Source organism: Acartia tonsa, chromosome 4 (assembly GCF_053477335.1).
Source record: "Acartia tonsa isolate MP-2025a chromosome 4, ASM5347733v1, whole genome shotgun sequence".
NCBI classification, from domain to species: domain Eukaryota; kingdom Metazoa; phylum Arthropoda; class Copepoda; order Calanoida; family Acartiidae; genus Acartia; species Acartia tonsa.
Genome location: NC_137263.1, coordinates 58,087,077 through 58,211,642, shown reverse-complemented (window position 1 = coordinate 58,211,642; position 124,566 = coordinate 58,087,077). Strand labels below are relative to the sequence as shown.

Genomic DNA, 124,566 nt, shown 5'->3' with positions numbered 1-124,566 from the left:
GCTTACTTAAACGGATTGGGATTACTAGGGAATATTTACATATCAATTAATAAAAAAATAGCTATTGATGTTGAAAACTGAATAAAATATTACAACACATGAAGATAAAATGATGATTTTTAAGGTGAAAAAGAAAATTTTGATTTTATATGACTTAATCATTAATCCTGTCTCTTTAAAAATACGCATTTTATATCTTAACAAATATGATTTTTACAATTCTATTTTATGATGAACAATATCAATAGTAACAATTATATCTTCATCATAATTCTGTTCACAAGAAAGAGGATCTTCTCTTTAATGTTTAATATTTTCTTCAATATTGTCAGCTATCATCTGGATAGAGAGAGGTTCCTCTTCAAATATTTCTTCTTCTTTAACATCAACTTCTTCACATTTAATTAAACTAATAGATACAGAAGTTGGAACTGTATTAATACAGCTTTTCATCATTTCTAAATGTCCCCGGGATTTTTTTATGTCTTGATAAATCTGAACTAGAGACATAATGTTTGTCACAAAGTTTACATGAGAATGGCTTCTCACCAGTATGACTGCTTTTATGTCTTGTCAAATAACTACTTCTGTTAAAGATCTTTTCACATTGATCACATGAATATGGTTTATCTCTTTTATGTCTCGTCAATTCACCACTTTGTCTGAATGTCTTTTCACATTGATCACATGAGTATGGCTTCTCATCAGTATGGATTCTTTTATGTTGAAACAAAGTACTTCTATCAGAGAAAGACTTTTCACATTGGTCACAGGAGTATGGTTTTTCACCAGTATGGACTCTTTTGTCACTCCACTCAAATCACAATTGAGTCAAATTATTACTAAGATTAAAAGTCTTTCCACAATGATCACATGAGAAAGGCTTCTCACCTGTATGGACTCTTTTATGTTTAGTCAAATCACTATTCTGAGAAAAAGTTTTTTCACATTGATCACATGAGAATGGCTTCTCACCTGTATGAACCCTCATATGAACAACCAAATTCCCTCTCAATGTAAAATTCTTATTACAAATATCACAGGTATACATGCTGGTATATCCTATCTCAATTTCCTGAAATTATTTTTATGAATTAGTTTTACAATAAAAAATATTACCAGATAAAATTTTTTTTACAAACGGTAAAAACTTCCATAGAATCTAGAAAAAAAACAGTAAATTCTAAACAAAATTGTAAGTAAATTTGTTGCCATATTGCTTAATTACAAGATACTATTTAAGGACATACTTACATTTTTAGAACTTGATTATAGAGATTGTTCCTTGTTGTAATAGGAATCAGTATTCCAAAAATACGATGAATAGAATAATTATAACACATAAGAATTTTTTATCAAAAAGGATAAACATCAACATGTTTTTAATGGACGTACGGACAATTTGGTGACGATTATAGAGTTGTTAACGCTTTCTAAATAGTACTATGCCACCATGCCAAGTTTGAATTCAATAGGACAATTCTTATATGACAAAATTAATGAAAAGAGCAAACCGTTCCAGACGGACTGATCCTAATTATAGAAAAGCTTTGCTTTTAAAAATCAGTATTGAATAGCATCAGAGAGTGGGTTTGAGAGAGATTATCAATTGCAACAAAAAATCCGCCATAAATTTATATTAAATATCTTCTAGAAATTTAATATAATTCAGAGCATTATAAACAGACCATGTAATTTAGATATTTGATGCTTATTGGAATAGGGAATCTTTATCAACAAAAATTTTAAATGAACGTACGTACATTCTGGTAACGATTAAAGAGTACCTAACTGTAATAGGAATCATCATGCAAAGTTTGAAATTGATAGGACAGTTTTATCATGTAGGAATTAACAAAATGAGATGACTGTTAAGGACGGACGGGCCGACCGTAAATATAGAAAATCTTCACAATTAGATATATAAATACCTTATAATATAAAGTAGATTTGTATAATGAATTTCTCTCTGTTCACTTTGAAAGTTAGTTACTGACTGACGTTAATTGAATTATCTATCTAAATCATAAACAATAGTTATATCTACAAAAACTAAATCTCCACTTACTTAAATATGATACTTAAATAGGACTCCTCCCACTTTTAATCAGAAACTGGACAAGCAATTGTATTTGTTAAAAGGTTGTAATGTTAAATTATAAGGAATAAAGATTCTGGCGGCAAATTATTATTTATCATATTCATGCATTATTTGATGATATAGATTTTTAAAATATAAATATGTTATTTTGTAATTATATAATATCAATGTAATTTAGCGGCTCAAACAGAATAAATGTGAACTTAATACAGACAGACGGTCAAAATTAGAGAAAGGCTTTGCACATAAAATATGATAAGAAATTAAAGTACCTTTCATGAGTTTATTCCACAATCAAAATTCCTCTGTGAATTTCTCTCTGTTTTCTCACAAAATCTCCGCCCATTTACTTAATCAAGATGTTCAACGCGGACTCCTCCCACTAATACCTAATAAGAAACTGGACAAGCAAATTTATTTTTTGTTAAAAGGTGTGGGGTTTATTTTTTAAATAAAGATTCTGGCGGCAAATTATTGTTTAGATAAATGAGAAACTTTATCTCATTTAGTATAACTACTCTACATGTAGGGTGTGTCCGTCTCTATGTAAGTAAAATTTTACAGATGTACTTTGTTTTTTATTTAATGTTTATTTTTCGATTTTTAAAATATAAATATTATGCAAGCAGGGATGTCAACATCCATTAGTAGCACAGCACAAAAAATTATTGGAGGACAAACAGGGAAAGTGAATTATCAAGCAAATATTCAGTAATCAAAGAATAGGAGAGGAAGAAAACTAATAACTTATGACATTCATGAAACTTTCATAAAATACACTTTTGAGTTTTTGTTGCATGACTGACAGACTAACAGACAAAGTAAGTTGTATATTGAATGAAAGAGTATCTTCACAAAAAAATGGTGAACAATGGGATAAATTTTTTTCTGCTTATTTTCAGTCTAAATTCCATCCATATTTTATTTAGAATAACTACTCTACATGTTGGGTGTGTCCGTCACTATGAAGGAAAAGTAATACGGATGTACTCTATGAAAACTATCTGCTTACATCCATATATTTTTTAGTATATCTACTCTAAATGTAGTCAGTGTCCGTCACTATGCAGGAAAAGTGTTCCGGATTTACTATCAATATGAAAACTCTCTCCTTACATCCATATCTTATTTAGTATAGCTACTCTATATGTAGGGTGTGTCCATCAATATGTAAGTAAAAGTATTTAGAAAATTCAGTGCTGTTTTATTTAATGTTATGGACAAAATTATCCTTGTACTTTAATTTTCTGAACTGAGACTATGCGTGGTTTGTTTCTCTTTATGTTGACTTCTGTTTCAAAAATTTCATTTTACTTTTTGTCTGAAAATAGAAAAAATTATTATTTCATAAGTAGATCTAATTTAATTAAAAGAAGGTATATAGGTATATTTTTGCATTTAAGAGAAGGACAGAAAAAATGTATGTACAGAAACAGTATCTACATGATTTAGTTGAAATTAAATTAATTTTTAATATTTTTTTATCAATTAGTATTCATGAAACTTAGGTTAGAGTAAATTCGGTATGTACAAGGTAGCCCTGTAAGGTTAGGTAGACACAATTTTATGTTTACATCAAATCTTAAATATATTACAGCACTTGCTAAAAGATGTTTGGAACAAATTCACAATCTAGTTTCATTCATTTATCATTTTTATCTACTTAAAAGAATTCTTCACTCTCAATTCCTTCTTCCTCCTTTATTTCCTCTTTTATAATTACTTCCACACTCTCAGCCTCCATCTTTATAGAAAGAGGATCCTCATCAAGAGTTTCTTCTTCTTTTATTTCTAGTTTTGTATTAGCTTCACAACAATCAACAAAACTGGTAGAAGTAGAAGGTGGAACTGAGTTTTTAACAGATTCTAACTGCTTGAGATGTCTAACTGATTTTTCATGTCTTGATAGGTCTGAACTTTTGGTAAAAGATTTCTTGCATATTTCACAAGAATATGGTTTCTCTCCTGTAGGGATTCTCTTATGATGAATTAAGTGACTTTGTTGTGAGAAAGTCTTTTCACATAAATCACATTTAAATTGCTTTTCCCCTGTATGAATCCTCTTATGAAGATTTAAACTACTTTGTTGTGAGAAAGTCTTTTCACATTTATCACAACAATATGGCTTCTCTCCTGTATGGATTCTTTTATGGAGAACTAAATTACTTTGTTGTGAGAAAGTCTTTTCACATGTATCACAAGAGTATGGCTTCTCTCCTGAGTGATTTCTCTTATGGACAGTTAACTCATAACTTGTCCGGACAGCCTTATCACATGTATCACATTTGAATGGTTTTTCACCTGTATGAATTGTCATATGTACTGTTAAATTGCTCTTTTTAGAGAATTCCTTGCTACAGATATGACACTTGTTCATGATGGTTTTTTATTGTTCTTACACCTAAAATAAACAATATTTAATTTGAAAGTTAAATAGAAACGTGGAAGCTCCCAGCTATATACAATTTACATGCCACACACAAATACCTTATACATAAAATAGTATCATAGGAATACATATAAACTTTTGATGGTTTGTTATGTACATGTTAAAAACTAACTTACTATGTTTGTTAACTCTTTATTAGAGTTTTGTTTCTCCATATGTTGTTAATCACTACAGTTTAAAGTTTTGAGTCTTATTTCATTTTATATTTCATCTGAAAATAGATATAATTATTATTTTACAAGCAACATAAGTTTGATAATAAACAAATAATGAAATATTGATGAACCAAGATTTATAAATATCTGATAATACTTTTATAAATTATTGAAAGAGATGTAGTGAAACAACTCACATTAGACTTAAGAAGAGTAAAATAATTAAATAAAATAAAGAATAGTGAAATAAATTAATTCACTAAATAATTTACCATAGTATGAAATCTTCAGTATAAAAGAAAGAAAACATTTGCTAATCATTTCATTCCAGCAAACAACTCACATATGCTCACATCAGTACTTATTGCCGCGGGTTTTTGTATTTAATACTTTAGTTAGAATGAGCCTTCACAAAATAATGACCTTTGGTATAAGGATTCTAATATTAAATTACATATAGGTAGCCCCGCAGGGTTAGGGAATGCAGAATTATGTTTAAACACTAAAGCAAACATAGTGTATAAGATACTACCTATTTACACATTTTTACAAATAACATTTTTTCAAATAATTGTGATTTTTTCTTTAAAATTATTTTTGAAGAAGCAATATTATATACACTTACTATAAAATCTTAAATACAAACATAAATAAACATAATTTTTTAAAACTTTATGAGACATTTACAACAAATTTGTAATTTAGGTTCATGCATTTATCAAAAATTTTCATTATTATCTACTTAAACAAATTCTTTACTCTCAATTCCTTCTTCCTCCTTTATTTCCTGATTAATCGTTTCTTCAACACTTTCAGCCTCCATGTTGATAGAGAGAGGATCCTCATCAAGAGTTTCTTCTTCTTTTATCTCTAGTTTAATATTAGCTTCACCACAATCAACAAAATTAGTAGAAGAAGAGGGTGAATCTGTATTCTTAGTAGATTCTAACTTTTTGAGATGTCGAGCTGATTTTTTATGTTGGGACAAATCTGAACTTAATTTAAAAGCTTTATGGCATAATTCACATGAGTATGGCCTTTCTCCTGTATGAATCCTCTTATGATCATTTAATAAACTTTGTCTTGAGAAAGATTTTTCACATATATCACAAGATGGCTTCTCTCCTGTATGAGTCCTCTTATGAACAGTTAATGCATTTTGCTGTGAGAAAGCTTTTTTACATGTATCACATTTGAATGGCTTCTCTCCTATATGGATCCTTTCATGTCTTGTCAAATCACCATTGGTACAAAAAGATTTTTCACATGTATCACAAGAGTATGGCTTCTTTCCTGTGTGGATCCTCTTATGGGCAGTTAATGTACCTTGTTGTGAAAAAGCTTTTTCACAAAAATCACATTTAAATGGCTTCTCTCCTGTATGTATTCTCACATGTCTTTTCAATTCACTCTTTTTAGAGAATTTCTTGCAGCAGATATGACAATTGTTCATGATGGTTTCTTAATTGTTCTTACACCTGAAATAAATAATATTGAGTGTAATACTTGTGTAGAATTGAATATTATAATTTCAATAATCATTGCAAATACTGATTTTATTAAGGTTACTCTATAAATAATATATGTCCGTACGTCTGTCAATATGTAGGTAAAGTATCAATATGTACTCTCTGAAAACTATCTCCTTACATCCATAATATCTTATTACTCTATATGTATCCGTCACTAAGTAGGTAAAATTATTTCATATGTACTATAAGGTATGAATACTATCTCATTATATCTATATCTTATTTAGTATATCTACTCTATATGTAGGGTGTGTCCGTCACTACATGGGTAAAAGTATTCCAGATGTATTGTGTGTTTAATTCAATGTTTATCTTTTTGCTTTTTAAAATTACAAATAGTTTGAAAGCAGGGATGATAAAATCCATTAGAAGCGCCGGACAAAAATTAAGGGAGGACAAACAAAGTGAATTATCAAGCAAATAAATATTTAGCGATTTCGTTTGCCTTTTCTCGCTAAATTAAAGAAGGCAAATGAAATTTTGAAAGTAAAACACAGTTAGTGAAATATGTAAATATAAAGTGGAGGAATATTTAAACCTGTGACTACACACATAGCTTATAGGGGCTATATTTATTGATTAGCAAGATCATAACACCAAACTGATTATTACTTTTCTGAGAAAATATTTTTTTTTTTTGTGAAATAACTTATGCAAGAAATCATATTTACCTGATTTTTTCTTATTTTTTTGTTTAATTGAAGAGTGCAAGTCTTTATGTTGACTTCTGTTTCAAATATTATTTCATTTTATTTTTTGTCTGAAAATTGAAAAATTACTATTTCATAAGTAGATCTAATTGAATTAAAGAAGGTATTCAAGGGAAGGACAGAAAAAAAATATAAACAGAAACAGTATCTAAATAATTTTGTTGAAATAAAATTAATTTTTACAATTAGTATTCATCAAACTTAGGTTGGGGTAAATTGGGTATGTACACATGTACAAGGTAGCCTCGTTGGAGAAGCAATATTATATATACTTACAATCAAATCTTAAATACAAACATTTACATCAAATTCGCAATTTAGGTTCATTCATTTATCAAACATTTTTATGTTTATCTACTTAAACACATTCTTCACTCTCAATTCCTTCTTCCTCCTTTATTTCCTCTTTTATAATTACTTCCACACTCTCAGCCTCTATCTTTATAGATATAGGATCCTCATCAAGAGTTTCTTCTTCTATCTTCTCTAGTTTGATATTAGCTACACCACAATCAACATAACTGGTAGAAGCAGAAGTTGGAACTGTATTCTTAGTAGATTCTAAGTTCTTGAGATGTGCAGCAGATTTATTATGTGTTGTCAGGTTTGAACTGGAGTAAAAAGATTTCTGACATAATTCACAAGAGTATGGCTTCTCACTATTGTGGATTCTTTTATGTAAAGTTAATAAACTTGATCGAGAGAAAGCTTTTTCACACAAATTACATTTGAATGGCTTATCACCTGTATGGATCCTCATATGACTTACCAAATGTTGTTGTAGTGTAAATGCATTTTCACAAAAATCACATTTGAATGGCTTCTCTCCTGTATGAATTCTCAGGTGTCTTGTTAAACTGCTCTTTGTAGAGAATTCCTTGCCGCAGATATGACACTTGTGTAGAGTTAACGGCTCACCATGCTCAGTAAAATGATAATTCAAATCATACTTTGTACGGAAAGCTTTTTCACAAATATCACACGAGTATGGCTTCTCTCCTGTATGAATTTTTTCATGCTTAGTTAAGTTACCACTTTCTGAAAATGTCTTTTCACAAAGATCACATTTAAATGGCTTCTCTCCTGTATGAATTTTCATGTGTCTTATTAAACTACCGTTTGTAGAGAATTTCTTGCAGCAGATTTGACACTTTTTCATGATGGATTATTAATTGTTCTTGCACCTGGAATAAAAAAATATTTATTGTAATACTAGTGTAGATTTAAAGATAATAATTCCAATTATTTATCATTATTTTTGAAGCATTACATTTTTATGAATTTAAGATTTATTTAAGATAATGTCTGAAGGCCTTTCAACACGTAAAAAATAGTATTCTATAAAAACTTTCTCCTTGTATCAATATCTTAACTAGCATGGCAACTCTATAACTGTTACCAGTATTCCATACATCAATAATTCAAAATATGTTGATTTTTAACTATTCATCTGATTTTTTAAATAATAGTTCCTAGAACAACCAGGTAGATTGTTGTAAGCAAAGCATTCCTATTATCCCAAGTACTAAAAATGTAAGTTTATTCTTAAAACTGTTTTATTTATTCAAGAAATTTTGCTTCAAATTCACACACAATTTTGTTTAGACGTGTAAATTTACATTCTGCTTCTTAAGTTTTCACTCTCAACTGGTTTTAATGTTTGTATATCCATCAATCTGATATTAAATTGCATTGCTTTTATGGATATTTTCAAACTTGTTTTTATATATAAAAAACTAACTTACTTTGATTTGCTTAACTCAATTTACTCGTCATTTCTATAGCTTTATGTTTCTACTGACTCAAGTTTTATAAACTTGAGTCTTATTTCATTTTACATTCAGTCTGAAAATAAATTAAATGAGTTATTTACTAACACAATCTTTACCATGAATGAAGGATCTTAAGCATTGGACAGACAGATGGACAGACATAATTCTACTTTGTATTAAAGATTAGCTTCCTATTTTTAGGAGATGTCAAACATAAATAACATTTGAATAGCTACACACCTGTATGGATCTGCTTTTTTTATAATAATTTAATGGCAACAATCATCAAAAGCTGCTCCCGCCAAAAACCACCGTTTTCAGCCGATTTTTTTGCCTTTATTCGCCAAATTAGACAATTTTCAATTATCTGGGCTAAACTTTTGTTTTCATAAGAATTTCCCTAATAGTAATTAACACTTGTATTGTTTCAAACAAGTCAATATTTGAATATATTTACTATTGCAATTAAAGAAACGACTTTTAAAAAATAACCTGAAACCACCCTAGTGGAATTATACAGTTTCATTCTGAACATTGATTTTCAAGATATTTAGATTCAGACAAAAAAGCCTTACTACTGTTTATTATAGGATTAAGAAGACATAAAATTGGATTAGCTGTACTCCATGTATTTTGAAAAAAAATTATTACCTAGGTAAATAATCTCAAAATATTAAAATTCAGTAAAATATTTGAGACTAAATGAAAATGACCTAGATATTTTCAATTGGTTAGAGAATGAAACCAGAGAATGTTGTCATAATACCCAGGCAACCACAATACCCTAAACTCTGATTTACAACTTGATGCACCCCCCCCCCCCCCTTAAATATTGACAGGTTAAAGAGGCACACCCACCTAACAATATTTTACCCTAAAGGAAATGTTAAAATGCACTAATTGAGACTACCCAGCTACAGATATAATATTTGCTGTATCCATATATATACAAAACAGAGGTAGGTACCTAACTAATAAAACTTCTGAAAATGTATTGAAGGTGGTTAAACTTTTTTATTATTATTTTTATTTTATTAGCATTCATGATATCGTGTTTTACGCCTCCCCCCTCCCCTGATCTGTATGTCTGTCTTACAAACCCCCCCCCCCTTAAATGATTATAACACACCCATGATTGAGATATTAGACTGACAAAAACCTGTGCACCCAATATGTAGGCCCTGATTATAGAAAAGTCTGGATGTTTAAAACAATTGCAAAAAAAATCAAATGTATCATATAATTGTACATTTAAACCTTTAATTTTAAATAGCATCTGTATTATCTTAACTTAGTATACTGTCCTCATATGTTTACAATTTAACAATGATTTTATGAAATTAGAAACATATGTTGATTGATGATTCTTTAGCTGTCTTAAATATAGTGCAATCATTGACAAGAAAAGTAATTTTTTCTATTTTAAGAACTATATGTAAATTTACTACATCTAAAACGATTTTTTAATTTATTGTTGTTGGTCATTTGTGATTTGTTTACATATATAGCTAGTATTTATAATCTTGATTTCTTTGTGAACAATAAAAGTTAATTGTATAACAATAACAAACATTTAATTCAAAAGTAGTTGTTTATAAACAATGCTCAAATGCCGCACTTTATCCCAATTTTTGAATGTCGTCTTTGAATATATTTAAACAATGTTAAAAATTCCCTTTACATCTTTTTTAATAAAAGAAATAATAAATCCCTATATCAGTTATAGTTGGATTTTGAAATTGTATTTACACTATATACAGCTAATGAAATAGATTTGTCTAGAGAAAATATGAAAATATTTATCAAAAAATAAATCATATTTTTGGGGAAAACTTATTGTAATATATTTGGACCAAACGAATTTTCAAAGACAACATTATGTAATAAATAAAGAGTGAGGCATTCGTACAAAGTAAATAAACAGAGCATTTTTCAAAACATTTCAAGTAACAAAACAAATATTTAATTGTAAAATATGCCTATTTTTTATAGCTAATCAATTACGAACTATGGTTTAAAGCATATATTAAGAAATAATTCTTGATAGTAAATTGTTTTTCACATCAGAAATTTGTTTTTTCATGAATTTATTAATATATTATCATCGTATTTTACAAATATTTAATTTCTTATTTATATTGATTTTTAATATGAAGCAACACTAACAGATTAAAGAAACTTTAATATTCACATTATGATTAGTTTACTGATATAATTAAGACAGGGAAAATTGTATGTAGAACTGATATGAAACATTAGAGAAAGAAATATATATTTTTTAAGGAATTGTAAAAATTAAAAAAAAATGCTGCTACAATATGATCTTGTTTAGACTGACATACAGTCAGGGACAAGGGAGAGTGATTCTGACAAACTGTAAAGTAAAAATTTCCTCTCAACCTCTTCTTCTCCCTCCCCCCCTCCCTTCTTACCCGCTTCTCTTTAGATACTAAACAAAACACATTATATAGCACAAAAATATCAAAATATTCATTACAATAATGTTATATTACCAAAAATTAATTTTGTGGAATACATTAAGATATTGAAATTCATAATACCTAGGTATGTAAAGTGATTAAAATATTTTCTTGTTCTGCAATCAGATGCATTAATTACATTTGGATTTAGATTAGATAACCCAATATTTCTTTCTATTTCTTATGTGTTTTAAAAACATATAAATAAGTTAATTAAAATTTTTCCATGTTGTTTTTAAAACACCAAGCGATATATGCATCTTTTAAATATGTAACATTTTCCTCAAAACAGCTTGATAAAACTTTTATTGGCCCAATATTATTTTCTCTCATTATTTTCTTCCCTGTTAAATAATGTGTAGTCTGTGATTTATGCTTGCAATTCTTTTTCTGAAATGGCCACCTTATCAACCACAAATTAGTCTTTTTTAAGAGTATCTCCAATACTGTGTGGTAAAATTATATTTTTCTATACACTACTTCAAGTTCCACAACTCATTATAAGCACTTCGTGCAATTATCCCTATTGGAATCAGTTGTATGTCAAATTTTTATTGGAAGATCTGAGCCATAGGGGTGTAAAACAGACTTATAGGTGATGGTGTGGTTTTATGGGATTTTCTTTAGGTTTATATAGCCCCGATTCTCCTATGTTAGGATTAAGATACACAGTAATCCTGATTTTATATTTTTAATTTGTAGATATCTAACTTCCTTCAAACCTCCATTTAAAACCTAGATGCATTATAAAGAAGGCGTTGCTACAAAAGACCAACTCTACAAAAGACCAACGCCTACAAAAAAATGGTAGAGCTGGAAGGTCTATAGCTGCAAATGGTGTACCTGACCTGCCTAGCCCCGGGCGCTCGGCCCCCTAGCCTATAACCTAACCTATGTTAGCCCCAGGACATTTATTTAAGAAAAATATCCTCAACTGTTTAGGTGGTTTAGAATTTCGTGGATTTTACAATATGAGAACTTTTTTGAAAGCAATTTTACCCCACTTATAGTTATCAGAATTTAATGATTAATGGCTTATTTTCTTCGGTTTTTAAGGCAATTAATAGAACAAAAAAAATATTTCAGTTTATTTAAAAAGAACAGTAAAATCTAAAATTCAAAACTTAGGTGTCAACATCTAAAAATGGTTTTAGCGCATTTTTCTTATGCTCAAATAATCAACCTTTTGCAAGAATGGCTGCTAAACACTTCAAAGTTGAGATATAGAGCTAAAAATGTATACAGATACTATTAGGGACATGTACTAGAACATATCAAAGTTTGAAGGTCATATCTCAACCAGGGAGGGAGTACTGGCCCCCCAAAGTCGACTACAGAAAATCCATTTTTTAAAGAAAAATGCGCTAAAACCATTTTTATATGGTGACACCTAAGTTTTGAAATTTAGATTTTACTGTACTTTTTAAATAAAAACTGAAATATTTTTTTGTTGTTCTATTAATTGCCTTAAAAAACAAAGAAAATAAGCCATTACTCATTAAATTCTGATAACTAAAAGTGGAGTAAAATTGCTTTCAAAAAAGTTCTCATAAAAAAAAACACACTGTATATTTGTTGGTCTTTTGTAGGCGTTGGTCTTTTGTAGATGTTGGTCTTTAGTAGTGTTGGTCTTTTGTAGAGTCGGTCTTTTGTAGGCGTTGGTCTTTTGTAGAGTTGGTCTTTTGTAGCAACGCCATAAAGAAGCTTGTATAAAACTATTATTAACAAAGGGGGGCCGGGGGGGGGGGGGTTAATGCACCCATCTCGTAATCAGTGATTAAATGGCACTTAGAATTCGAATTTCGATCTGAAATTGTGCATGAGTAATCCTTGGTAGGTCTGTTTTCTCTAAATCGAACAAAAAGACGGAAAAGTGATGGCTAACGGCTGGCGGTTCAGCCGTTTCGCCATTTATTGGCTATATTAAGAGTAAATTAGTCATGAAACCTATCTCCACATAATACTTTTTGTCGCTCAAAAACCTTTTCAAACGGTTCTAGCCAGTAGCTGTTGGTACTAGAAATTTTAAAAATGGTTATTGCTATCATTTAACATGAATTAAACCAAAAAAATGTTTTAAAAAGTTAATTCCAACGTAAGTAATGATGAATTTGCCCTGAAAATAGGCAAAAAACGGATATACGGCTGAGCCGCCAGCTGTTACTTATCCAACTTTTTGTTCAATTTAGGGAAAATAGACCTACCAAGGATTATTCATGCACAATTTCAGATCGAAATTCGAATTCTAAGTGCCATTTAATCATTGATTACGAGATGGTTGCATTAACTCCCCCCCCCCCCCCGTATAAATAAAAATGTCATTCATGTTTATTGTCTGTGACGAGAATTGAACACAAAATGAATAAAGCAGTGGGTTATCCTCCTAAACATTGTCATCAACATAATCAAAAGAAATATTAGTTAGATACTTATATATGTATAGACACCTCTCAATAATATTATTATTAGCTACCTAGGTAACCCTAAGACTTTAGTTTACTTTAGTTTTCATTAAGATTTATCCTTTTGGCTAGCTCAAGCTCCATGTTTATACGCAATATTTCTTGAGATGTTGTCTTACAGGAGCTCCTCATTAATACCTCACCTGTCTGAGTATGGCAGGTGTCCTAAATTCAATAACTAATAAATAACGAGCTTTGCAGAGAAGCTAAGGCCAAGAGTTGTAATAATATTTTTTATATGCATATTGAGTATTAAAACTAGTTAATCAATTATTTACCAATGGTGTGAATCAGCCGGGAGGATATCTTCCAGTCAGTCCCTCGAGTCACAAGCCTCAAATACACTTTTTTTTCAGATAGAATATAAAATGAAATAAGATTCAAGAATGAAGTCAATTGAAACATAAGGAGAAATAAAACTTTGATTGTAAGTTAAAAAAAAAGTAAGTAAGTTTATAAAAAATAAAATGATAATTTTATTTATAAATAGCTCAGATAAAATTAAACTAACAACATTTTTAAAATAAATTCAAAATTGTTGAAATTAATAATGTATTATCAAAATACTATACTTTATTGTACATAGTGACGAACACAAACTATAGAGAAGCTATATAAATAAGATATAGATGTAAGGAGGAGAGCTTTGACACAGTGACAGACCTATGAACACAACCTTTAATATGAAGACAAACTTTAAAAAAAAATTTGTAAAATAATAAAGGCTCAAAATTATAGTTTTCAATTTTTCATAGGTATTCATTAAATATCTATTTATTCCAGGTGCAAGAACAATTAAGAATTCATCATGAACAAGTGTCATATCTGCTTCAAGGAATTCTCTCAAAAGAGTGATTTGAGAAGACACATGAGAATTCATACAGGAGAGAGGCCATATGCTTGTGATATATGTGTAAAGGCTTTCTCAAGACAAGATACATTAGCTGAACACAAAAGGATTCATACAGGAGAAAGGCCATACTTTTGTGATACATGTGAAAAATCTTTCTCACAACCAATTCAACGAACTGTCAATAAGAGGATCCATACAGGAGAAAAACAATATTCATGTGATACATGTGAAGAAGCTTTTGTAGAATAAAGAGCAGTAACTCGTCATAAGAAGATCCATACAGAAGAGATACTCTTTTGAATTATGCAAGAAATCTTTTAATGATAGATCAAACTTGACAAGACACAATAAATCTGCTGGACATCTCAACAAGTTAGAATCTACTAAAAATACAGTTTCACTTTCTACATCTACCAGTTTTGTTAATTGTGGTGAAGCTAATATCAAACAAGAGAAGAAAGTAGAAGAAAATCTTGATGAAGATCCTGTATTTATAAATATAGAGGTTGAGAGTGTGGAAGTAATTATAAAAGAGGAAATAAAAGAGGAAGAAGGGATTGAGAGTGAATAATTTGTTTAAGTAGATGAAATAAAAATGTTTGATAAATAAATGAAACGTCTTTTAGCAAGTCTTTTGTTATATATTTACGTTTGTATTTCAGATTTGAAATACGTGTAAATAATATTACTTCTTTAAAACAATTGAAAAGAAAAAATCATAATTCTTTTGAAAAAATGTTAATAAATGACCAAACATACAATTACATACCCAATTTACTCTAACCTATGTTTGATGAATACTAATTGATATAAAATTGTAAAAATTTATAATATTTCAACTAAATCGTGTAGATATTGTTTCTGTTTTTATATTTTTTTCTGCCCTTTTGTGCAAAAGTTTTTATAACTGTTATATCATTTTCTCAAATTTAATTGGTTCTCATAATTAAAATTGTGTTACATGTAAAGATATTATTATATTTATTTTCAGACTGAATTAAAATGAAATAAGACTCATGATCATAAAACTGAATTCAATAGAAACATAAAAGGAAACAGAAATCTAGCTTAAGTTTTATCTTAGCAAATTAAAGTAAGTAAATGTCTGTCTGTCCATTTAAAAAAAATTCACTTACCACTGAAATGATTTAGTTCTCTTTTTAAGGAATCTTTATAAAAGTCTATGTATGTGTTTTTTTGTTGGAGTGTAATACAAACTTATAATGGAAAAAATGTCCATTTATTTTTTTCTTTCATTTATTATATGATGTTTTCTCTCACTATGCCTAATCAAGTTCAGAACCACCCCCCCCCCTCTATATTGTGGGGTAGTCTTTTGTGTTTTACTTTAGGTTAGGTTAGGTTATAATTGGTACAGGGTAGATAAGAATTAATAATTTAGTAAGAATTAATATGATTGGTTAATCTTCCCCCACTCACTCAATCATAGATATAATAATAAAGATTAATTGATTTTCTTCTACTCAAGAATTGCATTAAATAAATGTTTATCTCAGGTGCAAGAACAAAAATTACTCCATCATGATCAAGTGTGATATCTGCTCCAAGGAATTCTCTAGAAAGAGCCATTTAACAATACATATAAGAATTCATACATGAGAAAGGCCATATAAGTGCCATATTTGCTACAGGGAATTCTCTACAAAGGGTAATTTAACATTGCACATGAGGATCCATACAGGAGAGAAACCATATTCTTGTGATATATGTGAAAAAGCTTTCCGTACAAATGATCATTTATTTGGTCATAAGAGGATCCATACAGGAGAAAAGCCATACTCTTGTGATACATGTAATAAGGCTTTCTCAAAACAAAGTGGATCAGCTGAACATAAGAGGATTCATACAGGAGAGAAGCCATACTTCTGTGAATTATGCAAGAAATCTTTTAAGGATAGATCAAACTTGACAAAACACATTAAAACTGCTGGACATCTCAATAAGTTAGAATCTACTAAGAATTTAGTTCCACCTTCTACATCTACCAGTTTTGTTGATTGTGATGAAGCTAACATCAAACTAGAGATGGAAGTAGAAGAAACCCTTGATGAGGATTCTATCTTTATAAATATAGAGGCTGAGAGTGTGGAAGTAATTATAAAAGAGGAAGAATTTGTATAAGTAAATAAACATTTGTTGTAAATGTCTTTTAGCAAGTGCTTTGTTAAAAAATTATTTTTGTATTTAAGATTTGATAAATGTGTAAAGGGGTAGATGCACTAAATGCATTTGAACTTGAATTTTATGAACCACATAATTGAAAAATTTAAATTTTCTACCACTAGTTTTGAAAAAATCAAGACTGAAATCGTGATTTTTACCTAGACAAATTAGAGATTTAGTAAAGTAACTCAATTCTGCCTGGTACTTTATTTTATTTCAAATATTTTTATTGATTGATTAGCCATGGTTTCTTAAGGTTTGGACCTAAGTAGTCATGGAGTAGGCTGAGACACTTTTGCATAGCCACTAGGGCTTTCAAGCTCCACGTTCAAGCACATTATGACTTGACCCGCTATCTCATGAGAGCTACTCATTATTACCTCACCCTAGCCGAGTATGGCAGGTGTCCCAAATTAAGTCACCGTAATGAATGACGCTCTCCGCAGAGGAGCTTGGGATAAGGGTAGTACTGATATTATGTACGTGACTATTGAGTATCCAAACTTACTCAATACTCCCCATTTTTTAGGTCAGTAAAAAACATTTGAATAAAAAAGGCGGCGGTACTGCCGCTCCCGCCGCAGGATGGCTTGTAAGGGGAACGGCGGGAGCGGCGGTACCGCCGCCATTTTTTTTCTCAAATATTTTCTACTGACCTACCTAAAAAGATTTTGTTTCAATATCTTTAAAAGCATAGGAGAGAAACTGAATTTAAGATATATCTTGATAAACGAGAAATTGAAAAAAGTCTTCCTCAGGGTTGGTTATAAGGGGGAAAATTTTTGAAAAAAATAATATGGTCTCAAAAATTTTTGGCGGCGGCGGAAAATGGCGGTGAACGGCGGGAGTACCACTCCCGCCGCCGTTTTTTTTTAAAGATACCAAAACTTGGGGTAAATAGTGATCCAGCCCAAAAGATTTTACCCAATTATCTCTAAAACTAAGGTAGTAGCATCCAAATAAAATTTTAAATTTTTAGAACATGAAAATGAAATTTGATTACATGGAATAATAAATACATTCAAATAAAAACAGGTATTCGGACACTCTCTAGTTATTGGTTTAGGAATTGTAGTGAGGCCATAGGTTATAAGAAGAGATAAAGTATTTATTTTGGGATGTATTTTGGATGTAAAGATGTAGAATAGATTCACGACATGAATTTTAACTTTAATTTAGTAAACAACATATTTTTTTTCTTATGTTACATGCATTTTATATAGGTGTCTTATTTTCACAAAACCAACTTAATTTAAAGGTTCCTAATTTTGCTGTATGAAATAAACTGGATGTTAATCAATACTCTTGTAACCTAACCTTCAATCATTTCTCTGAAATTTTATCTTTAACTATCACAAATGATACGTTTTGGGTGTACCTTTAAAACTGCCTGATAAAAGTTAATTTTTCTTTCAAATATCTTTATTGTCAAACCATTATTATCTAATTCTATAAAAGATATTTCAAGGGTTCATATTCCAAGTATCTTACTTCATTAGAATAATAATTATATGTTATTTTCAGACAGATTATAAAATGAAACATGACTCAAGATTATTTAACTGAATTCAATAGAAGCATAAAAAGATAACAAAAGGTAGGTAAGTTTTAATTGGACAAAGTAAAGAAAGTAAATGTCTGTCTGTTCATATAAAAGAGATTACTTACCAAGCAGAGTAATTCAGTTCTCTTTTGATGGAATCTTTAGGAGTCTAGGTATGTTTTTTTTACTTTTCGTTAAAGTGTAGTACTTACCCTCAATTACCTAGTCAAGCTCAGACACCCCCCGCCCCCTTCTATATATAATCTATCGTGTGTTTGTGTTTTATCTTAGGTAAGGTTAGGTTGAGTTATATAGGGTCAGGGTTGCACCGCAGAGCTAATACACACCAGGTATAGGTCTTGCATGGGATGGCTCCAGAAGGGGTAAGGCATGAAAACAAATTTTAAAAATTGATTGAAACAAAAGGTACCTAAGCTTAAAAAAGGTGAAAAAAAGGGAGAGGTTTTAATGCTCATAATCAATGATTAAATGGCACTTAGGATTCGAATTTCGATCTGAAATTTTGCATGAATAATCCTTGGTAGGTTTATTTTTCCTAAATCGAACAAAAAGTTGGAAAAGTGAATTTCAATCTGAAATTTTGCATGAATAATCCTTGGTAGGTTTTATTTTCCCTAAATCGAATAAAGAGTTGGAAAAGTAACCGCTGACGGCTGGCAGCTCAGCCGTTTTGCCTTCTTTTAGCTATCTTCAGGGCAAATTAGTTACGAAACCTATCTCCACATAATACTACGTATCATTTAACATTAATTAAACCAAAAATATGTTTTAAAAAGTTGATTCCTACGTAATTAATGATGAATTTGCCCTGAAAATAGGCAAAAACGGCTGAGCTGCCAGCTGTTACTTTTCCAACTTTTGTTCAATTTAGGGAAAATGGACCTACCAAGGATTACTCATGCAAAATTTTAGATCGAAATTCGAATTGTAAGTGCCATTTACTCATTCGCTGAAATAATTGAGTGTTTATTGCCAAAGGAATATGGAATATTTGTCTGTCTATTAATCTCAAATTTTGCGCATTTCCAATATAAATTGTTAAAAGCTAAAGAAAATAAACTTTATTTGTTCTTTACAGAATAATTGGATGTCTCTTTGTAAAAATAGTAAAATGTGTGCAATTTAGACTTTCTATGGGGTTAATTGTGTCTATACACAAATGAACACAGTAAACTTTTTTTCCATGGGAAAAAATATGCGACAAGTCATATAGTTAAAGCATTTTTATTTAGGTATAATAGATTTGAAAAGGTTTAAGTGGCTTATTTTAGATTGAAATCAAAATTTAAATATAATGTAGATATTTTTACCTCCTTCAAATTTTGTAATATTTTAAGGTTGAATCAACTGTCCTGACCATGAATACTTACCAGACAGATGGAAAACAATTCAAATGTGAAATATGTAACATGACATTCTCACACATTGATAGCTTCACCAGCCATGTTGATATTCATTCTTTATCAAGTAATTTAGCTATCCATAATGATGAGCGAAAAAAAATTGATTTTTTTGAAAAGACAATTTCAAACAACAGTGCTTTAGCAAGCCACAGAAGAATCTATTCTGGTGATAAACAATACTCTTGTGATACTTGTAAAAAGACTTTCTCACGATTAAGTACTTTAACTGTTCATAAGAGGATCCATACAGGAGAGAAACCATACTCTTGTGATACATGTGAAAAGTCTTTTTGTTCCAATAGTGATTTAACTCGTCATAGGAGGACCCACACAAAAGAGAAGCCATTTAAATGTGATATATGTGAAAAGGCTTTTTCACAACAAATTAACTTAATTCTACATAAAAGGATTCACACTGGTGAGAAGCCATACTCTTGTAATACATGTAATAAGGCATTCAAACAGCAAACTGAATTTACTATGCACAAGAGAGTCCATACAGGAGAGAAGCCATACTCTTGTGTTACATGTAAAAAGTCTTTCTCACAACAAAGTGCATGAACTGTACATAAGAGGATCCACACAGGAGAGAAGCCATACTCTTGTGAATTATGCCAGAAATTTTATTCCTCCAGTTCAAACATGAGAATACATAATAAATCACCTGGACATCTCAAGAAGTTAAAATCTATTAAGAATACAGTTCCACTTTCTACTTCTACCAGTTTTGTTGATTGTGGTGAAGCTAATATTAAACTTGAAATAAAAGAAGAAGAAACTCCTGAAAATGATTCTCTCACTATTAAGATGAAGGCTGAAACTTCTGCTTTTGTTGCTTGTAGTGAAGTTCCAAATGAAAAATCTTTCTCATGTGATGTTTGTTTTAAAATATTCAAATCCAAAGAAATCTTAAGTATCCACAAATATTTACATACAGAACCAAAAATTAAAACAGAGATAAAAGAAGAAGAAACTCTAGTTGAAGATCCTCTCTCTATCAACATGGAGGCTGAGAATAATGAAGAAAGCATAAAACAGGAAATAGAAGGAGAAAGTCAGGTTAAAGATTGTATTGATATCGTAGAGCATAAAATTGAAACACAATGAACAATTGGTTGTGTGAAATAACAAAGAGGGAGGTCATTTTCTAGTAAATCCCGTAAAGGTGTGTGTTATAAGGCCTAAAAATAGTAGTAGAACGATAAGGTGCTCTATATATTTGTATTTCCTATTGAATAGAACAATAGGGAAGAATTTTTTTTTTTTTTTTTTTTGATAATCGTACCTGGAATATCTTTAAAAAATAAGAAATTTCTATCAAACGCTTTGTTTGGCTCAAACTGACACAAATAAAAAAAATATAATTATAATAAATCAACCTGTAAAGAATGACTTCTTCCTTTGTTTAATGGTATAGATTGTTCTTAACCTTTACCTTGTACCTATAGAAAACATTATTATTATAATTATATTTTTTTTTAATTTTTGTCAGTTTGAGCCAAACAAAGCGTTTAATAGAAATTTCGTATTTTTTCAAGATATTCCAGGTACGGTTATCAAAAAAAAAAAAAAAATTTCCCTATTGTTCTATTCAATAGGGAATACAAATATATAGAGCACCTTATCGTTCTACTACTATTTTTAGGCCTTATAACACACACCTTTACGGGATTTACTAGAAAATGACCTCCCTCTTTTGTAAATATTGTATTATTTTTAATGTAAATAATATGGGAGGGGGGGAGGGGAGTTTTGCCACTTTCACTTAATCCATCATTATTAGGCTTTATATTAATGTTAGACTATAGGTTATTTGGGATAAAACTTTATCTTTAGGTTGTATTACTTTATTACCTAGGCAAATAATCCTGGAGTAAGTAAAAAATGGCAAAACTCCCCCTCCCTCCCCCCTCCCAACACTTACTTTATTTTTATAAGATCTGTATATATTATTTTTCTTCTATTGCTTGTTATTTAAGATTATTTGGTTAAAAATATTTTTTTTCTCTTTTGCAAATCAAAATCATTTTTTGTACCTTTTGATTTTTTTCAGATAACGGATGACAATGAAATGAAAGTAGAATTCTTGCAGACTTCATTTGAATAAATAGCTAAGATAAATCAGGTAAATGTGATTACTTTCATTAACCCTTAACAGTCGGGCCCCTTGCCGCTCCTTTATCGGTCGAGGGGGGGGGGGGTTGTAACCTCCTTCAAATTAAGTATTAAACCTCCCAGAAACTATGACAAGCTACCCTGTAAAGGAGAATCACATTGGTTCAGCGGTTAGCGAGATCCTTTGGAACAGACAAACAAACAGAATCCTGTTACTTTATTATAAGGATGTAAGGGCATCTTGTTTAAATTTCATATCATATTTTAAATGGAAAGCAAATCTACAATATTGTTATCTGTCAGTTTATACGCATCAAATTACCTTTGAATTATTTTCTTTTTAAAACAGCTGATTTCATATAAATAAAGAATATTTTCTCTACCTATTTTAAAGTTAGTATATTTTTCTTTCTAATTTCCCACAGGGATATAAAGGGATAAGACAATGGCCGATAATTTGATGTACACCTCGAATGTTAATTCATAAATTTACCCCTTCTGTAAATATCAATTTTTGGTTGAAACGTTTGAATACTCTACTTAATATACCCATAACCAATCGGAATGCATTTATAGTCCCCAAAGTTGTTGGTCAAACGAAAAAGAAAACGTAATTATAAAACTTTGGGGACTAGTGTAATAATGAGCTCAATGTCTCCTCCCTCCCTGAATTTGCCACCATTATCTTTATCTAAAATAACATCATATCATATTTGCTTGTCCAGTTTCTGATAAAAAAGTTAATGTTTCTTTGTCCTACCGTTTCAGAGCTTCGCTTTTTTGGATGTTGTCATTCTTATTTTGTAAATAATTTACCGACCATTTCCGAATATCACAACTACTCTATATATCACTTGATGTGTTGGTCTGTCTGTACTGCTCTGATTAAAATTTGTATAAGAAATATGCAGGGATAAGACAATGGCCAATAAATTGATGTACATCCCCAATAATGAATCATGAAATTACACCTCTTTTAGATTAAAATTAGTGGTTGAAACTTTTAAAACTCAACTTAATAAACCAAACAAAATTTAGTAAAACTCTCCAAAAGTTGTTAAGCCAACGAAATATAAAACGTTACTTTGAAACTTTGGGAACTAGTTTAATAAACAGTCCATCGTTCCCTCACTTGCTGAGAAATATGCATTTTCTCATCTTTTATCAAAGACTAGCGGTTTCGCCCCTAGCCTCTAGGGGCTTTGCCCCAAGAGGTGATAAAAAAATTAAGGCGAAATTCGTTAAAGGACCAAGGAAATCTTCTACAAAACATAAAGGACCAAGGAAATCTTCTACAAAACATAAAGGACCAAGGAAATCTTCTGCAAAAAAAAATAAAAATAAAAAAAATAAAAATAAATAAAAAAAAAATAAAATAAAAATAAATGGGGGGGGGGTTGTTTTTTGGGGGGTTGGGGGTGTCCCACCCCCCAAGAAAATAGCTTAAAACCACCACAGGACCAATAGGTATATACCCTGAAGAGTAGAATCCGATCGGTTGAGTGATTACCGAGATCTTAAGCTTCAGACGGACGGACAGACAGACGGACGGACAGACATCAAGCTACTTTGTATTATAGATAGATTGCTGAAGTTTTGTGTGAATTTTCTGACATTTTGTTTTGTTCAGGTTGTTTTATAGATGATGTCATCAATAAATTTTTTTCTATAATGACATTTTTTTGTATTCATCGCCAAAATTATTGAAATATTACTCCGTCCATTTCTCATTAAATTAAAATGTATAGAGTAGGTTAAACATAAAAGGAAAGGAGCTAAATAACCAAATCAATATCTGTGCACAATAATAATGAAAACTGACAAAATATATAAAACCATTAACTTTACTCTTAAGTTTAAATGCATTTATACCATTATTTATATCCATTTCACTTCCGCCGTAAGATCCCTGAAATGCTACGATTTCTTAATTATTTATAGTTTTATACACTTTTTAGTGTTTATTGGATATTATTCTTTCCTAGAAATTTCTGTACAACTATATTTTGTTTCTTTAATTATAAAAATAATTTCAGGAGACTGAGAGTATACCATCATGTATACCTGTCATATTTGCAACAAGAATATTTCATTGAAATCTAACTTGGTTGTTCACATGAGAGTTCATTTTTTTTTATAATAATTAATATAATATCTATATCAGTTACTTAAGTTCTCAAATTTAAAATATAGCTTGAATTTTCTAAAGAATAATTCTTACAACATTTCTGTACGAACACCTTGGCTGACCGTAATATCATGTTACCAGTTACTTACCACCACCCCCCCCCCCCCCATATTCCGAGGGTTAATCCCCATAAATCATACATTTAAATAAATACAGGAGACTTTATAATAATAATACTCGAGTCCCCTCCCTCCTCTTTACTACTTACTAGTAATATAAATAAAGACATCTTCTTAGCTTTAACTTTACCAATTCCGAGCCTAACCAAGGAGAGCGCAAAATCTGTCGGACGACACGAAACAAACAGACCAATGAGAGTTCGAGTTGGGTGGGTTAGCGTTGCAACTACAGGGTGCGCCACATAAAACCGGACTTTTTCTAATTTGTGAACAAATGAACATAAAATCACCAATTTTAAAGATTTTATTAAATTTTAAAAACTGGGAAGCTAACTAGGTATATGACTATTAGATCATTCAATAAAATCGCCTTCAGGATCAATCACCGCCTCTACCCGCCTCCTCAACCGCCGGCACGCCCAGGTCAAAATGTACCTGTCCAAGTTGGCGAAGTTTTCCTTGAAAGTGGCAATAAGGGAGGTCTTTGTAGTATGGGCACGTCTATTGGTGTATGCTTCAAAGTAGCTCCAGGCCCAAAAGTCCATTGAATTAAGATCAGGCTGCTGGAAGGCCCCATTCCCTTAGAAAAATGAGTAACCGCAGGATCCAAATTCACCCAACTTTCAAGCTGCCCTTCAACATGGCCGCTCTTATTTGGGCCACAGTTGAGCTAGAACGACGTTCTATACCTTTTAGGAAATGGCATGAAGATTCAGCCAGGGTTGTCAGTTCAATCTATAGTCTAAAATGAGTTTTTAAGTTCCATATGGGTATCTTACGTCGAGAATCAAGAAATTTTCACGATTTTTGACGTTTTTGACATCTTTAAATCTGCCACGTTTCACTCTGCCTGAGTACTACAGCCAAGCCATTTGAGATAGAGAGCTCTAGTCTTTTTTATTGTCTTACTTGTGTATCTAACAGTATCCCCAGCAAGTTACATAACTCTACCTCATCTACTGATGGGCTGAGGTCCGATTTAGTGGGCCATAGTCGAGAATCTAGATAATACCACCAGCGCATTTCGAATCTGCCTTGTTGAACATAAGAGCGGCCAGCTCGGAGTACGAGCCCATCTTCGTCCAAAGATTTTTTTGTTCTTTTAAGTCATTACCTAAGGTTTTTATAGTGGGGTCAAACGTCCTGATTGGTCAAGTAGTTTTGACACTATGGCCGTTTAAAAAAAGTCCGGTTTTATGTGGCGCACCCTGTATATAATATTTACTTATAATTTTGATTATACTTATACATTTATGCTTATGTTAATGTTTGATTGTACTACCATTTCGCTTTTATGGATGTTGTGATCCTTGTTGATATAATTAAACCTTAAAAATATTCCTCACCCCCCCCCCCCCTTCATATTCATATTTGACTTGCAACTTTGGATGGAAGGAAATAATACCCTTTAGGATTTAACTTTCATTTGACCTATACTGAACTCCCCCCCCCCCATCTCTTTTAGCAAAAGTTGACCGATGATCATTCATCATATATTATACATCATAATAGGGGGAGGGGAGGGATCTTTTACTTACAACGAGACTTAAATAAATATAAGAAGAGTATTTGTAGTAATTGTAGTAAAAAAAGGGGTAAATTTGTGTATTAATATTAGCGATGTACATCAATTTATCGGCCATTGTCTTATCAATTTAGATCTCTGATCAATATCCTTGTCAACATGCAATTTTATTGGTTTATATCGACTACAAGAAGAGAAAAATGTAGGTTGCAATATTCCCTCACTTTTGTTGGTCGGGATGGAAGGGAAGGGGTAAAGAAGAGGAATGGGGGAGATATAAATTTTAGCCCGCCGAATAGTTCACTTTTTAATAGAACATAAAAATCTGATGTAATGTCCAAGTAATTATAAATCCATTTTAAAGTCGATACTATCCCAAAAAAGGACCACTGCACTGTTAAGGACATTTGATAATTAATGACACAAGTTCTCAAAGTTTTATTAATAAGTTTTTTTACTCGTAGGTTAACAAAATTGAATTGTGATTGGTAGGGTCCGAACTTGTAGTGCCCAATCTTTTCAACCAATGTTTTATATTGTATAGATTTTTATTTATAATTTTTGGTGATGTACATCAATGCAAAGTCCATTTTCTAATCCCCTCAGATTCCTGGGTATGAACCATAGATTATTTGTGTGTGTGTCCATTCCATTTTAGAGGCGCTACTACAACGGAAATATTATTACTTGGATGCTGCATCATATTTTCATGTATTCTGATAAAGTGAAACTCATAGCTGGCTAAAATAACCATACCCCCCACCCCCCAATCTACCCACTCCCCTTCTACTAGATGAACTAATGAACAATAAACGAGTTCTATGTTAGCAAGCTAAATTAACTACAAAGGGGGGGGGGCGAAAGTGACACTTTTTGAAACCAAAACTAAGAGTCAACAAAGGAACTCAACTAAAAAAAGGGTTACAGGTCTGAGATTTTGCATGGCAGTTGCTTTATAGGGGTACAATATGGAACTGTGAAGAAACGGCGGCGCAACCGCCGAAAACCGCCGTTTCCCGCCGTAATTTTTGTTGCCTTTTCTCTGCGGTTTTCGGCGGTTGCGCCGCCGTTTCTTCACAGTTCCATATTGTACCCCTATAAAGCAACTGCCATGCAAAATGTCAGACCTGTAACTCTTTTTTTAGTTGAGTTCCTTTGACTTTTAGTTTTGGTTTCAAAAAGTGTCACTTTCGCCCCCCCCCCTTTTCTTTCTCAATATATCCATGTATATTTCATATTATTTCATTGTTTGTCCATTTTTAAAAACCCGGAAGGCAAGTAGGGATTGAATGGACTGTAAAGTGTAAATTATACTGGTACCCAACCTTTTATAATCACGTTTTCTCATTCGTTTGATTGGACTTATAACTGTATTATTTTTGACAAAATCATACGTCATTTTTTTGTAAAATTGTTAAATACAGAATACTGTTTAAAGGACATACCTAACCGTAATTGACGGACATACCGACTCTAATCATAGAAAAGCTCTGCTTTATTAAAAGTAAGGTTTCCAGTTCGACCCCTTGCTCAAATCAAAACCTCAACTTCTTTTCTATTATAAGAGTCGGTCTGTACGTCTGTAACAGTTAGCTCTTTTCGTTATTAGAATGTCCGTATGTCCATTTCAAACATGTTGATTTTCAAGTTTTTCAACATCAAATTTTTATGCATTATAATTATCTGAATGATATGATTTTTGGAATACAGATTCCTAGAACAACAATGTATAATGTTATTCAGTTCTGACACTCTACAGGTGTTAATGTTTGTTTGTCCTACTATTTCAGAGCTTCCCTTTCATGGATGTTGTCATTCTGTTTTTATAACTTTTATAAATGCTCATATTAAAATTAAAATTTAGAAAGCGTAACAACTCTGTAATGGTTACCAGAATGTCCGTACAACTATTTTAAACATGTTGATTTTTTTATTTTATTACATACAAAATGATATTTTATTTTTCTAACAAAAATAGCTGTTTTAATGCACACAAAAATTATTGCATGAGAATACTGAAGGGGTTGGAAAGACAAAAGTATAAGTAGAGATTCTATATATAACATATCTCCGCCCATTTCCCTATCCAATTTAAATTTTAGCTAACAAAAAATAGCTATTTGTTCTGAACGGACGGAACGATCCTAATCATAGAAAGCTTCGCTTAAAAAAAAGCTTATTATATAAGTTTTACAAGCAGAGAATCAATACAAAACAAACAGATTCTATTTAAAAAAAAAGATTAATTTTGCAGATTTGTAATTGATTGCTTTCTACCTATTCCCTAGAAAGGTCCAGGTCATGCTCTAACTAAGGATCTCACTAACCACTGAACCAATGAACAATAAAGCTTCTTAATTAAGTGAAAAGTTAAATTTTGTTTCTTTTAACTTTTAAAACTGCTCATATTTAAACATATCAAGTTCCTATTGTAAAGATTTATGGGAAGGGGTGTTAATTATATCTACTGCTGTTAAAAACAAAGCTTTTCTATAATTGGGGTTGGTTTCACGTCTGTCCGTCTGTACATCTAGAACCGATAGATTAAGAAAGTGGAACAACTTTATAATATTGTTGATAAACCCTCCGATTTCCTTTATTTGGCTAAAGTTAAACAGAGTTGCCCCCCCCCCCCCCATATCCAATTGAATATGATTTACTACTATTTTCTGCCAAAATAAAAGTAAAAGGTAAAACATGGACAATAATAGTTATTTCTTTCATTGTATTATAAACGGCTTTCTGCGGATATAGAATGTACAATTATAAGATTAAAACCAGTTTTTTTAGCCCCGAGGTGCCGAAGAAAAAAACTAATTCTATATTCTAATCTCCCTCCCCCTCCCTATAAAAAAAGTTGCTCTTAAGAATTCATTTGTAGTTCAGGAAGGGAGCAGAGAAAATAAGAACGGCTTGTTTTTTTCCTATGCCTTGTAAAGTAAATCATATTCAATTGAATATGGGGGGGGGGGGTAAAAAACCCTGTGAACACACCCCACCCCCCATAATCCTATACAATAGGAAGTTTAAATATGAGCATTTATAGAAACAACAAGGATGACAACATCCATAAAAGCGAAGCGCTGAACTGGTAGGACAAACGGACATTAACACTTGTATAGTGTCAAAATTGAATAATCAGATTATAAATGTATAAGAGTCGATGCAAAATTGATTATAGAGTTGCTACGCTTTCTAAATCTTACCTAATTACTGCAGGAATCATCATGCAAAGTTTGTAATCGATAGGACAATTCTAACATGCCTAAATTAACAAAAAAAGCTATCCGTTACGGACGGACGTACGGAGTGACGGACGGACGTATGGACGGACCGACCCTAAATATAGAAAAGCTTCGCTTTTAAAAATTAACTTTTATGTGAGACAATGTTAGATATACCTTTGTAAGAATGTGTTTCTAAGGACTAATTTTTAAAAGCGAAGCTTTTCTATAATCAAGGCCGCTCCGTTCTTTACTGATATCTCTTATCATAATTTTCTTTTCTATAATTGGGGTTGGTTGCACGTACGTCCGTCTGTACATCTGGAACAGATAGATTTTTTAGAATTTAGGCATGTTAGTATTGTTCTATTGTACAATTTAGAAAGCATAGCAACTCTATAATATTCACTTATAATTTAGTTTTCACTTAAACATTTATATTCTGATTATTCAGTTATAACAACAGACAAAATACAAGTGTTAATGTTTGTTTGTACTACTATTTTGCTTTTAAGGAAGTTGTCATACTTGTTTTTTATCTCTCATTTGATTCTTAATCCTCTCCCTCTCCCATATGTTGACCCGTTTATTAAGATGAACTGTTAAAGAGGGGGGGGGGGGGGGGGTGGAGTATTATCATAAGAACCTCATAAAAAGGAGGGAAATTTTAACTGAAGATAAATTTTTTTCTGCAGTGCCGTTACTTTACAAATACGAACTGTAAAATTACAAGTCAAACCAGGGGCGTCCAAGCTTTTTATTTTGGGGGGGGTAAAAAATTTTTAGGGGGGGGGTAATTCGTGTTTGGGGGGGGTAAAATGGCGCGCGAAGCGCGCCGCAAATTTTTTTTACCCCCCCCAAAATTTTTACCCCGGGGGTAAAATTTGCTTGGGGGGGGTAATTACCCCCCCTGAAATCTGTTGGCAGGGGTAAATTTAGTTTACCCCCCCCAAAATTTACCCCCGGGGTAAAATTTTTGGGGGGGGTAATTTAAATTGTATTAAATATATAGTATTAGAAATGCGCGCGAAGCGCGCAAAAATTTTTTTTATTAGAGATTTTTTATTTTGGGGGGGGTAAATACCCCCTCCTTAATGGTTGGGGGTGCCTACGGCACCCCCAGGGTAGGGGTAAATTTTGAATGGGGGGGGTAAAATGAAAAAAATTTTGGGGGTGCCTACGGCACCCCCAAAATCGTTTGGGGGTGCCAATTGGCCCATTACCCCCCCCCTTGGACGCCTATGAGTCAAACAAGATAAAGTGGTTCTTTGACAATCACTATTTAATCTGGACAACATTTTGCTTCAGTAAACAATGTTTATACTTTATAATGACGTGCATATTAAGTAAATATTAAGTAAAAAAACCTTTCAGTGTTAAAAATCTTATCTATTATACAAATTTTATATCTATTTAAATTTTTTTCATGTATTTAATTCCATTATTTTTTTCATGTATATTTCAACAAAAAAAAAAATTTGCTAGAAATTTTTTTTTGTAATATGCGAAGGTTCCGTGATCATATGAACAGGCTATTTTATTTGAGAAATCCACTATTTTTAAAAAAACTCAAATTGCCCAATAAAATTAAACGGTCTAGCTAAGTTTTTGAAAGGGATAATTAGTGATTTACAACGATATCCTGGCCGTATGAGAATGTATAGCTATTTCAATATTTATCAAATACCTATTTAACCCCTTTCTTTCACACGTTTAACCCCCAGTATGAAAATTAGGGAATTTAGCAATATTTGGCACCAATTTTAATATTTTGAAGCCGTAAATTAGTTTTTGAAACTAACGATATGACTGCTGGGAAGGGGTCGTTATCACTTGTTGATGTAATACATTTTGGTTTAATGAAGACTAAAAATATATTGTCTTTTGTTCATGATTTCATCTGGTCTCTTAAACATAAAATGCACATTAGAAAGAAGATTGATATTTTAAATAGCTGTCCTAAATGTAAAGCTATTGAAGTTTCAGCAGGAGTACTAACAGAGTATAAGAAAACTCTCCAAGCTGAATCTTTCAATTATCTTCTCCGCCTTGAAACTGAACGGCTACAAAAAAGCTCACCCAAAAGCAAGCTTGATTCTTTTGTATTGAAAGAAGGAATTTTGTACGTTCATGGAAGACTACCAGAAGAAACTGAAATCTCTACTAAAGATCTTGACTTTAAAGTGTTCTTTGATAACATGGATATTAAGGGTGTCTTACCTGTTGTATCTGCAAACTCAGACATTTTCTATGCCATATTAATGCACATTCATCATAAAGTTAGAAAACATGCTGGAAATGAAATCACACTTAGAGAAATTGCTAAGATCGTGTTTCCAATTCACAATGCATGCCGTATCATCCAGATTGTGAGAAAGAATTGTCCTAGATGTAGGTTATTGATCAGAAAAACACTTGAATTATCAATGGGAAATCACCCAGATGCCAGACTTACTGTTACCCCGTGCTTCTATAACTGTATGATGGACATCTGTTATGGCTTTCCTGGTAAGCCTCACAATAATTCTAGAATATCTATAAAGATATATGCCCTTGTAATTTGTTGTTTATTTACCTCAGCTACATCCATACTAGCTCTTGAGTCACTAGAAACTCAACATATTGTCATGGCACTTGAAAGACATAGCTCAAGGCATGGTGTACCAGCAACTATATTTGTTGATTGTGGCACTCAGCTAATAGGGCTTCAATCAGCTCAAATGAACTTGAGAGATGCTAATCACCAACTGAGAGAGTCGATTGGTTTAGAAATCATTCCATCAACTGCTAAGTCTCATGTAGAGAGAGGTCGTGTAGAAAGGAAAATAAGAACCCTTAGAGAAATGCTAGTCAAGACTGCTACAAATACTGATGTATCTATGACAGCATTGCAATGGGAAACTGTGTTTGCTAAAATGAGCTCTGAAATTGATGAACTTCCCATAGCTAGACCTGATGGTTCCTCAAATGATGATGCAGGATGGGGATTACTCACTCCTAACAGATTCAAACTTGGAAAAGCAAATAATAGAGCTATTGAAGGTTCACTATTGATATCTCCTAGTACAGGGCCATCCCAATTGCTAAACAAAATCAAGGATATACAAACCTACTGGTATCAGCTTCTACTGGATCGCTTGCATGTTCTTATACCTTCCCCGCCTAAATGGAATAAAACAGACTTGCTGAACAAGGGAGACATAGTTGTCTTAAGACTGAAAGATAATCCAAACTCTAAAATGGAGAAATGGGTTGTTGGTAAGGTCACAGATATTCAGAAAGAAGGTCGTAAAATCCTATGTTCCTACCCTACCTATGTTTCTGGAAAGGATAATGTAAAATGGTCAACTGTCTTCAGATCACCAAGAGATTTGTGTATTATCTCCAGAGAATCTGAAATTCCACTGAACTCTCAAGAATTCTTCAATAGAGTAAAAATAATTTCCTAATTTACTATATCCTTTGTGTATATATTGTATATTAAAACTATATTTTATACTTATTGCACTCACTTTAATTTTATTGTGATTTTAACCTATCTAATGATGTTTTATCATATGTTTTACATGAATTAATAATTTTATCTATTTGATTCTATCTTTATTGTGAAATGTGATGTTTTAACCATATACTTCAATAAATATTGAATATACCAACATTTTCTTATTCTGCCACTTAACAGTCTATAGAATCAGCACTTTAAATTCTACTGAAAAAAAAAAAAAAATATATTATAAATAGGTTTTTATAAAACTGTTTACTTATTTAAGATTAATAAAATGAGTATTCTTGAATGTGACCAGCTGTCATACTATGACAGAAGGCAGCTGTACAGAGATCCTAAGGATTCTACTGCTCCAGAGTTGTTTTTGACAACTGTTAATCAAAGAGATGATTACTCCAATATGAGATGTTTATATCAAGATCATCTTACGAGCCTTCTTGTTGAACCAGTTTATCAAGATATTGAAACATACCTTGTACATGATGAGCTTCAAAATTGTGATGATCCCTGGGATGTTTCCAATCTTATGCCTAGAAGGATGACCTTGAAAAATGCTCTAAAAATTGACCAAATGAATACCAAGTCATGGACTCAACCTTGTCTGGATAATAATAGAAAACGAAAAGCATTTACAATCAATGAAGTTTCTGTCACTGATTATAGGAGATTTGATTTTGAGAGGATTATGAAGGCCAATGATCATATTCAGCAAGATGCTAGAAACCTAATTTTAAACTCAACAGCTCTACCCTTCTCAGTTGAAACTATCAGAGTTCCTACTAAGGTCTACAGAGAGCTATCAAAGGATCATCCAGCAGAAACTGTGATTGAATTTGAGTATGATCCATCTGATCTAGATTATGTCAATGTTGCCTCCAGACTAATAGTTGGGTATGGAAGAAATGCTGCTGTTGCAATTGGTTTTGGATTTACTGAGGTTGACTTTGATGCAAATAACTCTGATATAAGGAAGTATGTCTTTAAGTACTCTGCCCTGCCAGAAGATATTTCAAAGTTTCTCAGAAAGCTCCCTCCTTTGTATTCTGTCAATGCTAAAAGTCAAATTAGGTCTCTAAATGCAGTACTAACTGATCTCTATAACATTTACATGAAATTCAGTATTTTTGAACTTGGTTCTTTAGCCATAGCTACTGGCTGTATCATGAATGATTATAGTTTATTTGCCTTCAGTGCCATTATGCATAATAAGCCCTTTCCTGTAGGCATTGACTCCATGGATCAAAAATGGGCAAGAAATTGGGATGAGCTACCTAGCAGTATGAAACAGTATGTCAGGGATAAATTTCAGTTAATGTATGATTCCTATGTTACATTATCTGGACTACTCCTACGAAATATATTTCCTGATCCTGATATCACACTAACTGTTACTGAGCTATCTCAACCAGCATTTGTTAGTTGGTTTTTTCACTTTGTGGCACTTGCATTATCAGAAGCCAATCTGACCAATCCTACCAGCCAAACTTCTACCAGATTTGATATGATTTTAGAGCTTGGACCAGATACAGGTCTTCTTGGTGTCCTTGCAGATCTTATTATCAAGACTCCAGCAGCTAACTTTGGTGGTGCCAGATACCTTCATCATGCAAGATATCAATTCCTTGTGAGGCAATATTACACATTGTGTAATATCAAATTATACAAATATCCTGGAGAATCCCCAAATACTTCCAAGAATCTGGACAATGACCGCTATCTATTGATGTACAATCGTGAATATGTCAATGACTCTGGTGAGCCTGCCTTTTCAGTTGGTCTACTTCCAAGTCCTCAATTTGTAAAGTCTTTATTCTCATTTGATCCTGAAATAGATGATGTCATTAGTTTTGAATATTACAATGGAAGAAACTTGGCTGCAGATCTGAAGGAATGGGGAAGGCTGAATGTTGAAAAGATTCCTGATTTGTTTAATATGCTTCGTGAACTAAGTGTTGAAGATTTGGGAAAATTCTGGATTAGCAAAATTGGAACATATACTCACCTTTCAAATACTTATTTCAATGTTATGAATGTTCGCATTGTTGTTCCTGATCTTGAGAGATCCCTGAGGATGAGAAAGGAAAGAATTGAGGAAGAATATAAAAGTTCTGCTTCAAAATTATTACTCAAGGCACAAGAACACAGACTCAACATTGTACATCATGCTTCTGTTTCACAGAGTAATAAGGTTAGAGTTGCACTCCATCAGTATGCCCATAACATTATTCCAGGAAACTCTACTGATAAGAACAGGAGAAAGGCTAGACAGAAGAAGGTACGAATTGATAAATTGAAGCTCAGGTTTGGTGATAAGTTTGTGGATCCCAGTGTAAGAAGGAGGAGAAGACTACTGAATGAGTTGAAATCACAAGGCACTGAAGAAAGATGGCTTGACAGTAATGATCTCAGATATAAAATTGAGCATTAATCAAGGTAAAATTGACTTTAATGATTGCCTATTGAGGGAAACTTGTTTCCTGGCAATTATATACCTATAGAGCAAAACACAAGTTTAAATTTTAAAGTGGAGTTATATTTATGTTGCCTAATTTAGGAAGACTTGTCTTCTGGCAATCATAATAATCAAAATCTGTAAGAGATAATAATTCTACAAATAAAACTCATAGACTATTTTAAGTGGGCCAGTGTTGCAATACTTGCTAAGTAGACTTTTCCAAGAAAATCTAATACAAAATTATTCGTCTATGATTTTTATGTGAGCTCTATAAATAATTTGTCTATGGTTTAAATGCCGCGTAATGCGCTTTACAGTACAAAAGTACGGCGGGAAATATTATTACAAGTCATTATTCTAGTTTAAAACTTTGAAGTGAACACAACAAATATGTTAACATTTTTTTATTTATAAGTGAATTTGATTTATTTTACTATCGTTTATTTAATTTATTCGTTTATTATTTATTTATATTGCTTTAATCATCATTTATTTAGATACAAGATGCAATATTAAAGCACAATGTTATCATATATTCTATAAACCCTAGTGCTATTCTATTTATTCAATAAATATTCGAAAAGAAGCCTAGCTAGTGATATTTTATTTTCGATACAATCGTCGCTTTAGATTCACAAAAAGTATCCTAAAGAAGTGTTTAAATTTAAAGTACAGTTTAAGTACTTTACATTTATGGTCGGCCCGTCAGTCCGTAAATTGTTCTTTCAATTTCAAACTTGGTATGGTTATTCCTGTAGTAGGTTATCATTGATTTAAAACAATTAAAGTTGCCTAATATTATAAAAAAAAATAATTAAACCGTATTAACCTCTGTTTGTCGGCTTTGCTTTTTATAAATGTTATCAACCTTGTTCAATACTTTCTTTCTACAAATATAAAAATGAAGCATTCTTACATTTGTCTGTACGTCTATAACAGTAGCTCTTATCGTAAATTTATGCATGTCAGAATTGTTCTGATGAATCCTTTAACAATAAGTAAAGAATGTATAAAATTGTTGCAAAAAAAATCGTTTGTTCTTTAAAAATTATTTATTGACAAAAACTCAGATACACCTCTTACAATTTTTCTTGCTTGTTTGGCCGTCTGTTTTTTCTTAATAAAAATAATATTTCAGGAGATTGAGAGAGGGTATACCAGAATGAATGCCTGTGATATTTGTAATAAGAATTTTACTAAGAAATCTAAATTGGTTGTTCATATGAGGGTTCATACAGGTGAGAAGCCATTTTCATGTGATCAATGTAAAAAGACATTTTCTAGTAATAGTAATTTGACCAAACATTCAAGCGTTCATACAGGAGAGAAACCATTCTCATGTGATGAATGTGAAAAGACATTTTCACAAAATAGTGAATTGACTGTCCATAAAAGGATCCATACAGGTGAAAAACCATTCTCATGTAGTCAATGTAAAAAGACATTTACAACTAGTAGTGATTTGACTAAACACAAAAGGATCCATACAGGTGAGAAGCGATATTCTTGTGATCAATGTGGAAAGACATTTTCTGAAACTAGTAATTTGACTCAGCATAAAAGGATTCATACAGGTGAGAAGCCATTCTCATGTGATCAATGTGAAAAGACATTTACAACTAGTGGTCAATTGACTCAGCACAAAAGAATCCATACAGGTGAGAAGCCATACTCATGTAAACTTTGTGACAAACAGTATACCTTTAGTTCCTTGTTATCAAAGCATAAGAAATCCCCTGAACATTTGGAAATGATGAAAAGCTGTAATGATACAGTTCCAACTTCTTCATCTATTAGTTTCATTAAATGTGAAGAAGTTGATGTTAAAGAAGAAATTAAAGAAGAAGAAATATTTGATGAAGATCCTCTCTCTATCCAGATGAGAGCTGACAGTATTGAAGAAAATATTAAACAAGAAATAGAAGATCCTCCTTCTTGTAAACAAAATAAAGAGGAAGATAGAATTGATGATATTGATATTGTTCATCATAAAATAGAAATATAAACATTTAATTGTCATAGGATAAAAATGTTTATTTAGAGAGACAAGAATAATGCCCAATTCAAAGAAAAATCTAAATCTTTTTTTTTCACATTAAAAATCTGCATTTTATCTTTATTTGTTGCAATTTTTAATTCATTTATAAATAGGTAGATATTGTGTTTATTTCAATTAATATGCGAATATAAATTTTTTTATGGTGTTCTAAATATACTTACTTTTCAATTGGTTTTTCCACATTAAATCTAACTCCATTTTATTTCACTTACAAGTTGCTGTTTAAATGATTTTTTTACATGATTGATATTATTGTTTTCTAGTATAAAGAAAATCATGAATTTGTTTATTTATTTTGTAGTGTAAATAAAATAATTGTCTAATGTAAATATATTATTTTCAGATTAATTTATAACAAACAAAAATGCACAGAGTATAGATATCAATAAGAAAGAAGTTTTCTACTAATTTTGTTTACAAGCACACAGGTTATTAACTTTTTTATTACATATGTTTTACCCCGAGAGGAAATAAAGAGGGTCATATAAACAGAAACATATTTATTTGGACATATCACTTACCTAGGTAGAGTGACAACTCTCTTCATGGTGTTATTTTCTTATTTGTGGCCAATGCCAAACTTTCCTGATTATTGGAGCTGTTTCCAAGATCTTTCAGTATATTTATATTTATAAGGAAAGATCTGTAAATATTCGCCAATAATAAAAAGTGATATGCTTGTCAAGGAGCTCCTAGCCTTTTTTATTGAGGGGGGGGGGGGTATTTTATCATTATTTGGTTAAATGACGCATCAAAAAGTTTACCCCTCGGGTAAGCTGTACTTTATTTGTAAAGACCAAGGGCTTTTAACCATAGTAAGAAGTTATTTTTAGGGGTTATAAAGGGTTTAGTTTGGGGAGGGAGGATAAAATCTAATTCCAAATTTTATAGAGTGCTTCTTGCGGTGGGGTGGGCGGAGTTTTACTCCTTAACAAACTTACCTATAATATTCTACATGGGATCCCATGCTCAGGAGGGGGGGGGGGGGGATAAAAAATATGTGGTTGGAGGGGGAAAAATGTAAAAATTACGAAAACTGAAAACATTTTTTCTATTTCCCCCCCTTCTTTGGTGAAAAAAAAACTAGAAAAATGTGTGGTAGGAGGGATAAAATATAGAGTTCTTTAAAAATTTTTCCATTTTCCCCCCTACTTGGTAAGAAAAAACTAGGAGGGGAAAAAAATTTTTGTAGCCGGGGAAAAAAAATATTGTGCAGAATATACACCCTGTTTAAATGACAATTTTTCATGTCATTTTTATTAATCTAAATCTTTTCTTGGACCTATTAACGTTTTTTATTTAACTAAAAAATAATTTTACGCCAAAATTTTTTTAAAATAACTCTACACCCTTTGTGAAAAAAAACATTTGCTTGTCCAGTTTCTGATGGAAAAATGGAGGAGTCCGCGTTGAGCATCTTGATTAAGTAAATGGGCGGAGATTTATTGTTTATGATTTAGGTTTATAATTGAATGAATGTCAGTCAGCAACTAACATTTCCAGAAAACGGAGTAAAATCCACAGAGGAATTTTGATTCTGGAATAAGCTCATGAAAGGTAATTTAATTTCATATCATATTTTATGTGCAAAGCCTTTCTCCAATTTTGACCGTCTGTCCGTATTAAGATCACATTTATTATGTTACAGCCGCTAAATTACATTGATTTTATATGTTGACAATATAACATATTTATATCTAAAAAAATCTATGTCCTCAAAAATGCATTTTGATAATAATTTGCAACTAGAATCTTTGTTTTAAATAAATACATTACAACCTTTTAACAAAACTAATTGCATGTCCAGTTTTAAATAAAAGTAGGAGGAGTCCACCTTAAGCATCATTCATATTTAAGTAAATGGGCGGAGATTTTGTGAGGTTTTATTTATAGAACAAGAGTTAACCATTGTTTATATTTTAGGTTGATAATTGTATCATTGTTAGTAAGTAACTAACATTCACAGTGAATAGAGATAAATCCGCAGAGGAATTTTGATTGTGGAATAAACTCATGAAAGGTACTTTAATTTCTTAGAATTATTAATGTGCGGAGCAAAACTATTATATCATTATAATATTGTGTGTAATCTTGCTGTCGAGGTGGTGTCTAATTCGAGTCAGGACCTCACCGCGTCATAATAGTGGCCTTAAAAATGGTACTTACTGCTGCTATGTCAAGTATGTGTCATCAACGGTAAGAATAAGGTGGAGTGGTGTGGTCTATAAACAGGCTCAACTCATTACCATGGACATTAGGACTTCCAGACAAATGTTGGTTGTCTATATGAAGAATTGAGGCCTTTCACAGCAAGTATGTTTCGAGAGATCATATGCATTTGTTTTGTTTGAGCCTCTACATTATATTTATCTTATATGATGACAAATTTACAACATCATTATATAATGATTGATAAATAATAATGTGCCGCCAGAATCTTTATTTATTTTGAAATAACATTAACAAAAGTATTTACTAATCCCTTTTTTTTTTAAGTGGGAGGATTCATATTTGAGAATCACATTTAAGTAAATGGGCGGAGATTTTGTGCAGTTTTATTTTAATAAAACATGAGTTAACTATTGTTACTTTTTAGGTTGATAATTGTATCATTGTCAGTCACCAACTAACTTTCATTTTAAACAGAGAGAAATCCATTATACAGATCTACTTTATATTATAAGGTATTTATAGTTTTTATGGTTTATTTCTCAAGAAAGAGTTAGGGTTAGGGTAGAAACAGTTTATTTATTCCTTAATAAGTACCTAGCGTACATGTTAATGATAAATCTTGAGACTATACTCATCTCTCTTATGCTATTCAATGCTGATCTGTTTTTGTAAATATTATGCTGGACATTTCCGAATATCACACCTACTCTATATATCACTTGATGTGTTGGTATATCTGTAGACTGTACTGCTCTGTTTCAAATTTTTATAAGACATATGCCTTTCCTCAGCTTTTATCAAAGATAGGTTGCAGATTTTTCTTAGAGGTCCCCAAAGTTTTACAAAAACGTTTTCTTATTTGTTTGCTTAACAACTTTGGGGACACTAGGGAATTTTGATTGGTTGATTCATTAAGTTTTGTGTTCAATTGTTTCAACAACTAATTTTAATCTATAGAAGGGGTAATTATGTGCATCATTATATGTAATGCACAGCAATTTATTGGCCAATGTCTTATCCCTTTAGATGCCAATTTTTTTGCTAGTCAGGCTTATAAAAGCTTGGCTTTTGTAGATGTTGTGATCAATGTTTTTCTTGTATAAAAATTATTTTCAGTTCTATGTATTTATTTATATTTACCGGACTAACTCATATACGTCCTGGGATTGGGATAAAGGGGTGCTTACCCCAAACTTTAAAATCCCTCATTTTACTCGTATCTGGCACTTAAATCCAAAAACTAAAAGTGCCCAGAGCAAATAAAAGGTGAACTTGATTAGAAAGTAATTGGTTTGTCTTCAAATAATTTAAATTTGTGTAATTTAGCAAGAAAAAAACAAAACAATTGGCGGGATTTACAGATTTTGGCGGCAGCGGCGGCTTTACTGCTGTTTTATATTGTACCATATTAGAGCAACTGTAATGCAAAATATTACAGTTCTACTACTGTTTAAAAGTCTTAAAACACAAAACTTTACAAAAAATACGCGAAAAAAAATGATCCCCTTTGTCCTGTTTATTAACAAATTGATATTTATACATTATGAAAATTTTATTACCATTACCTCGTAAGGGCAGGACTCTCATTTGATTGAAGTGATCATCTAGAGAATCCAGAGCATCATCCACGTGTAATGGGATGCGATACACACCCAAGGATATTAGGTTAAGTAACATCCATCAGACAATCAATCCTTTGATTGTACGACCTTTGTCTGAGAAGTCCTAACTGTGCATGGTAGTGAGTTGCGCCTGTTTATGAGCCAAGACATTTCCCCTACTCTTACTATTTATTTATTGTAAACAATAATTTGCAGCCAGAATCTTTATTCATTATAAAATAACATTACAACCTTTAAACAAATACAATTGCTTTTCCAAGTTCTGATTAAAAGTGGGAGGAGTCCGCCCTGAGTATCATATTTAAGTAAATGGGCGGAGATTTTGTGCAGTTTTATTTTAATAAAACAAGAGTTAACTATTGTTAAGATTTAGGTTGATATTCTAATCAAACTCAGTCACCAACTAACTTTCATAGTGAACAGAGAGAAATCCATTATACAGATCTACTTCATATTATAAGGTATTTTTATATTATTTTTCTGTACTCCCGAAATAGTTAGGGTTATATCTGTTATCTGATCTTTAATTGTAGATAAATATTGATGTATAATGTTTATCCAAATAATTAATTTTTTTAGTATCCCAAGCTAATTACTCATTAATTTAATTTTCAACGTCTTTTTGTCAATCTATCTGTTAGAAAAAAATGGAGTGGGGGAAATTATGAATTTCTCAGATGCTATTTCAATGAGCATCAAATATTTAATTTTCATCATCAGTTGGTCTATCGGTAATGCTCTGAGATTTATTAAATTTCTAGAAGAAAAATTTATTGCAAATTTTTTTGTATCTATCTAAAACTCACTTTCTTATACTATTCAATTCTTTTCTATAATTAGGGTCGGTCCGTCCGGAACTGTACGGTTTGCTCTTTTCATTAATTTTGTCATGTTATAATTTTTTTTTTGATTTCAAACTTTTCTTAGTGATACCTTAATAGTTAGGTACAATTTAAAAAGTGTATCAACTCTATGATCGTTACCAGAATGACCATACATCCATTTCAAACATGTTAAAACCTTTTTGACAACAAATTTTTATGTGATATGATTATACTGTCCATCTGATTTTTTTAATACTCATTCCTATTACAATGTTATAAGGAAGAATTTCTATAATCAACTTCTAAAAATGTGTATCCTGTAATAAAGCAGTTTTACAACAAATTTACTTACACTAGGGTTCTTCTGTGTTAATGTTCGTTTGTTCTACTGTTTCAGAGCTTCACTTTTATGGATGTTGTCATATTTGTTTTGTTGTTAGCCTGTCTGTCTTTATATGAAACATGCCTTTCCTCGTCTTTTATTAGAGATAGATTGCAGATTTTTTTCTAGGAGGTCCCCAAGGTTTTATAATAACGTTTTCGTATTTGTTTGCTTTGGTGACACTAGTGAATTTTGATTGAGAGATTCATTAAGTTGATTGTTCAATCATTTAAAAACAAATTTTTATCTACAGAAGGAAATTATGTGCATCATCATATGGAATGTACATCAATTTATTGACCATTGTCTTATCCCTTTAGAAACCTGGATTTTTCTGCTAGTTGTATGGTTTATTTGAGCTTGGCTTTTATAGATATTGTCATCAATGTTTTTCTTCTATAATAAAATTTTTTTTCCAGTTTCATGTATTATTTATATTCACCGCCCTAACTCATATGCGTCCTGGGATGGGGGTAAAGGGGTGCTTACCCGAAACTTTGAAATCCCTTATTTTACTCCCCTGTCTCAAATACTATTATTTCTCCGCCCATTCATCATTAATTTAGAACAATTAAAGTAGGAGGAGTTGTTGAATATTTTTAAAAATAATTGTAAAAACTAAAACTGGGGAGAGGGGGGGTGGAGACGGTTGGGTTATATAACCCAGAGATTGGGGGGGGGGGGTACACAGTGCGATCTTTTGAAAAAAATCGGGACATCCAAAAAATTTAAAATCGACTTTTATCTATCCTAGGACCTAATAATGGCTGTAAGTAGACAGCTTGAAAAGAAATTTTTGAAAAAATATTAATTTTTGGCGGATTTATGCCATTTTTAAAAAGGGTAGTGAAAAATTTCTTTTCAGTTTTGATGATTTTCCAGATTTTTTTACACAATTTTTTCAAAGCAACAAGAAATACATTTATGTTCATCTTATGAAAATATTTTTTGATTGAGGTACTTTTCAGATACCTGTACCAATGTCTAATTAAAGAAAAATTTTAAAAAAATATTTTTTGGTGGTGTAAATTGACATTTTATGAGAAAATTTCACCAAAAATATTAAGATTTTTAACCCCAAAAAATCAGTTTTCTCCATTTTACCCAAAAACGGCCAGGAGGCCCCGGGTTTTGCAATAATAATATTAATATGCAACATGTATTGTGTATAAAACAGTTTTCACAACCTGGGGCCTCCCGGGCGTTTTTGAGTAATTGAGCATTTTACATTGCATGGTTTGAACAATTTCGTTCTTGTTAATTTCAAATTCTCCTTCATTAGAGGGGGAAGGAGTCATTTTTGACTTATGCATCATTTGCCTCTGGCGAACCGTTTCGCCGTTATTTGCCGCCGTTGGCGTGATTTTTAACGATTTTTGCCGTTCTCGCGATTTTAATGGACATTTAAGGGATGGAAGGAGTTGTTAAATAAAGATGACTTATAAATACTTTTATTTTAGCAATTGAATTTGCTAAATTTCATGTTTTCTAAAAAAACTATAATTCTAACTGATTTTGGTCCAGCAGAAATTCAAATTTGGGGATTTTTATAATATTTGCTAAAACCTTATAATATATGCGTGTGAGAGAGAGAGAGAGAGCAATTTGCGTGTGAGAATAATATTATATAGTAATTATGTTTATATTTTTATACAAACTTTAAATGAATATAACTACACCTAGAATAAAGGTATTAGCACAAAATCAAAAGTGTTTTGAAAATTGTGTTATTGTTGTTTATATCTGTAAAAAAAATATTTGAAAACATGCCTTATAAGTGTCCTATTTTACTTATACTGGACCTACTTAAAAATGCCGGGACTCGAACTGGGTGCACCTGACGCTATATTCTTGTTCACAAACATTGTTTGCATTGAAGAAATATTTACATAGACGTTGATTTTGTTAAAATATTCCTATCCTAACTAAAGTTATGAAGTTTTATAGATTTTTTAACCAAATGCACATTAGAAGTTAACAGAGGCAAAATTTAAGTTATTTCCGAGTTAAAGCAAAAGAAATTACATCATTTCTTCAAATACAAGCTTATTTATTGAAGTTTACTTTTGTCTACTCTAAATGTCCCGTTTTTTGGCAAAAGATCGCACTGTGGGGTAATAAAAAGTATCAACAGCTTTGCTTTTTATAATCATCCTTGTTATTAATTTCTTTCTACAATTTTTAATAGCGAAGCTTCTTACATTTGTATTATTTAGCTTTATTGACAATAACTTGGATATGACTTTTACAATCTGTATTGCTCGTCTGACCGCCTGTTTTTTCTTGCTTTGCTTCTATGGAAGTTGTTATCCTTGTTCAGTTTTAACCTGAATGTTGTGTTTATTTGAAAATATTGACAAAACAAAAATTTGTGTTTTAGGAGATTGAGAGAGGATATTCCACCATGAATACCTGTGATATTTGTAACAAGAATTTTACACAGAAATCTTCTTTGCTGGTTCATAGGAGAGTTCATACGGGTGAGAAACCATATTCATGTGATCAATGTGAAAAGACTTTTACAACTAGTAGTCACTTAACTAGACATAAAAGAATTCATACTAGTGAGAAGCCATACTCATGTGATCAATGTGAAAAGTCATTTACACTTAGTAGTTTATTGACTAGCCACAAAAGGATACATACTGGTGTAAAACCATTCTCATGTGATCAATGTGGAAAGTCTTTCTCTGATAATAGTAATTTGACTAAACACAAAAGAATCCATACTGGCGAGACACCATACTCATGTGAACAATGTGGAAAGACATTTTCTCAAATTAGTAATTTGACTGTCCACAAAAGGGTCCATACAGACGAGAAACCATACTCATGTGATCAATGTAAAAAGACATTTAAATCTGGTTGGGAATTGACAGTCCATGAAAGGGTTCATACAGGTGAGAAGCCATACTCATGTAAACTTTGTGATAAATTTTTTATCTCAAGTTCAAATTTAAAAAAACACAATGCAACCACAAACCATTTAGAGATGATGAAAAGCTGTAATGATACAGTTCCATCTTCTGTAACTATCAGTTTAATTAAATGTGAAGAAGTTTATATCAAGGAAGAAATTAAAGAAGAAGAAATATTTGAAGAGGATCCTCTCTATGAGAGCTGACAATATTGATCCTCTCTCTATTGAAATGTAAATGAATGAGAGTGTTGCAAATAATTTCATCAGAGAATTATAAATATTATTTTACTTTCTGATATAAGAATCCAAACATACAATATAATTTATCATTCAATTAAAAAAATATCCGTAACATCTCTAATTCATCATATTACTAAATACATAGTCAGTTTAATACCAAACTTCCTAAATTAGTGAACTGTTTATCCAACCGTTTATGAGATAGAATTGACCATGTATACATAAAGACATCCTATTAGTTAGTGTATATAATATAAAATTTGTAATTCGAATGATAATTATTTTGTTTATAATTTGACAACATGTTTCCATAATGAAGAATAAATAATGTAAAAATAACTGAACACTATTTTTATTGTTTTTTAGTATAAGGACAAATCATTAATTTGTTTATTTATCTTGTAGTGTAATTAAAATAATTGTCTAATGTAAATATATTATTTTCAGATTAATTTATAACAAATTAAATTGCACAGAGTATAGATATCAATAAGAAAGAAGTTTTCTACTAATTTTGTTTACAAACACACAGGTTATTCATTTTTTTTATTACTAAAGAGTAACAACTTCCTTCACCTTCGTAAGAGCTTAAAAGCGATATTTTTTTCTTATTTTTGGTTAATGCTAAACTTCCCCAATTATCTTTGTCTATATTAATATTTAGCCAAGTAAGGGGCTGTAAATCCTTGCAGATTTAAATGCTTGTCAAGGACGTCCAAGCTTTTTTAAGAGGGGGTAATTTAAAATTGGTTGGGGTAAATGGCACATAAAAAAAGTTATATAACTAGGGTAAACTGGAGGGGGGGGGGGGGATTATCTTCTAATTTTTGTGACGGGTTTTAAAAGGTATATTGTACCTACTTATTTGCTAAAGCCAAGGGCTTCTTACCAAGGTGAGAAGTGCCAGCAAATGTTTTTAAGGGATTTCAAAGGGGGGGGGGGGTATAATTTAATATAATTCCAAACATTATATAGTGCTTCACTCCTTCACAAACTTACCTATAATATCCATTCAATTTAGATGACTTTTTCGTGTCACTTTTATTAATCCAAATCTTTTCTTGAACCTATTCAAGTTTCTCATTTATCTAAACAATAATTTGCTGCCAGAATTTTCTTTAAGATAACTCCACACCATTTATAAAAAAAAACATTTGCTTGTCCATTTCTGATTGAAAAAGGGAGGAGTCCATATTGAGCAACTTGATTAAGTAAATGGGCGGAGATGAAGTAAATGATTTTGTGAGGTTTTAATATTAAACAAGAGTTAACTATTGTTTTTATTTTAGGTTGATAATAGAATCAATGTCAGTAAGTAACTAACATTTCCAGAAAACATAGAGAAATCCACAGCGGAATTTGGATTGTGAATGTAATAAAAGGTAATTTAATTTCTTATCATATTTTATGTGCAAAGCCTTTCTTCACTTTTGACCATCTGTCCGTATTAAGTTTACATTTATTCTGTTTGAGCCACTAAATTACATTGATATTATATGTTGACAAAATACTATATGTACAGTACAATGTATATTTTTAAAACCTTATCCCTCTAATAATTGATTGTCCAGTTTCTGATTAAATGGGCGGAGATTTAGTTTAGCTTTTCTTGATAAACAAGACTTAACCATTGTTTATGATTTAGGTTGACAAAAGTATCATTGTCAGTCAGCAAGTAACAATCAAAGTGAACAGAGAGAAATCCATTATACAGATCTACTTTATATTATAGGTATTTATAGTTTTTTTTTGTACCTTACATCATTACTTCAAAGGTTGTTAGTTAACCCTTGCCCCCTTTATTCTATTACTATTTTATACGAAAATCTGCATTAGTTAAACTATTATCAAAAATTGTAAAAATACATCCCGTTTTAACAATTTATGCCTTATTTGATTTTTAGTATACCAAGCTAATTACACATTTTAATTTTCAACGTCTTTTCGTCCATCTATCTCTAAGAAATTGAGTGGGGGGAAATGTGAATTTCCAGATGCTATTCAAGTTAGACTGTTGATTTTTTGTTCGTAAAAGTTCCCTATTTCAATGAGCATCAAATATTTAATTTACATGGCACTTTAGTTTGTCGGTAATGCTCTGGGGTATTTTAAATTTCTAGAAGATAAATTAATTGCGGATTTTTTTTTGTGGCGATTGAGAATCTATCTCAAACCCAATCTCTTATACTATTCAATGCTAATTTTTAAAAGCGAAGCTTTTCTATAATTAGGGTAGGTCCGTCCGTCCATTTCATTAATTTAGTCATGTTAGAATTGTCCGATTGATTTCAAACTTGCCATGGTTATTCCTAAGTGGTTGGGTACAATTTAGAAAGAGTAGCATTCTATATTATGTCATTTTTAACCATTGAATTTTTAACCTGCTGATTTTTAACCTTTCAGACATAAAAAATTTTCATGTGTTATAATTATCCTATTCATCTGATTTTTGGAATACTGATTCCTATTAAAACAAAGTACAATGCTATAAGGAAGCATATATATAATCAAGTTCTAAAACGTAGGCATGTCCTGAAAAAGTACCCTGTAATTATGCAGTCTTTCAACAAATTTACTAACAATTTTGTTTAGACTTATATAGTTATGACACTCGTGTTAATGTTTGTTTGTCCTACCATTTCAGAGTTATGCCGTTATGGATTTTGTCATTATTGTTTTGTAAATAATTCGGACCTACCCTATATATCACATGATTTTGTGTTTTTATCAGTAAAAATATTATTTTAGGAGATTGAGAGAGGATATACCAGCATGAATACCTGTGATATTTGTAATAAGAATTTTACACAGAAATCTAACTTGGTGGTTCATATGAGAGTTCATACGGGTAAGAAACCATACTCATGTGATCAATGTGAAAAGACCTTTACAACTAATGGTAACTTGTCTGTCCATAAAAGAGTTCATACTGGAGAAAAGCCATACTCATGTGATCAGTGTAAGAAGACCTTTGCAAGTAGTGGTCAATTGACTCAGCACAAAATAATTCATACTGCTGAGAAACCATTCTCATGTGAACAAATTAAAAAGACCTTTAACAGAAGTTGTCATTTCACTGCCCATAAAAGAGTTAATACTAGAGAGAAGCCATACTCATGTGATCAATGTACAAAGACATTTTCTCACAATGAAAGTTTGACTTACCACAGAAGAGTTCATACAGGAGAGAAGCCATACTCATGTAAACTTTGTGACAAACATTATACCTTTAGTTCCTTGTTATCAACCCATAATAAAATCTCTAAACATTTAGAAATGATGAAAAGCTGTAATAATACAGTTCCACCATCTGCTTCTATTAATTTAATTAAATGTGAAGAAGTTTATATTAAGGAAGAAATTAAAGAAGAAGAAATATTTGATGAAGATCCTCTCTCTATCCAGATGAGAGCTGATAATATTGAAGAAAATATTAAACAAGAAATAGAAGATCCTCTTTCTTGTCAACAGAATTATGATGAAGATAGAATTTATAATATTGATATTGTTCATCATAAAATAGAAATATAAGCATTTAATTGTCATAGGATACAAATGTTTATTTAGAGAGACAGGATTAATGGTAATTGCTCAGTTCAAAAAAAAATTATTTTCATTTTAACTATTAAAATGTTGTTTAATCCTATCTTTATTTTGCTTACAACTTACTTTTTAATAATGATTCATTTTACTTTAATTTTCTGTGAATAATTTGATGTTTTTAAGCATAATGACAATCATTAATTTATTGGTTTCTGTGTGAATAGAATATTTATCAAATATAAATATATTATTTTCAGATAAATATTTATATTATATAAAAATGCACCAAGTATAGATAGCAATGTTATAAAGAAAACAAGTTTCCTATTAATATTGTTTCTAAATGCACAGGTTATTAATTATTCATACTGAAGGCTCCACCTTATAGGATTTAAATGGCTGGTTCTAGTAATATGATAAATGGATATTAGTATCCATGGTATCCATGTACATAATGTGACAATCTTTTATAATATTCTTTTTATTGTAAATATCGTATAACAGGGCTGAACACATCCATAAAACAAAGTTCTAAAATCAGATAAATGGACAAATGAACATAACTCTTGTTAGAACTTAATAAGCAGAATATTAGTAGTATAAGTGTAAATAAAATTGTATATGTTGCAAAGTTGCTAAAATGTGGTGTGGCTACAAAAGACCTAAAGACAACATCTATATATCGGGGGACCTAACCCTGTGGGGCTACTTAACATTACCTAACCTAATTTAAGTAAGTTGGGTTAGTGCTTAAGAGCACGAGTTGAGTATCTTGATTAAGTAAATGAGCGGAGATTTATTGTTTATGATTAGGTTTATAATTGAATGAATGTAAGTCAGCAACTAACATTTCCAGAAAACAGAGTGAAATCCACAGAGGAATTTTGATTCTGGGAATAAGCTCATGAAAGGTACTTTAATTCCCCCCCCCCTTCTTTAATAAAAGGGGGGGGGGAGTTATGACACTTTCACTTACTCCGTCATTATTAGAGTTGATATTAATGTTAGACTATAGGTTATTTGGGATAAAACTTTACTTTTTGGTTATATTGTCAAACATTAATACCAAACCTAATAATCACGGAGAAAGTGAAAGTGGTATAAACCCTTACTATATATATTATGTTTCTACTTTTGAGGTTATTTAAGATTATTTGGTTTGAATATTTTTTCTATGCAAATTAAAATTATTTTTGGAACTTTGGATTTTTTTCAGATAACGGATAACAATGAAATAAAAGTATAATTCTTGCAGCCCTCATTTGAATAAATAGCTAAGATAAATTTTAAATTTTCCCCTTACAACTAACCCCAGCGAGGCAAGCTAAATCTTAATTTTATTAGTGAGCTACTCACTTCATTTTAAGATATTTGAACAAAATATTTCTTTTTGCTTACTCAGTTTTTCTCTTTTTTGCAGTGCAACTATCTTTATAAGCTACAGCGTCTGTCTCACAGTTGCCAAAGAGTTCCAACAGGATTTAGTTACAAGGAGAAAAATTATTAAGAAAAAATCAAATTTTCAAATCATTAAAAATTCTTTAGTTATATTAACAAGAAATGATGAGAAAGAAATTGCACGATGTTTGTGTGAAAGATTCTTATTACAAAGTTAAATACTTACTCAACAAATTTTTTAATCTTGAAATAAAATGTCAACATCCTCTGGTTTCTACTCTAACCAACTAAAATTACCAAAGCCATAACGTCCATTCTTATCTCAAATACTTAATGAATTGTTACTTTATGAGAATAGGTACTTAATCTTTTTTTTCACAATATATTGAGCAAAGCCAAACCAATTTAAAAATATTTTATTTTTATTTTTCAAATCAAAACTTGTTTTTTTGTTACATTGCAATGTACATATATATATATATTTTTTTATGAAATTTATGCACCTACTATTTTTTTTGTAAAATTGAATAGTTTAAGTTGAAGTTGAAATTGATGAAAAAACTTTATGAATCCATTCCACTCATAAATTGTGACAAATAATTTTTATTTTAGGTGCGAGTACAATAAACAATCCATCATGTTGCCGTGTGATATTTGCCACAAGGAATTCTCCTTCCAATGGGAATTAACAAGACATATGAGAATCCATTCAGGAGATAGCCTATTCAGATGTGATTCATGTGAAAAAGCTTTCTCACAACAAGGTGCTTTAACTATGCATAGTAGGATCCATTCAGGAGAGAAGCAATACTCTTGTGATACATGTGAGAAAAAATTCCGTACAAATGGTGAGTTAAATTTCCATAAGAGGATACATACAAGAGAGAAACCATACTCTTGTGATACATGTGAAAAAGCTTTCAGACAACAAAGTGAATTAACTGTCCATAATAGGATTCATACAGGAGAGAAGCCATACTCTTGTGATACGTGTGATAAGACTTTCTCACGACAATACAATTTAACTGTGCATAAGATGACCCACACTGGTGAGAAGCTATTCTCATGTGAATTATGTCAGAAATATTTTTCGAATAGAACAAATCTGAAAATACATTATAAATCAACTAAACATCTGAAAAAGTTAGAATCTACTAAGAACACAGTTCCACCTTCTGCTTCTACCAGTTTTGTTGATTGTGGTGAAGCTAATATTAAATTAGAGATAAAAGAAGAAGAAACTCTTGATGAGGATCCTCTCTCTATCACCATGGAGGCTGAGAATGATGAAGAAACTATTAAACAGGAAATGGAAGAAAAAGAAATTGAGGATAAAGATTGTATTGATATCGTAGAACATAAAATTGAAATATGATGAACAGTTGGCTTTCTTATATAAAATACCAAATTTTGTAAATATTGTATTATTTTTAATGTAAATATTAAAGGGATGGTGGGTTGGGGGTTTGCCTTTTTCGCCTACTCCTTCATTATTAGACTTGATATTAGATAAATAACAATATTTTAGGTTATTTTGGATAAAACTTTTCTTTTTGGTTATATTGTCAAATATAATTACATAGCCTGATAATCACGGAGTAAGTTGAAGTGGCAACCCCCCCCCCCCCCTCCCAACACTCACTTTATCTTTATAAAATCTGAATATATTATTTATCTTATATTGCTGGTTATTGAGGATTATTTGGTTTAAAATATTTTTTTCTTTTTCAAAAATCAAAACTTATCATTTTTTGTACCTTTTGATTTATTTTCAGATAACGGATCACAATGAAATGAAATTAGAATTCTTCCAGCCTTCATTTGTATAAATAGCTAAGATAAATTAGGTAAATGTGATTAATTTTATTAACCCTTAACAGTTGGGTACCTTGCCGCACCTTTATCGGTCGGGGGAGGGGGGAGGCGCCCCTATTATCTCAGCTCCTATTAGAGCTAGAGGGCTAAAAATTGTTTTGCATGTCCCCTGTTTGATGAATTTCCGACAATAAGTGAGTCAAAGTCAATTTCACTTCCTTCGCCCTTTTATTTAGCAACATTTGTTTTAGGTCCTTTTGTACTTTTGCAAGAAAATAAAAAAAACTATTATGGTCAGATCAATCTTTCTCTTTCTAGAATATAAATCTTTGTCATTATATGACTATATATTATATACCTACTAGCGGCTACTACCCTAGAGGCCTCTAGGGACACGTAAAATTGTTAGTTATGTTTTTAGCTAATTATCATAAATATTTGCAAGACGGCGTTTTTATTTTATTTTTGGCAATTTCTCTGGGGAGGGTGGTTGTACCCTCCTTTAAATTAACTATTAACCCTCCCAGGACCTATGAGAAGCTACCCTTTACAGGAGAATCACATCGGTTCAGCGGTTAGCGAGATCCTTTGGAACAGACAGACATTCTGTTACTTTATTATAAGGATGTAAGGGTATAATGTTTTAATTCATATCATATTTTATATGAAAAGCAAATCTACAATATTGTTGTCAATCAGTTCATACACATTATATAACCTTTGAATTATGTTCTTTTCAAATCAGACTATTTCATATAAATAAAGAATATTTTCCCTATTTTAAAGTTAGGTTAGTATGTTTTTCTTCCTAATTTGCCGCAGGGATATAAAGGATAAGACTATGGGCGATATTTTGTTATACATCCCGAACGTTAATAAACAAAATTATTCCTTTTGTAGGCATAAATCTTTGGTTAAAACGTTTGGACACTCATCTTAATATACCTACCAATCGGAATGCATTTATAGTCCCCAATTTTGTTGGTCAAACAAATAAGAAAACGTGATAAAAGAACCTTGGGGACTAGTGTAATAATTAGCTCAATGTCTCCTCCCTCCCTGAATTTCCTGCCATTATCTTTATTTAAAACAACAGCATATCATATTTGCTTGTTCAGTTTCTGATTAAAAGTTGGAGGAGTCCGCGCATTGAGCATCATATTTAAGTAAATGGGCGCAGATTTAGTTTTTGTAGATATAACTATTGTTTATGATTAAGGTTGATAATAGAATCAACGTCAGTCAGCAAGTAACATTCAAAGTAAACAGAGAGAAATCCATTATACATATCTACTTTATATTATAAGGTATTTATAGTTTTTCGGGCTTTACGTCATTTATTCAGAGATTGTTGGGTTAGATCTGTTCTCTGATCTATAAATGTATAAGTAAAGATGTATAACCCAGACAACTTCCTTGTTTCAGTGGTGGGGACCTTTCTATTCTGCTGGCAAATTACTTTATCCTTTATAGCAACTTACTTATTTTTAATATGTCAAGCTAATAATTCTGTTTGAAAGAAATGTAGTGGAGAAAAAATGAATTCTCGGCTACCATTCGATACTAGACACACCCCACCCGAAGGCGTGTTAGGTTAGAAAAAACCCCCCGTGGAAACGGTTTACACAGGATGTACCAGGACCTTATGGTGGTTTCAGAACATGCTTTCCCTAAATTGAATTAGTAGCTTCCCATAGTAGAAAATTTTAAAATTACTTTTGGTGATCAAATTTTACTTTTATTTTTAGAGTACCTTCACCTAACCTCCTTTATTGTCTTATTTTGTCTTCCATGTTCATCATGTAAATTCCTTCACATTACGGTTGAATTGACAGATATTGGAGCTTTCTAAAAAGGTCTCTAACAATTTTCTAGCTCTAATACTTTTTGAGATACCTTATTTCAAAGTTTTGCTGTAAAATCATCTTTTACACAACAAATAGGTGAAACGTAGAATTAGATATTTTAGAGAAAATTACAATTATCTTCATATAAATCTCTCTAGTATTGCTCCAAATTGACCAAATAGGACAGTTAAGGTACCTAAAACTATCTACATTCAATGGACAATCCAAATTCATACTTACAAAGACTATATAAGCCAATAGGAGTAAGCTGAAGTGATTTTTAAAAATACTAAAGAATAAAAAAATCCTGTTTTTTTTAAATAAATTGATATTTAATAGACTCTAGCAAGGATTTGAAGGTAAGTTATAGTGTATAAAGTTGTCACTTTGTAATTAGAAAGCCAATAAAACACAATCATCTGATATTTTGAACAAATAGAAACATATCTTTTAAAAAATAGACATAATCATTGTAAATAAACCAAAAATTGCTTAGAATTGTAAGCATTTCCAACAGTTTACAAATGTAATTTACTAATTCTAGTAATTTTTATCTAAGAATAGTTGATTGGCCTTTTTAATTCTTTACAACCTCATGAAACAAAATTAGTTTTTGCCACCTTAACTAAGTAAACATAGTAATTAAAAGACTTTCATGGATGATCTCACATATAATAAAAGAAACAATTTATTCTTAGGCAACAAATTTTTTGTTAATATACACCATTAGTTACTCTAAACTAGTACTGAGATGTTTAAAAATATTAAATCATTATTAGATATGAGTTTCTTGTTCCTTAAAACACCTTTTACATTAAAAAATGTCTTACAAGTGATTTTTAATTAAAGTTAAATTACATTTGTTTCTTTGATATTACATTTTAGCATCCTCCTGTCAACTTATAAAGTCTTAAAAAGTATGTATTTGGATTGTCCATTGAATGTAGATAGTTTTAGGCACCTTAACTTTCCAATTTGGTCAATTTGAAGCAATGTTAGAGAGATTTATATGGAGATACTTCTAATTTTCTCTAAAGTATCTCATTTTATTTTTCACCTTTTTGTTGTGTAAAAGATTATTTTACAGCAATACTTTGAAATAAGATATCTCAAAAAGTATTAGAGCTAGAAAATTGTTAGAGACCTTTTTAGAAAGCTCCAATATCTGTCAATTCAACCGTAATGTGAAGGAATTTACATGATGAACATGAAAGACAAAATAAGACAATAAAGGAGGTTAGGTGAAGGTACTCTAAAAATAAAAGTAAAATTTGATCACCAAAAGTAATTTTAAAATTTTCTACTATGGGAAGCTACTAATTCAATTTAGGGAAAGCATGTTCTGAAACCACCATAAGGTCCTGGTACATCCTGTGTAAACCGTTTCCACGGGGGGTTTTTTCTAACCTAACACGCTTTCGGGTGGGGTGTGTCCATTTTACCCAAGAACGGCCAGGAGGCCTCGGGTTTTGCAATAATAATATCAATATGCAACATGTATTGTGTATTCACAAACTGGGGCCTCCCGGCCGTTTTTGAGTAATTGAGCATTTTACATTGCATGGTTTGAACAATTTCATTCTTGTTAATTTCAAATTTTCCTTTGTTAGAGGGGGAAGGAGTCATTTTAGAGCCCAAAGTCATCTCTGCAATATTTTCAAACTTTTTAAGGCGGATCTTTCTTGACTTATGCATCATTTGCCTCCGGCCAACCATTTTTAACGATTTTTGCCGTTCTCGCGGTTTTAATGGACATTTAAGGGTTAAAGGAGTCGTTAAATGAAGATGACTTATAAATACTTTTATTTTAGCAATTAAATTTGCTAAATTTCATGTTTGCTAAAAAAAATTGTATTTAAAAAGGTTGTTTGTTCTTTTTAAATTATTTAGCTTTATTGACAACAACTTGGATATGACTTTTACAATTCGTATTGCTTGTCTGACCGTCTGTTTTTTCTTGCATTGCTTCTATGGAAGTTGTCATTCTTGTTTTATTTTGTATTTATTTCTTGTTTATATGGAATTTGTTATCCTAGTTTCAGTTTTTACCTGTTTAATTGAAAATATTGGAAAAACTAAATTTTTTGTTTTTATTAATAAAAATATTATTTCAGGAGATTGAGAGAGGATATACCATCATGAATACCTGTGATATTTGTAAAAAAAATTTTACACGGAAATCTAACTTGGTTGTTCATATGAGGGTTCATACAGGAGAGAAACCATACTCTTGTGATCAATGTGAAAAGACATTTTCTAGTAATAGTGATTTGACTAAACATAAAAGAGTCCATACAGGTGAAAAGCCTTTCTCATGTGATCAATGTGAAAAGACATTTACAACTAGTAGTAGTTTGACTATGCACAAAAGAATCCATTCAGGAGAGAAACCATACAAATGTGATCAATGTGAAAAATATTTTTCTCAGAAAACTTCTTTGATCTATCACAAGAGAATTCATACTGGTGAGAAGCCATACTCATGTGATCAATGTGGGAAGTCTTTCTCTGAAAATAGTGTTTTGATTAAACACAAACGTACCCATACAGGTGAGAGGCCATTTTCATGTGATCAATGTGAAAAAACATTTTCTCAAATTAGTGGTTTGACTAATCACAGAAGAATCCATACAGGAGAGAAACCATTCTCTTGCGATCAATGTGAAAAATCATTTGCACAGAAAGATAAATTGGCTCTTCATGAAAGGATTCATACTGGTGAGAAACCATACTCATGTGATCAATGTGAAAAGACCTTTGCAACTAGTTGTAACTTAACTGTCCATAAAAGGATTCATACAGGTGAGAAGCCATACTCATGTGATCAATGTGAAAAATCATTTTCTCAAAATAGTGATTTGACTAGACATAAAAGAATTCATACTGGTGAGAAGCAATTCTCATGTGATCAATGTGAAAAGACATTAAACAGAAGCAGTCATTTGACTAGACACAAAAGCAGTCATTCTGGTGAGAAACTATTTTCATGTAAACTTTGTGACAAACATTATGTCTCTAGTTCAGATTTATTAAGACATAAAAAATCACCTGAACATTTAGAAATGATGAAAACTTGTAATAATACAGTTCCAACCTTTGTATCTATTAGTTTAATTAAATGTGAAGAAGTTGATGTTAAAGAAGAAATTAAAAAAGAAGAAATATTTGAAGAGGATCCTCTCTCTATCCAGATGAGAGCTGACAATATTGATCCTCTCTCTATTGAAATGTAAATAAATGAGAGTGTTGTAAATAATTTTATCGAAGAATTATAAATATCATTTTACTTCCTGATATAACTAAATGCATCGCACCTTGCCTATAAGGATTTTTAAAAATTTTCTTATTAGTTTAATACAAAACTTACTGAATTAGTGAACTGTTTATCCAGCTGTTTATGAGATAGTATTGAACAAAATACAAAAAAATAGGAAAAACTTTTAGTTTATAATATAAGATTTGTATTTAAGCTAAGAATTTTATTTATTGACAATGACAAATATTTTGTTTTTATTTTGCCATCATGTTTCCATAATGTAGAATAAATAATGTAATATTAAATTAACAATATTTATTTTGTTTTTCAGTAGGTATAAAGACACATCATTAATTTGTTTATTTATAGTAGTAGTACAAATAAAATATTTGTCTAATGTAAATATATTATTTTCAGAATAATTAATAACAAATAAAAATGCACAGAGTATAGATATTAAGAAGAAAGAAGTTTTCTACTATTTTGTTTACAAACACACACAGGTTATTCACTTTTTTATTACAAAAGGATTATTAGGGTTGGTCAGTCTGTACCTCTGTCCGTCCGTTCGTATTTATGTCGGTAATGGTAAACTCTTTAATTTAGACATGTTAGAATTGTCCTTTTTAACTTTGCATGATGATTCCTATACCAATTAGGCAAGATTTAGGAAGCATAGTAACTATATAATCGTTATTGTAGCAATTACATTATTGTAAGCTAGGCGTCTTTTTTTTAATCCAAACAATTAAATATGTCCTATACTGTATCCTGTATTTAAGCAATATTGAAACTAATTTATGTTAAATTTTATTTATACTTACATATTTATGTTCTGACACTCAGCAAGAGTTATTACTTGTTTGTCCTATCTTTTGAGTTTAGAGCTTTGCTTTTCTGGATGTTATCATCCTTATTTTATTTCTCTTAGGTAGATTAACAACTTCCTTCACCTTCCTAAAAGCTTAAAAGCGATATTTTCCTTATTTTTGGCCAACTTTCCTGATTATTGTAGCTGTTTACGAGATCTTTGTCATTTATATTTAGACAATTAAGTGGCTGTAAATCCTTGAAGATTTAATTTTTATAATATTTTGATTATTTAAATATAATTTGGCCCATTGATTTAGAACAATTAAAGTAGGAGGAGTTGATAAATATTTTTTGATTATAAACAATAAATAAGGGAGAGGAGTATATAAAAGCATATTAGCCTCTATGCAATTACTCTATTTTTGTCAATGTAAGGTTATCAGTCTGATTTGTCAAGATTTGCTTTTATAATTACCCCCTTATCCTCTAGAAGAAAGATGACGAAATATATTTTTTTTTAAACGTCAATAAGTTATGTTGTGGAAATAATGCAATTCTAAGAAAATCCAGCCTACTATCTTAAAAAGAATAAAGCAAAGATTTACCATTTTAGGGTTTACAGTAAACACTACCCCCCCCCCCCCCCCTCTTTTTTACGCCCGTCTGTCTTTCTGTCATGTTGTTTTTTTATTTGAACACTGTTAAAATTATTTTTCCTGCATATTAATTGTACAGCTTTCTTTTCTGCTTTCTAATGTGTTGATGATCTATACTTATGTTTCATTTCATCCCAATTTTTATTATCACACCAAAAATTATTGAAATTTAACCCCGCCTGTATCATCCTCATTGTAAGTTTGTTCGTTTGATTTGTTAAGCTTCGCTTTTATAAATGTTGTCTTCCTTGTTTATAACTTTCATCCTACAATTTCCGTCAGAACTTAGGTAAAGGATAGCTCTTATTGTTAATTTAGGCATGTCAGGATTATTTTAATGATTTTGATGATTCCTTCAACAGTTAGATATAAATGAGAAAGCATCGGATCTATATGATTATTACTAGGAAACCGTTTGTCCCTTTTAAACATGATGATTATTTAGCTTAAGCTTGACTTTTTAAACATTTTGAATAAACAGTTGAATAATAAAATCTTTATGTATTGTATGTTGTCATCCTTGTTTTAGTTGCTTACCTAATAATATCTGAATAGAAATATATCTTGTTCTTATTCTAAGTCACATAAATAATTTCAGGAGATTGAGGGAGGATATACCATCATGAATACCTGTGATATTTGTAACAAGTATTTTACACAGAAATCTCACTTGGTTGTTCATAGGAGGGTACATACTGGCGAGAAACCATATTCCTGTGATCAATGTGAAAAGACCTTTGCAACTAGTGGTAGCTTGAATGTTCATAAAATTTTTCATACTGATGAGAAGCCATTCTCATGTGATCAATGTGAAAAGACTTTCTCTAATCATAGTAATTTGAATAAACACAAAAGAATTCATACAGGAGAAAAGCCATACTCATGTGATGAATGTGAAAAGACATTTACAACTAGTAGTAATTTGACTAACCACAAAAGAATTCATACCGGCGAGAAGCCATATTCTTGTGATCAATGTGAAAAGACATTTACATCTAGTAGTAATTTGACTCGACACAAAAGATTCCATACAGGAGAGAAACCATACTCATGTGATCAATGTGAAAAAACTTTCTCTGATAAAAGTACTTTGGTTCAACACAAAAGGATCCATACTGGTGAGAAGCCATACTCATGTGATCAATGTGAAAAAACTTTCTCTGATAAAAGTACTTTGGTTCAACACAAAAGGATCCATACTGGTGAGAAGCCATACTCATGTGATCAATGTAAAAAGACATTTTCTCACAATGGTGATTTGACTAAACACAAACGGATCCATACTGATAAGAAACCATTCTCATGTAAACTTTGTGACAAACATTACAACTTTAATTCCTTGTTATCAACCCATAAAAAATCCCCTGGACATTTGAAAATGATAAAAAGCTGTAGTAATACAGTTCCACATTCTGTAACTATTAGTTTGATTAAATGTGAAGAAGTTTTTATCAAGGAAGAAATTAAAGAAGAAGAAATATTTGAAGAAAATCCTCTCTCTATCCAGATGAGAGCTGACAATATTGATCCCCTCTCTATTCAAATGTAAATGAATGAGAGTGTTGTAAATAATTTCATCAGAGAATTATAAATATTATTTTACTTTCTGATATAAAAATCTAAACATACAACATAATTTACTAGCCAATTCAAAAAAATATTCGTAAAATCTCTACTTTATCATATTACTAAAAGCATCGCCCCTTGCTTATAAGGAATTTTTTTCTCAGTTTAATACCATCCTTCTAAATTAGTAAAAAGTTTGTCCAGCTGTATAAGAGAAGTAATGACCATGCATACATACGTATAGCAAGACATCTTATTAGTTTATAAATAAGTTTGTATTTAAGCTTAGAATTTAATATATTGATAATGATAAATATTTTGTTTTTTATTTTGACAACATATTTTCATATTAACGTAGAATAAATATTGTAATATAACTAAACAGTAGTTTTATGTTTTTTAGTATAAAGATAATTGTCTAATGTAAATATTTATTTTCAGATTAATTTATAAACAAATAAAAATGCACAGATTATAGATATCAATAAGAAAGAAGTTTTCTACTAATTTTGTTTACAAAAACACAGGTTATTAAATTTTTTATTACTAAAGGTTTTACCCTGAGAGAAAATAATGATGGACATAACTCTCAGGTAGAGTAACTACTCACTCTCGGGAACATTAAAAAGGTTGATTACCCTTCCCCGAAAACAATTAGGAAATTTATTCTATTTTATCTTGCAGATGCACTCCCAAAATTTTGAAATTTAACACCTATGAGTAAGTTTTAACACCCCTCCGCTTCCAGCAAAATTTAGGAGCGTAATTCATCATCATCATGCCTATGTCATATAAATAAAAAACAATGTACCGCCATTATTTAGAATAGCACATTTTGCTGGTTCAGTTTCTGATAAAAAGTAGGAGGAATCTGCCTTGAGCATCATATTTAAGTAAATGGCGGAGGTTTCGTTAAGCTTATTCACATCCTTGCCCAAATTCTTAGCAATGATTATTTTGTGCTTTTATACTCATGGATGTTGTCATCCATTTTTCTTAATGGATAAGTTTTTGTGACTTTGAACTTTTTCAATGTCTTTGTTAATATTATTAGTTGATTCAATAACTTTCATGGTTTCATGTTGAGATTATTATTTTAAAAGATTCAGAGTTTTTGGATTTATTGACATAAAAACATTTTAATACCCTTAAAGATAAAGAATAATTTCCCGCCAGAATATTTATTTAGCAAAAAAACGTTTATCTATCTATGTTCTGATTAAAGTAAGAGGGGCCCGATAGCATTGAGTAAATGGGCGGAGATTTTGTTTAGCGTTATTTATGTACATGAGTATTTTTTTTTTTTTTTAGGTTAATAATTGGATCATTGTCAGTCAGTAACTAACATTCACAGAGAACTGAGCAATATTCATTATTATACAGATCTACTTTATATCACAAGGTATCTATTTAATTAAAACGTTGGACGTTATTTAATCCATTTGAACCTCTGTGCACAATATTATTGCAGTCACAATATTCTCTTTTTAAACACACCCCACCCGAAGGCGTGTTAGGTTAGAAAAAACCCCCCGTGGAAACGGTTTACACAGGATGTACCAGGACCTTATGGTGGTTTCAGAACATGCTTTCCCTAAATTGAATTAGTAGCTTCCCATAGTAGAAAATTTTAAAATTACTTTTGGTGATCAAATTTTACTTTTATTTTTAGAGTACCTTCACCTAACCTCCTTTATTGTCTTATTTTGTCTTCCATGTTCATCATGTAAATTCCTTCACATTACGGTTGAATTGACAGATATTGGAGCTTTCTAAAAAGGTCTCTAACAATTTTCTAGCTCTAATACTTTTTGAGATACCTTATTTCAAAGTTTTGCTGTAAAATCATCTTTTACACAACAAATAGGTGAAACGTAGAATTAGATATTTTAGAGAAAATTACAATTATCTTCATATAAATCTCTCTAGTATTGCTCCAAATTGACCAAATAGGACAGTTAAGGTACCTAAAACTATCTACATTCAATGGACAATCCAAATTCATACTTACAAAGACTATATAAGCCAATAGGAGTAAGCTGAAGTGATTTTTAAAAATACTAAAGAATAAAAAAATCCTGTTTTTTTTAAATAAATTGATATTTAATAGACTCTAGCAAGGATTTGAAGGTAAGTTATAGTGTATAAAGTTGTCACTTTGTAATTAGAAAGCCAATAAAACACAATCATCTGATATTTTGAACAAATAGAAACATATCTTTTAAAAAATAGACATAATCATTGTAAATAAACCAAAAATTGCTTAGAATTGTAAGCATTTCCAACAGTTTACAAATGTAATTTACTAATTCTAGTAATTTTTATCTAAGAATAGTTGATTGGCCTTTTTAATTCTTTACAACCTCATGAAACAAAATTAGTTTTTGCCACCTTAACTAAGTAAACATAGTAATTAAAAGACTTTCATGGATGATCTCACATATAATAAAAGAAACAATTTATTCTTAGGCAACAAATTTTTTGTTAATATACACCATTAGTTACTCTAAACTAGTACTGAGATGTTTAAAAATATTAAATCATTATTAGATATGAGTTTCTTGTTCCTTAAAACACCTTTTACATTAAAAAATGTCTTACAAGTGATTTTTAATTAAAGTTAAATTACATTTGTTTCTTTGATATTACATTTTAGCATCCTCCTGTCAACTTATAAAGTCTTAAAAAGTATGTATTTGGATTGTCCATTGAATGTAGATAGTTTTAGGCACCTTAACTTTCCAATTTGGTCAATTTGAAGCAATGTTAGAGAGATTTATATGGAGATACTTCTAATTTTCTCTAAAGTATCTCATTTTATTTTTCACCTTTTTGTTGTGTAAAAGATTATTTTACAGCAATACTTTGAAATAAGATATCTCAAAAAGTATTAGAGCTAGAAAATTGTTAGAGACCTTTTTAGAAAGCTCCAATATCTGTCAATTCAACCGTAATGTGAAGGAATTTACATGATGAACATGAAAGACAAAATAAGACAATAAAGGAGGTTAGGTGAAGGTACTCTAAAAATAAAAGTAAAATTTGATCACCAAAAGTAATTTTAAAATTTTCTACTATGGGAAGCTACTAATTCAATTTAGGGAAAGCATGTTCTGAAACCACCATAAGGTCCTGGTACATCCTGTGTAAACCGTTTCCACGGGGGGTTTTTTCTAACCTAACACGCTTTCGGGTGGGGTGTGTAAAAGGTTTGTTTTAAAGAGATAATTGCATGAATTGCATATGCCGAATTTGGGTACTTGGAGTAGTGAACCTTTACTGTTTTTATTTCAAATATGTTAAATAGTGTTTAGCTGGCGAAGATAAACAGAAAAAATAAACTTTTATCAGGCAGATTTTGTTTTACATCTAATTTGTGTTCAGAAAATGATTGCAAGCATAATTTTGAATTACAATAAATATCAAACAATTAGGCTGAATTGGTCGTTAAACTGATTTTGTGAAAACAAGACAGGCATATAAGATAAATTAACTTTTACTATTGGAGTTTTTTTACTTGAAAAAACTATGTGGACATATTTACAATATGATAATAATTCCGATCCCGCCAGAATCTTCATTTATTATAATCCACCTTTACAGAAACATTTCCTAACTCAGCTTCTGCCTATAAGTAGGAGGAGTCTAGGTTGAGCATCATAATTAGGTAAATAGGCGGAGATTTTGTTGCGCTTTAATTTTAATAAATATAACTATTGTTTATGATTTAGGTTGATAATTGTATCATAGTCAGTCAGTAACTAACATCCATTGTGAACAGAGAGAAATCCATTATACAGATCTACTTTATATTATAAGGTATTTATATATTTTTGTGCTTTACTTAATTACTCCAGACCCATTCTCTTGTGCTATTCAATGCTGATGGTTTAAAGCGAACTTTTCTATAATTAAGGTGGGTCCGTCCATACCTCTGTCCGGAATAGTAAACTCTTTCATTTAATTTAGTCATGTTAGAATTGTTCTTTCAATTTCAAACTTGGTATGGTGATTCATGTAGTAGTTAGGTACAATGTGCTATCTCCTAAACTAGGGGGTACCTGACATCACTAATAAGTATTATTATTATTATTTTCCTGTAATTAAGCAGTTTGGCAACAAATTTACTACAATTTTGTTAAAACTTATACATTTATATTTCTACTGTTGTTGTTGTTTGTAGCCAGGTCTTCTTCCATTTTATGTGTCTGATGGTCTGACGGAATTGTTTTGATGGTCTTTTGGGTGTTGATGGTGAGTATTGTTGATTGAGGAGGTTTACAATCTTCCCATTTGCTGAGATGATCCTACCATTGAATTTGATGGCAGTGTTGGTAGGCGTTTTTTGAGGTTGACAGATGCCTTTTATTGTTTTGCAGTATTTCTGAGATCCTGCTTCACATTTTTCGAGATGTTCTTGCCATTGTGATTTGCGGTGGTCGTTGATCTCATTTCTTATTTCCTTGTTGAGAAGTTGGTAACGTTCACTGTCAGGTTGTTGCACCCGGAGCCTGTCTCATTCATTGATTTTGTTGAATGTTCTTGAGGGGATGTTGTGGTGAACGTTAACAATACGACCTTTTGGAATGAACTTTTGGGCCGCAGCATTCATGATTTTCCTGAATGCCTTCTCTCCCCTGATGGATGAGGTGGGGGTTGGGAGTCTGGAAAACTTTTTCTCAGCAAAAGAGGTGAAACCAGTCCTTTCAGCTTTGGCAAAGTTAATGTAAACTTTGTCGGTAGACTTGGTGGTGTTTATGTCTGCCTTTAGCTTGATTATTATAGGTAGATGGTCAGAGTTTAGACTGGATTTCACTGTCCAGGATGTATATGGCAGTATTGATGGTGTTGCCAGTGTGATGTCAGGGGAGCTTTGATTCTGGCTGGTGACTCTTGTGTCTAGATCTTCGTTCAGAATACTTAGGTCTGAGTCTGAGATCTCGTCAGCCAGTTTTCTTCCTCTGGCATCCTCCTCTCCTTTAGAGAACCAGTTGGCATGGTGGGCGTTGAAGTCGCCGCCTGTGATATTGTGTTTGTTGCCAGCGGTAAAGGAGAGGATATCCTGGAGTGCTGGAGTGGAAGATTGGGACCATTTTGACAGCTAGATACTGGAGGGATATAAACGTTGTTTAAAGTGATGTTGTCTTTGATCCCTACTATGGATATACTCTGGAGTTCAACATCTTGATGGGATTTGATGTTGTTGGGGATGTTGTTGGTGTAGAAGGGGATGGTGTCTTTGACAAGGAAAGCTAGGCCTCCGCCCTTGTCTCTCTTCCTATCTTCTCTTACCAGAGTGTATCCAGGTGTTGAAAAATCTTTGGATTTATCTGTCAATTTGGTCTCTTGCACCATGGCAACATGAATGTTTTCAGTTGTCATTAGGTGCATCAGTTCTGTGTTCTTGCTCTTGATGCCGTTGATGTTGATTTGACATAGGTTCAGTTCAAGTTCGTTGTTGGTGTGTTGTTGCTGTTGTGTTTGAGGAGGTGGGGTAGGAGAATTAGGGGGGGGGGGTTGGATGGGAGTGCAACTGGAGCCTTCCCATTGCTGGCGGGCCTTCCTCTCGCGTAAGGCTTTGAAGGGGGAGCATTTAAGGTGAAACCAGGAGGTGCATTTGGAACATTGAACTGAGTAGTGAGCACGGGTGATATTTTTAGAACACTTGGGGCAGATCCATGGTTCAGGGTTCTGCACGGTTCCGGCAATGAATAGCAATAGCAGAAGCAGCTTCCTGCTAGCATACTTCCTTGTCGAGTGAATTAAAAAGATGGCAGATCTCTGGCATTGAACTGTAATTCATCTGCTCCTTCTGGAGCTTTGGTTCGGCAGGCGCTGATCCCATGGGTGTAGGGGTAGATGTGGGACGGACACCCCCCTGCCATGACATCCTATATTTCTACTGTTTCTTAGCTTCGCTTTTTTGATTGGTTTCATCCTTGTTTTATAAATAATTTGGTGACCATTTCCTAATTTGTTCTTTCTGTACTGCTCTGTTTCAAATTTTTTAAAGAAATATGCAATCAAAGATAGATCGTAGATTTTTCTCAGAGGTACCCAAAGTTTTATAATAACGTTTTATTATTCGTTTGCTTAACAACTTAAAGGACAATAGTGAATTTTGATTGGTTGGTTCATTAAGTTGTGTGTTCAATCGTTTCAACCAATAATTTTAATCTACAGAAAGAGTAATTATGTGCATCATTAAAGGGAATGTACATCAACTCAATATCCATTGTCTTATCCCTTTAGATCCCTGGATTTTTCTGCTAGACTGGTTTATTTGAGCTTGGATTTTATAGATATTGTTTTTCTTTTATGATAACAATTTATTTCCAGTTCTTTGTGTATGTATTTATTTATATTTACCGCCTTAAATCATAGAAGTCCTAGGTTGGGGATAAAGGGGTGCTTACCCCAAACTTTGAAACCCCTCATTTGACTCCCCTGCCTCAAATATTAAATTCTAACTCCGCCCATTTATCATTAATTTAGAACAGTAGGAGGAGTTGCTAAATATTATAAAAAATAAATATAAAAACCAAATATGGAGAGAAGGGGGGGGGTGGTTGGGTTACATAACCCAAAGATGGGGGGGTAATAAAACCGTATCAACCTCTGTTTGTCAGCTTTGCTTTTATAAATGTTAACATCCTTGTTTATTCCTTTCCTTCTACTTTCTTACATATGTCTGTATGTCTATAACAATAGCTCTTATCGTAAATTTAGGCATATCAGAATTAGATATGACTTTTACAATTCTTATTGTTTGTTTGGACGTCTGTTTTTTCTTGCTTTGCTTCTATGGAATTATCATCTTTGTTGTAGTTTTTAGTTGCTAATTTTTTATGTGTTTTAATATCTTAATTTATTTAGGAGATTGTGAGAGGATATACCAGCATGAATACTTGTGATATTTGCAACAAGAATTTTACACAGATATCTCACTTGGTTGTTCATAGGAGGGTACATACTGGTGAGAGACCATTCTCATGTGATCAATGTGAGAAGACCTTTTCTCAGAATATTAGCTTGATGACACATAGAAAAATTCATACAGGAGAGAAACCATACTCATGTCATCAATGTGAAAAGATATTTTCTCAAAATAGGGATTTGACTAGACACAAAAGGATCCATACGGGTGAGAAACCATTTTCATGTAATCAATGTGAAAAAAGATTTCTGAAAAATAGTGATTTGACGGTCCATAAAAGGATCCGTACTGGCGAGAAGCCATACTCATGTGATCAATGTAAAAAGACATTCAAACAAAGTAGTGATTTGACTAGACATAAAAGAATCCATACTGGCGAGAAACCATACTCATGTGATCAATGTGAAAAGACCTTTGCAAGGAGTAGTCACTTGAATAGACATAAAATAATTCATACGGGCATTAAACCATTCTCATGTGATCAATGTGAAAAGACATTTAAATCTGGTTGGGATTTGGCTGTCCATGAAAGGATCAATAGAGGTGAGAAGCCATACTCATGTGAACTTTGTGACAAACATTATATCTCTGGTTTAGAGTTATCAAGACATGAAAAATCCCCTGGACATTTAATAATGATGAAAAGCTGTAGTAATACAGTTCCACCATCTGTATCTTTTAGTTTCATTAATTGTGAAGAAGTTTATATCAAGGAAGAAATTAAAGAAGAAGAAATATTTGATGAAGATCCTCTCTCTATCCAGATGAGAGCTGGCAATATTGATCCCCTCTCTATGGAATTGTAAATGAATGAGAGTGCTGTAAATAATTTTATCAGATAATTATAAATATTATTTTACTTTCTGATATAAAATTCTAAAAATACAATATAATTTTTTATTCAATTTTAATTAATATCCCTAAAATCTATAATTTATCATATAACTAAATACATCGCCTCTTGCTTAAAGACTTTTTTTCTCAGTTTAATACCAAACTTCTAAAATTAGTGAATTTTTATCCAACCGTTTATGAGATAGAATGACATCCTTTTAGTGTATAGTGTATACAATATAATATTTGTGTTTAGAATGATAATTATTTTGTTTATATTTTGACAACATGTTTCTATAATAAACAATAAATATTGTAAAATTAAATAAACATTGATTTTTTTTTATCAAAGTTTTTTATAACTAGGTTCTGTACGTCCGTACGCACGTCTCGGTTAGCTCTTTTCATTATTTAGGCATGTTAGAATTGTCCTGTCAAAATTTGGGTAATGAATCCTGTTACAGTTAGGTACGACTTCAAAGCATAGCAACTCTAAAAACATTACAAGAAAAGTCCGTAAGTCCTTTTTAACCATGCTGATTTAAACTTTTTCTGAAACAACTTTCTTTTTATTCAACAAGGTAAATAAAATTTAAGCAAAGAATCTCTATAATCAAGTCATAATTTAAGTATGTTTTAAAACAGAATATACGCAGTTTTTCATCAAGTTTAGATACTAACTTAGCGGCTATGCCGTACTAGAAGTCTCTAGGGAGATTATATTTAAATAATAATTTTTGGTGGGTGAAGGGTTTTACTGAAACTATAAAAGAGAGCCATATCGTTCCAACAGTTCTTGAGATCTTCAAATACAAAACTACTTTTTAAAAAATCATAATGACCTTCCTGTATTTTTTTTTTTGGGGGGGGGGGTATGTTTGGTAGATGGATTTGTTTCCTGGGGCTATTTCTTGTCGGTTGGTAATGTACCATCCTCCAAATTGGTTATAAACCTTTCCTTGACTTATGAGAAGCTTCGTGGCTCAACGCGTAGCTCATCCGCTCGTCGTCGGGAAGGTGATAGGTTCGAATCTCGGTCTGACACCGCGTCATAACTACAGACGTAAAAATGGTTCCTACTGCTGCTATGTAAGGTGCAGAACATGAATATTTAGAGTAGGGGGAATGCCTTGGCCCCAAAAACAGGCGCAACTCACTACCATGTACAGTTAAGACTTCTCAGACAAAGGTCGTGCAATCAAAGGGTTGGTTCTCTGATGGGCAAATGGACGTTTTACACCGCAATCATAAGGCTTAGGGCTGACAACCCTATCCCATATCCATAAAAAAAGCCACATTGTTACAGAAACACTGACAAATTGTCAGCGGCATATGCTCCCCCTGTGGAGTGAAAACGGCTTGTTACTGTTACTATTAAACAGTAAATAACAAAATCTATCTGTGCCCTTCCCAAGGACCTAGTGCAGTCTTCTAATCGGGTCTTTAAATCAATGCATGGCATCGGGATCAAATATTAACACAGCCAAGAACAGAAAGCAATTTGCTAGCAGACAAAAATGGTCCTTATCAGGATCCTAGTAGTTGTCTGGTTATACATCTATACTATGATTTAAAGAACTAATCAGTTAGCTAAGAATTTTTTTTCTTCAGTACGAAAACTCTGTTATGTTTGGGTTTTAAACTAATTTATCTAAATATTTTCATTATTTTTCTATTCACTGTCTTTTAACAAATTCATTTTGAAGTAAATATTATCATAATGTTTATAAAAATATCTTTACTTAAATAATTTTCAGAAGCTCTACTTACTAAGTTATAGAGACTGTAGAATGAATTTAATAGTTATTTATTGCATTATATTATAGACAGATTTCCACACATGTTGAATAAGATTTGAACTATTTTTTAAGGGGTATTAATTTTATTATTCTCATTTAATATTTGATTAAAATTTTCTCTTATTGAATTCTTTTCTTATCTATTTATTACTAAAATTATTATTTAAATTATATAATTTGTATCATTTTATATGTTTTATTATCGTTAATTATTTTAAATTATTACATCATATGTTTGTAATACTGCTATTTGTCAGACACATATCAGTTATTTTAGAAATAAAGATGACTACATCTTTTGGTAGCAAAGCGCAAAAAAATCGTGGATGGGAATACATACAAGTAGATTTTTAGAGTATTTGTTAAATTCAAGATGCTCCTTAATGATGGAAATGTTGTCAAAAAGTTTCAGCCTTCTATATGTTATAAGAACCGAAAAAATCACATTTCTCCCAATTCATTACTTACGGACAGACATTTGGAATTATAGAGTAGCTTTGCTACTAAAAACAGGAAGTGTTTTGTTTTATAACCAATCATAACAAATAAATATTTTCTGTATCAAATGTATTTTCAAAAAAGCACAGAAAAATATAATTCATTTAACTACATCATATTCTGCAAATTGAAGGTAATTTGTTCTCACAGGGATAATCACCCCATTCACCATCACTACTCCGAATCTACAAAATGTATTTGTAATATGAAAACCTTAATGAACTCCCATACTGTTTTTTTTTATCGTAACATAAGCGTGATATTGCAATATAATTATTAGAATAGCAGAAGTGCAGCTTCTCATAGGTCCTGGGAAGGTTTTTAGCTATTTGTGGAGGGTATTGAAATGTATTAGTTATATATGATATTAATATACTCAACAGGAACTATTGATATCATAGGTATGAAGAAAAATAAAGGACTATTTCTAATGGATTTATTTGGATTTTTATCCCTAATTAGTTGGGAGCAGGGAGGGGGGTTGAACATGCCCACCATATCTTTTAGGGTTAATATAATAAGTAATAAACTTACTACACAAACACAGTTTCCATCTTTCCCATGATCTGGTTCATTAGATCTCCATTGTGTGAACTTTACTAAAGTAAATAGCAAGGATAATTACAATAAATAATGACAGAGCTCTTTTAATAGACATGTCACATATGAAAAGATTTACATTTAAACCATAAGTAAAAGAAACAGAATTCGTTTCTTTGTGTCTATCTAAAGTGTGAGCCAAAAAATGCGTCGATTATTAAAATTCAAATTGCGCGACTTGTGTTAATAGTATAAAAATGTTATGCACACTATTAGAACTGCTATAAAGTCTATTTCTGGGAAAAATGAAAATGATTCCTGTGCTGAAAATGTCCCAAACTTTCTTGCAAGTCAAGTTTTTAGTAAGTGGGGACATTTTAAAGTAGCTCCCTAACTATAAGTAGCAGAGGAATCTTTCTTTTATTTCCCAAAAATAGACTTCATAGTGATTCTAAAAGTATGAGTAACTTTTTTTACTATTAACACAATCTGCGCAATTTGAATTTTAAAAATCTACACATTTTTTTGCTCACCCTTTATCTCTGTGGACACTGGGGAGTCTAATGACCCCATTTAGAAGTAAATGTTTTAGAGTGTTTTTTTTACCACAAAAAAATTTACGTTTTGCCCCTTCCCCCCTTGAATCATTTAGTATCAAAAACATTGTTACTCAATATTTGCTAAGGTTTCTATGTATTGTGCTATTTGTTAAGATATTTAGATGTTGTCTTTCTTGTCTTTACTTAAATTTTTTTTATTGTTTTATTATTTATCATCTTATTATGTGTACTAGGGACCTTGCCAATAGCCTAAGGGGGCTTTGTCCCAAGAGGTTATGAACTGGGTTTCTTTGTAGGAAATTAAGTTGCATTTTAAAGAAGTTTTTGTGAACACATTATTAGCAAAAAAAGATTACCTACGTAAACAAATATATATTTCTTGTCACACCCCCAAAGAAAATAGCCTAAAACCATCACAGGACCCTTAAGAGTAGAATCCAATCGGTTCAGTGGTTACCAAGATCTTAAGGGATGGATGGACAGACATCAAGCTACTTTGTATTATAGATAATATGTTTTCTCGTATTCATTCGAATCCAGTGGACAGGAACCGGTTCTCATCCATACAAAAAAACTATGTCTAGCATCGTATTATATCCAGTTTTCTACGAATATAGAAATGTACAATCATAAGATTAAAACCAGTTTTTTTAGCCGGTGCCTTCGGCACCACGGGGCTAAAAAAACTAGTTTTAATCTTATAATTGTACATTCTATATCCGCGGAAAGCCGTTTATAATACGATACAAGAAATAACTATTCTATACATATATGCAAAGTGTAAACTTCACCTGTGCTACCATCAGACCATACAAAGATATTTTCCTTTTGTTGGTCATTGAAGCCAATCCACGTAAGCAAATGTTCTCTTCCTTTTATTATGCCTGAATAAAATTCAACAAGGATAACAACATCCATAAAAGCTTAAAGGGTATTACAGATGAACATTAACTCTTGTAGAGTGTCAAAACTGAATATACAAAATATGAATATTCCAGTGTTTATAAAATTTTACATAAATTTGTTGCAATACTTCTTAAATACTGTTTAAGGACATTTTTAGGACTTGAGATGCTTCGCTTATTATATTGTTATAGGAATCAGTACTCTAAAAATCAAAAATCAACTTGTTTAAAATGGACATTCAGGTAACGATTATAGAGTTTCTACGCTTTCTTAAACATACCTAACTACTACTGGAATCATCATGCAAATTTTAAAATCAATAGGACAATTCTAACATGCTATTCTTTACATACGGACGTACAGAGGGATGGACATACAGCCGACCCTATTTATAGAAAAGCTTTGCTTTTAAAAAGAAACTCTAATGGGTTAAGCCTAAATCATCCACAGGCATATATCTGTAATACAATTTGTTTATGTTTATAATTGTATTATTAAATTAACTTACTATGTACAAGATCATTTTCGTGTTGTGAGTGGATGCTGAAAAGATCTCCTCCATGTTGCTGGCATCTCTCCCTGGCATCATACCATGTCAGATACTCCTCAATATACTTGTAGCAAACGCCTTAAGAATAAAAAGAAGCAATACTTAACCAATAAGGTGTAAAACTAAAACTAAATGTTAAACCAAAAATATTCTGTTGAGTGGTTTCATTGGTAGATATTTCGTGTTGTAAACCATACATACAGCCAAAAAACACCTACCTCTTTAGTTTATTCTGTCACATTTTTTTGTGTTTTAAACCCAGAAATCATATACTTTTTAATGGGATAATGGGGCCTAAGAGGGAATTCAAATTAAGGGGGGTGGGGGAAGTTCTGACACATTTGCGTAAACCTGGTGTATAGGCTTTATCTTTGGACTGAGAGGATAGATTATTAGGGATAAAATCATTCTTCTATGATGAATTTCCCCCAGATTTAAGATTTTTTGGATAGGCCTCCCGGTTCCGGAGCTCCAGGCCTTCAGGTGGTCTCTCTACAGGTAAAAATGAAAAAAAAATTTTTTTAAGAGTTAGATGTCACCTTATGAGACAAAATATGTATGTTTTTACTTCAAATATATGAATAACAATCAAAAAGAAGCATATTTTGTTTTATAAGTTAACCTCTAACTCTTTAAAAAAAAAATCAGATTTTTAATTTTTACCTGTACAGAGACCCTCTTAAAATAAAAAGCTTGAACGTCCCTGAAAATTACCAAATCTTTTTAAATATTAAAAACTGAATATGAATATATTGGTTGTTTAAAAATAGCCTAATGTTAACAAACCGTTGCAAAATTTTCAACTGACTGTAGTATAATTAAGTTTAAGTTTTTGGCTTAAAAGGAGAAACATACTCATTTACTCTCAATTACTCTGGAAAAAGTTAAGAGAACATTTATTTGATTCAGTTGTAATTGAGAGTCCATATACAGAACATTCTGGTTTGGAGTCGAGCCTTTTTCAGGCCAATTCAGCTACAGAAAGTCATCCTACTACTTTAACGAGTTTAGTTACAGATAAATATTCCACCTCTTCAACGCCTTCAAAGTTATACAGCTAATTAATACTTCTGTTTAATTAGACAGACAGTCATCCTGCTGCTTTGGTGTTCCTACACACAAACAGATATCCTATTACTTCAGAAGCATTTCTGCATAATTGATCAACAGTTTGAATCATTTAAATCTATATATATTTGCTAATAAAGTATTCGTATTTAATCCTAGATATAATAACCTATTTAATCAAAACTGCTATTTAATCTTAGCTTAAATAAATACTTAAAAAGATATATTTTATATTTGAATTAGGTACCCGAAGCTACTCTATTATTTGATTCGTGTCTGTTGGTTTACATTTCAAATTGATGAATGATTTTTATATTTTTTTGTGGAAAACCCCCACTAGATTTAAATTTTTGTTAAAAAAATTTCAAATTCTTTTTTGGGGGTTGCGGTTAGCGATATCCTTCAATGCTTCACATTGTTTTTGTATACATACAGTAACATTAAGAATAAAAGCAACCACAGATGCGAAGCTAAATATATCAAACATTATAATGGAACAAACAATCCTCAGCATTTAGTAGAAACATTAACTTAAACATAATACCATTTCAAAGTCTGAGCAAAGTCTGTTGAAAAAGGAAAATACAGGATACTTTATGTAAAAGCATGGAAAAGGTAATGTGATTCTGACAAACAATTCTAAAGGAAAATTTCCCCACAACCCCCTTCCCCTTTTAAAATAATTTAAATTTCCTAAAAAAATTTAGCTTTTTACAAACAATGTATGTCCGTTTATTAGCATCATCCTTTACACAATCTTATAGAAAGTTGCATGATTTTTTATGGTTACATGAAAATAATATTGTTTAGTCATATTCCATAGAACAGCCAAGAAGGCGTCAATTCACCAATAAAAGATAACTTGAGTTTCGACACTTTAGAGAAGTGTATCCACCCCATGTATCTTTTGTTGCTTGTAATACACTCCCCTATATCTTCCCTTAACTTTGGTTCATAGGGGCCACCTAATTTTTTTCATTCACAAAAGGAAGGATTTGGCGCTACATGTTTTATTACAAATTGAGGCAGGTTTAACTATTTTATGAAAAGATCAAAGCATTAAAGGGAGTGTAAACCTAAAAATTTCTCATCTGATTATCAAATCTTTACATTTTCAAAGCACATTTCATTACCCTGATCAACCAAAAATGTCCTATTAACAAAAATATGCAGGAATAATGCCTTGATTTTATGGTGTTTTGGGAGAAAAAGGGAAAATCTGAACATTTTAGTTTCTTATAATGTTTGTAGGGATATTAAACTTGTCATATATAGTTGAAACAATTAACTTACTGTTAAGGATTTATTTTATGATATAAAATTACCAATTAGTTTTTTAATAACGTAGTAATTAGGTAAGTTCTATTTTAAATTCGTATTATTGACAAAAAAATTATTATACTCAAATTTTCAACATTGAAAAAAATCCTTAGAGGATAACACCAAAAACTATTTACATGCCCCTTCATAAACTTAAACATTCTTGGGTCTTATGATTGTTTTTTTATATACAAACATACATACATCCTATATCTTACACATAAGTAAGCATGAACTTTGATTGTTAAATTTTTACCAGACTTACAGAGGAGCTGAAAAATTCTCAAATTTTCAAAGCATTCAATTTCACTGTTGTTTCTTTACATTTAATTCAATCACATAATGTTGAAATCATGTTATTTTAAAAAAAAAATTTTACATTGTATTTAGTAAATAAAAAAGGATTACACCTATAATTATCAAATCTATGAAATATTTAAATACAATTATTATACATATAATCCAAGAATCTTACATTTTATCAAGCTTAGTGGTAGACACATTATTTTTTCTTTTCAGCAGATCATTAAGAAAAAATTACAGTTATCAGAAATGGAAAAATGGTGAAAATGTTTTATATAATATTATTGGTTCTGCTACTGTCAGTATTATTTTTGGGTTTAAATGGAGATGAAGTAAGTTCAAATTCTATAATAGTAAAATATTATAAGCTTTAACAAGAATCGCAACTTCAATTGACAAAATTGTAAATGAAAAACAATTAGCTAATATAACAATAACATACATAGGTGAAAGTAATACTGGTATTAGAACAAAAGAGTTTTAAATATGTCATATTAGGAATGTGGAAAAGTAAAACCATGTTTAAAGCAGCCGTGTATTGTTAATGGCACTCAATCAAGTGAGGGAGAATTCATCTGGATAGTAAGAATTCATATTTAATATCTGTTATAATTACAAATTTTATCTTTCTTCTTAAAGGAATATTTTAAACAAATGTTCCTTACATAGATTAAATTCATTGATAAAAAAGTTTGGACACTTCAAGTTTGTAAAAAACAATGAAAATTTAACAATCAATCCACAAAGTTCTTAAGATAAAAAGCATCTAGTTTACAAACTTTAAGTTCAGTATCATTTACATTTCTCTGGCCTTTCCCTCCTTACTAATGTTAACATTTGAATTAGGTCCAAATAATATTTAAAAATGTTCATCATTGTGGAGGGAGCATAATTTCAAGGTAAGTTTAATTTATTTACAAATAGGAGGTTGAAACAAACAAGGCAGCCAGATAAAGTAAATAAAAGAAAAGCTATGAGAATAAATTAATTTTCCTTTTTGCAGTAAATGGATTCTTAGTGCTGCTCACTGTTTTTTTTATTTTTATAAAAAAAGTAAGTTCATTATTGTGTTTACTAGTTATTCATTGAGAAAAATACAAACAGACCCTATACTATTTTTAGTATGGAAGCTACTCTATAATTTGAAATGTCTGTCCATCTTTACGTATGTCTGGCTGTAAATTTATGTTTTACATATTTTCAGAAAGTTTTTTTCTTAAGATTTGTTTAATTTGTATTACAATGCACTATAGTTCATTTTTTACATTTTTATTGTCCATCCATTATTTTTAAGCTTCGCTACTTATGGATGTTGTCATCCTTATTTCTTTAGAAAAAAGAGGAATAGATGTTTGTTTTTTTTTTGGGGGGGGGGGGGATGGGGAGAGGCTCTAAGCTCTAGGGATAAAGTCCCTGGACTATGGGCTAAGTGATACAGTATTTACTATCCTAATATGAATTTGAATGATTCACTTTTGTTTCATTAGCACAGCTACCCTTTAAATAATCCATAGTTTCATCTATCACTCAGTGATTAATAGTGGAAAGGCCCTTAATCTAGGAAAGTTTCATATTAAAAAATAATTCTCTTTCAGACAACTTGGAATCTTTTGCCTTATTAATAAGGCGATGGGGTATATCATTTGCTAATGCTGTTAATAACCCAAAGCATAGAATTCAAGTTGACAAAATAATCATGCATCCACAATATAATGCAAGTATATTTAATTAATTTTTAAGAGCAAAACATTTCCATACTTCATTTCAAACTCTCTTTTCCTTTCAGTTTATCCCTGTTGCTATATTAGACTGCTTATTTGTTGTACAGATACCACCATTCAAAGACATACAGTATAAAATCATTAGACCTGTCAGTCTGTCAAATATATTTAGTGTAATAAGGGACAAGTACAACCTGCAGCCAGCTTTCTCTTCCCTATTCACAATGGATTAAAAATGAATTTAATGTGCATATTAAGCCTTAAAAAAATAATTATGTAAGAAAATTTACAAAAAATATTGGTCTCAGTATTTATATTATAAGACTAGGTTGCGCTCTTATGTTTGTTTTTAAACAGCTGATTTATACATGATAGCAACTACATACATACATTAACTTGTGGAAAGGGGAGAGGGGGGAGGAAGGGGCTGTACCCATTTAGCTGACCCTTAAAAATTACAAATGTGGTCAATTGTACTTACCAAAATTAAAACAACATAATGTACAAGTAACTTATCACAGTTGTCTAAACTGACCAAGCAGCTAATGCTGTCTCCACTTCAATAAGAGGTGTGTATAAGAGGACTGTTTCAGTCAATTATTTATTTCATGTGGATTTAATATTATCCTCTGATTAGAAAAGTATAAGAACATTCTAAATTCAAGTATGTTACACCACATCAAAAAATTTAAAAGCATGAAGTTGGAACAAATATCTAACAGTATATATTAGATTTTGATAAAAATTAAATTCTTCTAGTTATGTCCAACTAGTCATTGTGATTTATACTTAAGCATTCTTGTCTTTACTGCGCATGTCATAGATTCCTTCAAATTTCCCAGAAATATTTAGGGTTTTCATTTCTATTCCTCCTTATTCTATGGTTACTGTCAATTGATCATATGAATTGTTTTTCAAACACACGGACAGGATAGTTTTAAAATGATGCCTGCAGCTTTCTAATATTAAATTATGGATGGAAGCTTTGCATTGAAAACATATTTTAAAAACTACTTCAAATGTCGTCTTATGTGAAAGAATAATCAAAGACTATGTAAAAATTTTGTGATTTTTTCAATATCTTCAATTCTTTTTCTCACTTGAGAATTGATAATTCACATTTTCTGTTTGTTTATCCATAATCTTTTGCATTTGACTATTATGGATGTTGATTTGCTTGTTTACACATAAATGATTTAACAGAGAGATTTCGAAATTTGTTCTTCAAAATTAAGGGGTTGAACCCAAAATCTACCCATCAGCAAGCCTAATACATCTATACTGTGTGATAGAAATGTGTCAAATATTGGTCAAGCAATGTTACAAAAATGTGTAACAGTGTGTGTGAGTTGATTTATGTTTAATTCATCAAAATAAAAAAAATTATGTTAATTTGAAATTTAAATTTTGTGAATACTAAATTTGAATATGATTAAATATGATTTCAAAAAAATTGTGTCAATCCCTTTTGCCAAAGTGCCTCTTGAGGCCTCTAGGGGCATAGAACAAAATAATTATTTCTGAAGATAGTAATATTATAGAACTATATAATATATATATCTAAAATATATTATAATCACTAAACCTTTCTCAAATACATATTTGTATTAATGAAAACAAACGCTGCATCTACTCTATAAAAGTCCGTCAGTATGTCTGTAATGCTCTAGAAGCAAAGAGAAAGGGGACTGGTCATTGGCTGGTCTTTACATTAATTCCTAAAGTTTTGTTTTCAATTTTGTTTTCTTATTTGTTGGCTTCACAACTTTGGGAATTTTGATTCATTAAGTTGAGTGTCCAAATGTTTCAACCACTAATACTAATCTAAAAAAAAGTTGTGATTTTGTGTAACATCATTGGTAATTTACATCAATTTATTATCCATTGTCTTATCCCTTAAGATCCCTGTTTAGTATTAAATATTTTAATCACTAAACCTTTCTTAAATTTTAGATGAATTTGTATATTATTGAAAACAACCAATGCACAAGATGAAATCAGACTTTTATTTGAGTTGTAGGTATAAACTAACAGTGTTTACCTAAGCTTCGCCCTAATTATTCTACCAAAGGGGTAATTTTGTTGATGATGATTGGAGGAGTTAACATCAATCCATTGTCAAATCTGTGTAGGGAGGGGGCATTGGACTGTAATCTAAACTGGTACCCAAAGTTTTATAGACACATCCCATTTCTTACTTTGGGTACTTAATTGGTTGGTACAAAATAGCAGTTTCTACACTTTTTCCCTGATTATTCTATTATTTTTTATGGGAGGGTGTTTGTGGTAACCTCCTCCAAAATAGTTATAAACCTTCACTTGACCAATGAGGCTACATTGTAAAGGAGAACCATATCAGTCCAGCGGTTAGCAAGATACATTTTTCTACAGACAAAAAGCCTTACTACTTTATTTAACAGGATATACGTTTGAGATATTCTGACAATACGACTCTACCTTCCTTTATTTTAAAATAAATTGAAAATATTTGGGTGGTGGGTAGTTTTTCATTTGTTTATTTAATACTTTTCATTAGGTTAGGTTGAGTATTGGAAAGCCTTGCAGGCAGGGTTAGAACAACGTAGGTATAGGGCATGGGCCCTGTAGGGTTAGGTCATCCCATAGATTTCAGGTTACGAAATAAAAAAACTCCCCTTCTTATTTTTACCAAAAATTGGTGGATACATTCAGGAAAAGACATTGGAATAGTAATAACATTGGTACCCAAAGTTTAAATTAATCTTTCATTATTCATTGGATTATAAACTTTGATAAGACAATGGCCGATAAATTAATGTACATCACAAATGATGAAATTCAAAATTACTCAATCTGTAGAATACAATTAATGGTTAAAATGTTTTGACACTCCACTTCAAACCAATCAAAATTCATTAAAAGTCCCCAAAGTTATTATACCAACGTTATTACAAAACTTTGGGGACTAGTTTAATATACAGCCCATTGCCCCTCCCTCCCTGGTAAATTTTACTTGTTACAAAGATGTAGTAACATAATCCCATAATCCTTAGCTCAAAACTCTACCCCCCCTTTCTTCCTTATTTATCTTTAAACTACAGGGGTGTTTACTTTTGTTTCCCTCCTATCATATTTGTCATTCTTGTTAAAAATATAAAAAAAATATTTTCTGACTCTTATTGACTGTTGAATGAATTTTTTTTTTATCTTTTAAAACAAACATTGAAATGAAGCAAGGTAGGTGACAACAAAAAATAAATTTTACTAGAGCAAACAAGAATGACATCAATCGAAACTAAATTGTCAGAAAATATGTTGTTAAGCTGTTTTAATACAGGATAATGTTTAAGGACGTACTTACATTATTAGGACTTGATTACAGAGATGCTTCGATTATAACATTGTACATTGTTGTAATAGGATTAAAAATCAGATGAAAAGGATAATTATATACTACATAAATTATAAGAGAAAAGTAAAAAATCGACATGTTATAAATAGACATATGGACATTCTGACTTGAATCATTATAAACAGAATGCAAGTTTTAATTGACAATCTAACATGTGTAAATTAACGAAATGTTATTGACAGACCAACTCTAATTTTTTAAAAATATTTATTTTTATAACACAGTTATTTTTTTCTATGAGGATATGATTTTTTTATTTGGTTAATCATACCCTATATTCCAGGATATATTGCTAACTTCTAATCACTGGTGTTCACTGGTTTTTTTTTAGGGGGGAGGGGGTGCGTTCATATTGAGACTGCCTTTGAACAAAAAAATGAGGGGGGAGTAATACAGTAACTTAATGGAATGTAAAACAACTGGAAATTTTCATGAAAATGAAAGAATCTTTGTTTGACATACAAGCCGTTTTGTGTGACAACCTCCTTAATTTTACGGCATGTTTGTAGGGACAAAAAAAGGGTAAGACAATAAACAATAAGTAAATAACAATGGCAGATAAATTGTGTAATATTCCCAATTATGGTACACAATATCACCCCTCCTAATAGTGGTTGAAACGTTTGGACACTCAACTGATTTAACCAACCAATTAGAATTCAATAAAAGTCCCAAAACTGTTAAGCCATCTAATAAGAAAATGTTATTATAAAACGTTGGGGACTAGTGTAATAAACAACCTAATGTCCCCTCCCTCCCTGGAAGGTTTAAATTATTGTAACCTAACCCCCTAGAATTGCTAGGAGGGTGGATATGTCATCTGACTACTTGCCCCTTCTACACGTCACTGCTTCTAATGTTTACTTTAAAGATAAGACAAAAATTTCTAACACAAAAAACTCAAATTATAATTATAAGCAAAAAATACAAAATGCATGTTTTATTTTACTAAGGACAATTATGTCCATACTTAACTCTGAATTTCCGCTGGATTAGAACCGGTTATGATCCATACTAAAAAACATGTATCATATTGTATTACAGACAAATTTCTCCAAGATTTTGGGCTTTGGATAGACATCATTTTCTTTTTCAAAAGCAAAGTTTTCCTATAAGTAGGGTCTGTCCATTTGTCACGCACATACAGTTAGCTTTTTTTGTTGATTTAAGCAGGTTAGCATTGTACTATCAATTTCAAACTTTGCATACTGATTTCTTTAACAATTATGTACGATTTAGGAAGCATAGCAATTCTTGGTCACTTTCATTGAAAAAAGGAGTTACAAAGGAGATAAAGGAATATAGTCTAGTCTAGCCCTCCACCAAAAAAATAATTATTTAAACATGCATAAGTAGCAAAACACAAAAATAATTATGGATAGGAATACAGATGAGGAGATTTAAAGAGCATTTTTTAAAAACAAGAATATTTTACAATGGGGAAAATAATTAGTAGCTTCGCTGATGGACTGACGGACGGACAGACAGAGTGATATATTAGGTTGCTTCACTACTAAAAGAAGCCAATATACAAGTATCAGCGAGATTATTTTTTTTTTACTCAAAAAGGAATAAATTTGAAATTCACATATAAGCTGTTAAACAATGAAATGATATTTCATTCTTAAAAAACAGCTTCGCCCCTAGAGGCAGTATAGATAATGGGGTTGTCGATCCTGTAATTTTAATATTTACCTTTAGCAAAAGTTTTGATTTGGGAGGGGGGGAGGGGGCTATATTTGGTTGGGACCGTTTCTCTTGGAAGGGTTGTGTTAAAACCTGCTAATAGACATAATATTTTTCTTCTTCTTAGCTATTAAATAAAACAAGAATGACAACATCCATAAAAGCGAAGCTCTGAAATGGTAGGACATACGAACATTAACTCATGTAGAGAGCTTAATAATCAGAATATAAAGTATAGAAAAGTTGAAACAAAATTGTAAGTAAATTTGTTTAAAAATTGCCTAAATACATGATAATATTTAAGGACATACATACAATTTTATGATGCTTTGTTTATATTGTTGAACTTTGTTAACCTATGAATCAGAATCTTAAAAATAAGATCAATCAGATAATTAAATCACATAAAAATTTGTTGTTAAAAAAATTTGAAAATCAACATGTTTAAAATTGACGTACGGACATTCTTGTAATGATTATAGAGATGCTACATTTTCTAAATCGTACCTAACTGCTACAGGAATCCCAATGCAAAGGGATATATATGAAATCGATAGGACAATTCTAACATGCCTAAATTAACAAAAGAAAAGATATCCGTTCTGGGCGGATGGACCGACCCTAATTATAGAAAAGCTTTGCCTATAAAACTATAAATGGCAAATATGGAATTGACAAATCTTCTTTGTAGCTCACTCAGTTTGTAGGTTTGTGTGTGAGTGTGTGTGTGTGTGAGTGTCTGTGTGAGTGTCTGTCTGAGTGTGTGTAGGTTTGACTGTATAATGCTGTAAAGCTTGTCAAATTCGGTTTACATGATGATTATATTTTTTAATTTAGTGCTTTTTGCTTGAAAATAAAACAAGGATGACAACATCCAAAAAACAATCTTTTTAAATTCTTAATATTCAAAATGGTTAATGGACATTTGGACTTTTACGTGAAGATTATAAAATTGGAAAAAATTGTCGTCAATTTACTATTTCAATTACTAATATGGATTTAGTTTATTGGTCCCTTCGTTCATCCAGTAGCAGGGAAACTGATGTGTTTAAGGGGGTTGATTGGGGTTATCATTCTTTTAGCCAACTGTGAGTATAACTTTATTAGAGTACATGAAAATCTGGTCTAACATCCAAGTAATAGTATATCGATTATCAAAGTTCAAATAATTGTAATATTGTTTATTTTTAGTATTGAAGCTACTCTATTTATTTAAAAGCTGCTATTAAAGATAGACGGCTTAATTTTGTTATAGATTATAAAAATAAAGTATCTTCTATAGAAATCACTTGGTACGTCAGTCTTTTATGTCTTTTAAACATAAAACATCCATAAAGTGAAGAATTTTATCAGCATTTATTACGGATAGACTTTCCAGTATGGCTTCAAAACCAATTCATATCCGCAGGAATAGAACAGGTTCTCTGCAATGAAAAATCATATTAAATTATATACAATTTTCTACGAATATTAAAATAAAAGTCATAAAATTGATGCCGGTCTTATAAAGCCATGCCTTTGGCCTCTGGGGGGGGGGGTAACAAAACTGGTTTTAATTTTAAAATTTTACTTTTATTATCCTCGGAAAGCTGTCTATAATACGTTGCAAATATAACTACTCAGTACGGCTTCAAAACCGATTTAAATGATTATGTATTGTAGGTATTATATTATAGAAAATTTTAAATGCCAGTTTTGTTGGCCACAAATGTTCCATATAATTATAGTTTTTATTTTTATACTTGGCAACTTAAAACTAATGGATGATGTCATTCTTGTTAGAACATAATCTCACCCGGAGTTATTTAAGTTAAGAGATTATTTCCGCACACTACAACATTTAGCACAGTTAGCATTATTTTTCCTCCCCACTATCAGTGCCTCTAGAGGCTTCTAGAGGGCGTAGCCGCGAGTCCTTATATAAAGTAACATTAAGCTTGGGGAGTTTAACTTTTTTTCCAGTGGGGATTTCTCTTAAGAGAGTGAAGCTACCTCCCAACAAAAGAACTATCAACCTTTACATTAAATTACCCCTTCTATATATTATAAATAATTGTTGAAACTTAATGAACCAACCAATTAAATAACCAATAAAACAATCTCCAAAATTATTGTGCCAACAAATGAAAAGCATAATTATAGAACTTTGGGGACTAGTGTAATAATTATCCCCTCCCTCCCTGCTATAAACTGTTCAGGGATTAAGGAATGGCCAATGAAAGATACTTTTATCCCCATTCCAATAATTTCAAAGGTATAATTATATCATTTGTATTAATAGCGGCTTGGCACCTAGGGGCACTTAAGTAAGATGGAAAGGAGATCTTTACTACATTTTTAATTTTAGTTTACTTTTATTTAAGAATGTATTTTTTAATTTTGATCTCATTCCTAGAAGAATTGTTTAATTGTAATGTTTCAGGGATCTAAAGGGATAAGACAATGGCCGATAAATTGATATACATTCCCAAGGATGGTAAACAACATTACACCTTCTGTAGCGTAAACTATGTGGTTCAAATGTTTGAACACTCAACCTAATAAACCAACCAATCAAAAATCATTAAATTTTCCCAAAGTAGTTAAGCCAACAAATAGATAAACGTTATTGTAAAACTTAGGGGACTAGTGTAATAAAGAGCCAATTGTCCCCTCTCTCTCTCTCTGGTAATGTTTACCTTTAAAGATAAGCAGAAAAATTTAACACCAAAAAATTAAATTTAAGGCAGAATTAGAAATGCATGTTTTAACTATAACAAGAACAATTGTGTCCAAAAGTATGGCAGCAACCTTATTATTTTATAGATACAAATTATTGGTTAAATAGTTAGGACACTGTCAGAATTAACTAATCAAAATTCAATTAACACTTAACGGTTGGAGGGGGGGCATTGAACGCCCCACCCTCCGGTTTTTTCTATCTCATTTTCTGTGTGTTAAAGATAAAGAGCCCAAACTGCGTGATTTTTTAAGTGTGGGTGTGACACATAACTGAGAGTTGGAATGTTTTGAATATCTCCATCCTGGCGGATACAGGATGCCAGCAAACCTGCCAGAGTCATCCAGATAAAGCGCAAAAATATTTTCTTATAATTAAACAAAGCTGCATTTTATCTTACTAAAATACTAAAATATCCTCTAGTAGTACATCCTCATATTAAATACAGGTGTTCAAGTCAATTTAGGTTCCAGGTATGATCCTGCAGGTCCTGATCGTCCAGGTCTCCAGAAATCTTTAAAAAGCTCCTCTGGCCGCAATTTTTGACTTAGAGACTTCAAATTTTAAACCTTAGCTTTTCTTACATGGCTACATAATGTATTAAAATTTCATAAAGATCCGCCGCCGTTTTCCCGCCGACTGCGGCGGCTGGCAGCTGCCTAGTACAGCTGCGGCCACTGAAATTTGTATTTTGATATTTCAAATATAAAATTTACATAAAGATAAACATTTTCTGCAAAAAGATTTTTCTTCTAGATTCAAAAATAAGAAAATTACAGCCGTTTGAAATTTTTAAGTAATAAAGGACCTAAAAACAAAGGTGAAGGAAGCGAAAATTGACTTTAATTTACTTAAGGTCGGAAATTTATCATAAAACAGGGGACTTGCACAAAAAATTTAAGCACTTTAACAGGAACTGAGATAAGAAGGTGCGGCAAGGGGCCCGACTGTTAAGGGTTAAGTATCCAAAGTTTTAGCAAGGAAAAAGATTGCTTGAAGATGAAACTTTGGGTACCAACATAATTTACAGTTCAATGTCCACTCCCTCCATAAGTGTCCTCCATAATAAGCAGGATTAGTAATTTGTTTAAAATAACTAATAGAAAACCAATCCTAATATTTAAAGTTTTAAGCTTTTTTGTCAGTAGCAAAGGATCTCGTGAACCACTCAACAGATAAGGATCTCCTTTATAGTAAAGCTAAATAAAGGTCCAGAGAATGGAAACGGTTTACACAGGATGTACTGGGACCCTATGGTGAGTTCAAAACATGCTTTCCTTAAATTGAATTAGTACCTTCTTATAGTAGAAAATTTTAAAATTACTTTTGGTGATCAAATTTTACTTTTATTTTTAGACTACCTTCACCTAACCTCCTTTATTGTCCTGTTTTTTTTTTTTTATTTTCATCATGCAAATTTGTTTACATTACAGTTGAATGGTTAGATATTGGAGCTTTCTAGCTCTTATACTTTATGAGCTATCTTATTTAAAAGTATTGCTGTAAAATCATCTTTTACACAGCAAAAAGGTGAAACATAAAATTATATATTTTAGAGAAAATTACAAATATCTTCATATACATCTATCTAATATTGCTACAAATTGACCAAATTGGACAGTTAAGGTGCCTAAAACTATCTAAATACATGCAATAGACAATCTAAATACATATTTTTAAAAACTATATAATCCAATAGGAGCATTCTGAAGTGAATTTTGAAAATGCTAAAGGAAAAAATAAATTGAATTTAGCAAGGATTTTAAGGTAAGTTATAATGTATAAAGTTGTCACTTTGTAATAAGAAAGCCTATAAAACACAATTATCTGATTTTTTGAAAATTTTGAACAAATAGAAGCATATCTTAAGAAAAATAGACATAATAGACATTGTAAATAACCCAAAAATTGGTTAGAATTTTAAGCATTTCAACCAGTTAAAAAATGTAATCTAATTTTTCTAGTAATTTATTCCAAGAATAGTTGATTTTTTACATTTAATTAAAATTAAATTACATTTGTTTCTGTGATATTACATTTAAGCATCCTCCTGTTGACTTATATAGTCTTCAAAAGTATGTATTTGGATTGTACATTGAATATAGATAGTTTTAGGCACCTTAACTGTCCATTTTGGTAAATTTGGAGCAAAATTAGACAGATTTATTTGAAGATACTTGTAATTTTCTCAAAAATATCTCTATGTTTCACCTTTTTGCTGTGTAAAAGAGGATTTCGCAGCAATACTTTGAAATAAGATATCTCAAAAAGTAATAATTTTTGTGAATACATAAATTTATCCTCACTTAATTTTTCTCCAAGAAAGAACCATGAATTTATTTATATTATGAATCTATTATAAGAATCTAAGTATGACTATGTTCTAAAGTAACTTAAAAAACAAAATAAAGGTTTCAAAAACAAGACTTATTATGCCCTTAAAATTAGACCTATTTAAAAAGCAGCTGTTCTACTTGCAATAGTTGAGTAAGCACATATAATACTTATAAGCTAAACCTTTTTTCACTATTAAACATATCTATATATAGAGAGTAATGGTGCTACAAATAATTGTGAAGTTAATTATCAATTCTTATAACAGAACTCTCCATGTTCTGACAAATAGATACACATATATATATAGCAGTGCTACAAGCAATAGTTGAGTAACTAGTAGTAATGCTCTGACAAATATGTCCATGTAAAGACCATGTTGAACTAACACTCTGACCAAACTATAATGAATTATTGAAAGCAAGGATAAAAATTTTCCTCTTCCAGCTAAGCTATTTAAGAAAAAATTGTCTTAGACAACACAACTTAAAATTAATTTTATGGACATACCGCAGGATTTAAAGTAGCCAAGCTGAAAACATAAATAAAAAAAATATAATAATGCAGATTATTATATTTAAACAAAAGAAAGATTATTAAATTATGAAGAACAATTAATTAACAAAATTTAGAGATATAATTGTGGCATAAGGCAATCTCAAATTCCTTTTCAGTCCAAGTCACAGAATAAGATAATTATAATTTAAAACCCAAATCTCTAATTTATCATCAACATAATTAAAGAGAAAAAAACAGTGGTGGTTGTTGTTGGAGAAGTAGTTGTTGTTGTAGAAGTTGCAGTAGTGGTTGTTGTTGGAGAAGTAGATGTTATTGTAGAAGTTGCAGTAGTGGTTGTTGTTGGAGAAGTAGTTGTTATTGTAGAAGTTGCAGTAGTGGTTGTTGTTGGAGAAGTAGTTGTTATTGTAGAAGTTGCAGTAGTGGTTGTTGTTGGAGAAGTAGTTGTTATTGTAGAAGTTGCAGTAGTGGTTGTTGTTGGAGAAGAAGTTGTTATTGTAGAAGTTGCAGTAGTGGTTGTTGTTGGAGAAGTAGTTGTTATTGTAGAAGTTGCAGTAGTGGTTGTTGTTGGAGAAGTAGTTGTTATTGTAGAAGTTGCAGTAGTGGTTGTTGTTGGAGAAGTAGTTGTTATTGTAGAAGGTGCAGTAGTGGTTGTTGTTGGAGAAGTACTTGTTATTGTAGAAGTTGCAGTAGTGGTTGTTGTTGGAGAAGTAGTTGTTATCATGGAAGTTGCGCTAGTTGATATTAAGGGTTTCTAAAATAGAAAGAAACAATAGATTTAATACCTTATCCTACCAATTATCCTTAGTCTTATTAAAGCTATGACCCATGATATGATGTGATCAAAAATTTCAATAAATACACAACAAACTAGACTCTTTATACAGCTGAATTGTGAAAGGTTTATTTTCAAAAATTTAAGAGGAAGTATATTATTTTGACTAAGGGGCATTGATGAGAAAAGCACCACAAGTTTTAAACCTTAGAACAGTATCAAATATCAATTTTTGTAGGGGCTAGGAATTTGGGGGAGGGGGAAATGAATTTGTCAACATTACTAAGTAAATTTTGCAATTGAGATGGATAAATCCCTCCTTGGAAATGGTCCATCTTAGTTGTTTACATCTTATGAAATGTATGTCTTCTTAATTATTTGTGTATACATAAGATTTTTGTATGTTTGTGTATATATTTATTATGCTTGTGTTACTAGGAGCTTTCCCTCAAAATGCTTAGCAAGCACAATAAATCCCTACCATTTTTTTTTAAACAAGGAATTTTTTTGCAGTGCCTCTAGGTGCAGTACCCTTCCCCTGATAGTCTACCCTTTAATCAATATAAACTGACCAAAAATGAAAAACATTTGAATTACAATTTTATTTAATAAAAGGTTGGTTGGTGGTTTTATGCAAGCCAGGAACTTCAAGGGAAACTAGCGGCACTTTCAATGTTTTTTTTTATTTCAAATATCTAATTTGAGTTATAATTTGTCTTTTTAAGATCAGCTGTTTTTATTCAAGTTTCTATAACACTAGCACCACACTGCAACAATATCTAAAAAATATTCTTTAGGGCGATTTCTATTTGGAGTGTTGTGGTATCCTCCCCTAAAATAGTTGTAAACCTTCCCAGGAGAAGTTGTTTCAGAGAGATCTTCAGTACAGTCAGGCAGACAAACATCATATCATTTATTATAAGGATTGTTTCCTTCTTTGTAAATTGATCAGCTAATTTTTTTTTACCTTGCAATAAGAAGAATCCATGTCACTATTACAAAACCAATATGTGTTTGGTACAAAGGCTAAACAAAAATTACTAATGGTACACATTTCAAAACAAAACTTAATAGTATTCATTTTAATGAACATTCAAAAGTTATATCCATGACAGATCTGACAGTTAGGTGGTTGAAATGATTCAAGTTTAGTCTCTATTGAACGTTTAGAATTTAAAAAAAATATTTTGGCCAAAAAGATATTTTTTATAGAGAGGTGAAATGTTAAAATTCAAATCATAAATTAAAGTTCTGCTTTTATAAAAACTGTTTCAACCTCCTAACTGTAATTTGATTTATGTATATTGAATAAATCTTATATAGAGAAATTAAATTGTATACACATATAATCATAATAATCATTAATCCAAGCCTCTGGCTCCTTGTGCCAACAAATGACAAATTAGTGCAGTATTGTTTTACAGTTCCCCCCCTCCCCTTCTTATTTTAAAATAGATTGGAAAAACGAGAAAGGGTAGAACTTATTTAATAATAATTGGGGGGAGGGGGTTGTGATAACCAGGCACTTAAAGCACCATTAAATCTTTAAGTTTTATTAATGTATCTACAGGCAATCAGCTGGGGATATAGGGTAGTTTTTGGCAAGAAAATTTTCACAATACCTCATTTTATTTATTTATTATCTACTGTGCCCCTAGCATCTAGGGGATATTTATTCAAAAAGGTAAGGCAGATAGATATTTTAAAACCATACCCAGGCTTTTTAAAAAAAAAATCCTAAAACCATCCCAGTACCTATAAGAAGCTTACTGTAAAGGAGGACCATATTGGTTAAGCGATTAGCAAGATCCTTTGCTACCGATAAAAAAAGGCTTACTACTTCATATAATAGGATAGTGAAATTTGCTTGGTATTGATCATTGTGTAGATCATTCTTAGACTACTATGTCTGTCCGGCTACATTACTAATAGAAATTTGGTATGATGTATGGATAAGGTTTTTTAATAAAAGATTCTAAAAATATATGCCATAATATATTTTAATTAATTTTGTGAGCTTTGCTTTTATGATTGTTTACATTCACTATTAAGCTTAAAAGTGTAATGTAATCTAAATAGAATATGAAATGTTACCTTCTCCTTCTAAACAAGAACCAGAATCTAATAATATTTAAAATTAGGTAGGCAATGTTAAAATTTATTCTTTTAAAGCATTTAATATCACACTTTAAATCTTATATATAAAATACTGTAGCTACTCTAAAATGTCTATATAAAATAACAAAATAAACTAAATACAACTAAAAGAATGACTTGTCCATACAAACATAGAAATGCAGATCAGATAACAATCTTTGGTCAAGCATTATATTTAGATACATTATTTAATACTAGCGGCTACGCCCCTAGAGGCATCTAGTGGCACTTTAAATGTTTTTTTTTATATTTAAAATATGGCTATTTTGCGTTTGACGTTTATTTTTCGTTGAACTCTATTTCTAAAATCGAGAAATTTTAAAAAAATTTAATTTCTCTAGGGAGGGTGGTGGTACCCTCCCCCAAAATAGTTATAAACCTTCACGGGACATATGAGAATCTAGCCTGGTAAGGAGATTTCGATCGGTTCAGCGGTTAGCGAGATACTTTGGTACAAACATACAAACACACAAGCACACAGACAAACACACAAACATCATGTTACTTTATTATAAGGATTATTGGAAATTATGAGAATTAAATTATTTTGTTTCATACTATTCATTCTTTACTTTAATCCTATTATAGAAAAAGAAAAATTTATGCACACAACCACACACACATGCACTAACACACACACAGGCACTACCACACACACACACACACACACACATTATAGTTTGTTGAATGTATAAATTCACACACAGAGTACTAGAGTACACAGAGGCATAGAGTACTTATTTATTTGTTACATAAACTTATATCATTTAATGTTCTTTGTTTTTTTTTTTCTTCATATTATTGCTGTGCTACTAATGTATAAAGATAATTAATATTATATAATTTATGTTACTAAAATACATCTGTTAGTTTGATTGTTAAATCTAGCAGGGAAGTGATGTAATTAGATTTGTACAAAGTGGAAAAGATTATATTTAAAAATAATAACTTACATATTCTGACATCACCAGCATAACAATACCAAAAACCACGACAATTACCTAAATATAAATAGCAGGTTCTTAGCACTGGAACATAGAATAATTTTTTTCATTACTTTGCATAATCTTATGAAATAAAAATAACAAGGTATTTTCTTGTATTCATTCGAATCCAGTGAATAGGAACCAGTTCTCATCCATACGAAAAAACTATGTCTAGCATCCTATTATATCCCGCTTTCTACGAATATAAAAATGTACAATCATAAGATTAAAACCAGTTTTTTAGCCTGTGACTTTAGCATCTCATGTTAAAAAAAAGGGTTTAATCTAATAATTGTACATATTATATCTGCGAAATGCTATTTATAATACAATGTGAGAAAATTTGTATGTACTAGGGTTGGGCCGGATACTTTTTTGGCCGGATACCGGATACCGGATATCCGGCTGATTTCAAATGCCGGATATCCGGTAACCGGCCGGATATCCGGTCAACGCCGGATATCCGGCAAATATCCGGTTATCCGGCCAAATTACCGGATATCCGGCCGGATAACCGGCCAAATTACCAGATATTAAAGTAGTAAAAAAAATTTCTTCAGAAATCTTATATAAATTTACATAAAGTTAAACTTATTCAGAAAAAGTGTTCTTCTAGCTTCAATAATAAGAAAATTAGAGCCTTTAAGATTTTAAAAAGCAGAGATTTTTAGAATAAAGTAGAAAAAATTATAGAGCCGGATATCCGGCCGGATAGTTTCAATAACCGGTAACCGGCCGGATATTGAAAATGGCCGGATATCCGGCCGGATATCCGGCAACACCGGATATCCGGCCCAACCCTAGTATGTACTACACTTTTTTCTACACTTGGATAAAGAGAGCACCCTAGATACTTGGTGCGCAGCCAATAGTTTGATATAAAAGAGACATGTCTGTATTATTGGTTATTTTACTAGGAAAAAATGAACTTTAAATTGTAATGTTTTAATCTATTGTTTTGTTTAGGTTTTACCCAGAAATTTAATTTAAAGAAAATGTATTGATATTTTAGAAGGCTTTGTATTGGCAAACTAACAGATGGATATTCAGACAAATAAAAGCATTTATAACACATTTTAACTTATTACAAACCATAGGACAATGTATTTTACTTTATGATATACTAGTAAATTTGCCCTAGAAACTGCATCTATAGGGGAAGGTGTGGGATAGGATTGTGATTAAGTTAAAGAGTTAAGACTCTAAAGGGCTACGTGTCACTTGGGAACTAGACCTCTCTCCACCACGCACCTTGGAACATACATACAATACTTAACCCTTTACAGTTGGGCCCCTTGCCGCACCTTAATCGGTCGGGGGTTGGGGGGGTGGGGGGGGCGTCCTCCCCCTATTATCTCAGTTCCTTTAAAGCTAGAGGGCTAAATTTTTTTTTGCAAGTCCCCTGTTTGGTAATTGTAGAATTATGATCATTTCAAGGAAAAGCCCATATTTCTATGTATAATTATTCGTCCTTGTTTGAAATGCAAAAAGCACTCTTTTAAATGTTTAATCTTTGTTCTCTATATAAACATGGGATCAAGTACATTTTATGACAAATGATCCATAAAAGTAAAATCTTTTTTCTATCTTGTTTTTCTTTCTAAAGTAACTAACAAGTTTTTAAATTTTTCAAAACTCAAATTTCCCTTTTATTTTATTCTAACCAAAATGCATCAGTTTTAAACAAAAAAGATTCTCTTATGTAATAACTAGTATTCAATTGTTTATAAGCTTTTTTTGTACAAATACTTAAAATCCTTACCTTTAATTTTATTTTTTCTAATCTTTTACCTTTTCCTTATGCAAGCAAAAGTTTATTAAGCTAAAATCTATGTCTAAAAGATATTATCATAAGAATAAATGGTTATTGTAACTCTATAAAATAATGGGGTAATAAACTACCATAAACCAAATATACTAAAAAAGTCAATGACTTCTTTCTTACTTAAAAAAGTAAAGAAATGGAAAGGGGTTTCCCCCCAAAGTGAAAACAAAAATCAAAGATATCTACACTCCCCCAAAAAGGGAAGTATGAACTCTCAGTGACAATTTATTAGAACAAATGGGTACTAATAAACATAAAACCAAATATTGTGCTCTTTATTAATATGACATCTCATTATAGATGTCAGATTTATCTAAAATTGATTATATTAATGGGTATTTTGCCCATTATCTAAAGTGACCCCCATTGCAAATGTCAAACTGTCCAAGAATTAATGGTATTAATATTTTCTTGTGACACATAAAAACTAAGATTATTGCTCATTTATATTAATGACCAAAGATTAAAAGTGACAGCCTCTCAAGAATTAATGTGTTTTTATGACACATAAAATAACCCCAAATAAACATTAATCTAAATGACCCTGCCCAACAGAGAGGTGACCATTGGTTACCCCCCTGTTCAGATTTCATATAAATATGAGATCTCAGAAGAAATCCAGCACTCTTTAGGCAGTGGTCATAGTGAAAACATCTACTTGTTAAAAACCAAGCTCTGGTGACAGACAGGGGTGTTAGTGATTTTTCAGTGAATAAAAGTCTTATGAAACTTTAAGTTATAGTGAAAATTGAATAATTTAGAAGTAAGTACTTTTCCATTTCACAAATGAAATCATTCAAACTAATCTAAATATTTTGAGAGTTTCATCCACTCTTATTAGTTCCATTTAACTGACCTAATAATCTGGATTTAAACTATTTTTTAATCTTAACATAAATCATTTGGATAATTTTGCCTTAAATTTAAAAGTAAATAAATAGATTAAGTTCATTTTCTTAAGTAATAACACCATTGGTTGATTTTCAACCATTTAGTAATTTTAAGACCTTAACCACTAGTAAGCAAATTTAAATAAGGTTTTAGTATTTCTATGTCTAGTCATTTTACTGATTTAAGTTTAGTGTTGTGAGTAGTGCTTTGTCATTTAATTTTGTAAACCCCAGTTGTCATATTTTCTAAGAAAATTATCTTAAACCATCAGTTAATATTATTAAATAACATTTTAAATCTAAGTTGAGGATCTTGTACTCAATCTAGTCATTATTGATTTAAGTTTTGTGTTGTGAATAGTGATTTGTCAACTTAATTATAAACCCCAGAACATATATTTTCTGAAATCATTGTCCTAAACAAATTGTGCCAAATATTAATTAACATATAAACTTAAGATACTATTATTGATTTAATTGTCCACATTTTATTGTAATTGTGTAGTTTAGTCCTGTTTAGTGAATAAAAAGATAAAAATCAATTAAAAGATATTTTTTAATAAAAAGGTATTAATCTAATTTGTCAAAGTACTCTATAATTTACTTTAGCTAGAGGGAGGATCTTATTCTACTGCTAGTGGCAGCTATTTTCGGTCTCAGGGGATTGGAGATAGTATTTTGGGCGTAGTGTAGGACTTTAGCTAAAAACACATTGAACCAACGTTAATCATTTTAAAGGACTGTTATCGTGGATTCTATTGGATAAGTGTTTTGTAACATATAAATAGATAATTTTGGTTTAGACCTTTTCTCGCGTACTGGACTTGATCCAAAATCTAAGGTTCGGGCCTTAAAAATAGAGATTTAGAGCCGAAAACACGTAACAGGAAGTGAGCGTCACTCCCTATATCCTACATAATGAATTTCTGACCTTTTATAAGCCTAAGTCAATTTTCGCCTCCTTCAAACTTTTATTTAACAACCGTTGTTTTTAGGTCTTTTTTTACCTAAAAATTTCAAACGGCTGTAATTTTCTTATTTTTGAAGCTAGAAGAACATTTTTTTTCCAGAAAATGTTTATCTTTATGTAAATTTTACATTAGAAATATCAAAATATAAATTTCAGCGGCCGCAGCTGTACCTGGCAGCTGCCAGCTGCTGCAGTCGGCGGTCAACAGGAAAACGGTGTCGGATCTTTCTGAAATTTTAATACGTTATGTCGACATGTAAGAAAAGCTTAAGTTAAAATTTGAAGTCTCTAAGTCAAAAATTGCGGCCACAGGAGCCTTTTAAAGATTTCTGGAGACCTGGTGGATCAGGACCTGCAGGATCAAATCTGGAACCTGAAAGTGACTTGAACATCTGTATTTTATTTAAGGATGTACTACTAGAGGATATTTTAGTATTTTGGTATGATAAAATGCTTTGTTTTAGTCAAAAAAAAAATTTTATCTGGATGACCTTGCCAGGTTTGCTAGCATTCTGTCCCCGCCAGGATAGAGATATTCAAAAAATTCCAACTCCCAGTTAAGTGTGATACCTATACTTAAAAAGTCACGCAGTTTGGGCTCTTTATCTTTCACACACAGAAAATGAGATAGAAAAAACCGGATGGGGGGGCGCCCCCCCTCGACCGTTAAGGGTTAAGCATTGTGTTTCAGTTACTCTCTCAAAAAAATTCTATACAGCACAAGCAAATTGATGAATATTTTAGGGAGATCATTTGCTTTAGACAAAAATTATAGAGTAGCTTATGATCTAAAAAAGACAAATATTGTTTGTTTTATGCTAGTTGCTTCGCCCCTAGCCTCTTGAATAATGATTTGGAGGGAAAAAATATAACCAAACCAAGACATTTATAAAGCTTTACTGTGTAGCAATTACTGAGGTCTTAAACTTCACACAAAAAAACCTACTACTTTATATACTACCTAACAACAAGTAAAAAAACAGAAAATTTAAGTTAAACCAATAAGACTAAATTAACTCACATGGAAGAGGAAATTCATCAGAATTTCCGTCTTGAAATGCTGTGCAGTTGGCATCTGTTGGGCGTTCATCTTGACAGGTATCATCTAAGTAAATAATAATTTTATAGTTTGACTTTATAATTTTATTAGAAAACAAAGATGACAACATCTTAAAAGCTATGGACAAAAAATTAAACAAACAAACATTAGAAAATATAATGTAACAGTGTTTTTTTTAAATTGTATGCTCAAAAAATTATAATCTTATTTGCTATAAAATTTTAAAAATACAGAATGAATGCTAGGTATTTAATGCTTCCATTTCAAAATATGACAATCTAGATGATTTACTAACAATTCATACTACAAGAATATTTATCATTTAATAAGGATTAATAAAAGTAAAGCTCTAAAATTGGAGTGGATACAAAACCGCGACAGTTACAAAACCGCAACATTACAAAACTGCAACAATAACAAAACCGCGACATTACAAAACCACAACAATTACAAAACCGCGACATTACAAAACCGCGAATGTTCCAAAACCGCGACATTACAAAAGACCAACATTCAAAAAGACTTAATGCTAGAAGGTCATGGCCGCAGCACTTGGCCCCCTGGCCTGCCTAGCTGCAGGCGCTTGGCCCCCTTGCCTATAACCTAACCTAACCTTACCTAAATATTGTAAAAAAATATTGAAAATAATCTACCAACCACTTTTTGTAATGTCGCAGTTTTGTTACATTCGCGGTTTTGTAATGTTGTGGTTTTGTAATTGTGGCGGTTTTGTAATGTCGGGGTTTTGTTATTGTCGCGGTTTTGTATCCACTCCCTAAAATCAGGCATCAAAACAAACCAACATCAACGACTGTCAGAACTTAATAACAAAAATATTAATTCTTAAGTTTGAACTAAACTGAATATGATTTTGTTGTAAAATTGTTTAAATACACGATTCTGTTTAAGGACAAACTTATATTTTAAGTCTTGATTAAAGAAATGCTTTACTTTCAAAACTATACTTTGTTGTCCTAATATAATTATTGTAACAATTATAAAGTTAAGAAATAAATATTTATCATGTTTTAATTGGAGATACAGACTTTTTAGTAACAATTATAGAGTTACTTCGCTTTCTTTATCATAATCTTTAAAAGGAATCATCATGAAATGTATAGAACAATTCTAAAATGCTAAAATCAACAATAAAAGCTGCTCAATATAAACAGACAGATGGCCAGGCAGACCCTAATAATAGAAAGGCTTTGCTTTAAAAAATGTTAAATCAAGGCTCAAATATCATTATTATTAAATATATGTTACTAAAGTTGGCTCAATATAACAATATCGCTATTGGCTAGTTTTCTATAAGTACAAATCTATTATCTATTTCTCAATAAATCTATTTTCCTCCCCCGCCATTATTATCTAAAAGAAAGAAGTAAATATTTATTAATTTAAATGATTTTAAAAAGATTTTTTCAATTATAATTTTTTCACATTACCATCACCAAAGGGTTAATATGATTAAAATTTTAGTTTTAATATTTTAACACAAAGAAGTGTCACCACAATCAAATTCTTTTAAAATACAGTTTTCTTAGATTTACTCTATTATGAACGAATATTTTTTATTTATGAAATAAGGATTATATACTTCAATGTAATTCAAATATCTACATGAAGTGAAAAACTTAATTCATTCCATAAACAAATAGAATAAAGGTCCTATCGCTTTGGTCAATGAGAGTTTAATGAGGATTATTGGAGCACTATGAGTTTTAAACACTTTACCATTGGAAGACTCGAGCTCATTTATAGACGTTTATTTCCTATATAGATCTGTCATGGATCTTGATGCAATACAGCAGGCCGTTTTGTAAATGTTAAAAATTGGAAGATTTCATTAAATAAAAGTAATCGCAAATATACTTAGTTAATGTATATTAGTTATGCTAAATATGTGCATTATTCAAATACATTTAAATTTGTGAACATTAATTTAAAAACAAGGATGACAACATTTATAAAAGTGAGGCTCTGAATGGTAAGCATTTTGAAAATTTGAGTACTCCCCCCCCTCCCTGACAGCAAACTATGAACTCTGGCCGCAGCGCTCGGCTCCCTAGCCTGCCTAGCCACAGCACTCGGCCCCCTTGCCTGCCTAGCCACAGCGCTTGGCCCCCTTGACTGCCTAGCCTAAAATAGTTGTTCGTCATTGTTAAGGTTAGGGAGGGTACTCAAATTAACATTAACACTTGTAGAGTGTAAGAATTGAAAAAGCAGAATATATATAGAAAATGTATAAATCTAAATAATATTTTAAGTAAATTTCTTGCAAAACATGCTTACATTTTCAGGATTTTATTGAAGAGGACTATTTCTGAAAAGGTTAAAAAGTATAATATTTTAGACTTACTGGTAGTAATTATAGAGTTGCTACACTTCCATATTCTTACCTAACTTTTATATAATGCAAAGTTTAAAATTGATAGTTCAATTCTAATATGGGTAAATCAACAAAAAGAGCTGGACAGATGGACGTACAGACCATCAGACCCTAATTATAGAAAAGCTGTGCTTTTAAAAACATTTTAAAAATGGTTGCCTACTGAAATTGAAAAAAAACTTAATTTGTCCTTCGTTTTTTTCAACTCAGTCATTTTGTGTAACAATTGAGATAAAATCCAAATTAATTTTAGATCTTTTTATTGTACTTTAAAATTGCAGCCTAATTTTCTAGTGATTTTTTTAGTGTAATCTATTGTGTGTACTGCCTAACAAACTTTTGTGGAAGGAGGTAAAAATTTAGCATTTTAAACAAGAAAAACAGAATAATAGCATAATTATATTTTCATATTAAAAAAACTTTGTTTACTTTCTATAGTATTGGATAGGTTAGGTTAGAATATTAATTCATGTTGTGCATATTCACCGAATAATAATATTATTATCAAGTTCATGCTGTGCCATATTAAAACAAAATGTAGGGTAAAAATTCTATGGAAATTTGTTTTACTTTTGAAAAGATAAAGAACAAAGTACAATCTAACGTTTTATACACTACCCACTTAGAATTTTATCTAACTTGATGCAAATTTATTCCAAATTATTAATTAGAAGATTAAATTTCAGGGATTTTAAGGAATAAGACAATGAATGATAAATTAATATACACCCCTAATTATAATCAATTATAATGAGTAATAGAAAAGTTTCAAAAATGAGACCTGGTAATATCCAATCAAGATTTATTAAAAGCTAAAAAGATCTAATAAGAGAATATGTTTTTATAATGTCCCCTCCTTTCCTGGTGAAAGTAAATGTTTTACCTGTGGTGCAGATATCTGTTGGAGCAAAAGCAACATTCACACAATATCCACTAAGCTTCACATCTAATTATCAAAAATTTATATCAACATATTAAATGTTTCAATTGTAAATAATAACTTGGACATTTAAAGTATTAAAAATGATGCTATATCTATTAATGCCTTATGTTTATATTTTTCAATGAAGATTTGGCTTAAATGTACTAAAATATAAATGTAATTATAGAATTAATTCAGACAAAGGCACAGTTTTTCAAACATCTTTCAAATTATAGATGAACGGACATGCTCTAATTGTATAGTAACCTGTAACAAATATGTAGGGAGAGTTTGATATTTGTGTTAGTGAAAGATAGAGGTTACATTTCAATAAGATACTTATTTATTTTAAAGCAAAGCTTTACTTTATCATTTTATTTAAGTAAGTCTGTTCTCAGGTCTATAACGGTATAGTTCTCATTATCAATATTTATAATTTAAGATAATAGGATAAATATATAATTTAGATATTTTGTAAGAACAGTAAAAAAATCATTATATTTAAAATTATGTACATACTTTTTGGGTATTTTTATAGAGTGTAGGTTATTTATACAGAACTTATTATGCAATGTTTGAAATCAATAGGACTATACAAACAGGCTTAGGGTTACAGAATATTAGCTATTTCACCCTCATTAAATGCTTCATAAAGGGATTAAATAAGTTGTAGATAAAGTATATAAAAATAATGAAAAATAGGATTTAATGAAGATAAATTAAGCCCATTACATGAAACAAATCTACAAAAGTTTCACTTATTTAAGAGTTTGGGTATAGTCCCTGTTGTGGCAACGCCCCTTAAGGGACAATTCTTTGTATTTTCACAGTAGCTTTTCTCCTATTTCTAGCACCTATGGGGGGCTCTAACAATGCGGGGCCAATTGCCTAACCCAGCGGGGAAATCACCAAACACAATATAACCTAACCTAATCTAAAATAACCTATTAAAAGCTATTTTAAAAATATTACGAATCGCCCCTTAAGGGGCGTTGCCACAAAAGGAACTACTCCAAAGAGTTTAAATATAATTACAATATTAATTGTATTATTAGGACACATTCAACAAATAATCTCCATCCTCCCCTATAAATACTCTCTATCTAAGTCCCCCTCTCTCACTCTCATCGCCTGGTATAAAATAGAATATTATATTATATCTATCTATTGCATAAGCAATGAATTATGTCTTGATTATAAGAATAAATAAATAATCAAGACAGCTATCTGAAATCCTTTTCATCTGCTAGCAAATTTTTTCTGTTCTTTTGTAGGGACTCAGCTGTGCTTATATTCCTGAAGCTATCAACTGATTTCTAAGACCAAATACAAAATCAGGACAGGGTACATGCCCTGTGTGGAGAGGTACTTATAGCTTCTGCCCCCTCTGTTCTTTTACTTTAATGCATAATATGTTTAATAGCCATTACTTTACTTTTACTCATACTCACGGATATTGCCAGATTTTAAAAAATATTCAGTAAAAATAAAATTCACACAGGGATCTTTTGTGTTGAGGAGTCAAGTTTCCCACTCCTACTTACCTGTCATGTTGCAATTTAGTTACCCCTTGTCTAAACCAATAACAGTCAGAAGCAGGGGGGGGGGGGGTTTGGTTTAAAATATATTACTGTTGGCTTCCCTCTCTTTTAAAGAATTGTTTTATAAGCAAAAAAATATTATCAAAAAAACCTTTAATTGAAGTTACTCCAGGCACAATTTTCCCTATGTTTAATGCTACCTTGTAATTTGTCCAAAATTGAATGTGTAAGCTTTTGTAATTAATTCTAATAAATTCTTTTAAATTCTTCTTCTTTGGTGTGGGAATTAATAATTTTAAGGAGAGCTTCATCCCATGTTGTGGTGGAGGTTTTCCAACCACTATTTTTCATTTTTTGGTTTCCTAAAAATTATTTTGGGGGAAAGGGGAGAGCATTTCTTTCTATGTTTAGGGTGTCCCCTCCCCAAAGAAAATATTTCAAAACCACCACAGGGATACTAAGTTTATTAAGATTAGAGCAAAATCAGATGAACTGTTACCAAGATCTTAAGCTTAAGACAAATAAACAGATGTTCAAACAGACCTCATTCTACTTTGTAATGCATATGAATATTAACAAAAACACATTTCTACATAAAATCATGTTTAAATAAAATATAATTACAATATCCTGTTCCACAGTTGCTAGTCTGAAGTTTTCCATCCCTACACCACCAGACTTTCTGACAGTCACCTTTTAAATACAAATTATAAATTATTCAATTGTTAAAATATCAGATCTTGAATGAATGAGACCCTGGCAAAATTTTGTGCAATTATTAAGGGATCTTGAGGAATAGGACAAAGAATATAAATTTAACCCCTATGATTATAATAAACCAACCAATAAAAATTTAATTATAAGTACCCAAGATTGTTTAAGCCTTGAATAAGATAGCGTTTTTATAAAACTTTTTGGGCCAGTTTTATTTATAATCCAATGTCTCCTTACTTGAAGTGTGTAGTAGAATATTGTTAGGTTGATAAAATGACAGCCATGGCCAATATTTTAAATTTTATGAAATTAATATAGTAAATAATGACAATTAAAAATAATATGTCGGTAATATGCCATTTTACCATTTTAATTGAATTTATTGAGTTAGCATGTTAACAAAGTTCTAAGTTTGACATGGCACAAAAATACACCCTATTTGTAATGTAAGCTCTTTTCTACCCCTGAACCAATAAGGTTCTCCTTGACCATAAAGGTTTGTACAGTTCATTAAAAGAAAAAAAAAACATTTTGGGGGAAGTTCCCCCTTATTACTTATAATTTTCTTTTTAAAGCTAAAATAAAAAGTGAATGCACAAAAACCACTCTCCCCCCCCCCCTTATCTTCCCTTAAGTGCTCCTAGAAGCCTCTAGTAATGCATAAAATGATTTTTTAAAAATTGGGTGTAAAAGACAAAGACAATGCATTTTCCAGTTTATGAGACAACCAGAAGGGAGATAAAGGTTTTTATTCTTTATAACAAAAATTTATGAAAGTAATATTTCTTATTCAAAAATAGAGTAAGAACGGTTTCATTGATCTCAATAAAGCTTTACTGTAAGAAGGCAATATTGGTCTGTAGTTTATCTTTGCACACACAGACATACAGTCACACAGAAAAACTAATATCAAGACAACCTGTCTCTTTTATATAATAATATGTATGTCTGAATAAATCTCAGTAAATTAGTTTATAACTTTTATAATTAATTTATAAAACTTACATGGCCATCTGTTGTAGATTGTATAAGCTTGATCCTCAATTCCAATACAATTGGCATCTGATGGTTCTTGGCAAAACTCTGAACCTGAATTGTAAAAATTATAATTATACCTAAAGATTCAAAGATTTCATATTCTAAAGAAGATAATTGTATCTGTGCTTCATTTTGATATCCTTCTGCTAGGACTTCCAATTAAGAAATGGGGATTGCTACTCTTGCCCCATAAGTCAGGTATTTTTTAAATTTAAATTACAGGGGTTTAAATACCACCCCTAATATTGTTTTAATAAAATTTATCATATTATGAAATTATTCTGAATGAAAATTATTATTCTGCAACACAGATACTAGACCTAGATAATCTTATTTGCTATTCTAATGTTTTTTTACAACTATAAAAAAGTTTCCAATTATGACAATGGAAAAAACACTAATTAAATATAAAATTTTCTGAAACGTTATTTAAGAATTGCAGAAAGAACAATTTAATAGAATATATGATTTTTTTGGGGGTAAAATAAAGTACCCAAAGACAAAGGTTGCTAAATAAAGTATTAAAGAAGGTAAAATTTTACCTGATTTTTTCTATAGCTAAAATATCTCTAAAAAATATTTAGAAGTTGGTAGAAGACATGCTGCCCCTCCCTCCCCCCCCCCCTGTAGCCCAACCCAACCCCTTGGTCTAAGGTTAAGACTTTTACCTGTTACAAAACTAATTAACAGGAATAGTAGGAAAACCATCTTGAATGGCTAAATAACTACTGACTAGAATTTTCTTAAATATTTTCTTTATCTCTTGTGCATGCTGTTTGTTATAATAATTTAATAACTTATCAAGGACGACAAATTATGTTAATACACCTATGTAAACACTAATAAGTAAAGTTTAACAGATATAAATCTAACTCAACCATTACATTTAAATTAGTTGCTACTGCTACTGCTGCCACATAATGAAATATACTTCAAAGAAAAAAATCTTCAAAATTAATTGCCCCTCTTAGTCAAGCAAAAGTAGCTTAGTCATTTTAAACATAAACATAAAGATGCCTTGCTTAAAGTAAATCATTTAGAATTTTAAAGAAATAGGACAATAATAGATTATTAACCCATTAGCGCCGAGTGCCACTTTTATGGGCCGATCGAGCTGTAAGTTTCAGGGAAGCTTTATAATGGTCAAAACGGAATTCGTATTTTTTTGTTTTGCTCTAGTGGCGTGCACAGGAAAGTTGCAAAAAAAACCGGTTCGGCTTGGCCATAAATACCAACCAGGCATTAACACCCGTTTTTGGTGCTTTCCCCCAGTTTTAAAACCCGGTTATTTTGACCAAAAATCGAAAAATGTAATTTTTGAACGCCAAAAGTGAGATGAACACTTTTTAGAACTTTGATACGATCCGTAATTGAAAACTACACAACCTCATGTAATCTAAAGAGCTACAAGTATAAAACGAAGCGATTTATTTCAAATTTAGTGTTTTGGCTATAGGTGCCGCCATTTTCGGGTAAAAAAACCCGTTGCTCGAAGTTTTAAAAGACACACACTACAAAAAAAGAACATATAAAAATTGGGTGTTACATATCAAAAAACGAGCATAAAACTATTGGGTGACACCTATAGAGATTACTAGGGTTATTAGGGTGGCTCAAACCCTTACTAATGACGTAAACTGTTATTTTTATTGGTTGAAAAGTTAAAACCGGGTAATAAAAACCGAAACCGAGCCGGGTTTTAAAATTTTCGGGTATTTATGGCCAAGCCGAACCGGGTCATAATAGGGCGTAAAAAAACGATAAAAAAATCATATAAAAAATTATAATTTGAATAAAACGAATTCACAAATAGATGTACTTGTCAATAAACATTAGATTTCACAAAAAAAATCAGCGACTTTACTATAAAAACAAAAAAGTTAGAAGGGGAATTTTGAATTTTCATGATTTTCAAATTTTGTTGAGCTATACCAGCAAACGGAAGTAAGCTAAACTGCCTGCTCCAGGGGGAAATGAAAGTCAGGGTAGTAGAGGGGGGATTCATTCTGAGAATGATGCAATTATGAAGCCGGAAACCGGTTTTTTTTCCATTTTTCGGAACCGGGTTTTAGTGCCCAGTTCGGCACTAATGGGTTAATATTGAAAACTATTAACAAAAAAGATAAAATAAATTTTATCATAAAGAAAAGAAACATCTAAAACATTAAGATGATATTGGAGAAGTAGGGACATATCTTAAATGTTAAAAACCTTTGCCTTTAGGAATAATCATTGTTTTAACACACCATATAGAGATCTGAAGGATTTAACAAGAACAACATCTTTCCATAAGTAGCAAAGCTTATAATTGTAAAATTTGCAGATATAAAAATCAGGTGATATAAGTTAAATCTTGCAATAAATAAAAAAAACGTATTTTTGATGATTATTTTATGTTAGGATAGGGTAGGCAAAGGTTGGAAGATCCCAGCATTTTTGTATGGGTAGGACCCTGTTTGCTTATAGCCTATAAATATGTTTTTGAAAAACTTAAAATAAAGACTGATTTGTTTGTAAAACAAATTAACAATATTTCTAGCCAACTATCATAAATAGCAGCCAAAAAAATGTTATTCTTATTTTTGAGTCACTTAGACAGACAGATATTCATGTATAAGAGTAGCTTCATAGCCAGGTAGAATAGGTTAATCAACATAAGCATAAGATAAGGAAATTCTTGGAAACTAGAAATCTCTTCATAAAATCTATCACTATATTTTTCATATTTTATTTTATGTAAAATGTAGCGCAGCTACTTCATAAATAGCCATTTTTACACTTCTGGATATATTGAACCAACCAATCAAGATTTAATAAAGCTCCCTAAAGTATTGAAGCCAACAAATGTGAGAATGAGTACATTGGCTTTTTTTCATATCTAAAGGATTTATCAACAAATGGGTTAAATATGAGGATCAGTCTGGCTGAGGGCGGCTGCAAGGTCCGTTTTAAAGTGTCTTATTTAAGTTTGTCTAGTCTTATATACGGATATATTAATCCTGAAATAAAATATATTTGTTTGTTTGTCTGTCTGTTTGTGTCTCATTAATTATAGGACTGATAAAGTTCTCCATTACAATGAATCTTCTTGAAGGTTAAACTTTTCTATTTTGAAGTTAATGTGTTTTCAACCCATTTTTCGAAAAATATACTATTAACAATAACTAATTTTATACTAAGAAATGAAGATATATTTTGATTTTAGCTACCATTTTTAATTCCTCTTGACTCTTGTTAAGTGAATAAGCAACTTTCAAAACTTTCAGAGTTGCTTTACTACTTAATATTATTCACCTCAATAAAATGTATGTGCACTTTAGTTTTGTAATCTTTAATTAAGTAAACAATATTAAACATTCATTTTATTATTATGCACCAGAAATTTCCATTGACGTCATCATGTCAAGTCCTATTTATTCTAAATAGCGGTTGTACCCCTAGAGGCCTATAATGACACTTGAGGGGGGGGGGGTTGAATTGACCTATCCCATTTTTTTATTTCTGTTTTTAAAAGTTTAAATACATTGTTTTTTGGGGGGGGGGGATAATTTTTTTTAGGGGTATTACCCTTGCCCAAAATAGTTCCCAGGACCTATGTAAAGCTATATTTGAAGGAGAAAATATCGTTTCAATAGTTTCCAAGATACTTTTGTACACACAAAGAGGTATTTTATTACCAGGATTTAAAAGTAAAAGGATCTATGTTTGTATGTCTAAATGATAGTGTGTCTGTCTCTACAAAAGGAACTCTAAACTGATATGATTCTTTTTACCAGTGTAGCTTTCATAAGTCCTGGGATGGCTTATAATTATGGGGTACTACCAACCATCAAAAAAAAATTATCCCCGCTTCCAATTTCTTGAAGTTTCTTTTTAAAATTACAATTATAAGTGTGGGGCAACCACATCTCCCCCTCTCAAGTCCCACTAGAGGCCTCTAGGGGCGTAGGTGCTTGCATTTCTCTTTATATATATAGCCAAAAAAATCTCGTAAACAGCTGAACCAATCATTTTACAATTTGTAGGGCAGTTTTTCATTGTTCCAGGGAAGATTTAATGAGGGTTTGGATATCTGTCTCCTAAAGGCAATGCTCCTCACTATTGTATATTTAAATTATATTTTCCCTTGACGTTTTCCGACAATTATACAGATGAATTACACAGTGTAGTTTATATACCTTAAAATCCTAATATTAAAGCTAGTAAGATAAAGCAAAATAAGGCAAACAAATTAAAAGAACAAATTATGCGGTATAATAAACTCAAAAACAACCCATGTGACGTCATAAAAATGAGGGAATATCCCTCTCTTTTACAGGGGCTTTCTTTCCCACTTCTCCTCTCATCTCCCACATTTTCATGACGTCACATGGCTGATTTTTGCGTCACTTTGTCCACATTAATACTTTTTATACTGCAGGGTGTTTTACGAGAAATGTCTTTTAAAAAAACTTAATTGTGGTTAGAAAAAAATAATTCAATAAAATGCGCTATATACTAAAAAAGCCTGTTTTGGTACATTTATGTTTCAAATATTTAAAAACTAGCCTACAGCTCACGTTGTTTGCTGGTCTGTAATGCTCTTGAGAATATTAAATATCCGTACTGGAAAGGTAGAAGGCTAATGCAATTATTAAGATATGACGAAGCAGCCTCAGGCCGCCTTAGGGTCCGAGTTATTAGGAAAAATTATTATATTATAAATTATAGAGTAGCTTCTCTACTAAAAAATATTTTAGCAGAAAATCTTACTTGAACTTTGTATGTCTGTCTGGTACAAAATCAGAATTATGATTTACTTAAAATTAAAAATGAAAAGCAAATTTGTCTGTGAGGATTTCGCTGACTAAAAAGCATATATATATTTAATTAACTTTGTCAGTCAGTCCGTCCATTATGCTAAAGTTTTAGTAATTAGATTTTATGGTATTTTATGTTTTAAGTTTACTGTATATATTTCTATTGACATCTAATGTTTTAACCATATTGTCCGTCTATTTTATTAGATTTTTATTAACTTCACAAAGTTTATGGATGTTATCATATGTTTCTTTGTACTCTAATTGAAATGTCTGTCTGTCTGTCTGAAAGAAACCGTAAAGAAGTAAACGTGAATTTCTCTTCAGTTATAAAAGATCAATGGCTGGAATTAAAAACATCCCTATACTGATGAACTTACTTTGTCCGTCCATCTGTTGGAATGCTTTTATATGCATCTACTATCAAAGATATTATATAAATTCTATTGTAAAGATTTCCATGTTTATTAGCTTTACTAAGGACTTATAAATGATGTCATCCTTGTTTAGCTTTAAAATTTCTAAGAAATTCTATATGTTCTATAATTAATATCTTATCAAGAGTAAGGGCACATCAAGGGTAAACCTTGGTGGGTTAGGGCCCCTGCAGGAGTTAGGCTTATGCAAAAAAAACTATCCCTTCTAATTTACAATTTTTTTTCTAAAATATGGAAGTGTATTTTCAATGCTTGATATGGGAAAGCACCCTAATCCTCACTTTGGCTGACCTTGCTTTTTTATTAAATATAATATTTTTTACGCGAAGACCCTCTTTAATTAGAAATGTCCGTCTGAGGGTAAAACATAATTCACCATCTGCTATTAAAGATAGACGGTTTTAACTTTGAGAATATACCCTATACCTTTAAGCATCCAATATGTGATTTACTTATTCCATCAGCCTGTCAGAAATACCCTGCAATGCATTTAATTTAAAATGTAAAAATTTTATTTATCAAATTCTAAATTAGATAGACGATCACGACTGATTTTTTCTAGAGAAGATTTTCCTGATAGATGAATATCTACTCTCTACCTTATTTAGTCGGTTAGTCTGTCTGTAACCCTCCAGATGACATCAATTTCTGTAGGGAAATGTGCATTTTCTTCTATTGAATAGCCTATAGTCCTTAAAATAAAGTAAAAGGATCTCGGTGTGTGTGTGTGTCTGTCTGTACTAAAAGATCTCTATAAACGCAGAATCAATATGGTTCTCCTTTACAAATAAGCATCCATTATATAATTTACCTGGTCTGTCAGTCTATCGGTAATGCTCTAATTGTCATTTGATTGATAGAAAGATGAATTTTTTCCTGGTAAAATTTTACAGGGTGATGAGCATCTACTCTGCATCTCAATTGGCCCGTCAGTCTGTCTGCAAAAATATGTTTTTCCACTTTTTTTATGAAGGTTAAGATCTCAATAACTACTGAAGCAATTGGGTTCTCTATTTTAGGTTAGCTTTAAATAGGTCCCATGATGGTATTAGGCTATTTCATTTTCAGATGGTTTTGAGCTATTTTTTCTAGCCTGTTTCTGCCCCTTTTAATTGAGAGCCCCTGGATGCTAGGTACACATCCGCTAGTTTAAAATATTCTTATGCATTTAGAATAGAAAGAGATAGAAATATAGATTTTGTTAAAATTTCCCTGACAATTCCTATAATCTTTTTTTTTTTATATTCACAGGGGAAATATTAGAAAATAAAAATAAATATATTAACTTACACATAAAGATTACTTCAAGTTCAACTACTTACGTTAGAATTTCTGTCAGGCTGATTTTAGTTATTTATTTTATAATAAAAGCCTTTGATACTATGAACGTATTAACATTCTGCCTTAGCGTTTTCTTGTTTTAAAAAAAACTCTCTCTAACTTGCTTTTTCTTCCATTTTCTTTTGATTTCTTAATTTAATCTTCAAATACGTATTTATAATAAAGCCATTTTCAAAAATGCAATTTAAATTACGGAATTTATTTTCCAATATATATTTTTTTATAACCGTCAGGAAAGGGTTAAAATGTTTTTAATTTTTGTTTCAAAATTTGGACACATTAGGGAGGGGCGCTTGAATTAACTCATTTTAAAACTAAGTTTTCTTAAATTTACTATATTATGAATTTAAATTTTTTTTTTTAAGAATAGTAATAAAATACTTCAATATTATGTAAATAGCAAGATGAAATAAAAAAAAAATAATTTATTCTTAATAAAGTAAAATATTGGGTTTTATTGTCTGGGCAATGAGAGTTTATTATGGATTATTGGAGCACTATGAGTTTTAAACATTTATTCCTTGGAAAACTTGAGCTCGTTTATAAACATTTATTACCTATATATATCTGACATGGATCTTGAAGCAATAAAGCAGGCCCTTTTGTAAATGTTAAAAATTGGAAAAATCTATTTTATAAAAGTAATCGCAAATATACTTAGTAAATAAGATGATAATAGTTTTTATTCTTATACAAGGATGACAACATCCATAAAAGTGAGGCTCTGAAACGGTGGGACAAACAAACATTAACACTTGAAGAGTGTCAGAACTGAATAATCAATTTAAATGTATAAAAGTCAAAACAAAATTGTAAAAGTAAATTTGTTGAAAAACTGCTTAAATAAACGATTATGTTTAAGGCCATACTCACATTTTTAGGACTTTATTTTATAGATGCTTCGCTTATAGCATTATACTTTTGTTGTCCTAGGAATCAGTACTCTGGTAACGATTAAAAAGTTGCTACGCTCTAATTGTACCTTACTGTTATAAGAATCATCATGAAAAGTTTGAAATCAATAGGACAATTCTAACATGCCTAAATTAAAGACGGATGGATGGACCGACTCTAATTTTAGAAAAGCTTCACTTTTAAAAAGACATTTCTCTTGAAACACCTGTAGTATCGGCGAAGGAGAGCTAGAGAGCGCTATAGAGAGAAGGGGAGCTAATAAGCGCCAGATAGAGAGAGAGAGAGAGTGTGTTTGTGTGAGAGAGAGAGAATGAGAGAGAGAGAGAGAGAGAGAGAGAGAGAGAGAGAGAGAGAGAGAGAGAGAGAGAGAGAAAGAGTGATATATAGAGAAAAGAGATAACAGAAAATCGAGAGATTTTAGGCTTCACATTTTTCTATCTTATGTATAATTTCAGTAAAATTAAGAATAAAAGCAACCAAAGAAGCGAAGTCAAATATATCAAACAATACAATGAAACAAACAATCATTTACATTTATTAGAAACTATAAAAAACTCATGTTACAAATAACATTTTGTACCAAATTCGGACTGAAAAAAAAACCCAATTATTTTTACAATAAATATTTTGGCATTCTAATAAGGATTTTTGTGTAGTTGCCACGTTTTTTTCAGATTGTTAGTAAGTGGTAATTTTACAAATATGTTAGATTCAATAGGACTATTCTACCAAATCAACAATCAATTATGGAAGCTGGAGGGAGAAGCTTTATTTTTAAACAAGGATGATAACATCCCCCAAAAGTGGGGCGGCGTATTCTTTTTAAGTGCCTATTGACAGAGAGACTTTGGGGACTTATGATTGGTTGGTTTATTAAGTTAAGTGTCTATACATTTCAACCACTAATAGTTATCTACAGAATAAGTAATTTTGTGTATTAACATTGGGGATGTGCATCAATTTTTTTTTGATTTTTGGAATTTTTTTTTTTATTTTTGGAATAATTATTCCTAGGTTTATAAGGTACAATTTTTTAAACGATGCATCTTGATAATAAAATCCTAAAAATGTAAATACATCCTTTTTCTGTATCCTGCAATTATGCAACAAATTTATGTTTTTATTAAGTTTAAACACTCTACAAGAGCTATTTTTAAATTTTTCTTCTGATTTTAAAGATTCGCTTTTATGGATGTTGACATCCTTGTTTTGATATCAAATGACCTTCCCTGCATATTTAATGTACAATTTTTCTTTTCTTCGTGTTTTGTAACATAGTTTACGTTTTTTTGCCGGATGCATATTTTCATCAATGTTTTGTTTTATCCTCAACAGTAGAGGCTTCGCCCGTATAGGCCTCTAGGAACATTAAAAAAAGTTATGTGGAAGGGGGTGGGTAAGTTGAGATAGTACAGATGTAAATACAGATAACTACTTCCTCCTCCCCTTTTTCGATGACTTTTTTCGTCTGCTAGCAATTTGTTTTCTGCTTCTTGGCTGTGTTGATATTCCCGTTACGCTTGGTTGATTTTCAAAGACCCAATTGAGAGTTATTATACAGTTATTTAACCCTTTCTCTCTCTAATATTTTACTCTAATGTTGAGATTTATTTCCTTGCTTTCAAGTAGATTTTTTCTTTGGAGGGGGGGGGGGGGTAATTTTCTTATATTACTGTCATGAAATTTAAGGTGTCATCCCCAAAAATAGTTAAAAACCATCCTAGGATCAGTAAGAAGCTTTAATCTAAAACAGAGCCATAACAAAATCGAAGTTTTCAATTTAAACAAACAAATAGTCACCCTATTACTTTTATACAGTCTTCAACGTAACCTTCATCTCTGAATCACACACCAAATAGCCTAAAACCTGCTTATGACCATACCCACAATTCCCTAAACAGCGTGGATTGATCGACCTAGCAGTTTACAAGACTTTACTGGGCATACATTCTAAAAGTTCAATTAATATTCTAATGTCAAAATCTCTGTGTTTTGTATATTTTAATGAAACTGTACAAAAACGGACTCTGAATTTACCCATCATCAATAAATTATTTGTGTAAAAAAGTCCAATATGCTGCATATATAAAACTTGAACTTTAACGTGACCAATTATTTGTAATAAATAATATTAATTAATTATAAAACGTAGTTAAAAATGAATAAGCCAGGTTATGTAAAGATAACTAGAAATGTTCTAAACATTAATTGATATTTTATTATATGGATGTCGCACCAGATTTTCATATACTCTGATAAAGAAATGCTCATCTTGCAGCTGGCTAAAATAATATTACCCACCATCAACCCCTTTACCCCATACCTTCTCCTCCTTCTAGAAAAAAACGAACTGACCAATAAATGAGGTCCATATTAGCAAGCTAAATTGACGACAAATTTACCTAGTGGCTTCGCCCATATAGGCCTCTAGGAACACTTTAAAGAGGGTATGAGGAGGGGGGGTGGATAAGTTGAGATAACAAATCTATAGTATAGGTGTATGTACAGATAACTACTTCCCTCCCTTTTTTCAATGACCTTTTTTGTCTGCTAGCATATTCTGTTGACATAATAAGTTAATATAACTTATAACAGAGACAATGGGCTGTTTATTACATTAGTCCGAAAAGTTTTATATTATTTTTATTTGTGGACTTAACAACTATGAGGATTTTTATTGGATTTTGATTTGAGTGTCTAAACAATTCAATTACAAATTCTACAGAAGGGGAAATTTTGTGTATCATCATTGGTGATGTGTATCAAATTATCGACGATTGTCTAATACTTTTACCACTGGGTAATTATGTCAGCCGCAACCACTTTTTAATACAGTCATATAGTAGACATAAACTTTTGAAAAGATATGTCGATATAATGCTGATATAGTTTTGACAGGGGAGAGACAGAAATAAATATAAAGAAGAATAATGACAATAAGACAGAAAGTGAGATAAAATAACAGGAATAAGGTTTAGCCAACAAATCTAAAATAATATCTTTACTACAAAGTGATGCCCCCAAAAATCACGAATTATTTCAGATACTGGTCACAGCTGGAGAAAAAATAAGAGAATAGAAAAAAATATACAATAATAAGTTTGATAGAAAAATGGATAATCAATTAAATTGATAAATATAGAAAGAGAGTTAGACAAATTGAACGAAAGAGAGAGATAGACAGAAATGCTTTTATTTGCCACGACCAACGCAAATCCTTATAATAAAGTAACAGGATGTGTGTTTGTTTGTCTGTCTGTTTGTTTGTACCGAATGAACTCGCTAACCACTTAACCGATCGGGTTCTCCTTAACAGGGTAGCTTCTCATAGGTTCCGGGAAGGTTTAGAATCTATTTTGGGGGAGGGTACCACCCCCTCCCCAAAATAAAAAACTTTAATTTTTTTAACTTAAATCAAAAATCTAAAATGATAAATTGGGTTATCAAATTCGACTCTCTCCTCCTCAAGTGCTCCTAGAAGCCTCTAGGGGCGTATCCGCTAGTTAGTTATATTGTAGCTAAGGAATAACTACACAATGGACGTTAAATTTTGAACCAATCAATGGTGAATAAAGTATCCAAAGTGTTAGAGCAAACAAATGGGAGAGCATGTGAAATTGTTATTTACAGTCCATTATCCTCTCCCTCCCTGCTAATAGAATATACTCTTATAGCACCCAAATGTAGGGATCTAAAGGGTAATGGCTGATAAATTGATGTACATCCCCAATGATGATACACAAAATTACCCCTTTAACAGATTAAAATTAGTGGTTGAAACTTTTGAACATTGAACTCAATGAATCAAACAATCAAAATGGACTAAATTCCCCAAAGTTGTTAAGCCAACGAGTAAGAATTTATTATAAAACTTTAGGTACTAGTATAACAGACAACCAATTGTCACCTCTCTCTCTCTGACCCTAAGGGCAAATATAATTGAGTGAGTCAGTGAGGGACATTCACACTTATATAGATATACTACCAGGGATCTAAAGGGTTAAGACAATAGCCGATAAATTGATGTACATCCCCAATAATGATACATAAAATTAACCCCTCTGTTGATTAATACAAGTGGTTGAAACGTTTAAACATTCAACTCAATGATTCAACCAATAAAAATTAAATAAGTCCCTAAAGTTGGTCAGCCAACGAATTATAAAATTTGGGGTCTAGTGTAATAAACAACCCATTGTCCCCTCTCTTTCTGTATGCTACGCATTTAAAAATGCAAAAAATATAATAAATTATGAGATTTAAAGTTTATTATCCAAATAATATGCTTCAGTTTGTGCAAGGACATCAAATGAGAGGAGGGGGTATACCTCCCAAAAATGTTTTAACATTATACATTATAATTAAACCCATCCCTCTATGCCAATATCATCTTTAGAAATTCTTTTAAAACCCGACAAAAAAATTGTCTATAGCCCTTAATTTTAACAAGTCAGATGAATTTATTTAACAAAATGTGGGGCTAATCATCCCCCCCCCCCTAAAAAAACGTTTCGTGGGGATATTCCCCCATTTCAACATTACCTCAGGACTAAAATTTTCGTGCGATATTTGTAACCTCCTCCCACCCCCCCAAAAAATATCTATATTATAAAAAAAAACATTTGTCTTCATTAGATATTACCAATCCTCAAAAATGTAGAAAAAAACATCATAGACACACAAACGAACAGACAGACCAATCTACACATAGTAGAGTAACAGAGCTACAATTACAACGAGGTATCAACAATTAATATTTATCAAATATTACAAATATTTAAAATCACAATAATTAAATTATTTTGGATGGTGGTGTGAGGAGCAGGAACGGCAGGGAGGAGGGGGGGGGGGTATGGTGTTTTTAAATTCTTCTCTTGGGAGAGGTGTGGTGAAATCCTCTCTGGTAGCTGATTGGTAGCTGCCAATCACTTAAATAAATATATATTAGAAATAATAATAATAAAATTTAGTTTTCAACTAAATTATTTTTAAAAGCAATGTTTTTTTCTGCAATAAGGAACAGTTCGCCTGTCTGTCCCATACATCTCTTAATTTAGTCATTTAAGAATCATCCTATTGATTTCCAGGGACAAGGGAAGGTTTCTCTGACCAAAAAGTCTATTAAAATCTTGCAATCTAATCACGAAACCTTTATGAGTGTGTAATATTATCGATGATTCAACTATTATTGAAAGGGGCTTGTTGTAATTATGTAAGAGTATAAATTCGCTAATCTAAATTCACTAAACCTCATCAAAAGTAAGTAGATTATAAAAAGGGATCGGCAGCCGCACGTCAGCCGCGTGTAAGCCTCAGTGATATTGTCATTTTATTACTATAATATTCTGCTGGATGTATAAAACTGCTCTTTAGCAGACAATCCTTCTTTCTGAAATTTCTTTTTCTGCTCACAAGCAGGTTTAAAAGTGAGGCTGAGGCGCGGCTGCCGAACCCTGATTATTAATGTTATTAGCAGACCGATTTAAAAAAAAAATAACACAGTAGGAAGATTAAAAAAACATTTTTAAATACTTCCTAAAAATAAAATCTTTAAATATTTTTCCTACCCATAAAATTTGTAACTGTTTAAAGACGAAAAACAAAATATTTTGACAAATTTTTACTTCGGCTCATTTTCAAACACTTCCTAATTAACCCTTTAGAGCAAGTTAAAGTAAAAGTTTCAAATTGATTCAATAACTTAAAACATCTTACTTTAAAGCTCAAAAATAAAATCCTTTGCTCATTACTTATTAAAACAAGGATGACAACATCTATAAAAGCGAAGCTCTGAATTGGAAGGAAATCGAACATTAACACTTATAGAGTGACAGAACTGAATAAACTGAACATATGTCTATGCAAAATTGTAAGTAAATTTGTTGCAAAACTTATTAAATACATGTGTCTGTTTAAGGACATACTAACGTTTTTAAGACTAGTTATAGAGAAGCTTCGCTTATAACACTATACCTTGTTGTAATAGGAATCAGTATTAAAAAAATCAGATGACTAGGATAATTTGAACATATAAAAATTTGTTGTAAAAAAAGTAAAAAATCAGCTTGTTTTAAATAGACGTACGGACTTTCTAGTAATGATTATAGAGTTGCTGCGCTTATCAATTTGTACCTAACTGCTATAGGAATTAGCATGTGAAATTTTAAATCGAAAGGACAATCCTAACCTTTTTAGATTAACGAAAAAAGCTAACTGTAACGGATGGACGTACGGACGGGCTTACGGACCGACCCTAATTACAGAAAAGCTTCGCTTTTAAAAAATAAATGACCTAGAAACATAAAGAACTAAATTCTATTTGACGATCAACTTAATTTTAAAACATATATTGGTGCCTTACCACAAAGTTGCTTATCAAGCACTGATCCCCCTCCTTATTTAAATTATATCTTTAGGTTTCTTTAATGCTATACCAAGACTTCCTCCCCTTTGGTCGTTTACAATTTGTTTTAAATTAATGGTCGGGAAAGTGGAGATTCTGTGCTCTACAAGGCACTATGGGGGAAATTACCCATATTTTAAATTCTGTAAAAAGTTTGTAAATGTTAATATTCGGAGAAGATTAGTTGTTTTTAGTATTGCAGTACATAATAAATCATGATTTCAGGGAAGCTTCTAATTTACATTACCCATTTCGCCACTTCCCTCTTACTTGTTTCACAATTAGAGGCAAGAAGTTGTCAAGAAATACCAAATTAAACCACAACATATATTATAAAATTTAGGATTTAGAAAAGAATAGTTATGTAGTTCAGAATTTTATTGATAGGTGTCGTAAAAACTTTTTTTATGTAAAATTTTTAGATGAGATAAATATCTAAACAATCTTAAATAATTTTGAAAATATTACAGCTATCCACTCTTTGGGATTTTCAATAAATTTTATTCACTATTAAACATATAATTTACGAGTAGTCTATGATTTAGATAAAATATATAAAATATGTAAAAAGCATTATTCAACTCGTTCATCTCAAAACTGAACATGGGACTAATCTCTGACTATCATTTTTGCATGGCTTGTAGTAAAGTGAGCAAAAACTAATAAAATAATGCTTGAGATTCTTATCAAATTCTGCCAAAAGTTGCATAATCTCATCATCTAGTTTTAACTGGAAATCTATGAAATCAGCTCTAAAGCATTGTTTGCCAGAATAGCCTTCCCTTGTCCCTGATTGATTTCCAACTTTGAATAGTGATTCCTATAATGATTAGATACAATTCAAAAGGAGTAGCATCATTAACAGAAACTTAAAATTTTATCTTACTTTCATGTTTATATTTTATAGTTTGTTTGAATGATGATTCTTAGGATAAGGTATAATGTCATTTGATTTTTAGATATTTGCTTTTATGTATGTTTATCCTTGCTATACTTACTTAGATATGCTTATTCAAAATATTATTCTTTATGTCCTAGGAATCTTTGTTTTAAAAAAAAACCTTCTGGTTACAATTATAGAGGTACTTAATCGTACCTTACAGGAATCATCATTTGAACGGACATATGGACAACCGTAATTGTAGAAAAGCTTTGCTTTTAAAGACTCTTATACCTTTTGTTGGTGTATCTTCTATGTTTGTGTGTGACAAATTTGTCAACCTTTCCTGAAAATAAAAAAAACATTACATTGGAGTGCCATTATACATAAATGAATATTTAGGTACAATTTACAAAGTGTAACAAGCAAATCTTTTATTACTTTCATTTAATTTCAATTTAAGCTTTTTGAACACTTTTCATGTGCATCATTGTTTCAATAATGATTGTGAAGATACGACAGCATCTTGATCTCCGATTTTATAGATATCGCATCCTTGTTTATCTATTCCCCCATTTAATGCTGAATTTTAAAAGCTGGCTGTATCCTCTAGATGGGTGGCCTATAGTCCACAGGAATGGCAAATTTTTCAGAACAGAAAAGAAAAATTATGTTGCCATTATACATAAAATTCTTAGTTATATGAATATCAGGGAGGGAGATGACAATAACAATTGAATGATTCTACAGGTCCTTCTTTATCCCTTAAGAAAGAATTGATTGGGGGTAAATCTATTTTTCATCTTCTATTCTATCCCTTTTTCTCTGAAGATTTGAAAAATATAATTTTACATAAATGAAAAGATAATCTTTATAGTTATATGAATATCAGGGAGGGAGATGATAATAACAGGATAATTATTCTGTAGGTCCTTTTTATTCCCATTATTTATAAGCTACCTAAGAGATGTTATGAATGTTGCATCCTTGATTACCTACACTCCCCTTTAATTCCTAATTTAGATAAAAAAAACTGTATACCTGTTGTTGGTGTCTTCTATGTGTGTGTCCTATGTGTGTGTCCTATGTCAACAAGGCCAACCTTGCCTGAAAAGAACAAAAAACATCATTTTCTTGGTGGGTGCCATTATACATAAATAAATTATTCTGCAAGTCACAATAAGGGCTACCCAAGTTAGAATTCTACAGTTGATCGGGTGTAGCTACATTTTTTTATATCTATTATTCCATCCCTTGTTCCCTAGAGATTTTAAAAAATATAATTATATCTAAATAAAAAGATATATATACCTTGCAACTATAATGCGTGGCCTTTCTGTATGACAAAATGATAAAGACTAATAACAGTGTGATAAGCATTTATTATAAATATGTTCAACAAAACCGTAAAAAAGAAGTGTTGTTTTGATTATTCTATATAACATAGATACAGATTTTTACATCTTAATAGACGATCAATTTATGTGTATCTATTTTAATTAGAGTACCTCTTATGCTTATTAAAACAATTGGTTTAAAAGTTTGAACACTGCTAGTTTGAAATCATTTATCAAGATTCAATAAAAGTACCAAGCCGGTGATTGAGGAAGCCTACTAATCAAACTTTTGGCTAAAAAATCAATTAATCTAGGTTTTATACAACAATCCTATTCTGTAAATGTAATGTTGACTGTTTGAGTGTGTGTTCGCCCTGAAAGATGGTGGAGAGTAAAGGGGGGGGGGGGTAATTGTGCAATCAACTGGAGAAACATATACCCCGTCAATTTTTTCTTAATGATTAAAAAATCATTTTTGGGGAGGAGGGACTATTAAAATGACAATAAATCAAAATTCAGCGTGGAGTGACATTGTAAAAACACCATTAGGCACAACAACATATCTATAGTTGGGTCTAAAGACTAATATTGTGTTGGTGTCATATTTTGGGGTTAGGTAAAACTTGTATTGTGATATATCAATTTTACAAACTCAAAACCAGGTATGATTTTAAAAAGAATGCATTACTTAAAGAAAGGATTTAGAATATACGTGGATATTATGACAGGAGAAAAATTGGCTTCAATTCAGGTTGCAGTATCCCCTTGCATTTATTAGTATGGCAGTTTATCAAGTAGGAAGAGGGGATTTGGTAAAGGAGGGGGATGGGTAAGATCGTTATTTTAGCTCACTGCAGAGTTCACTTAATTATAGAACATGAAAATTTGGTGTAAGATCCAAAAAATAATAAATCCATTACTTAAAGTTAAACAAAGTATAAAAAAGCAAAGCTTATCAACTAAAACAGACAACAAACTAACATTCAATATGATTAAGTACATTCATTATTAAGCATTTAGAAGTCCACACAAAATTAAATTTAAAATTTGAATATTTTGTCCTAGTAATCAGCAAAATAATTATTTTATAAGAAAATAGCTTTAACTTTTGCTTTGGTACCTATGGATGTTGTTATCCTTGTTTTGATATTATGTCCCATGAAATATTTTATCTTTCTCATGAAGGACAAGCATGATTGTTATAAAATATAATAGTAAAATGCATAGAAACATGCGGATTTGCCCCCCACAAAATTGATTTCTGTTTTATTAAAGACAAGCGGTTTCAGCCCTAGCCTCTAGGGGCTTTGCCCCAAGAGGTATGATCAAACCAATTTTTCGTAATTTATAAATAAATTTAAAATAAATCTAAAAAAAAAATTTTTTTAGGGGGGTATTTTTATTTTTTGGGGGGGTTGGGGGTGTCCCACCTCCCAAGAAAATAGTTATAAACCTTCCCGGGACCTATGAGAAGCTACCCTGTAAAGGAGAACCCGATCGGTTCAGCGGTTAGCAAGATCCTTTGCTACAAACAAACAAACAAACAGACACACAGACAAACCAACAGACAGACATTGTTCTACTTTGTATTATAGATAACAAATATTTTTTCAGTATGGCTTCTAAACCGATTAACATCCGCTGGATTAGAATAAATAATTAAATAATGTATTGTAATGTATCATAGACAATTTTCTGCGAGTATTGGAATAAAAAAATCACAAATCAATACCAATTTAAGTAGCCTGGTCCTTCGGCCTAGCGGGGCCAACAAAACTTGATTTTATCATTTTTCATATTTCTATCTGCAGAGACCTGTCTATAATACAATGCAATGAATAACTATTACTAATGTGGGGTAAATATATTAATAAGTAGATGGTAAATGAGACACAATAATCTTACCAAATAAAAAAGCTTTTTACTAAAAACTATTTACAGCTAACTTTTAAATCTATTACTCTATGCCCTAGCCTATATCTTCACGCCTATTTTATTAAAATAGCCAAAAACCTACCCTAGACATATTTTCCATAACATTGAGGAACAATTGGTGCTTCAGATCCTTACAGTATGTGAGGTTTAAAAGGATTTATTTGCAGGCGTTTGTCTCCAAATGACCTATGGTAGGGCCATCTTATAAAGTAATCAACCATTAATAGACAACCAACTCTTTAGATGTCCAATTTGTTGTACCTGTTATTAGCAAAAGCATTTCTTATATGTAAAAAAAATACATTCATATTTTAGCTTATCTAATAATTAAAATTTTTTAGATATTGAACCCATCAACTTTTCAAATTTTATAAAGCTTGACACCGTTTCCAAGTCAGTTTTGGGCCATTTTTGATCTTTAGTTTGATAGTTTTAGGCTATTTTTTTCCCTCTGTATCTCGTTGAACTTATGCATCCAGCCGCTGAAAAGTTTACAAACACAAAACAAAAAGAAAAGTAACAAGATTTGTGTGTGTGGGTCTCTGTGGGTCTGTGTGTGTGTGTGTGTGTCTGTGGGTCTCTGTGGGTCTGTGTGTGTGTGTGTGTGTGTGGGTCTCTGTGTTTGCGTGTTTGTAGCAAAAGATCTCACTAACAGGTGAACCGATATGGTTTCCTTAGCAGTGAAGCTTCACATAGGTCAAGGGAAGAATTATATCTATTTTAGGGGAGAGTACCATTTAAAATTTAAGTCATTTGGCCCTCATTTCACTTCCCTAGTGCTAAGTTAACCTTGAACAAATTTGTTGTTAAAAAAGTTAAAAACAACATGTTTAAATATGACGTACAGACACGGTAATTCTGGTAATGAGTTGCTACGCTTTTTTACCAAACTACTACATGAACATAACATGCAAAGTTTGAAATTAGGACAAAATTTACTTATTTAGAATTAACAAAATAAGCAGTTCTGGAAGTTCGGACCAACCCTATTTATAGAAAAGCTTCGCCTTAGAGATTGAGAGAGAGAGAGAGAGAGAAAGAGAGAAAAAAAGGTAAGAGAAGGAAATAGTGAGAGATTAAGAACTTTTAGAGATCATTGATACTGGCATAGTAGACATAAAGAAGGGAAAAAACTGATCACTAATTTAGAGTAGCTTTGCCAATAAATTTGTTTTTAAACATTTGTGAATTTCTAGTATTTAAATTTTTAGTGTTATAATGTTATCTCGCTAAAACAAACATTGAGAGCAATTTAATTTGCTGAAGAATAACTTAATAATCCAAAGGACACCCTTCATCCCCCCCCCCCCCTCAATATTATAATATTGGTCCTTCCCTTAGGAGCTTTATATAATCATAATATTAATGTGAAACACTAGAGGGGGAAGGGGTTACATAACTGTATCCACCCATCCCAATGACCTTGTGCTGACTCTCAATTGGGTTTTTTGAAAATAGAATATTTCATCAAACATAAGCCAAGTAGCAATAAACAATTTGCTAGCAGACGAAAAAAGTTACTGGAATAGTGGTGCAGGTAGTAATTGGTATATACATTTACATTACAGATCTGTTATCATAATAATTAGGTGCTTGCCCATAGAGAACCCTATTGAGTACTAGGATTCCCCTCCTTAGTATCATTTTTTTAAAAAAGGTATTGGATAATCTTGATTGATTAATTCATTTCGAAATAGATAATTTTGCAGACAAAAATACAGGGAGGGAGGGGACTGTTTATTACACTAGTCCCTAAAATTGTATAATACTGTTTTCTTATTTCTTGGCTGAACAACTTTTTTGAATTATTATTCTTCCATTAAGATCCAAACATTTCAACAACTAATTTGTTTACTATCATTGGGGATTTACACCAATTTATTGGCCATTGTCTTACCCATGCAAAAATATGAATTTCAGGAAATAAGGAGAAAATTCTTGATGTAGTCAATACTAATTTTTTTAACGCATTTTCAGGGACTTTTGCAGAAAATTTAAAATAAGACCCTTTGCCTTATCCATTAAGATCCCTGATGAATATAGAGTCACAGCACTTTCAATATTGAAACAAAAGAATTTCCTAGAGATCAAAAGAACATTTTTTTTGTTTACAGCAGATAGGATCTGAAGGGATAAGACAATAATGTTGTAATTATGATAAAATTACCACTTTATAGATTTAACTACCATATGAAAAGTTTGTCTCTGCTAAGATTTATTCCCAATAATAAAGATAGATTTTTATAACTTTGAATATTTTTACAATTTACAGTCCAAGGCCCCCCTCCCTATCTATACTATAATATATATATAATATAGATATACTATGCTAAAAACATTAAAATACTAAAATTTGACGGCTGTAGCTGTCGCTGGTGGTAGATGTTTCTTTTTTTAAAGCTACCAAATATTCTCGATTAAATGCTGTTTGTTGCAGCTACTATTTCAGTTTTGCAGAAGCTGTTAATAAATATTAAATCATCTACAGCTGTTAAAAGCAGTTTAGTGAGATGACTGTGGCTGATATATACCAATTGGATGGTTTCCACAGGAACGCAGCTGATGATGAGGCTTCTGTATGCAAATAAATGTCAAATTACATTAATAGTATTTTTATTTAATTTTCATTTTTTTCTATTTCTTATTATTTTTATTTTTTGATTAGTTAAATATTGATTAAACTCTCCCTTTTATTAATATGAACAGAGACAGATTAAGATAAAGAAACTGTAACACATTAGATACTGAAAAATATGTTGATACTATTTCTTTACAATGATTTCAGACACAACTTATTTATAGAGTATCTTGTCAAGTCATTTAAATTTTTTATTATTTGATTACTTTTTACTGCTGTTTTGTTTACTTTTTACTGCTATTTTGTTAGGCACATACCAATAATTAGGAGATAACAGGGAATATTTTGTTTCTTAACCAGACATAACACAAAAAAAGTATTAAAACTTAACCAATTAATAACAATTTAAGATTTATTATTCAAGCCTTTATTCATAAGAAGCAACATAATATCTGTAATTACAATTTACATACAGATGGTCTTTTGTAATTGCATATCCAATCACCCCATGTGCCATCATCACAATATACCTTCAAATACACATAACACATTTTCTAAATCTTATGTTTGTATTATATAAACTTTGTTCAACTCCCATACTGTTACTATAGCAACATAAGATTAGTTTTATAATATTAATATTAGAATATAATTATTATATGGTAAATTTTAGTTTACAATAGCTTTGCTTTATTTTGGTTATAACTTTAACAATAATATCGAACAAATTCATCATTCTGATGGCATACTGTTGTTATAAATCTTTTATATTAGGATACAACCTCCAGTTTAGGCTAGTAATCTTATTTGATATTTTATCAAGAATAGGAATCCTATTTTTATAGGTTTTATAGAAATATTTGAATCATGGAAAGAGTACAAAGTAGAGGTTTTTGCTATTTTCACACTAGCATTTCTCCTATTTCTAGTACCTAAAGGGGGCTTCAACCCTGCAGAAAAATAATTAACATTTACCTAACCTGAATTTATCATTGAAAGCTACTGTGAAAATATGACAAACTCTGTTACTTTGATTTCTTTCTATGATCCGAAATATTTTGTAATTTAATATATATGTAT

General features: G+C 31.1%; 6 protein-coding genes and 3 long non-coding RNA genes across 11 annotated transcripts; 4 read left to right on the top strand and 5 right to left on the bottom strand.

Moving 5' to 3' along the window:
• Nucleotides 1-3,415: 3,415 nt before the first annotated feature.
• On the bottom strand, nucleotides 3,416-5,449 carry LOC145317941 (uncharacterized). The gene is made up of 2 exons (XM_080159228.1): nucleotides 4,667-5,449; nucleotides 3,416-4,502 (listed from the first exon to the last, which is right to left on the bottom strand). Exon 2 carries the CDS (start codon nucleotides 4,476-4,478, stop codon nucleotides 3,765-3,767), a length of 714 nt encoding a protein of 237 aa, XP_080015354.1. The 5' UTR covers nucleotides 4,479-4,502; nucleotides 4,667-5,449; the 3' UTR covers nucleotides 3,416-3,764.
• Nucleotides 5,450-6,984: 1,535 nt separating this feature from the next.
• On the bottom strand, nucleotides 6,985-8,809 carry LOC145317939 (uncharacterized). Its single transcript, XM_080159227.1, has 2 exons — nucleotides 8,693-8,809; nucleotides 6,985-8,131 (listed from the first exon to the last, which is right to left on the bottom strand). Exon 2 carries the CDS (start codon nucleotides 8,104-8,106, stop codon nucleotides 7,306-7,308), a length of 801 nt encoding a protein of 266 aa, XP_080015353.1. The 5' UTR covers nucleotides 8,107-8,131; nucleotides 8,693-8,809; the 3' UTR covers nucleotides 6,985-7,305.
• Nucleotides 8,810-21,452: 12,643 nt separating this feature from the next.
• Nucleotides 21,453-57,175, top strand: LOC145318405 (uncharacterized). The gene is made up of 2 exons (XM_080159696.1): nucleotides 21,453-21,790; nucleotides 55,733-57,175. The coding sequence occupies exon 2, from the start codon at nucleotides 55,757-55,759 to the stop codon at nucleotides 56,849-56,851; it is 1,095 nt and encodes a 364-aa protein (XP_080015822.1). The 5' UTR covers nucleotides 21,453-21,790; nucleotides 55,733-55,756; the 3' UTR covers nucleotides 56,852-57,175.
• Nucleotides 37,197-51,398, top strand: LOC145317929 (uncharacterized). Of its 2 annotated transcripts, XR_013879162.1 has the most exons (5): nucleotides 37,197-37,283; nucleotides 38,316-38,412; nucleotides 38,779-38,875; nucleotides 39,452-39,539; nucleotides 41,023-41,178. XR_013879162.1 is itself a non-coding variant. In XM_080159216.1 (3 exons), the coding sequence occupies exon 3, from the start codon at nucleotides 50,594-50,596 to the stop codon at nucleotides 51,329-51,331; it is 738 nt and encodes a 245-aa protein (XP_080015342.1). In that variant the 5' UTR covers nucleotides 37,197-37,283; nucleotides 38,316-38,412; nucleotides 50,569-50,593; the 3' UTR covers nucleotides 51,332-51,398. The 2 variants fall into 2 exon arrangements, 1 of the variants encoding a protein (XP_080015342.1); XM_080159216.1 differs by lacking the exons at nucleotides 38,779-38,875; nucleotides 39,452-39,539; nucleotides 41,023-41,178 and adding an exon at nucleotides 50,569-51,398.
• Nucleotides 57,176-57,289: 114 nt separating the features above from the next.
• Nucleotides 57,290-60,344, top strand: LOC145317927 (uncharacterized). The gene is made up of 2 exons (XM_080159215.1): nucleotides 57,290-57,377; nucleotides 58,942-60,344. The coding sequence occupies exon 2, from the start codon at nucleotides 58,966-58,968 to the stop codon at nucleotides 59,890-59,892; it is 927 nt and encodes a 308-aa protein (XP_080015341.1). The 5' UTR covers nucleotides 57,290-57,377; nucleotides 58,942-58,965; the 3' UTR covers nucleotides 59,893-60,344.
• Nucleotides 60,345-60,348: 4 nt separating this feature from the next.
• LOC145317928 (uncharacterized) lies at nucleotides 60,349-67,959 on the top strand. Its single transcript, XR_013879161.1, has 4 exons — nucleotides 60,349-60,436; nucleotides 61,221-61,311; nucleotides 63,641-63,728; nucleotides 66,786-67,959. It is a non-coding gene; the product is annotated as an uncharacterized LOC145317928 (long non-coding RNA).
• Nucleotides 67,960-70,041: 2,082 nt separating this feature from the next.
• Nucleotides 70,042-72,813, bottom strand: LOC145318404 (uncharacterized). The gene is made up of 4 exons (XR_013879324.1): nucleotides 72,492-72,813; nucleotides 71,869-71,961; nucleotides 70,512-70,576; nucleotides 70,042-70,162 (listed from the first exon to the last, which is right to left on the bottom strand). It is a non-coding gene; the product is annotated as an uncharacterized LOC145318404 (long non-coding RNA).
• Nucleotides 72,814-87,631: 14,818 nt separating this feature from the next.
• On the bottom strand, nucleotides 87,632-103,596 carry LOC145317936 (uncharacterized). Of its 2 annotated transcripts, XM_080159223.1 has the most exons (9): nucleotides 103,530-103,596; nucleotides 102,829-102,912; nucleotides 101,734-101,802; nucleotides 99,530-99,592; nucleotides 96,216-96,299; nucleotides 91,477-91,524; nucleotides 90,461-90,487; nucleotides 89,334-89,392; nucleotides 87,632-88,345 (listed from the first exon to the last, which is right to left on the bottom strand). In XM_080159223.1, exons 1-9 carry the CDS (start codon nucleotides 103,567-103,569, stop codon nucleotides 87,794-87,796), a joined length of 1,026 nt encoding a protein of 341 aa, XP_080015349.1. In that variant the 5' UTR covers nucleotides 103,570-103,596; the 3' UTR covers nucleotides 87,632-87,793. The 2 variants fall into 2 exon arrangements, with proteins under 2 accessions (XP_080015349.1, XP_080015350.1); XM_080159224.1 differs by lacking the exon at nucleotides 91,477-91,524 and having other exon boundaries at nucleotides 103,530-103,591.
• Nucleotides 103,597-115,083: 11,487 nt separating this feature from the next.
• LOC145318403 (uncharacterized) lies at nucleotides 115,084-118,059 on the bottom strand. The gene is made up of 2 exons (XR_013879323.1): nucleotides 117,931-118,059; nucleotides 115,084-115,281 (listed from the first exon to the last, which is right to left on the bottom strand). It is a non-coding gene; the product is annotated as an uncharacterized LOC145318403 (long non-coding RNA).
• Between the last annotated feature and the right edge of the window lie 6,507 nt (nucleotides 118,060-124,566).

Bases quoted from the DNA above. Each gene is read 5' to 3' on its own strand.
- LOC145318405 (XM_080159696.1), top strand. From the start codon at position 55,757: ATGAATACCTGTGATATTTGTAAAAAAAATTTTACACGGAAATCTAAC.
- LOC145317927 (XM_080159215.1), top strand. From the start codon at position 58,966: ATGAATACCTGTGATATTTGTAACAAGTATTTTACACAGAAATCTCAC.
- LOC145317936 (XM_080159223.1), bottom strand. From the start codon at position 103,569: ATGGTTTTCCTACTATTCCTGTTAATTAGTTTTGTAACAG. The intron at 101,803-102,828 runs GTAAGTTTTATA...TGTATTTAAAAG, and splicing joins AATCTACAACAGATGGCCAT to GTGACTGTCAGAAAGTCTGG. The intron at 90,488-91,476 runs GTAAGTTATTAT...AAATATTATTAG, and splicing joins TGCTGGTGATGTCAGAATAT to ATTCTGGTTCTTGTTTAGAA.
- LOC145317939 (XM_080159227.1), bottom strand. From the start codon at position 8,106: ATGAAAAAGTGTCAAATCTGCTGCAAGAAATTCTCTACAAACGGTAGT.
- LOC145317929 (XM_080159216.1), top strand. From the start codon at position 50,594: ATGTTGCCGTGTGATATTTGCCACAAGGAATTCTCCTTCCAATGGGAA.
- LOC145317941 (XM_080159228.1), bottom strand. From the start codon at position 4,478: ATGAACAAGTGTCATATCTGTAGCAAGGAATTCTCTAAAAAGAGCAAT.